This window comes from Carya illinoinensis, chromosome 7 (assembly GCF_018687715.1).
Source record: "Carya illinoinensis cultivar Pawnee chromosome 7, C.illinoinensisPawnee_v1, whole genome shotgun sequence".
Classification (NCBI taxonomy): Eukaryota; Viridiplantae; Streptophyta; class Magnoliopsida; order Fagales; family Juglandaceae; genus Carya; species Carya illinoinensis.
This window is the reverse complement of record NC_056758.1, coordinates 29,863,653-30,005,845: the sequence shown is the minus strand read 5'-3', so window position 1 is coordinate 30,005,845 and position 142,193 is coordinate 29,863,653. Positions and strand designations below refer to the sequence as shown.

Below are 142,193 nucleotides of genomic sequence, written 5' to 3'. Positions count from 1 at the left end.
TTTAACATTATTTTTTTATGCACATCCAGCGATGTAACCTTTTATTAAATGATATCATATTTCCTATGTATTATTTTCTTTCTACCATATAATATAAGTGCATTATTTTCTCTCTCCCTGTAGGTAGAATGCTAAATGATTTTTTTTTTTTTAAGTAAAAGATACCTCATTTCTTGATGTATTAAAGATAATTCAATCATTACAGTATTTTCCTTCTGTATATCACTTACTATCTCTATATGATTCTCCTCAATCCACACACTCTTCTCTAAATACATAAGTGCTAATTTTACTAGTTTATGAGCTATGTTATTAGCTTCTCTATAGACAAATATAACATTCCAATCCAATCTATCAACCATCAACAATCTCACATCTTCAATAATATTCCCATAATTTGCCCATAACTCTTCATCACTGTTAGTTAGGGGTGCTACCCGAACCATACGGTGCGGGGTAGACCCCTCCGCCCCCGCATGGGACAGATGGGGTAAATCTCCCCCGTCTCCCTCCCTCGATGTGCGGGGGCGGGGTACCCCGTCCCGCATGACGGGGTACGGGGTGGGGGGGCAATCCGTCCGGCCCCCGCACCCCCCTTCTGGGCCTTGGGCCCAGGAGCTTTTTCTGGGCCTTGGGCCTATGTGCATTTTCTAGGCCAAAAATGGCACAGAAGCAATTTCTAGGCCATTTTGGGCCCAGAAACCGTTTCTGGGCCTAAAATAACCCACAAGTATGTATTTTTTGCCCAAAAAAAGCTTGTAAGCCATTTTCATTTTTCAGCCCATAAAATTATAAGTAAAAAGGAAAAAAAAAATTAAAAACCAGATTAAAAAAAAAAAGTGTTATGAATGGTAATTGATTTTATGGCTAATAAAAGTTACTAGTCTAAGAGTCTAATACGTAATAAACTAATAATAATAACTAAGCTATTACAAAATTAAAAGGCTAAACAATTACAAAATTACAAACATAAAAGTGTCCAAGAGACATTGTATCAACATTACAAATTATTGAATACAAAATTTGAACAAATAATTAAAAATTAAATATTCTAAAGAGGCTTGTCAGCTGTGGCTTGTCAGTTGTGGCTTGTCTTTGAGTCAAAGGGTGTGACAGTTGGGGCGGCCTGGGTTTGAGCACATTTTTGTGTTGCAAAGGGGTTAGACGTCTCATGTGTTACTACAAAAATTAATATTAAAATTAATAACGATGAAATGGAAATGAATATAAATAAATTAAAATAATAAAATAATAAATATTTACCAGGTGGTCCAAATCCAGACTGATCACCACCCTCATCGGTCTCCTTAAAATCTAAAATATCCGAAACATGAATATCATTTCCTATCGTCCAACTCTGTGTGCACATCAATGTCTCTACAGTTGTAGGAGACAATGAACTACAGAAAGGATCCAATATAAGACCTCTGGTACTAAAGGCTGACTCTGAGGCAACGGTGCTAATAGGGATGGCCAAAATACAGCGGCCAATCTCAGAAATGATGGGATATTTCTTTGAGACATTCTTCTACCATCCTAATATATCGAAATGATCATTAGCATCTTGGACCATATCCGCTGACAAATAGTTGTCTAACTCAGAAACGACCTCCGTAGATTGATGGAATAGTGTGGGATTCTGTGCGAGGGTCTTAGTCCACGGCATTCTGCGCTTCTTTGTAGGAGGCCCGGTGACGGTGTCTGTAAAAGGCATTGAGGTCGGTGTATGTGTCTTCGATGTAGTACCACCCTTAATTGCCATAAACTCGTCATATAATTTTTTCAGGGTATCTCGAGCCAATTCACCAATAATTTCAGTCCATACCTGATCGTGAACAAGTCTCAAACCATATAACAAGCCTGAAACTTTCAGACGGGGATCAAGAATAACAGCCACATATAAGAAAATATTCATTCTAGTCAAATCTCCCCAATACTTGTCATATTTTAGCATCATGCTCACTACCATCCCCCTCATCCTTTCACTGGAACCCTTATGCATATCTTCTAATTCTTCTTTTACCCTACATATTTGTTGACAAAATCCATGGGATGTAGGGTACAAAGAACCAGATATATTCAATGTGACATCATAAAATAATCCAAGAAAATCAATGAAAGTAGAAACTACCACCCAATCATCATCATTAGGCTTTCGTGATCCACCGTACTCATCAAAGTATTTGACATATTGGATGTCTTCATCACCCAATAATTGAAAGGCTGTCTTATATTCTTGGGCCGCCTCCAACATCAAGAAGGTTGAGTTCCATCTGGTAGGCATATCAGTACAAAGACCCTTCTTCGATGTTATGCCCGCAACCTTTGCAGCAATTTTGAATTTCTCCAATCTAGAAGGAAAAGACCTCACCTATTTCACAGCCATTCTAACTCGTGTAACCAAGTCATCAACATCTTTCAACCCCTCAGTCACAATTAAATTCAAAATATGTGCAGCACATCTAACATGCAAGTATTCACCACCCAAGAATGTCTTATTTGCATCTTTAAGATAATTCTTTAGATACCCCAATGCGACATCATTAGACGATGCATTATCAACTGACACAGACAAAACTTTTTCCAACCTCCACTCCTTTATTGCGGCCTCCAAGGCCTTCCCAATTGTCTCACCCTTATGATCAGTTATTTGACAAAATTTAATAATTTTTTTGTGCAGAACCCAATCAGCATCAACAAAATGCACAGTCAACGACATGTAATTTATATTTTGGATTGAAGTCCAAGTATCGGTAGTGAGACAAACTACCAAACCCGCCAATTGGCCCCTCAAAACATCTTTGTCACGGAGGTACATCTTTTTAATATCTTTTGCCACAGTGTGACGAGAAGGAAGTACAAATCTCGGTTCCAACTCTTGGACAAACTCTTGGAACCTTTTACCCTCCACAAACTGAAAAGGCAGCTCGTCCATGACAATCATAGGAGCTAACTTTCTTCTACACTCATCGGGGTTATACTTCGTATACCCCTTCAATGTTGGCACCCCAGCCCCACTACTCCCATCCGCCATTTTAAAATCTAGTCTAGATCGACCCTTCTCTACTAAGGATTTTAAAATTGGACTCTTTTTGCATTGTTCCTCTAGATGGACCTTCAGCTGGGATGTACCATGTTTCCTATAGTAACATCCATACATTTTTCCACAGTGATTACATTTAGCTTGTGAGTTGTTGGGGTCACCACCCTCTAGTTTGGTAAAGTGTTGCTAAACTATGGATACAGGTTTCTTGCCCTGTGTGGGCTTCGGAGCAGGGCAAGGTGTACTCGTTATAGGGGTAGGAGTAGGGTTAGTTTCTGGAGTAGGGGTGTTGGCTGGGGAAGGCGAGCTATCACTGAAATCCAAAGACATTCCTGATTCTCCAACAAAAATAAATAAAAATAAAATTCAAAGTGCAATCCAACACAATCAGGGCAAAATGCATACAAAACCAAATACATCAAAAAAATAATTGGGTTTCGGATTGGAACCCCGGATTGGGGTTCCAATCCGAAACCCTTCAATCAAGTTAGGCCCCTCATTGATTGAAACCCCTAATATTATTTTTCATGATTACACAAATGAATATTCACTCATTTACTTTATTATGATCTTAACAGACACCAAACATCTCAATTCATGCATGTATTATTTTTAATTAATAATCTATACAAATTAGTGATTTTCTCTTGATTATGATCTTTAATTCTTACCACTCTTGTCATAAATAAATAACCCGTCAATTTTTGTTATTTCATTTTAATGTAATGTCTTGATTCAAACTCAAATACTTATTCTAATATTTTGTGAAATCAACATTTCCGACACTCACATACATAAATATAAAGTGCATTATAATATTATTTTCATAATATAATTTTAAACATATTAATGTGTCATGCATCAATAAATGAATATGATTTTCTTACATGATCAACGTTACCAACCCAATAGTTGTCGCCTGAATTCTAAAAAAGGTGCTCACCTTTGATGCAAGCTAAGTTAACACCCCGGGAAGAAGAAAGGAAGATGCTTGAATAGGATGTGTCTCGGACAAGTTGTCCCTAAGAATTAAACACTTATAATTAATGTGTATATATATATACCGCTAGCTGTACGATTTTTTTTTTTATGGTTTCCTTCCAAAAGAAAATTGTACTTGCCTTCTTAACTAAAAGGATAATTTATTATTATCTTGAGGCATACAGATAGCATACCTTAATAAAAAAATATATATCATGAATGATATATTTTATTATTTTTAATTACACTTAATTAATGATGTAGTACGTATATACATTTTAAATGTTTTGATGTGCAAATCACCTAATAGCAATGACTTAGGATAGATTTAAAAGACACATCTCAACTCAAAATTCTCATTTTAATTTAAAATTTTTATCTTATCTAATAATTTTTTTAAATTTTCACATAAAATATAATAAATAATTTAACTTTTTACAAATTTCAAAATAATAATAATACTAAAAAATAATATTTTAAACTTTTATCTCATGAACTCAAAATTCTTATCTTATTTACCAAACCTGCCCTTAAACTATTCCACGTAAAACATATGATGAGTAGTTAATAACCTATTGAATCAATTAGTGCAATGGATTAGTTGATCAAACAGTCCAGATGTACTAATTCTTTCCAACAAAATTGCCAACTTTGGACTGTTTAAAAGAAAGCTAATTGCCAATAGTACTTCAAAAATGCAATGGATCTAGAACCCTATCCAGTTTAAATATATTATATCCCGTTAAATGCAATGGAAATATTGAATTTAATTGTTACATTTCTAATTATTCTCAATTTTTTAATAGTTTACAAACTAGTTTCTAATTCCCATAAAAAAATTAGGGTTTCGGATTGGAACCCCAGGTTCCAATCCGAAACCCTAAATCAAATTTAGGGGTTTCAATAGTTGAAACCCCTAAATCAAATTTAGGAGTTTCAATAGTTGAAACCCCTAAATCAAATTAGGGTTTCGGATTGGAACCCTAATTTAATTTAGGGTCCCAATCCGAAACCCTAACCCCTAAATTGATTTAGGGGTTTCAATTATGAAACCCCTAAATCATGAAACCCTTAAATCAATTTAGGGGTTTCAATCAAGAAACCCCTAAATCAATTTAGGGGTTAGGGTTTCAATGAAATTTACAAAAAAAAAAAAAAACAATCCAATGAATCCAAAAAAATACCAATCCGAAACAATCACACAATCACACGAATCCACAGCACACAATTCACAAATCTCATCCTCCATCTCCGATTCAACCCCATCCTACCTTCAATCTCCGATCAAAACTAAAAAAAAACAAAAAATAAAAAATCAGCGGAGAAAATCAAAAGAGGAGGAGAAATGTTACTGTGCGGCATGCAGCGTGCGTCCGGCGTCGTGCATCGTGCGAGAGAGAGGGAGGATGGAATACGTGCGGCGGACGGATTGGTTGCCGGTGGGAGGAGGAAACACTGAACACGGGGACGTTGCAAACGGGGAAGGCCGAAGGGGGAGGAAGGGACTCGGGAAGGGAGGGGAGGGGAGGGGAATCAGGGGATCCGCGGGGGGGGGGGGGGGGGGGGGGGTATGGGTTAGGGTTAACATTTTAATGAAACGGCGCCGTTTTGTCCACCACAAAACGGCGCCGTTTCTTTTAAGTATCCGGTTATATAATATATTATATATTATATATATATAACCAGTGCGGACCGGAGAGAGTCCGTTTCCGTCCCCCGCCTCCGCTGGGGGTGGCCATACGGGCCGGGGGGGCCCGCCCTGCCCTATGCGGGGGCGGCGTGAACGGGGCGGGTCAGCGGGTTCCGGGGCCCCGCTGCCCACCCCTACTGTTAGTTGCCTTCACAATCATTTGAGAGTCTCCCTCCAAAATCACATTCGAAAGGCCTAGCTTTGCATATAAGAACCATGATGTTCTTATAGCCAAAGCTTCTACAATTATTAATTTCTTTACATGATCCATAATCGAGCTTAGACATGCCAGAACTTCACCATCTAAGTTTCTAATAACAACAACAATTCCCACTATTTTGTGACGCACGTCCACTACTGAATCTCAATTCACGTTTACCCACAAATCAATTGGCTTTTCCCATTGAACCCCCTTTCTACCTGTGCTCCCAACAACTGTATCTTCTGTTGATAGTCTTGTGCTATGTTGAATTCATTTAGTCCCTTATTGGTAGATTTTAGGACACTCATTAGTTCTAAAAACTTGTTGTCAAACAACCATGAGTTCCTTCCTAGCCAGATCTTCCTCAACATACAAGCTACCATCTCCACCTCTTCCGCTTCAAGTTGCATATTAAGTTTCTTCCATAACTCCACGAGGCTAGACTCATAGCAGCTCCACTTATGGACAAGACTTTCATATTCAGCCCAGACATTTGAGGTTGCAGGACACGTCCAAAGGGTATGTGTGACGCCCCCAAATTCCGTTTAGGATCGGACAGACATTTGAAGCGTCGAGACATGCAATACAAGGTTACCTGCCCCCGTTCATGACATATAAGATGCAATGTTCTTAATATGCATCTAACATTATGCAATATTCGCAGCGGATAATTTTTTTTTCTTTAGCAATACTATGCACCAAATTGAAAATATCTCAAATGCTTAAAACATACTTCATACATAAAGACCCATTGAACAACTAAGATCACAACACTAGTCTAAAATGGTTATGATCCAAAAAGTACTAGAAATGCAACTCCATCGTACAAGTAGTAATTTACGTTAACTACTATATTAACATTGACGTCGCACCGTCGCTTAGTCAACTGTGTCTAGTTGGTCAGCTCCTGATTCTCCTTCAGGTACTGTAACAAGATCTACCATTCGGAAGGGATGGTAGTTAGGACTACCAAAGTGAGATTTGATTACAAATCTCAGTAAGTTAACAAAAAAAACTTCCACACAAACTAATGATGCATGGATGACAGTAAAAGCATAAATGCATAATCAAATTCATAAGTAATTAAAGCATAACTTGGCGTACAACATAACATAATTGACATAACTTAAATTGAAACATGAACTGAACTTGACTTGACATGAACTTGATCTGAAACTTGACTTAGCATGAACTTGCTCTGAAACTTGAATTAACATGAACATGATATGAAACTTAACTTATCATGAACTTGTTCTGAAACTTGACTTAACATGAACGTGATATGAAACTTGACTTATCATGAACTTGTTCTGAAACTTGAATTAACATGAAAAATACATACTCCACAATTGTTGTGGCCCCATGTATTCTACGTGTAAATACATACTCCACAGTTGTTGTGGCCCCATGTATTCTACACAAACTTGACTTAACATGAAAAATACATACTCCACAGTTGTTGTGGCCCATGTATTCTACGTGTAAATACATACTCCACAGTTGTTGTGGCCCCATGTATTCTACGGAAACTTATTCTTTAACTGCTTAAATACATACTCCACAGTTGTTGTGACCCCATGTATTCTACGTGTCACAATTGTTGTGTCTCACGTAATGTATGCATCACAATTGCTGTGACCCCATACATAAGTAATCAAGATGAAACGTGACTGGAATACGAAAGGACTGAAGTCCTGACGTAACATAACGTGACTTGAACATAACTTGAAATACATGACCAACTTGAGATAGAAATATTTCGTAACATGGCATAACATATAATAGACAACATATTTAACATGACATACTTGTAATGTACAATCATACATAACAGAATATATTATGTAACAGATAAAAATTGATCACAGAATAAATTCTGTATAATAGACAATTATGTGATAACTTGGCATGGTATGACATATATGATAACATACATACATACACTGTAGTTCCTTTACTTAGCACACATACACAATAGACTGCTAATAAGTTAAAAGCTAACTTACCTCGATCTCCGCATTTCTTATAAAACCTTAAGCGCGATCACGAAGAAAAAAGCTTCGAAATGGGTGTGCAAAAGAACTCCTAAAAGCTGTCCGAGAGAGAGTGTTTGATATTCTTTTAATGGAAAGTGTAAATGAAGATAATTTCGTGGGGAGGGGTGGCTGGAGATACTTATGCATGAGATATGGAAGAGATGAGGCTGGAGTGAGAGTTAAGTGTAGGACTCCCTTACCCGAAGTGAGAGTTAAGTGTAGGACTCTCTTACCCGGAGTGAGAGTGGAGTGTAGGACTCTCTTACCTAATAATATCTATAAAAATCAACTTAAGATATTTTTACCCAATAATATCCACGAAATTAGCTTAAAATATTTTTATCTAATAATATACACAAAATTAGTTTAAGATATTTTTATCCAATAATATCTACAGTTTTGAACAGACGTTTCGTCCTAAATTATGAAAAAGTGTTATTGCGCTATAAGACCTTAAATAACCCTCCGAGTCTAATGGCACAAGTTATAATACATTTTGACACTTCTAACTATTTCCAATAATCAAAAACACACTTCTGATACCATAGTAAATAATAACACTAACTATGTAGTTAGACAAAAACCTATATGATTAATGGATTCGTGAAAGCTTATAGAGTCTTCACGAGGTTCCTAAAGTCAATAGAAATTTCACAATTGAATTTCTAGCGGGCTGTTACAATCTCCCCTCCTAAAAAAAAGATTTCATCCTCGAAATCGAAGTAAGTAAGAAATAACAAGTTAAGGAATAAGTGTTACTTACCAACCTGCTGTCTGTCCCGTATATATCTACCTTTGAGATTATGCCATTTTTTTTAACTCTCTTACTTTAACCAACAATTATATTATACTTCTTTCCACAAGGTTAGCCAAGTTGTATCGATACACTCTCCAAACCTAAAACTTCAAGTAAATAATCTTCCGAAACTCTTCTTTAGAAAAATATAGGTGATATACTTTAAGTGTTCTTGTAAATATCAAAGTTAGTAGAGAATTCATCAAAATTAAGCCATTATCTCTCTCTCTCTCTCTCTCTCTCTCTCTCTCTCTCTCTCTCTCTCTCTCTCTCTTTAAAAAAAACGGTGGCCCTCTGTTTTAGACCAGACAACTCTGATCCGCATGATTTTTATAGGTCTTCTGTAGCTGTCAGGCGCCACATAGCTATGACACTACTTTACTCTCCTGTAGTTGTCAAGCGCCGCAGCTATGATACTACATTGCTCTTCTGTAGTTGTCAGGCGCCGCATAACTATGACACTACTTTATTCTTCTGTAGTTATCAGGCACCACAGCTATCATACTACATTGCTCTTGTCTCTTGTAGAGAAATGCTTCACGAGAGCTGATTCATCATAATTTTCTCTATAAAAGAATTATTCAGTTCATCTTCTTTCACATCTCATCTTCTTCACTTTTCTGAAATTAGTCTAAATTCTTACTCTGCAATTTCTTTCTACTTACTCACTTTGCAATGGCTCAGCAATCTTCTCATTACCAAAACATGAGGTATTCTGCACCTCGTTCACCAGTTGTTTATGCTTCTTCCGTAGGTGCTATAATGCAATCCAATAATAATCTGACTAATAAGTCAGATAATGAACTTATCTACGAGCTTGTGAGTCTCGGTACCCGATACTCATCAGCCATTGTCGCATATTCTCAGCGACTGCAATCCAGGACTGGTGGGGTTGACAAACTCCACGAGAATATTTCTATCCTTCAGAGACTTCTTATGGAATCCAACATGAAGATAGAAGCACTAAAGCGAGAGAACAGAGATTTAAAATCTTTGCTTAGCTCTTCTTTTCGAGTGGCTACTCCTTTAGATAGGAAAGACATGCAGATTTTTGAAGAGCAAAAGCGTTTAAAGATTGAGGCAAAGAACTTCAAATTTTTGTAATTTTGTTTTATGATAATAAAATAATACTTCACAAATATTTATATTTGTGTTTCTATCTTCTGGTAGATGTTTTATGTGCTCCATTTTATTTCTTTTAGGGATTTTCATATATATGACATGATCCAATGACTCATATAAATATGCATTTAATCATGTATATCCAAACTCTCAGTAATCTTCAAGTTAATAAAAACTACAAGGAGTTCTACTAGTCTAGGACTAACTTACTTCTTTATAATCGCAACAATCAATCCTCTTCCTAGGTGGTATTTTGATAACTGACCAGTTAATAACTTAAACTTGAGACTTTCTCTCTTATAATTGTCATAACTCTTCTGTCCATCATGTAAATGATTTGTTCCTAATGTTCACATAAATCCTTAAGACTAAGATTTTACTCCCCATATAATAGTCTCCAAAAAGAAGATCAATCTATGTATCCATAAATATAGTGCTTTGCCAGAGATCATTTACTGGCGACGTGGTTAAACTATTATTATAAATGAATCCTACTATGGCTAAAACTTCTCCTAATGAAATTATTCTTTCAAACACAATTTCCATCGTATTCTCAGAATCAAAATAATTCTCCAAATATGTAGAATACCATTCATCAACCCTAAATATCATTTCTCATATTATTAAAAGGTATTATATATCTACATTGGTATGAACAATAATACTTCTAATGAGAATTGTTACTCTTACCACTAGGGTAACAATTCAGCTTCCAAACTGAATTCTCAAGTACTACTTCAATTAATAGAAATAAGGACTCGTTTGAATCAAACAATGTACAATTTACCAACCCCAATGACTTGACATACTCCAAAATAACCATAATGTAATACTACCATCAATTGTAATCAAACCAACTTTAACTATGTTTAACCACACATAGGTCCTAGTAAAATACCAGTGACGATACCAGCTCCTGCAATTCTTGGGGCGCCAGCATCTACGTCTCTCTGAGTGACAGCATATACTCTAATGAGTATGTGCACTTGCCGTAGTTATGGATGTCTAAACACGTTGGTCAGCAAACTTACCACCTCAGCTAATCCTTCATCTATCGGGGAATTCTGATCCTCTTGATTGTTATCTCCCTTAGGATTTCGAGATATTCTACCCCGAGTCATGTGTCCCTTCTTGAAACACACGAGTATATGTATTAAAACCACATACTACCTTTCATACCTTAAGAAATTCAAGCCTACTGACGACTAAAATTTTAAGCCTAATATTTGGTGCATTTCCTAAGGACATGTGGATTTATTGCTCAGAGACGTATTGCTCTGATACTACCCTGTGACGCTCCCAAATTCCGTTTGGGATCGAACGGACATTTGAAACGTCGAGACATGCAACACAAGGTTACCTGCCCCCGTTCATGACATATAAGATGCAATGTTCCTAACATGCATCTAACATTATGCAATATTCGCAGCGGATAATTTTTTTTTCTTTAGCAATACTATGCACCAAATTGAAAATATCTCAAATGCTTAAAACATGCTTCATACATAAAGACTAATTGAACAACTAAGATCACAACACTAGTCTAAAATGGCTATGATCCAAAAAGTACTAGAAATGCAACTCCATCGTACAAGTAGTAATTTACGTTAACTAGTATATTAACATTGACGTCGCACCGATGCTTAGTCAACTGTGTCTAGTTGATCAGCTCCTGATTCTCTTTCAGGTCCAGTAACAAGATCTACCATTCGGGGGGAATGGTAGTTGGGACTACCAAAGTGAGATTTGATTACAAATCTCAGTAAGTTAACAAAAAAACTTCCACACAAGCTAATGATGCATGGATGACAGTAAAAGCATAAATGCATAATCAAATTCATAAGTAATTAAAGCATAACTTGGCGTACAACATAACATAATTGACATAACTTAAATTGAAACATGAACTGAACTTGACTTGACATGAACTTGATCTGAAACTTGACTTAGCATGAACTTGCTCTGAAACTTGAATTAACATGAACATGATATGAAACTTAACTTATCATGAACTTGTTCTGAAACTTGACTTAACATGAACGTGATATGAAACTTGACTTATCATGAACTTGTTCTGAAACTTGACTTAACATGAAAAATACATACTCCACAGTTGTTGTGGCCCCATGTATTCTACGTGTAAATACATACTCCACAGTTATTGTGGCCCCATGTATTCTACACAAACTTGACTTAACATGAAAAATACATATTCCACAGTTGTTGTAGCCCCATGTATTCTACGTGTAAATACATACTCCACAGTTATTATGGCCCCATGTATTCTACAGAAACTTATTCTTTAACTGCTTAAATACATACTTCATAGTTGTTGTGGCCCCATGTATTTTACGTGTCACAATTGCTGTGTCTCACGTAGTGTATGCATCATAATTGCTGTGACCCCATACATAAGTAATCAAGATGAAACGTGACTGGAATACGAAAGGACTGAAGCCCTGACGTAACATAACGTGACTTGAACATAACTTGAAATACATGACCAACTTGAGATAGAAATATTTCGTAACATGGCATAACATATAATAGACAACATATTTAACATGACATACTTGTAATGTACAATAATACATGACAGAATATATTATGTAATAAATAAAAATTGATGACAGAATAAATTCTGTATAATAGACAATTACGTGATAACTTGGCATGGCATGATATATATGATAACATACATACATACATTGTAGTTCCTTTACTTAGCACACATACACAGTAGACTGCTAGTAAGTTAAAAGCTAACTTATCTCGATCTCCGCGTTTCTTATAAAACCTTAAAGGCGATCACGAGGAAAAAAGCTTCAAAATGGGTGTGCAAAAGAACTCCTAAAAGCTGTCCGAGAGAGAGTGTTTGATATTCTTTTAATGGAAAGTGTAAATGAAGATAATTTCGTGTGGAGGGGTGGCTGGAGATACTTATACATGAGATATGGAAGAGATGAGGCTGGAGTGAGAGTTAAGTGTAGGACTCTCTTACCTGAAATGAGAGTTAAGTGTAAGACTCTCTTACCCGGAGTGACAGTGGAATGTAGGACTCTCTTACCTAATAATATTTACAAAAATCAACTCAAGATATTTTTACCCAATAATATCCACAAAATTAGCTTAAAATATTTTTATCCAATAATATACACAAAATTAGCTTAAGATATTTTTATCCAATAATATCTACAGTTTTGAACAGACGTTTCGCCCGAAATTATGAAAAAGTGTTATTACGCTATAAGACTTTAAATAACCCTCCAAGTCTAATGGCACAAGCCATAATACATTTTGACACTTCTAACTGTCTCCAATAATCAAAAATACACTTCTGATACCATAGTAAATAATAACACTAACTATGTAGTTAGACAAAAACCTATATGATTAATGGATTCATGAAAGCTTATAGAGTCTTCACGAGGTTCCTAAAATCAATAGAAATTCCACAATTGAATTTCTAACGGGCTGTTACAGTATGCATGATTGTTTCAGGTTCCAACTTACAAATTGGGCACAAACTAGAATTTGTGAACTGTCTCTTAGCTAGGTTTTACTTTGTGGGTAGCAGGTCGTGATGGGCCTTCCACACGAAATGTTTGACAACTCCTTGTACATTTAGACCCCATAATAGGTTCCATTCTTTCTCTTCACATATTCCTGTTGAGGATTCCCTTGTCTTTCTTCTCATTCTTTTATGCTCAAGTTGATAAACATTCTTCACAAAAAATTTACCATCTTTTGAGCATCCCCATATTATTTTATCAATTGCTCCTCATCTACTAATAAGGATACTACAAATCAACTCCACTTTCTCTTCAAAAAAGATATCATTAAGCAGGCCTCTCTTCCATGTACCATCTTCATTGTTAATGAGTTGGTTTACCTTAGTATCACTAGGCAGATATTTTATAGGAGATTGCACTCGAGAGCATGATTGATTTGGCAGCCAGTTATCCCTCCATATATGCACCCAACTACCATCCCTCACCCTCCATGCCTTTCCTTCTCTCAATAAATCTCTAAAAGACCACAGACTCCTCCAAATATAAGAAGGACCATGACCTAGTTTAGCTTCTAACAACCACTCATTTCTAAAATAATTTTCTTTCATAATATTAGCCACCAAAGAGGAAGGGTTGTTCAACATTCTCTAGCATTGCTTGGCAAGCATTGCTGTATTTAAACACTCCAAGACCTGGAAGCCCAATCCTCTACTCTTTGCTTCAATCATCCTGTACCAACCTCTCCATTGGATTTTCCTATCATCCTGTTGATGTCCCCAACATAATCGAGCCATAAGGGAAGTAATTTCTTTACAAAGCCTTATTGGTAGCCTAAAGACACTTATAACAAATGTAGAAATTGCTTGTATAACAACTTTAAGTAAAACTTCCTTACCTGCTTGAGATATGAAGGTATTTTTATAGCTACAAATCTTGGACCATGCCCTCTCCTTTAGATTTCTAAATGTTATCTTTGACCTACCCACCATGGCTGGAAACCTAAGGTACCTTTCATAGTTACCACAAACAAAACCCCTGTTACATTTATGATCTGCAATTTGGTTGGCATGCTTGTATTAGAACTTGAAAACATAATGGTCTTCTGCAGATTCAGACATTAACCTGAGGCTTCTTCATATATTTTTAGTAATCCTAGTAATTACTGTCATTCAATCATCTTAGCTCTTCCAAAAATTACACAATCATCAACAAAGAGTAGGTGACTGACCCTTGTACCCTCTCTTAACACAGCAACTCACTTTATAACCCCATTTTCTTTCAGCTAAGTTAATTAAAGAGGAAAGGCCTTATGCACAGAGGGTGAATAAGTAAATAGAGATAGGATCCCCTTGTCTCATACCTCTTATAGGCCTAATAATCCTTCCAGACTCTCCATTAAATAGAGTTGAGTAAGTTACTGTAGACACACACTTCATAACCAAAGATATCCATTTTTTTCGAAACTCCATTCTTCTCATCACAACCTCCAAATAAGCTCACTCTAACTTATCATAGGACTTTAACATGTCCAACTTAAGGGCCATACTCCCTATCTTTCCCTTATGTCTTGTTTTCATTGTATGCAATGCTTCATATACCATCACATTTTAATGTGATGATAAATGAATTTTAATGTGATGGATAATATCATGTTTTGTTATTCACTATAGTATTCTTTTGATGTATAGTTTGTTGTCCTTTTTTATGTATGTAAAAACAAATACTTGGGTTGTAAAGATTTGGGCTGCTAAATCTTAAAGATGTTATTAAAGTTTATAATTATGTAAATATGAGATTAATATGGTCACTTTGTTTGAGACAAATACAACCATTTTATACTTGTATAGGTGTTAAGACTTGTTTTGTAGCCACCAACTTCGAACACCATCAAGCACTTGCAAAAGAGTAAAATAGGGTGATCATGTGTATCCATGACACCTTCAATGAGAAGAGAAAGGGAGCTAGAAGTTTTCTAATAGTACTTAACCTGAGTCCTTTGTTGTTTTCTCTTATTTATACCTCTATCTTTTTAGGGGTTTCTGTCTTTCTTGCCTCTAGAATGATCACCTCCTATTCCAAACGGCATAGCATCGCATTTAATGCGGCCGTTTCAGTCAGAGACTGGACCTCGACCTTTGGTGTGGACCATTCAATGTCATATCTAATGCGTCTGATCTTGTCAGGGACAAGATCTTGACTGGCATGACCCTCATTTATGCGATGCGTCTGAGGGCATGTTGCTTGCTCCTCCCTTCTTTGGCTGGCTCAAATCTCCTTCCTTTCGTTTCCTGACTTGCCAAGTCACAAACCTCTAGTTTCAACAAAATGGGTCTAGCTTAGCCCAACCAGATACAAAAACTCCCTTCCAATAGGTTTTGGTTGAGTTAAATTTGTTTATTGTCCATTGAGTTTGATTTGTACCAATTTATTTTGTTTACAACCCATTTTAAAATGTAAATAAAAAACAAACAAATAAAAATTGATGGCTAATACCACCTCATCATAGTAGGATAAAGGAGTGATATGTCAAACTTTTTTATCATATGGATGGTTGAAAATTATGAAAATTAAAATTTAAAAATATTTAAAAATTAATTAAATATGCATTAAAAAGTTGATAAAAAATTAAATAATAATATTTTATTATTACAAAGAGTGTGATAACTAATCTAATGTATGATTCAAATTTTAAATGGGTTGATACAAATTTTAAATGGGTAGCTAAAAGTAAAAAAGTGGTATATTAACAAAAGATTACCTAAGGTTTTGCCTAAACTAATAGCAATGCTTTTAATGAAATACATGGCACACTAGACGAGCCATTTTTTCATCTATATTATTAAAATATAAATTTTTTTATCATTTGTTCAATCAAAATGCTTGAAGACAGAAACAAAGTGAGAGAGAATGTGGGTGTTAGAGAAGGAGAAAATAAGATTGAAAATAGACAAAATCTCCAAATCAGTCCGTTTAATAAACTCCAACTAATTAACAGCCATCCAATGACTGTTGACAAATAAACTCTCCATTTTAATTCATGCGCATGCAGAATACTTGAAACCCACGGAACCCACCCCTTCCCTCACCTCTCTCTATTACTCGTCTCCCATCGTCTTGCATGAAACCCACACCCCTCTCCACCCACCCCTCTCATAGACTAGACGACACTGACGTAATCGATCTAGAAGGGTGAGGCTGGGCAAGAGGGGTATTACTGGAGGTGATGGAAGTCGGAACCTTCCCTTGTCTTCTCGTAGCTTCAGATAAAAGCTTCATCCCAACAATTTCTCAACAATTTGTGCACTTGACCCACCCCAAAGTATAGCAACTACAACACCATAATTAACGTAGCCAACCAACAGCACCATATGTGAAGCGAGGTTTGCATTCTCTTGTGAAATTTCACAAGCATGTGGGATTTGAACGGTCATTTTATATCATCAATTTGTTAGAAAGGAGAACACAAGTACTTAGTGTAGAAAAGAAATGGGGGAATTAATTCTGGAATATCTGAACTTTTAAGAATTTACTATTTATTTTCTAGAGATTTTGGGGGTGCCTCGAATACCATTACATCCTATGATGAATATTTGAAGTTTGTTTCCATATCTATCGCTAGCAATCGTTCTTGATTTACGTTTCATCATTATAATCCAATACACCAGAAGAAGAGTCTTAACTGAGGTTGATGATGGAAGTAGGTGTGATTAATTAATTACACAGGAAATGATCTTTGAGAATTGGAAAAGGAAGAGAGAGAGAGAGAGAGAGAGAGAGAGAAGGGCAGGTTTAATGAATTAAATCTTGGAAAAATCTAAACACAGGCACATAGCGCACCCCCTTGCGCACAAAACCCAGGTGGCAGCTACGGATTTAAATGAAACGGTGCGTAGAGCATTGAAAAGCTATTGGGGGAAGGGATGAAAAGAAGCAAAGATTTGTGCGGGAAATAGATGAGGTAATGAAATGGTGCTTTCCCTTTAGGTAAGTGAAACGGTGCTCCCCTAGTCCGAGTCTACTCCATCCCCCGTAGCCTTTCATACCTGCTCCTTCTCTCATCTTCTTTTCTCCAATCTCTGAACACATAATTGGAGACAATACATCTAGGTAAGTCCAAACTAGCCAAGAAACAGAGTTTCTGGTGGTCAACTCCAACAGATCCCTATTTCACATGCAATGTATAGTATCCATTAGTCTAAGAGAGACCTCTTTTCTCAACTAAATGAAAAAGAAGAATAAATCCTAGTTTTACCCAAAGCATGGATATAGAACTCTTGAGGGCCTTTGACACAGCAATTCATTGACAAACGGGAAGTGCTTGGAGCAAAGAGACTTTCATGAAGTACTCAGATCATCGTTCAAGAAGCAAAAGAAAGATGAAGTGCCTGGGTTTAGATTTTTCGATGTACAAATAATTTCTAAGACAAGTACAATGCTTCCACCATTAAGATGTAATAGTTGCAGTTAAAGTAAACGAAAACTCTTAAACCAGACACTTTGTAAAGTAAAGAAATGGAGTCCAACTAAATCTAAGAAGCACAATATTGCGTCTGTATATAGCGAAATTGTAAAGTAAAGCAGTGGGGTCAAACCAACTAAATCTAGCAACGACGAGGAATGGCAAGAGAGACGTGCGAAGACATGGGGGAAAAATGGTGGCGAAGACAAGAGGTATCTACAATGGATGATATGCAGATATGGGAAAAATGGAGCCTTGTTCATGCGTATATCGTCAAAGACGTTGCTTTGCGGCAATCGTCTTCTTTGCATTTATTTTTTTAATAAAATTGTTTCCACATGTCAGCGGAGGTGCACAAGTTTGTGCGCGACATGGACTATAAATCTTATAGTGTATTGTCGCTTTATGGCTTTTGTGTGTACTTGCTTACGTGGAATACTTCTATTAGATGATGTTGATGGCTCAACAATAGACAAACCTTTACAAAGCAGACCTCTTGAAAATATGCCTAAAGCTACGGTTGAAGACATATACGTTAACTAATAATAAAAAAAATAAAAATGCTTGATTGATGGCTTATATTATGCAGATAATTTTTATTTATATTTACAGTTATAAAGTATATAAGTATTGTGTATTTTTTTTTAAATAAATAAATATGAGATTTTTAATTTTTTAATATTAAACTTCATTTTTTTTAATTCTGCTATAGGCAACTGAGCGGCAAGATCGTTGGGGAATCAGCTTATGCCATGTCAATTGATATATTAAAAAAAACAGAAAACACAGGCGAAATGAAACGGAAGGAAGAATTCAGATTTCTCATTTTAGAAGCAAAAGAAGAAGATGGAAGGCGAAGGGAAAATCACGACTAAGATTTGGTAGAAAAACCTTGATGACTAAGAAATGAAATACCATAACAGTCTATTTGGATGTTGAGAAAATAAAAGAAAATCATGTAATAATCCGTATTAGTCTGTTTAGTTGCCTAGAAAATAGAGGAAAATCACAATCAACCACAATAGTCCTTAATCGTCAATTTGGTTATCGAGAAAATAGAGGAAAATCGAGAAAATCACAATCGACTGCAAAATTTCTAATAGGCTGTTTGGTTGTCTAGAAAATAGAAGAAAATCACTATTGAATATCCTATAAATATGAAATTAGAGACAACAACTAGTAGATCTCTTGCATCTCTGTTGTCGGCTTCGTGTGGGTGTCTCCGTGTTCATGTGGTTGGAAAAAAAATGGTTGCGGTTTGGCACAAAAGTGATTAGATTTGTTGAGTTTTGTCGATTATCTATTAATTCGATTGCTTCATTTGTTGAAAATCAAAATGGAAACAAATGGATGAAATAAAAGCAGCAAAATAGAAGAATATTCTCATAAAGATGAAGGTGAAAGAATAAGGGAAAATGGAAGATGGAAGGGAGCTCTAAAAATGGAGGAAATGAGGATTTCGAGTGGGAAGGTGGAAGATGAAGGGAATTCTGAAATGGGGGAAAAGGGCAAAAGATGAAGGGGAAAAGAGCAGATGACATCGTTTGGTATTTTGTCAATGAGACGCGGTTTCTATGCAGTTCCCTGGCCGGTTGCATATAAAGTTTTTTATTATCAAATTATTTGAATCATGACCCCCTCGATAATCTGTTTGGATGATTTCAACTATTAAAAATCGTTAATACATTTTGTTTTTTTAAGAATGGTGATGGATTAAGGCATGCTTAGAAGTGAGATAAGATGAGAATTTTGTAAATAGTAATAAGATAATTTGTGAATAATAATATTTTATAGAATTTTGAGAAAGGAGAGGGAGAAAAAATTGAATAACAAATATTATAAAGTTAAAATATTATTATAATATTATTTTTTAATATTATTTTTGTTTGGATATTTGAAAATTTGAATTATTTTTTAATTTTTATTTAAAAATTTAGAAAATTTGTAATAATTAGTTTAAAAAAATTGTAATAATTAATTTAAAAATATTTATATTTGAATAATATTTAAAAAAAATAAATAAAATGAAAATTTTGGAACGGAAACTTTTATCCAAACAATATCAAGTAATGACTCATGAAGTATGTAATTTTGCTATAACAAAAAAAGGCAACTGCTCAACTATCGCATGCACGTGCACAGGTGTTGCCTCCAGAGTCTTCCACATTCCTTTTCACTCTGCTCCCTACATTTTCTAACATTGATCTTTATAAGAGCATTTGCTCAGTTTCTGCACAGTCAAACTTGCATTTAAGACTTTGACGTTTTGAGAGAAAAAATATAGGTTTGTTTTCCCAGCCAAAAGCCATGTCTTCAACTTCAGTGGCCTTTCTCTGTGCAACTCTTTTCATTTCGATCTGCATGTCAGCCCACCCGTTTGCTTTTGGCGCTGCCGACTACACACCCTCTGCTTACGATGTTCTTCAAGAAAACGACTTTCCAGTCGGCCTTCTCCCGAAAGGTGCAACTGGCTATGAATTAAACAGAGAAACAGGGGAGTTCTCGGCCTACTTGAATGGAAGTTGCAGCTTCTCCGTCGAAAATTCATATCAGCTTAATTATAATTCCACCATTGAGGGTTTGATCTCCAAGGATAGGCTCAAGAATTTGAAGGGTGTGAGTGTTAAGGTGCTTTTGCCGTGGCTCAACATTGTCGAGGTGGTCCGTGAAGGCGATGAGCTCCATTTCTCCGTGGGAATTGCTTCCGCCAACTTTCCGGTTGAGAATTTTGAGGAGTGTCCTCAATGTGGGTGTGGATTGGACTGCAACAAGTTCGATGTTTATCATTCTTCTTTTTAGAAGAGAGAATCAATCGCTTGTACGTATACATGCAAGTGATGTATATGCTTCTTCTTAATTCATACCATAAGGGCAACCAGATCAATGTTCAGTACTGTTCTAATATTCTAGATGCTTTATCATTTTTGTTCTTTTTCGTTTCTTCAGAGGAAGATCAATTTGGAGTTTATGATTTTTTTTTTTAAATGATGTTTTCGAGATATTTAAAGTTCTTACCCAAAATGAAACAGAGAAGCCTCGTAGAATACAGAAATGAGATATTAATATGCTCCCGGGTGGAATAATAAAAGTAGGACTTGTGAAATCATCACCAGTTTAAAGGCCATATTTTTCCGCTGGCATCTCAAAAATATGATCGGTGTCCCTTACCAAATTGACGGGGACACCAAATTGACGTAGCTTGATTTTAATATAAAGTAGTTAACGAATTTTATGAAACTATATTTGTTTGTGGGTTTATTTTATATAATCTTATTGAGTCTAGGTTTATTTTGTGTAATATCAGGATATGTAGCAGTTCTCTACTTCTTATTAATGCTATCTTTTTGCATTCAGATTCAGCATATTTGTACACTTGGACCTCGTTTTGATTATAGGGGCTTTCTTCAGTTTCATATCGCCTAAAAGCACTATGTTTTTTTACATCTTTTTCCAACAATTCTTCAATTTGATTGAGATATATTTTTTATCCCAGCTTTTTTTGTATCTGAATTATTTATCTTTTTATTCGAATATTCTCTTTTTGACTTAATATGTTTTTTAGAGAGCCTTTTGTATTTTCCATTTAAAGAAAAGTGATATTTAAAGTTGTTAAACTACATTACCATTGTCACAAGGTCTCATATTCTAACTAAGAGAGAGGTTAAAAGCATAAACTAAACTATACCACATTTATTGTTGGCATGCACTCAATCATAAGTAATGCACAAGGAATATCTTTCGAATCACCCAATTTTCCCCGTCATGTTCACCCCTCCAATCCCCCATATTATAAGTATCCTCCACTTCCTACCAAAACCAGACCCTCAAAACTCCATCCTCTACCAAAAGAGTCTCCTAAAAAGGGAAATTGGCTCCAATCTTTCCACCAAAACCCATGCCTCCAATATCAATGGCAATCCGGTTTCTAATCCTCTTATTTATCATCTGCACAGCAACAGCATCAGCCTCCCTCACGGCCTACTAAGTTATAGAAGAATATGGCTTCCCGGTGGGTCTTCTTCCCAAAGGAGTGTTAGGCTACAAGCTGGACAATTCCACAGGCAAGTTCTCAGTATATCTGAACGGTAGCTGCACCTTTTTCCATTGAATCTTATGAGCTGAAGTACAAGTCCACCATAACGGGTGCCATAGCCAAGAACAAGATCACAAGCTTAAGTGGCATCAAGGTTAAGCTACTCATCCTATGGCTCAACATTGTGAGCGTGACTCATGAAGATGAAGAGCTCGATTTCTCCGTAGGGATCGCTTCGGCTGATTTTACAGTCAGTAGTTTTGTTGAGAGCCCCACCTGTTGTTGTGGCTTTAATTGTGTTAGTGATCAGAAGGGAATTAGGAAGATCAATAAGTCATATAGTCTTTTGTCCTCTTCTTAAGTTAATGAGGATACTTGCTTAGTTTGAGGCTGCTTTGATTATCTTTGAAACAAATTTACAAATGGCTATAACATGTACTTTCTTGGAGAATCGGCTAGCATGTCGTTGGGTTATTGTCCTGATTGGCAATACCTATGTTATCACTCTCGGAATATGCTTCATGTGTCTCACTATACATGTACGATATTAAAAAATCAGTAGTTCGATTCTCAAATACACCAACAAGGAGGTGAATAGGTGCTTTCAAAACTCAGTAGACTATTTAAAATTAATAATCAATCCATTAATCAAATCATACGAAATAATCAAGACAATAATTTTGATAACGAAATGAAAACTCATTTGAGAAACATCTTTAATTTCTAAAACCACTTCCAATATAAATCATTACCTAAAATCTATTATAAAAATTGAGTTTGTTACAACCAATTTAAAAACACTTATAAGAATGTTGAAGTAACTAAATCTAACTTGCAACACTATGAGTATCTCACTTGATCTCTGCACACTGGCAATTCTGAACCACCAGTCTTTCTATAGTTTCATTATGAGCATTAAATTGATCTCTACACCTAGGCAACTCCAGAAATCCTCCTGGCCTAAGAACACATCCACATCAATGGACTTGGTAGTATTAACATAGCTGAAAACATAATGCAGAGAAAAACTTCCTTACATTCTCATTGAAGGTGTTGGTATTTATACAGAGAGTAGCAGTAAAAAAAAGGGTTGTACGAGAGGTAGAAAAGAAATATTATTTGTACAACTTGAGAGAATTGCTAATTGATTTATCTACAATTCTAATATGGACAGAAAAAGAAGGAATATTGGTCTGCTATTGTTTGTGGCATGGTTCATGACTCTGCCATTCTGTTATTGCCGAGCTGCCCTGTATGCATTCCATCTGTTTGTCAAAATGTGCTGTAGATGAGTCACTAAGTCTAATACGCCCAGTCGAGTCCAATGGGGTGTCAACCACATTGAGACTCGAACGAAAAAGATGAAACTTTTCTGCAACAACTGGTTTGGTGAGCACATCAGCTATTTGATCATTTGAACTGCAAAAAGAGACTTGTAATATCTTGTCAGCCACCCTATCTCGAACGAAGTGGAAATCAATATCCATATGCTTGGTCTTGGCATGATATACTGGGTTCACTGAGAGGTAAGTAGCTCCTACGTTGTCACACTACAAGGTAGGAGCTTTGGGCAGAAAAATTCCTAGATCATGAAGGATGGTTTGTAGCCAAATGATTTCAGCTGCAGAAGATGTAAGAGATTTATACTCTGCCTCAGTTGATGAGCGAGCCACAGTGCTTTGCTTTTTAGAGCTCCAAGAAATAAGGTGATGACCCAAATAAATGCAATACCCTCCAGTCGAACGACGATCATCGGGGCAACCCCCCTAATCAGCATCAGAGTATGCATGAAGCTGAAAACTGGACTGAGTCTTGAAAAACAGCCCAAAATTAATTGTGGATTTTAGATACCTTAGGATACGCTTGACTGCACTCCAGTGAGAGGCTTTGGGAGTATGCATAAATTCGCATACTTTGTTTACTGCAAAAGATATGTCAGGCCGAGTTAAAGACAAGTATTGAAGTCCTCCAACAATGCTACGGTAGAGGGTAGCATCTTCAAAATTAGATGGATCAAATTTTGACAACTTGAGAGAGGCTGCCATTGGCGATGAAATGGGTTTGGCAAGGAGCATTTTGCTTCGAATGAGCAAGTTCTTAATGTATTTTCCCTGTGACAACAGCAAACCAGTAGGCATATGATCAACCTCAAGTCCAAGAAAATAAGAGAGGATGCCGAGGTCTTTAATTGGGAAGGCACGGCGAAAATCATAAATAAGCTTGTCAATGGCAGATTGATGTGAAGAAGTAAGCACTATATCATCGACATAGACCAGAAAATAAACTTGAATACCATTGTAATTGAGAACAAAAAGAGAGGGATCTGCCTTGGAGGAGTTGAATCCATAGTCAAGTAACCAAGTGATAAGTTGAGCAAACCAAGCTCTTAGGGCTTACTTGAGGCCGTATATAGCTTTATGTAATTTGCAGATGAAAGTTGGGTGTGCTGAATCCACAAATCCCTGAGGTTGTTGCATATAGACTTCATTAGTTAGAGACCCATGCAGAAATGCATTTTGAATGTCAAGTTGTCTCAAAGGCCATTGTCTTATAACTGCTATAGAGAGAATCAATCGAATTGTGGAAGGCTTGACCACAGGACTAAAGGTCTCGTGGTAGTCCAAACCATGTTGTTGATGAAATCCCTTTGCAACTAAGCGGGCTTTCCTCTTGTCAAAAGAGTCATCAGCTTTAGTTTTTGTGCGGAAGACCCATCTACAACCAAGCACATTAGCAGTGGGAAAATGTGGTACTAAAGACCATGTTTCATTTTCTTGGAGAGCTGTAAATTCTTGTTGCATAGCTGCACACCATTCAGCAAACTTAGAAGCAGTTGAATAACTTGATGGTTCATCAGGAATCGAAACATGGGTAGTGAAACAATAAGGTATGGTACCATCTGTGAAGTTGCGGGGTCTAGAGGAGTTTGTTTGGGCACGTGTGATGATGGGAGAGTGTGATGCCCCCAAATCCCACTTACGGACACGTGAAAATCGAGACGTCGAGATGATGACAACACGGGTCACCACCCTATCACCAAGTGCCAAGTGTGTGTACATGCAACAAGTGTGCAAAAGAAAACACGCAGCGGATAAACACAGTCATATAACTAACTACTAGAATTTTTTCTTTTTTTAATACAAACCCGTTCAAAAAATACATAATAAAATATTACAAGCCACAAATATCGTTTCAAACCAAACTACAAAGCATAAACTCCAAATCAATACTTCGGCGAAGCCGCCTCCTCAGGCTCAACCTCCTCCTCCTCCTCCTCCTCGACCTCTACATCAAAATCTACAGTACCAAAATGGTGCCGCAGGTAAGTAAAGATCCAAACGCCACAAGATAAAAACATATTAAAACTCAACAATATGCATGAAAGAATGCCAAATGCACATATTCTATAAAATCACATTTTTCCCACGCACGCCAAAAATCTCATTTGGCCTAAAAAACGTATTACTTTCCAACTCACGCCAAAAGTCTCATTTGGCCCAAATCCAACTTAATTCAATAATCAATTAATCCGAATGCACCATGACCTTCCCTAGGGGTCATCCGCACACCCTGGCTCCCATCGTCACACCACGAGTAATGACCATGCGTGTGATTTCGTAACGAGCGATGCCCAGTTTCGCACCCCACGAGTACGTAGCCAAACATCCTCTAGCCCTCACCAACGAAGGGCCACGGAGTCGGTACGAGAGCGTTACCATCTCACACGCTCCCGTTGTCGCCGAGCGACAACCCAGAAGACGTCACTCAGTATGTTACGCTCCCGAGTGACCAGAGGAGCTCCACTGAGATAATACCCCATCTCGGCTTGTGGTCGTGATACACACGCCCCCGAAAATCTATTTACACAAATAACACCGGTTTTTCTCAATTTAATAAAATACACATGAATGCATCATGCAATGCACACCTCAAGATACAAAACATCCAACCAATCACAAAATCAACAAAACTAAGCAACTCTGTCCTCAATCCATCCGACCCCCGAACTCCTCGGATGCAGTCCAGAATCAACCAACCAGTCAAATAATTTATTATAAGATAAAAATATATTTAAATCTAAAATAGAGTTTGGAAAATACCTACAGCGCTATAAGGTATTTTTCGAAAGATCACGATGTTGCAAATGGATGAGAAAAAATAACGTAACAGTGTATTTTACACTGTGGCCGTGGGTTGTAAAGCACCCACTTTCAAACGGGGACAAACCAAGACTTGGGATTGATAGGGAATGACCTAAAGATGTTTATGAAGTTAAAGGAAGTGAGTTTTGGCTGTGGGTAACGGTGGAAGCGGAAAAAGAGCAAATCAGAGTTGAGCTCGTGGGAGCTGCTCCGGCAACGGATCGAGGCCGGAAATGGGTGGGTTAGGATGGCAAGATGTAGTGAATGAAGTGGTAAAAAGATTGTGGTCGGAGGTGGAGTGACGGCACCAGAAATGGCCAAAAACGCCGCGGCTTAGATGGACTCTAGCTGGTTAATGGCGGCACGGGAGGGGCTGGTTTTTAGTGGGGAGGTGCACCGGCCGGAGGGGAGTCGGCCGGTGGGGGTGGTGTAGGCCACGTCGGCCGGACGGCGGTGGTCTGGGTGGCCGAAGCAATCGGCGACAGAGAGAGGGAGAGAGGTGCTACGTGCGCAGGAGGAAGGAGGAAGAAGAAAAAAAAAAGAAGAAAAAAAGAAAAGAAGGAAAAGAAAAAGAAAAAGAAAAGAGAAAAAGAGAAAGAGAAAAGAAAAAGAAAAGATGAGGGAAAAGAAATGAAGTCTAATCCTCACCTCCGGAGTCCAAAAACAGATCCAACGAAAACAAATATTAAAAACTATAAAACGACTAAAATAAATTAAACACCACATCAAACTAAAATAAAACTAATTAAAATACAATAATTTAAAATAAAAGAACCAATATATTATTTAAATTAAAATACTCATTCAGTGAAAATACACGTAAAAACGGGGTATCACAAAGAGCGAGGTGGTATGAGATTTGAAGAAGATGGATTTTGAGAAGAAGATATTGAATTAGTATTTTGAGGAGAGGGGGCTGAAGTTGTTTCAGATGCAGGGGATGAGTGAGGCAATGAAGAGGAAGGTAAGTGTGATGATTCTGGAAGATGAGAATTTTCTGGACTTGGGCCAGGTCCAATGATGGAAGGAAGGGAAAGTGGTAGTGAGGCCTTTTCAGAAATAGGGGGAGAATTGATTAGAGTGGGCCGTGTAGTAGAAAAGGGAAATGAGACCTCGTTAAAAACCACATCTCTAGATATGTACATTCTGTTTTTACTTACATCTAGACACTTACAGCCCTTATGTGAATGGCTGTAACCTAAGAAAAGACACGAAGTGGATTTAAAACTGAGTTTATGTGAGAGATAAGGTCTGAGATTGGGCCAACATTCACATCCAAAAACTTTTAAAAATTTGTAATCAGGCTCACAATTGTACACAAGGAAATGAGGGGATTTATTTTTAAGAATTTGTGAAGGAAGAAGGTTTATTAAATAGACAGCAATTTCAAAAGCATCAGCCCAATAGGTGAAGTGTAAAGAAGAATGAGCCAAAAGTGATAATCCAGTTTTAACAATGTGTCGATGTTTCCTTTCGATGAGTCAATTTTGTTGATGCGTGTGAGGGCATGAGAGTCGATGTGTAATACCAAATCTTTGACAAATGGTAGTAAGAGGTTTAAATTCCCTTCCACCATCTATTTGAAGAGTTATGAGTTTGGTATTAAATAATCTTTCAATATAAGTTAGGAATGTAACAAATATGTTTGCAACATCCGACTTTAGTTTGAGAGGAAAGAACCAAGTGTAACGTGTGAATTGATCAACAAAAGAAAGATAGTATTTATAACCAAGTCTAGAAACATAAGGGGATGGACCCCAAACATCAGCACAAACTAACTGTAAAGGTCTAGTAGAAACAGACCGACTATTACAAAAAGGTAGTTGATGACTTTTAGCAAGTGGACATTCTGAACAATAAAAGGAAGAAGTAGTTGACATGAGTGGTAGACATTTTGAGTGAAGAACGCGTGAGACAAGAGCGAGAGAAGGGTGGCCTAGCCTTCGGTGCCACTGAGCTAGACTTGTTTGTTCACCAAGGTCAGCAGATGGACTGGAAGAGGATGACAGCTTAGAAGGAAAAACATAGAGCCCATTATGAGTGGGCCCTATGAGGAGCACTTTCTTGGTCTTGTTGTCCTTCACAGAGAAATGAGACGAGTGAAACTCAAAATAGCATGAATTATCAATACAAAAACATAGAACTGAAACTAGATTTTTTGTAATGTTGGGAACATGCAGTAAGTTGTGAAGAGAAAAAACTGGAAGAGTTAACAGAGAAATGAGAATCACCAATATTATGGATGGGTATACCAGAGCCGTTGTCAACCCTTATTGAGTCACTACCAGTGTATTGTTCAGAAGAAATATTGAAGTTAGAAAAGTCATTAGTAATATGATGTGTGGCAGCCGAGTCAGGATACCATGCAGAATCAGTCAAGGAGTCAGGAGCAGTGTAATGAGCTGAAAATGACTTTGGAGCTTCAAACTGATAAGAGTGATCAAATCGGTAATGACACTATAATGCAACATGTCCAAACTTGTTGCAAACCTGACATGTAGGTCGATCTTTGTTGAATGGTTGCTGAGAAGATGTGTTAGGGGAGAAATTACATCCTCCACGATTGTTGCTGTTGAAGTAGCGACCCCTGCCTCGACCTTGCCTTCCAGCACGATAAGAACCACGGCCTCGTTGATCCCGAGATCCAGAGAAGCTGAAATTCACAGAAGGCTCAAGAGAGGAGATAATACTCCTGTTTTGGTGAGACATACGGTTCTCATGGATAAGCAACAATTGAAATAACTCATGAGATGAAATGGAGTCTGCTCTATTTGTAACGGAGGTAATAAAATATTCAAAAGATGGACCTAATCCATTTAGGAGGTAGGTGACTACCTCTTTATCAGGAAGAGAATGCCTAGTTGCAGCTAAGGAGTCCACTAGGGATCGTACATTACCAAAATAGTCAGAAATATTTTGGTCTCCCTTTGAAAGGTTTGTGAGCTGAAAACGTATCTGAAGCTCCTTGGCTTGGGAGTGGGAGGAGAACATAGAAGGCAAGGACGTCCAGATTTTGTGAGCAGTTGTTGATGATAGAACATGTCCTAAGATGGATTCACTAAGAGAAGAAAAGAGTATGCTTAAAACAAATTGGTCCGTTCGTTTCCATGAATAAAAATCTGGATTGGTTTTTGGGATATGAGATTCAGGATCAGGTATAAATTCAGGAGGAGGAGAAACTGAGCCATCAACGAAGGAATAGAGATCTTGTCCCCATAGATAAGCTGAAATCTGTACCTTCCATAGAAGGTAGTTATCATTTGATAACTTTGTGGTGACTATATGGGAGAAAGAAGAAAGCGTGGGGGAGGAAGAGGAAGCAGCCATGATAGCAGAGTACTGACGATTAGTCTCGACAGCTCTGATACCATATTAACATAGCTGAAAACATAATGCAGAGAAAAACTTCCTTACATTCTCATTGAAGGTGTTGGTATTTATACAGAGAGTAGCAGTAAATAAAAGAGTTGTATGAGAGGGAGAAAAGAAATATTATTTGTACAACTTGAGAGAATTGCTAACTGATTTATCTACGGTTCTAATCTGGATAGAATAAGAAGGAATATTGGTCTGCTGTTGTTTGTGGCGTGGTTCATGACTCTGCCATTCTGTTATTGTCGAGCTGCCTTGTATGCATTTCATCTGTTTGTCAAAATGTGTTGTAGATGAGTCACTAAGTCTAATAGGTAGTACTTAAACAAGAGCACAATATGATGAAAATTTATTTATTAAGAGAAACGATTTTCAATGCGCAATGGATCCACTATAGAGTTTCCTCTTAAAGTTTTTTTTCTCAACACAACTAATATGGTGACTCTGAACTCTCTCTATGATCTAGAAATCATGCATATTATTCTATATATATATATATATATACTTAAAAAGGAATAGACCACTTAGAGAGTCCAAACATAAGTAGGAGGTCGTCTTACTTGCCAAGATAGCACTATATCTTTCTAGGTCCCAAATAAGTCCCAAGCATTGCCTAGTACACCCAAGCTGCGCCCATGCTTGGGTGACAAACCAAGCCGAGTGGCGACCGACCTAAGCAGCACAGCCGGATCATCCCACCCACTCGGGCACGACCTTGGTGTTGCCTAGGCTTACAACCCTGGTAATTGCCTTGGGGTGAAGCAAATGCTTAGGTAGCACACCCAGCTTACTAATTTTGAAATGCTTATTTTCTTTTAAAAATAATTATTTTTTACATGGCATACGACACTCAATTATTAGTAGTTGCATTTCGTTTTAACTTATTATTAGTGTCTTAATGGAAGATCCGACTTAATTAAAGTTGAGAGTTTAGAAAGTAAAAACTTAAACATTAACATATTAGAACAAATTATACTTATCATCCATATATTACACACCTGTTTTATTTATTTATTTATTATTTTTTTTTTTTTGTCTTAACAAGTACGTGGTGTTGGGATGATTAGTTAAAAAAATATAAATATTAAAGACTAATTATTGAGTTAATAACATTTCATCTATTTTACTAAAAATAATGATTAAGAAGCTGTCCTAACAAAAAGTCAAGAATCAGTCAGGATTTGTTTGGATAGAGAGTATTTTATCTTATTTAATTATTATAATTTTTTTAAATTCACATATAAAATATAATAAATAATTTAATTTTTTAAATTTTAAAATAAAATTAATATTTTATTCAATTTTTAAAATTTATTTTATTTCAATTTATCTTGATTCCCTATCCAAACCTACCGTATTCTTTCCCAACCTCTTTGCCCAAATCGTGAGATATGTTTTGTTTGTTTGGTTTTTTGGTACTCGGTCAATTTATGTGCATGACCGTTTTGTTTTGACGAAAATGGGTACCATGCTCCGTCCACAAGGCACCAACTTCCCCAATCCGACATCGTTTTTTTGTCTCACCTGCGGCTCGTTTTTAAACTTCACGCTTTCCTGGCAACCAAACGACCACAGAAAAGTAAACACTTCCCCTAAACAAACACAATTGCTAGCACAACCAAAGAAAACGCAGAAAGATCCGATGTATCCGACCGCAATTCTCACCCTCTTCCTCCTCCTATCACCGCTCTCCACCTCATCCCCCGTAGCCATCACCGACGATGGATCCTCGGCGTACAAGGCCCTCCTGGACTTCAACTTCCCCGTCGGTCTGCTCCCCAAGGGTGCCGTGGGCTACGAACTGGACCAAGCCTCCGGAAGATTCCACGTCTATCTGAACGGCTCGTGCGGTTACTCGCTCGAGGGATCGTATGAATTGAAATACAAGTCCACCATCAGCGGCTACATCTCTGAGAACAGGCTCTCGAGCCTGACTGGTATCAGCGTCAAGGTTTTGTTCTTGTGGCTGAACATCGTGGAGGTGGTTAGGAAAGGGGACGAGCTTGAGTTATCTGTAGGTATTGCTTGGGCGTCTTTTCCTATTGATAATTTCTACAACTGCCCGCAGTGTGGCTGTGGATTTGATTGCGACAAGGGGCAAGTAAGGAAATTGAAATTGAACCGTTTTGTTTCTTCCATTTGATCGGTATTTGGAACTCTAAAACATGTTCTTTGTGGGATCTGGATAGTGTTTCTTATTTATCATCAGACTAAAAGAAATGGATTTATGTTATTTATTGCAAAGGACGTTTTCTGAAATATATTTTTATTGTTTACTGAAGATTGACTATTTTACTTGAAATATTGTTCTTGTTTGTTTGTCTTGTCATGAAGTTTTATTTGCAGAGAACCAACAAAACTGATAGATACTGCGTTTTGTTTCATATTCTGGTTCTTCGAAAAAATGTTGACTGGGGGAGAGAATGGAAACGTGTTGAGGAGGTTGTTATCATGTTACTATGTTATATGTGAACCTTGGTGTAGACTCTAGCTACAGCTTGGGAGACTTGGGCGAATAGAAATTTATCCAAAAATTATTGAGCCGAATAGCTTTGTTGAATTTGATTTTATATTCGTAGTAGTTCCACTTGAAACACTGGTGAGAACTCAAACTGCCTTAAACATTTAGTTCTTTCATTGCTTTCAACTGCTATTAGGTTGGTGAAATATATGATCTTCTTTCACTCCTTAGCAACTAGCATACACGGAACCTTTAGGAGAGATAAAGAGTGAAGAAAAAAAGGTTACAAAAATCCCGTATCGGGGAACAGCTATTAGTTTGAAGTTTCCGTGTTCTTACTTCTTAGGTGTGCATGACCACAGGTTGCTAATTCACAAACTATTTACCTGTTTCTAGCTTTTACAGAGTTACTTTGTTGATATATGATGCAAGAAGTCTTAAAGACCTGAATATTCCCCATGAAATTTTGGGGGGGGTGGGGGTGGGGGTGGTGTTGGTGGGAAGATATAGCAATGAGGAAATGATGATGAATGTTACAGCCGTTTGTAGATCAAGTAGCTCTGCATTATGTTAATGCTAGATGCCTAGATAGTGTTGAACTGAATTTGACTCATATTGTAGAGCTGAAAATGTGTTCGTTCATCCGATCAAACAGCTTAGATTAAAAGCTGCCTTCTTAGCAATCCACATTGTTGAATGGAGTTGTCTTCATTTAACAGCAAAAGCTTTCGTTTGAAATCCAGAGAAGTTTGAAGTTTAAATTGCCAGTTTTCTACTCATAAAGAAAGAATAGATGCAGATGCAGCTAGAATCAACAGTGAGGTATCAGCCTTTGAGTTGCCGATGTTTGTGGCTAGTCAATAACCAATAATCTTGGGGGGGGGGGGGGGGGGGGGGGGCACTCGGACAGGCACAAAACTGAATGGCAGAAATCGTGACTCTTTTATGAGTGATGACAACTGTCTATAGGCATTATTCACCATTGTTACGGCTGAGAAATATGTTATGATATTATCTAACAACTGTATTAAATATGGGAAAAGTTGAATCTTATCTGAGCAAATAATGTTAGAACAACAACAGACTCAGAGTCTACAGAATTCGTTTGGATGAATAGCGTTTTGCCGGTTTTGCAAATAAGAGTGTGAAGTTGGTTTGTTTTCTAAGGAAAACAGTCGGCATGCATGTGGAAGAGACGGAGATTCAAAGTTGGCATTGCTTCTGCTGCAAGATGTGCCGTGGAGTCAGTCCATGGTCGATGGCAAACAATGGTCCTTACTAAAAAGGACATTGTTACAGCAGTAGTAGTTGCATGTTGAGGTCTTGATTTTAGCCACTGCACATTAGTCATTGCACTTCTCTATGAGAAATGTTTTGGGTATAAAACAATTTTATAAAAGTAAACTTACAAATTGAGATGACTTCATAATGTACGTTAGATTATAAAATTTACTTTTATTGTAAAATTTACTTTTATTGTAAAGTAGATATAAAGTATCACATTAAGTTTTATCAGTTTGTGAATTTATTTTTGTAAAATCTATTTATAGTTATAACACTTCTTCTTTGATGTTGATTTTCCTTTGACTAATCAAAGAAAGGATATATACAAATGCTTGGTTCATGAGACTCTATATTTAAATACCTCTGCAAATTATTACTTGCACTAACATTGGTTTCTCTATATGCATCTTCAAAATTACAACTTTTGAAGATTGATTTTGCATATAAAGAAAAAATTTCACATTGAATTATGCATTTTTGAACCAAATAATAATAAAAATGTTTTTTCATTTTTTTCTTAAAATTATTATTTTTTATATATTTTACAATTAACACAATGTGCTTAAAAATACAAATTTCATATATCTAAATATTACCAATTTTATATATCAAAATGACTATTTTTATCAATAAATATTAATATACACTAAAAAAACACTTTGTATCATCAACTTAATATAAATTTAATATATCAAAATCATCTTAATACAAATTTCACAAAATTGATTTAATGGGTAGGAGAGAAAAAAATAGTAAAATAATGTTTGAAGAGTGAATTGTGCTTATTCAAACTTGAATAAACACTATTCATAGTTATGCAAAATTTTGAAGATACATAATCCAATGAAGACCAATTTAGAGGGATATTATGCAAATATGAAAATGAATATGAAGATGCATAGGCTATTGTCAATGCTCAAGTATTAATCTAAGGGCATGTTTGGGTAAGAAGATGAGATAATAATTCTATAAATAGTAGTGAAATGATTTATGAATAGAATGAAATGATTTAAGCTAAGATGTTTAATTGGATTTTAGGAAATGAGATAGAAAAAATTGAATAAAAAATGTTATAAAATTAAAATATTGTTTAAATATTATTTTTGTTTTGAAATTTGAAAAAATTATATATATTTTTTTGTTTTGTTTTATTTGGAAATTTTAAAAATTTGTAAGGATTGGGTAATGATTAGAGCAAATAGTTGAATATTTGAAATTAAAAAATATTTTGTATTTTAATGGTACTAGAAAAATAAATTATAAAAAGTTTTAAAATTAGAAATCTCATATAAGTTCCCAAACAATCCTTTATCTTCCATCGCCCACTTGAAATAATAAACCAACCACTTGGCTCCTACTTGGTCATGGGTTCTTCTGGCGCTCGATTGTTTCCACTAAGGAACTGACCAAATTGCGAGCAACTTGCCGTATTTTTGGATATGTAGAACTAGTGATTTCCCCTGTAGGTTATGGTGCCGTTAACGAATAAGGTTTTTCTAGTCGTGTGGCCCTCACTACCAGTGCCCTAACAAGTAGGTTACACCTTCCATTTTGCCTCGTCATGTGTAACATTCTCAATTTCTTCTAAATTTCACTTGCCCAATTTATTTTTTTTCATTTAATAAAAGATTTACATATGTAGTATTTAATTAGAGACTACAAATAGAATTTCTTTTTGACTATATATTTCAAGTTCTTGTTCAAACTTAGTTTTTATTTTTAAATAGGGAAGTGCAATGTCAATTTATAAAGACCCAAGCTAAGCTATAAAGCAACAGACCTGACGATCAAAACATTGAGGTTTACGCTGCAACATAAATGCGCACCGAACACACAATTTCTGGTCACCTGCATCGATTAAAGTTGGGTTCAATGCATTCGAATGATGTTAACAGGGCGAGGCCTTCTCCTGCCTTTTGGGCTTGAGTTTGGAGTTTGCTAGGCCTACCCATACCAATCCTTACAGAGCTCAAATCATCAAAGCAACCCCGAAAGCTGGTTTTATTTAAGGAAAAATCTATTTGTCATCCTTACACTTCACACATTATATTTATTTTAATTTTTTTTTATAATAAATATGTAGTGTGTGGATGATAAATAAAATAATTTAATTAGTTTAATAAGAATAAAATAAAATAAAAAATAAAAAATAATATTTTAATATATAAAATATGTGGTGTAGGATGATGTGTAATATTTCTCTTTATTTAAAGGAAGTCTAAAGTTAGATATTGGGTTGTCCTCCCTGTTGCTAGTGGATATTGCATGACCCATGATGTGTCACATGGATGAAAAAGTTATTAATTAACTTCTAATCTAATCACTACCACCTAACGTGAGGGAAGTTATTTTTAACTTCTCATATGAAAATTTTTAATTTATATATATTAAGGACAGATTTGGTAAGTAAAATAAGAATTTTGAATTGAGATAAAAATTTAAAATATTATTTTTGAGTATTATTATTGTTATAGGATTTGAAAAAACTGTATTAGAATTTTAAAAAAATAAATTATTTATTATATTTTGTATGAAAATTTAGAAAAGTTATAATGATGAAATAAGAATTTTTGAGTTGAGATGTGTTTTTCAAACCTGTCCTAAGTGAGGATGAAAAAGTTTGCATACAAAAGAAAAACTCCCATATCTCTCTACAATTTCATAGAGAAACTATCTAAATATTTTGATCTTAAAAGTGTGAATTTTTTTATGAAACTCTAGTAACCTCCTAAGTGACGTAGGGGTGCAAATAACAAAGTGACGTTGGCTGTAAGACAAGCAAAGATCTAGATTTGTGAGAATTCCGCTCCTTAAGCTAATTCAAATTAACCTTATTTAACACTTTCCAAACACATTTAACATCCGTTAATATAGAAAAATTGCACATACCATACTCATATTACGTATTTATTCCATTATGATGAGTAAATATTGTCTATTACATTTAATTTTATTTTTTTTAAAAAAAGTTATCTAAGAATGATAAAATTCTACGTATCAACCTCATATACCACATCTATTTCACTATGATGAGTAAACATTGTCCATTAATCTTTACATTTTTTATTTAAGGAAAAAAAACGATCCAAGAATAATAAAAGTGACACATTTTATATAGAGTGATAAAATCAGAATGGAGATGCAGTTTACATCATTACTCTTTTATATAACCTCTTTAATTACAAAATATACAAATTTAGCTTAATTTATACATTTATCAATCTATGTCAATGAAGCTATATAATATATTAGACAATATAATAGTATTAATATTAGATTATTAGTATAGCTATATATTAGTATTAGTTATGATGATTTAGTATAACTATATTAGTATGAGTATAACTATAGTCTATATTACAATAGTAGTATTAGTATATTTGTGATTATTTAGTATAGTGATTTATATACTACTTTATAAATAGACTTAAAGTATATTACCGATAATAATATCGTATTAGACTATTAGTATCATTATAAATATTAGTATTCATTATAGTGATTATAATAACTATTAACTATATATTAATATTTGTTAATTGTTATAGTGAGTTTATTTTATTATAACTATATTATTGATAGACTATATTGAGAGTATTTGTGACGCCCCCAAATTTCGTTTGGGATCGGACGGATACTTAAAGCGTCAAGAGACTCGAGACATGCAACACAAGGTTACCTGCCCCCGTTCATGACATATAAGACGCAATGTTCCTAACATACATCTAACATTATGCAATATTCGCAGCGGATAATTTTTTTCTTTAGCAATACTATGCACCAAATTGAAAATATCCCAAATGCTTAAAACATACTTCATACATAAAGACTCATTGAACAACTAAGATCACAACACTAGTTCAAAATGGTTATGATCCAAAAAGTATTAGAGATGCAACTCCATCGTACAAGTAGTAATTTATGTTAACTACTATATTAACATTGACGTCACACCGTCGCTTAGTCAACTGTGTCTAGTTGATCAGCTCCTGATTCTCCTTCAGGTCCTGTAACAAGATCTACTATTCGGGAGGAATGGTAGTTGAGACTACCAAAGTGAGATTTGATTACAAATCTCAGTAAGTTAATAAAAAACTTCCACACAAGCTAATGATGCATAGATGACAGTAAAAATATAAATGCATAATCAAATTCATAAGTAATTAAAGTATAACTTGGCGTACAACATAACATAATTGACATAACTTAAATTGAAACATGAACTAAACTTGACTTGACATGAACTTGATCTGAAACTTGACTTAGCATGAACTTGCTCTGAAACTTGAATTAACACGAACATGATATGAAACTTAACTTATCATGAACTTGTTCTGAAACTTGACTTAACATGAACGTGATATGAAACTTGACTTATCATGAACTTGTTCTGAAACTTGACTTAACATGAAAAATACATACTCCACAATTGTTGTGGCCGCATGTATTTTACGTGTAAATACATACTCCACAATTATTGTGGCCCATGTATTCTAAAGGGTTTTGCATGCTAACTCCAAAAGTCACCAAAATTTACATGTCTCATGTAAATTTTATCCTCAATTCAAATATCAATTTAGAAAAATTTAAAACTAATCACAACTATTAAAACTCTATAGGGTCGAAATTCTCATATGCTATTTCTGTTGATTTTTGTTTCCAACTTGTTTTGATCAACCTTTTGATCTATGACTTATACATATGTGATCTTCAAACCAAACCATCACATGGTTTAAAAAGATATTCTAAAACATATATAAGCTTCTAATTCAAGATCACGTGGTTAAAAATTAACCAAAACATAAATTTAGCCAAGAACATCCACACTTTGCATTATCTGAATATCTCTTTACATAAAATTTCATATCTTTGAAACTAACATCAAATATCTTCAAAATAATAATATAACATGTATATAAGATACTTAGGATCCTCCAATAAAATTATCAAAGTCAATGGAATAGGTTTAGACCACCAAAAAGTTAAACTTTCTCAAAACAAAAACTGTTTTTCCTCTTCCAGTTTCTAAGTTTCTAAATTTAAGAAAATATTTCATTAAAACCTTTAATCATGCAAAAATCCTCAACCAATAGTCATATATACATGTTAACAATACTCCAGAAAAATTTCGGACCCATATCTATCCATTAGCTTGGTCAAAAACTCCAAATTATAACATATTCTCCAGTTTATCTCCCAGAATGACCTTTCTATAGTTTACATAATATTTGACTGACCAAATGATCTTCAAATGGGACAAATAAGATATCCACATAAATTAGACTAAAAACGGAATAACTTATATGAATGAGACTTTACGATAAAACACTTACAAAAACTTCGAAATGGGCGTGCAAAAAAACTCCTAAAAGCTATCAGAGAGAGAGTGTTTGATATTCTTTTAATGGAAAGTGTAAATGAAGATAATTTCGTGGGGAGGGGTGGCTGGAGATACTTATGGATGAGATATGGAAGAGATGAGGCTGGAGTGAGAGTTAAGTGTAGGACTCTCTTACCCGAAGTGAGAGTTAAGTGTGAGACTCTCTTACCTGAAGTGAGAGTTAAGTGTAGGACTCTCTTACCCAATAATATTCATGAAATTAGCTTAAAATATTTTTATCCAATAATATCCACAAAATTAGTTTAAAATATTTTTATCCAATAATATCTACAAAAATTAGCTCAAGATATTTTTATCCAATAATATCTACAGTTTTGAACAGACGTTTCGTCCGAAAATATGAAAAAGTGTTATTGCGCCATAAGACCTTAAATAACTCTCCGAGTCTAATGGCACAAACCATAATACATTTTGACACTTCTAACTATCTCCAATAATCAAAAACACATTTCAGATACCATAGTAAATAATAACACTAACTATGTAGTTAGACTAAAACCTATACGATTAATGGATTCGTGAAAACTTATGGGGTCTTCACGAAATTCCTAAAGCTAATAGAAATTTCACAATTAAATTTCTAGCTGGCTGTTACAGTATTAATATATTAATTTAGTATTAGTGTTACTATATCATAATTTTATATGTGATTATTTAGTATAATGATTTATATACTAATTTATACATAGACTTAAAGTATAATACTAATAGTAAATTAGTAATATAGTATTAGACTATTAGTATTTAGTATTAGGTCATAAAATGTAAATTGTATAAGTATAAATTATATACTAATATATATAATTTATATTTATCTATTAATGCCTTATGTACTTATCAAAAAAAATATTGAAAGTTTTAAGTTTATTAGGCCATCAAAATTAAGTGATAATATTTGAGTAGTTTTTTTTTTTTTTTTCTTCTTCGTTCTTACTTCTTATGATAAAATGTTATTAATAAGTAATATATATTTATAATATTATATATTCAAAGCATGTGATGAATTAAATTTTCATGTTTAAGATTAAACATTTATTTTATAAATTATAACAATATTATCTTATATATAATTATAATTTATATTATTATATATATTCTATATAAAAACTATATATAATATAAAATATATTATATATAATATTAATATAAATAATACCGGTCCAATTCGGGCCAAAACTAACTGAAATCGGAATTGGATTGGGTTTGGCCGGTTTTCCATTTATGGAAATTGGTTCCGGACCGGTCCGGTCCGGTTTTCTGGATTTTTTTTACATCCTTAATTTCCATGGAGATCCCATAAATGTTGGTTGATGCCTTCAATTACATTTGATTTAAGTATAATATTTAATACAATCGTGAAGTGTGTAAGTATCGTACAGTCATTTAAAAAAAGTAAAATTTATTATTATAAAATTAATTTTATTTTCATGTGAGTCATGTATTTATTTACTTTTTCAAAATGATTAGACAGAATTTGCATACTTACAATTACAAATATTATTTCTCTTGATTTAGTAGGGGTGCCACTGATTTCCTAGATTGCATGTGTTAATAATGGTAACAATCGGTGTCCACAACTTCAGTATATGTCATGTTGAATTATGAGTATGTGATTGAAATGGCTTAAATCTTAATGCATCTCATTTAATTAACGGGTCATATTTCTTAATTCTGACGGTAGATTGTATCCTATCGACTTCCAGATAATTTGTTACACCAATAGACATAATTAAGAATGATAAAATCTATGATAAAGAACAACATTTCTCAAATTATTAATGCAACTAGAAAAACACCAATTTCATATCTCATAGGCATAGATTAATTATTCATATTATATATCTTCACTATAAAAATTCAAGGCAAAATCATTTTGATTATAATCAATATCTAAAGTCATCACTAATATTACATTTATCCTTTCAACGTACACCCACAATGCACAAAGTCATGTTTGGCATAAAATAAATTGAGCTTCTACGTTGACATGTATATATCTCCACAAAAAATATGTATCACCCCATCTAGCTTCCACCGACTTATTTTCTGGTGTTAATTAATTGTATGGCTAGGGATGAAAGATGGAATCTTTAATTATTCACAGAATATGTGTGACGCCCCCAAATTTCATTTGGGATCGGACGGACATTTGAAGCGTCAAGACATGCAACACAAGATTACCTGTCCCCGTTCATGACATATAAGATGCAATATTCCTAACATGCATCTAACAATATGCAATATTCGTAGCGGATAAATTTTTTCTTTAGCAATACTATGCACCAAATTGAAAATATCCCAAATGCTTAAAACATACTTCATACATAAAAATCCATTGAACAACTAGGATCACAACACTAGTCCAAAATGGTTATGATCCAAAAAGTATTGAGATGCAACTCAATCGTACAAGTAGTAATTTACGTTAATTACTATATTAACATTTATGTCGCACCGTCGCTTAGTCAACTGTGTCTAGTTGATCAGCTCCTGATTCTCCTTCAGGTCCTGTAACAAGATCTATCATTCGGGGGGAATGGTAGTTGGGACTACCAAAGTGAGATTTGATTATAAATCTCAGTAAGTTAACAAAAAACTTCCACACAAGCTAATAATGCATGGATGACAGTAAAAGCATAAATGCATAATCAAATTCATAAGTAATTAAAACATAATTTGGCGTACAACATAGCATAATTTACATAACTTAAATTGAAATATGAACTGAACTTGACTTGATATGAACTTGATCTGAAACTTGACTTAGCATAAACTTGCTTTGAAACTTGAATTAACATGAAAAATACATACTCCACAGTTGTTATGGCCCTATGTATTCTACGTGTAAATACATACTCCACAGTTGTTGTGACCCCATGTATTCTACACAAACTTGACTTAACATGAAAAATACATACTCCACAGTTGTTGTGGCCCCATGTATTCTACATGTAAATACATACTCCACAGTTGTTATGGCCCCATGTATTCTATGGAAACTTATTCTTTAACTGCTTAAATACATACTCCACAGTTGTTGTGGCCCCATGTATTCTACGTGTCACAATTGCTGTGTCTCACGTAGTGTATGCGCCACAATTGTTGTGACCCCATACATAAGTAATCAAGATGAAACGTGACTGGAATACGAAATGACTGAAGCCCTGACGTAACATAACGTGACTTGAACATAACTTGAAATACATGACCAACTTGAGATAGAAACATTTCGTAACATGGCATAACATATAATAGACAACATATTTAACATGACATACTTGCAACAGTAAATATTACATGACTTGACATACATGTAATAGATGGCATACTTAGCATGACGTACTTGTAAGGTACAGTAATACATGACAGAATATATTATGTAACAGATAAAATTTGATGACAGAATAAATTCTGTATAACAAACAATTACGTGATGACTTGGCATGGCATGACATATATTATAACACACATACATACATTGTAGTTCCTTTACTTAGCACACATATACAATAGACTGCTAGTAAGTTAAAAGCTAACTTACCTCGATCTCCGCGTTTCTTATAAAACTTTAAGTGCGATCACGAGGAACTGTAATTAGTGATTCTAAAAGTTAGAACTAAATCACTAATAATTTGAAATATGGAAAATACTAACTTAAAGAGGAAAATTTTCATTTTACTCTCTACATGTGGGAAAATGACCGTTTTACCCATAACTTAAGGATTTTGCATACTAACTCCAAAAGTTTCCAAAATTTACATTTCTCATGTAAATTTTGTCCTAAACTTAAATATCAACTCAGAAAAAATTTAAAACAAAACACAACTATGAAGAACACACTATGGCCGAAACATCTATAGGCCATTTCCCTTAATTTTTGTTGCAATTCCTTCCAACTTCAAAACTCATGCTTAAACCAAAATTTTGCAACAAACATCTTCCAATCCTAAGTTCAAAACCATACTTAAAACATCCATTTAGAAAAAGCTAATAATTAACACCAAACTTTTTTTGTAAAAAGATCCAAGCACTTGAATCACAAGTTTTGACCTTAAATCAAAACATCTCCAAGAATTTCAAAAATCAAATCTTACTTCTAACATATTCATAATATCATCCTAATATCAGCCATGCTTTAAATCATCAAACTAAAGTCACCAAAATCACAAAATAACATTTAGAGTTTTTGGTTTTACACTTAGTCCAAAAACAGAAACTTTTTCCTCAACTAGTTTTGATAAATTTCTTGATCTATGACTTATAAATATATGATCTTCAAACCAAACCATCACATGGTTTAAAAAGATGTCCTAAAACATATATAAGCTTCTAATTCAAGATCACATGGTTAGAAATTAACCAAAACATAAATTTAGCCAAGAATATCCACACTTTGGCTTATCTCTCTTTGCATAAAATTTCATATCTTTAAAACTAACATCAAATATCTTCAAAATAATAATATAACATGTATATAAGATGCTTATGATCCTCCAATAAAATTATTAAAGTCATTAGAATAGGTTTAGACCACCAAAGAGTTAAATTTTCTCAAAACAGAAACCGTCTTTCTTCTTCCAGTTTCTAAGTTTCTAAATCTAAGAAAATCTTTCATCAAAACTTTTAATCATGCAAAAATCCTCAACCAATAGTCACATATACATGTTAACAATACTCCATTAAAATTTCGGACCAATATCTATCCATTAGCTTGGTCAAAAACTCCAAACTATAACATATTCTCCAGTTTATCTCCCAGAATGATCTTTCTATAATTTATATAATATTTGACTGACCAAATGATCTTCAAATGGGGCAAATAATATATCCATGTAAACTAGACTAAAAAAGAAACAACTTATATGAAGGAGACTTTATGATAAAACACTTACAAAAATTTCGAAATGGGCATGCAAAAGAACTCCTAAAAACTGTCCGAGAGAAAGTATTTGATATTCTTTTAAAGGAACGTGTAAATGAAGATAAGTTTGTTGGTGATGGCTGGAGTTACTTATGGATGAGATAAGGAAGATGATAAGGCTGGAGTTGAGAGTTGAGTGTAGTTTTCTCCTACCCAAAATATCTATAAAAGATTATCTCATAATATTCTATCCAATAATATTTACAAAAAATCAACTTAAGATATTTTTATCTAATAATATCTATAAAAATCAACTCAAAATATTTTTACCCAATAATATTCACGAAAATTACCTCAAGATATTTCTTTTTATCCAATAATATCTACAGTTTTGAACAGACGTTTTGTCCGAAAATATGAAAAAAAATGTTATTGTGTCATAAGACTTTAAATAACCCTCCAAGTCTAATGGCAAAAACCATAATACATTTTGACACTTCTAACTATCTCCAATAATTAAAAACACATTTCTAATACCATAGTAAATAATAACATTAATTATGTAGTTAGACAAAAACCTATACGATTAATGGATTCGTGAAAACTTATGGGGTTTTTACTAGGTTCCTAAAGTTAATAGAAATTTTACAATTGAATTTCTAGCGGGCTGTTACAATATGTGCATGATTTTCTTCTTAATTATAAATTGCTTGATACGCCAGCTCGATTCATTTAAATCAGAACCAACTATTTTATTAGTAGAAATATTTTAATTATAAAAAAATTATATAAAAATAATTATATAAATTGACGTAACTTGATATAATTGGTCAGATTATAAAATTACTTTTATTATAAAATAGATATAAAGATAAGATGAAACCATGCGAATTTATGATTATTTTTATATAATTTTTTTTTTATAAATGTAGCAGTACTCATTTATTTGTAAAGAATAAGAAAAAGACCTATCAATTAATTAAGAAATAAATTATTTATATATATATATTATATTCGGGGACATCCATTAAAAAAGTATCTTCCTAACCACTCCAATCTTTTAAAACCACGTACTCCAATCCAAATTATTTTATAACATGTCGATTAATATTCATATAGTTATTTTATAACCTATTTTCCTGAATTGTTCTACAACCTTTGATTCCGCTTCATGAAAATATATATTAAATTTTGTTTATTTAGATTCTAAAATTTAAAGACTAGATAGTTTATAAATTTTAAAAAAATAATTACAGATGTCAGATAGCTTGGGTTGAAACAATTTTTTTATGGGGTCGGAGGCAAAAAGTATTCTCGAATGTTCCTTGACAACAATTTGCTATCATTATAGTTTTCGAATGCTCATTCAGAAACTAAATAATAAATAAATTACATAAAATATAAAAAAAAAAAGATAAAAAAGATATATATGATTTGACATAAAATCTTATTTATGTGATTTGTGAGGGCGGAATTTATTAAATTTGATAATTTTATAAGAAAAATTTTATTTATAGTTTATAAGTAAAGATTGCGTATGTAGACTTTTTTATTAAATAAGAAAAATAATCATGTAAAGAAAGATAATTTTATAATTTTAAAAAATTTTAAAAATAAAATTACTTAAAACCTATATTACAATTTTAAAATAAAGATTATATATAAGATTGCTCATTTTATAATCTCTAGTAACCTTTCTTAATTCTTAATACAATAAAAAATAAATAAAATTATTGAGAAGTGTTTTGTCACTTGATAATCATTATCCTTTCCTTTTATTATTGGGTGGGACTATTCTGCCGCCCCACCCTTACCACTGGTCGGTAAGTCTGGTGCAATTTTTTTTTTTTTAAATTTTTTTTATAATTTTTTAATCACTTTTTTAATCATTAAGAAAAAAATATATATATCAATATACTTAAAATTATTTTTTTAATCATTAAATAAAAAAATAAAAAATAAATTTTTTTTTTCCAAACGGTATTCTTAAGCAGTACCGCTCATGCAAAATGGATTTTTCTTATATTATTAATAAGAGTTTTACTATATACAGACATAATTATTTACTAATCTGTATACTAATACTGATTTATTCATACTTAAAATTTAAATTAATACTGTTTTCAATAAAATCTATTTTTTAACTAATTACATCATATTAATACATAAATTAATACATAATTATACTTGTAACTATATTTTTCCTATTAACAATGAGGTTTTCAACGGGCTGGACTTTTTCTTTTATACCCAATGGATACCTCGGGAGGAGTTTTAGCTTATGTCTGGCACAGAGAGTATTTAAATGATTTTTTATTACTTTTTACATATTTTTTATTATTATTTATTATTTATATATATTATTTATTATTATTTAATATTTAATTAATTATTATTCACTTAAATTTTATTATCATTCATTACTTTATTAAACTCAATTTGTCTGTAAAGTAATAAAAGTAGGACTGTAAATTGTCTAGTTGGAGGGTAATAAACCCAAAACATCTCTAAGAATTGATCCAGTTTTAATTGGTTGATTCGGTTTGATCTAATTTTTTTAAAATAAATTAAAAAAAAAATTATTTAAATTATTTAATTAAAATTAAATAAATTATTAATATAAATTATATAACTAATTTATTTAAAAAATATTTTTTTAATCAATAATAATAAATTAAATAAAAATTATATTATTAATTTATATAATTATTATATATAAATAATGAATTAAGAATATTTTTAAAAATATATATTATAATATGATTCGGTCTAAGATCCAGTTCGATTCATAGATTTTAAATGTCAAAAAATCGGATCGAATGTTTAATCAGTTCACACGTTTTAAGATCGAGCGACCGATTGATTCTAACTTCGATCTTAATCCAATCTGAATTGATTGTACTGCTCGATTCGGTTGGTTTCCCCCAATCCAAACCAACCGACTTAAAAACCCTACCTTAAATACAACCTTGATAAAAGAAAGTAAACGAAAACTACAGAAAAATAAATGATATGAACTTATTCTTGATTCTCCGTTATTATATGCTGTGCAACAAAGGTCTTCGAGTGCGGTCAGCTACGTATAAGTATTTGAAAAAATCTTACCATTCACACAACTTCAACCAACACACTTTTTTTTTTTAATTTTCTTATAAATAATTTAATATATAAATAATAATTAAAAAATTGAATTAATTTTACAAAAATGAACTAAAAAAAATTAAAAATTTAAAAATTTTAAAAAATAATATTATACAGAGATTGAAAGATTATATAAAATTACTTTAAATGTTAAGATAAATTATAAATAATAATATTTTAAAATTATATTAAAATAAATTTAATTTTTAAAAATAAGATAAATTTAATATTTTTATAAAAAATATAAATATAATAAATATAATTAAATTTAATTTAACAACCAAATATAAAATGCGTTGTATTATTATTTTTTTATATCAATCAACCAGTTTTAACTTTATCTTTATCTCTTGTCGGTCCTTTATTTTGTTCTTTTATTCCTAGTAAATTGGATTAATTTGGCCCCATCTTGTTGATGAAGCGAAGCAAGCACGGGATAATTGCTCATTAACAAAATATATATAAAATCATAAAAATAGTATCTGTAATTTCATTACGAAAAGAAAGGAACTAACATTTATTAAATATCCAGTCGCCACTAAAGTAGAGTTACAGCAAAAGCCATAAATAATTCGTCCAAGTCCAATGTTTCTCCACTCCACAGTCGAGACCCCTGCGTGGGGCCCCATTTTTAAGTAATTTCTTTTTTCCGTCGCAGGCAAGTAAATTTCAAGGCCGTCGGAGAATGAAATCCCCTCGCCAATCGCCACGTTTATCAGTGCTTGTTGTTTAAGAGCAGTGCACGCAGCTCTGCCATGTCGATCTCTTCCACGCTATTCTCTGGTCTGTAGTAGCCAGTCACGGGGTCTGGGACCCAAGCCACCTTCTCGGTGGACCGAGTCGCATCTTCCCCTGGCGTCTTCCCCATCCTCGCACCGGAAGTCCCTCCTCTTGCTACCGTTGCCATTATTCCTTGTGATGATGCCGAGTATCCACGTCTGTACCCATAATAATTCAATAGCAGAAGTATTAGTATAAATAACATAAATGGAATCCAGCCTTCTCTAACGTGCAGAAAGTTTACTGTGCAATAATGATTACAACGCACCCAGCGAATTTCGAGGTTTTTTACTTTTGTAGTATATAAATTAATGGGACGAACCAAGACGAATAAAACAACGACAGAGATCATTTAGAAGAAAAGAAAATCACTTTCCGGCGTCTTGTTAGCAATTAAACAAGCACTACATAGCACCTAAAGAACAGAGAGACACAGAGAAAGGGAGAGTGACCATGAATTTTGGCAGTACCTGCTTATAGCATTAGAGAATCCGTCGACGACGAGAGCAGAGAGAAGCTTAGCGTTGGAGAAAGAGCGAGCCATTTTATATGATCAGAACTCGGAGATTTGATTGCGCTAAAGCTGCCCGAGAGAGAATTTTCTTTCTTTAATGGGAAATTTTCTGTAAGAAAACCTTCCTCGGCAGCGAATGAAAGACCCTTGTACGTATTTGGAGAGACTTGCAAAGGTGTCGTTCAAATGAAGGAGGTCGGGGCTTTATAGAGGGAGGGGGAGTCGGTTCTAGAATGTTGATTTTTATTTGATATTTGTATTAATCAAAAGACACGGGGAAGAGAGATTAATGGACCGCGTCCTCGTCAGTCAAAAGCTTCTAGGGCCTCTCTGATCACTCGTTTTCTGCCACCCTAGGGCCTATTCCCACGTGGCGTTAACCGAGAGAGTTTTACATTTTCGTCATTTGTCTAACCAAAGCTTCCGTCACGATTTGATTTATGTCTGATCGAACGGTGGAGGAGTAGGACAGGGTCAAATAGGGAAGCACGTGAAGATGGTGGGACGAGGAAAGAACGCAGCTAGTGCGGGCCAGGCGTCTGGAATTGGGCAAGAAGGGAATGCGCAGCTGTTAGTGGGACGTGGCGACGTCAATTCATGTCATCATATGGCTCTCCAAGTGGCGTGGAAAAGGACAACGGGAGATCGGGGTGGGCGGTGAATAATTCTTCACAACTTCCGTCTTAGTTCTTGGAAACAACTTATTATTATTACAATTAATTATTATTAATATCGGTTGAGTATAAATGTGAAATTTTGAATTTAAGACATCCAATTTATACTACTTTTTTTTTTTTTAAGAACATATTACGCTATTTAATCTAACATCATTTCGATAAAAAAACAAAAATAAATTCTCAAATTAGTGTGTAAAATAACATAATTTGATTTAAAAATCTTATTATTTTAAAATTTAAATCTTATAAATTAAATTTTACAATTTATATGACGGTAATGTATTCTAGCTTAAGAATATAACAACTTTTTAGAGTCGAAACACAGCTCACAGTAAAATAATGTTAAAACAGAATAATATAACATGTAAAATTCTATATGTCATTGTACTAATATATGTATAAAAGAATAATTCTCTTTAAAAGATTTTACTTTATATATTATTCATGTGAGATAATTTAATTTTTGTTAATAACATACAATTTGAGAGATCTATCTAAGAAAATCTCATATTATTTATGAATGCATATATATATATATATATATATTTAGCACAATTCAGTCTTCAATAAATATAATGAGATTTATTTTTTATGTTCATATCTTTTACTTTAAATCCTAAATTCCAACTGAAACTTCAAAGAAAAATATTAAAAAGATATAATTACCGATCTTTCATCTTATTATATTATTCAGTTATGTTTATATCTCTTTATACAACCATATTATAAATTAAAGATATTTCTATAAAATAATATTGTATTTATGAATTATTTTATTAAAATGTATCTCTTTTAAAATATGATTATATAAAAAATTATAAAAATAATTATAAGATATATTAAAAAAAAGTTGCCAAATCTGCCGACCTGACCATTGAGTTCTGCTTTCGGTTGATTCGGTTTTCTACAGCATTTGCTGAGCTATAAATTTTTGTATTTTTTAGTACGTAAGTTGGTATTGCACAGGCTGTCGTGTCCCGCTTTCAGGTCATAAGTGGTCCATCTTTCGTTCAATTAAGACCATTGAGTACCACTAGTTCCTCATGTCGGCCCCTTGTTGCGAGTTCTATTATTTGGAAAATTCATAATTAAAAAAATAATGTGTTCTCCCTCCGAAATACAATGCACATAGACTGCACAAGTCCCTCTTCTTTTTATGCTAGTGGTTAGCGGAACGGCCTTTTAGTCATAAAAGGTGGGCGGGCTATTTGGGCAGGACTTTGGCGTGGGCTCAACTAGCTAGATGTTAGAAAGAGACATGAGTCTCGTCACTGCCTAAAAACCAAAGTGGATCTTTATTTCAACGTGTCATTTACTATTAATATGGAATATGACACTCAAGTCTTTAGGTTTAAAATGCCTTCTGATTGTGTATGTCACAAACACATATATAATTGCATAAAAGTCTACGTTCATAATATGATTGTCATTCTGACTAATTAATTTAAGTAAATCTAATTTTCAAAAAAAAAAAAATTTAAGTAAATCTAAACTAATTGATAAGTTTGGATCATTGTCTGCATGACTTCATTTAAAAAGATATAAAGAAACTGTTGTAGAACTAATTAATGGTTAAGAAAGATTTTTAAATTACTAAAGGGAAGAGGGATTAGATTCGGTCTTGAGGTTGAAAAGCAAAATGTTCTGTTAATTGGTCCAATTGCACAGAAGATGCGCATCTCCTTCTCCTTAGAGTCGTAGGGCTTTCCACTTTGTTTCATCCTTATCCCGAAACCGGCCCACCGAATACCATTGCATATTTTGTTTTTTAATGCATATTGGATGTCGATGCTGCTACTGCCCTTGAAATATTCTTTATGTTGGATCAATAATGTTCATTGCTGCCTACTGCCCTTAGGTTGATCCCAAGGGATGGAGTCACGTATCTGAAGAAAGTAAACTTAAAAGATTGGGTTTGTCTAATGTCGCTTTTATAATCGAATTTATCTAAATAGAGAGTAATGTTTATCATAAGGTGGCGGTTGGACACATGGAGGGGACAAACTTCTTATATATTTTTAAATTTTATTCAATTATAAAATACTTTTTAATTTTTAATTTTTAACTTTCTAATTTAATAATTATCTAATCATTATCTAAATATAAAAAGAGTTTTGGTACATACAAGCACAGCCGTGCATTAATCTGTGTACCAATACTAATTTATTTATACTTAAAATTTAAATTAACACAATTTTAAATAAAATCTACTTTTTAACCAATCACATCATATTGGTACACAGATTAATGTACAATTGTGTTTACAACTATACTTTTCCATAAAAAAAAGTAATACAACTTTTATAAACTTTGAAATAAAACACAAAATCAATACAACTTTCTTAAACTTCAAAATAAAAATAATATTAAAAAATTATATTCAAACAATTTCTTAAATTTATAATATTTTTAATAATTTTTTCTCTCATTTCACAAAATACAATAAAATATCTTAATTTAAACTATTTCACTATAACGAGTCCTAAATCTTATTATCTTTAGCCATACTTGTTGATGTATTCCATTTTAAGTTTTATATTTTAAAATATTTAACACGTGACCTATAATGGTTGTAATGAATAATGCTACATTCGTGCGATCATTTTAAAAAAGAATAAAATTTATTATTAAAAAATTAATTTTTTTTATATAAATCTCATATTTATTTATTTTTTTAATATAATTATATAATATTTATATATTATTATAAATATCATCTCTCTTGATTATATTTTCGGACTCTTGTGAAGGGTGATCGGGTTGGAGTTCCCACTACAAGAGTTCAAGAAGTCATTCAGACCGATAAATGGGAAGTGTCATTCAGAAAATGGGCTGGCCTGAAGAAACAGTAGTAGTGTAATTGGAAAATAGCACAATAATAAATAATATGGGCCTGTAGTTTGAAATAAAACATGAACTGTAGGAACTCGGCCTAACAATTCCAGCCCAAGTCAAATCCATCTTCATTGCGGCTGCGGGCATTTCTGATTTCTGATCAATCACGGCGTAGCAAACCAAAACCCTTAAAGCCTTACCTCCGACGCCCTCGTTTAAACCTCACCGTTTTAAAGCTCTCTGCCTCTCTTTGCTTCTGTTTCGGCTCGGGGAGTGAAATCGACGATGGCAGAGGTTCCTACAGGCACTGAGGTCCCTCCGAATGTGACTATATACATCAACAACCTCAACGAGAAAATCAAGCTCGAAGGTACACGCACATACTCTCTCTCGAAATTTCTCTCCCAATCTCGTACTTTAAACGAACCGTTTTCATTTGAATGGCAGAGTTGAAGAAGTCGCTGCACGCTGTGTTCTCGCAGTTCGGGAAGATACTGGAAGTGCTCGCGTTCAAGACGCTGAAGCACAAAGGTCAAGCTTGGGTGGTTTTCGAGGAAGTTTCCTCCGCCTCCAATGCGCTTCGCCAAATGCAGGGCTTCCCTTTCTACGACAAGCCAATGGTACTATTCCTTTCGATTTCTCTCTCTCTCTCTCTCTCTCTCTCTCTCGGTTTCACTATTTTGTTTTAGGTCTAAATTTAGACAACGATTTGAATTAGATTTTTTTTTTTTAAGGGCATTAGTTCTATTGTATACGGAAAATGATGAATTGTATCATTGTATGCAACTTCATCACCTGCTAAAAGCATCCGAAGAATTTGTTTATGGAAAATATCTGTAATCATCAAAGTAAAGGATTAAGGTTTTGTTCTTCTTCATCTTTCTCGGCGCACAGAGAACAGCATGAATTTAGACTCTATTGCTTTATCATATGAGTTATTGCACGCTCTCACATGTTCAATTGCTAGATAACGTCGTTATCAATATCGTTAGACCATTGAGAGGGAATGCCAATTTCAACAGGCCTCACGTTAAGCTGGCTCCTACAATCAATTTTTAGCGGGATTTTAATATTTTATCCCAAGAAGACAGTAAATCATTATAAAAGATAAAGTATATAAATGCACTTGTTCCAGAACTCAATGACTGTGTAAAAACTTATAGTGATACTATTGCTAGCTATGTTTTATTTGATACGTTTTTAAGGTTATTTTCAATGTAGTTTCCAAATGGCCTACTAGTTTAAATAGCTGCAACCCGGATCCCATTCTTATTTTACTTTGTGTGGTCAGATGTTTTAGTCAATGATTACTTTTACCCTCTCAGCAAAACTGCCTGCATTGCTTTTCTCCTACTGTTTTCCAACAGCTGTTGGTCTTGAAACTTCTTTTTGCAAGCAATTGAATTTGATAGATATTTGATAATTAACAGAGAATACAATATGCAAAGACAAAATCAGACATAATAGCCAAGGCTGATGGTACTTTTGTTCCACGGGAAAGACGTAAGAGGCATGAGGATAAGGGTGAGACGCTTCCCTCTTTATTATTCTCTTATCACCTAAAAATTTTTCTCCTTTCTATTTGAACAGTTGGAACTCTTTAGCTATCGAAAAGTTTTCTTGACCCCAGGGGTTGGCTTAAATGAAACTGGTAATGACCTTGGTCTTTGGAGTGTGCTCCCTTACGTCTAAAGTTTGAACCCTTAGGTGCAAATAATTTGTAGAGGCAACATCCCATTGGTGAAAAGCTGTTGAAAACACATGAATTTTGCAGTTGCCAAAATTCCTTGTCATCAAAAAAGCTTTCTTGAGAACGTATGTCATGGGTGCATGTTTGTCAACCAGTATCAGACATGTATCATGGAGTCTCTAAGAAGTATTGGACACTTCCTTGTCTGTTTTTCTGGGCTAGAGTGGCTAATGTATGGTGTACACCTGGTTTTCTTATAACTGGTTTATTTTAGCTGAGATTTAAATGCATCCTAATGTGGCAGGAAGGAAGAAAAAGGAGCAACATGATGCTAATCAACCTGGAATTGGTCTGAATCCTGCTTATGCTGGTGCTTATGGTGCAACACCTCCTGTAAGCATGTTCTCTGACTTTTTGGGTGTTTCTTCTGTATTCTTGATGAACTGTGGCCTCAAAATTTAGAATTTTTTTGGACTCTATAAACACTTCACGCTGGTGCATATACCCATTCTGATGGGTGTGTTATTTCTTATATGTAGAAACTTTTGTTGAATTAGTTCTCTTATACAAACCTTGCCATTTTGCACTCTTTCCCCTCTCCCTCTCTCTCCCCCTGCATAATGGTGTAGCTTTCTCAGATACCTTATCCAGGTGGCACAAAGGCTATGGTACCAGAGGCACCTGCTCCACCAAATAGCATACTGTTCGTGCAGAATCTTCCCCATGAAACAACTCCGATGATGCTGCAAATGCTTTTCTACCAATATGCTGGTTTTAAGGAAGTTAGAATGGTGGAAACAAAACCAGGGATTGCCTTTGTGGAGTATGGAGATGAGATTCAATCTACAGCTGCGATGCAGGCACTCCAAGGTTTCAAGATAACTCAACAGAACCCTATGTTGATCACTTATGCAAAGAAATAGATCAATGGGTTTTTGCTTTTGCTATCCAGGCAGGGCGAATGGCTGCAATCACATCTTTGACTCAATGTTACCAACTGAATGCCGTATCCTCTTATTTGCCTTTTTACTTAATTACATTTGCAATTTTCACAAGTGATAGTGTATCGTCGTAGTTGTAATATTATTGATGCTCCTTTCTCCCATTTACAAAGAATTGAGTTTCTCATCTGACTGTTTCTTGGTCAACCTGTCAAAAAGTTTCATTGTTGTTGTTCGACAAGTCTATCCAATTTCCAGAAACATTTATCTCATGCTGCTTGGATCTCAACGATGGTTTTAATGATATGGTGAATATATTACTGGTGGGAAAAGAAGGCCCGTAAAGAGGATATGGCACATTTATGTATAAATGTGAAAATGTGTATGCTACATAATACACAGAGTACATTCAATTTAAACTAACATTGTGTTCCCGTCTCATCTTATGGGGGAGAACCATTGGGGGAGTTCTGAAATTCGAATTCTGTGTCCCAAATCCTTCTCGATGTTAAGCATTCTTGCTGAAGTACGAACTTTTTTAGGTGCTTTTGACAAGCTCTTTGGTTTGCAAGACATTGCAATTTACAGGCCTCGTCTGCTCGTAACGCCGCGGGATTTTTCCATTCAGATTACAGTTTGTTTCGAGTCCATTTGCGGAAAACCACTTCCGTTCCATCTTGCTTAATGTTTCAATTTGCAATCTCTCACCAAATCATACGTGGCACCATGCAAAACTTGGAATTTGTAGCTAGCTATGGATTCAATAAATATTTTTGGTACAAATCTTACAAGCTACAAAAAGCATTGCATGGTAAAAAAAAAAAAAAAAAAAAACATGCCATTAGCATAAAGTTACAACAAGAGAGAGTAAGCCCCCAACTGTGGAAAATAACAAGCTTATCGCTTATGAAACATACACTAAACTCTCTCCAACTCGGTGTTGTGTTTGTGCAACTGGTCTCTCAATTCTTTTCTCCACCCTTGGATCAGCCTCTCCTGCTTCTTGATAAGCTCACTCTTTATCTTTAATTCTTCCTCCATCATAGCAATCTCCTGTCAAAAGCAGATGTCACGATGAAGACACAATTGACTTGTGAATTCTGGGAGAATGTCAATAGGATTATACTATATGCCAACTGGAGATGTACTTTGGGTTACCTTTCCTAGTGTTTCAGCCTTTGTTGGTTTATCTTCACGTTGGAGGCCAATAAAATATAGCTGAAGCTTCTTGGCAGCCTCCATAAAATCTCTGGCATGCCTTTCCACATCAACTGTCCGTAAAAAAATTAACACCTATCATTATGTGCTAAAAGTGAAGTTCTAATGAGCCTTTAAATATGAGAAAAGCTTTTAAATGCATTTGTTACCCACAGATTTGAGCTACCTACGGAGCCAATGAAGCTTTTCAAGAACAAAATGGGAGAATAAAAAGGGGGGGGGGGGGGGGGGGGGGGGGGGGGGGTGTGTTTTGGGGAAACACCTCATGAACTCAGAAATCTGAAGGATAAAGTTAAGAATAAAGGGAAGTTCTTCATAGAGAAATTAGAAATGCTAAAGGCTTTTATGTAATTTCATTGTACATTATTTCCACGGTCACTTGCATTGTAAGACATGCAAGACAGGTAGTCTTTATGCCGGTTCTTTATTACTCCACTATTACACAACCTCAGAGATGGCTGCCAATGAATTTTTTTTCTTGGGGGAGGTGGGGTTTAAGCAAAGTAAATTAGTAATGGACTGTTAATTTCCAGTGTGGCAGGGGTTTACAACCATCTTCCCCGACAAGGGATATCTGCTTCATGAGAGCAAGCTAAAGCACCATCAATGACACTCCATACTTCCAGGACAATTTTTTTTTTTTGATAAGTAAAATAAATTATATTATCAAAAGAAGGCAAAAGCCTGATACAAAGATTAGTGACCACATCTAGGTATGAACAATGGATATAAGGAACTCATGTAGCCCCAAACCATTGAAATCAACCGCTAAGGTCCATGTACAAAGAGTTCTAAAGAAAAAAACTTTCAATTCCTCCATCAATCTCTCTTTGTCTCGAACGTCCTGTCATTGCGCTCTCTCTATAGACACCACATGATGCATATCCTCCATCAAAGGAATTAAACCTTATCAGAGGCTCTACCCAAACTTTTCACAGGTTCCTCCCAGTGAGATGCCAAAACTTTTCCCAGAAACAAGCTTTTCGGGCACACTGAATATTCTACTCCCTTGCGCCCAATGTCAACTTGCTAAAACACTTCTCAACTAATTTTTAAGAGCCACACAAGTGAACTTGAGAGAGAGAGAGAGAGAGAGAGAGAGAGAGAGAGAGAGAGAGAGAGAGAGAGAGAAAGAGAGAGAGAGAGAGAGAGATCTTGTAATTATACTAAACCGAAACTTCTAGTAGTGCACTTTCCTTCTAAAAAAGTCTCAGTTAACTCCAAAATAATCACGAGCTTTATTATCCTTCCAAGTACGAAATATAATGTATAAGAGACAATAAAACTTACCCAAAAACAGATGAAAATGTTACACCTCCTTGGACATTTTGAGCCACAGATATATGCACCGCAATCATACGCTAAATAGCTTAAAAAATTCTTGAACATTAGCTGCCAGAACTAACCCTAAGAGGCTTTAGCAAAGCAATGGATTTAAAGAAAATTGATTGTAGGAACGAAAATTGATTGCATGTTGGCGTGGTTTTGAGGCAAGGAAATGTTTACCTGCCAGATGGAGAATGATTCCTTTGTGTTTAATGTGGTGTCTATGGCTGGAAATGAATGGGAGAGGTTTTGAAGACAAAGCGTTCTTTTGAAGATCTTCGGAATTTTTTCTTTTCTACTTTGAGTTTGTAAGGAATGATGATAATGATCTGTTTCTGTTTTAGTTTTCCAGCTTTCTAGAGTGTAGTAGGTATTTCCTTTGTATACTTCCTATGTAGTTGGGTTGTGCCTATTCTTGGTAATAAAATTTCTTATTAATTACCAAAAAAAAAAAGGAATGGAAATGTTTTGTTGAGCTTTTATTGATACCTCATAAAGGTGTCTACAATTCAATTTTATTAACAATCATTTCTAGCCAAGAAAACACCCTAAATTGGTATCCATCTACAGACTTATAATTCTTAAATTGTACCCGAACTGGAATAACAAGATCAGACCATTCCAGTTTTGCAGGCTTCGCACTTTTACCTTACCTTCTAGAATAAAGTTGAAACATAATCTTCTTCCTCAAATTCTATTTTTCAACCCCTCAATCAGTTCGGCAGTATCATTCCTTTGACCCTAACTACAGCATTCTGTGCTCCTCCCTCACATAGTTTTACCAGACATACTATTTTGGAAAAACCTAATTCAATAGATCTAGCTCAAAAAAATAAACCAACAATTATGTTTTCCAGAGTGTTTTTCGAATAGATCTCCTACTTCCCTTATATCTCTATGGATATTTAGTTATACCCATAAAAATTTTAAGTTTTCGAGACATCTACCTCTAAGTAGGCTGTAATGATTTGGCTTTACAGAAGATTTCTCATTTTCCGCATAATCTTACATATTGTGGGTTAAGGCAGTAGTGCTGTTTTGAAACAAAACCATTGCTACGTCACCTAGATTCCCAGGAATTAATATGGCACTACAAGAATCATGCGATTCCTTGACGCCCACCAAACTACAATAATTATACAATCTTGCTAATAAAAATTGCGGTTTCGTGGAAATTGTGCCTCAGAGCTCTTCTAAATAAAGCGGAACACGCCCACTGCAGTCTTCTAGGAAGGAACAAAAACCCGTCATATTAAAATTTAGCCACTCCTTCGGCTAATTTATGCGTGACACCAAGAATGAACTAAAGAAGACAAATTTTCCTAGTTTATCAAACCCAAAAAGAAGAATACCTAACAAAAGAAAGACACAAAGGAAGTAATAAAATGGATTCTTTTCAGAGCTTCTATGAACTGGAATAAGACGAGTGAGGAAATTGGTTCACTAACTCTGATGAGAAGGGTGTGGAGAACGGTCAATAGCTTGAAGCTCTCGCGCAGGCAAGCATGGAAGCAAAGCAGCTTCTAGATCTGTGACCCAACCATTCACGTCGTCCCTTTGAGGCGGCGAGGATTGCAGCTGTGGATCAATCTGGTGCTGCTGATCCAGCGCTTGCCGCTCCGCCATTTCTATACAGAATTGAGAGGAAATTTTAAAAAGTAGGTAAATTAACACGATCTGTTCTCAAAGCAAGAGAGCGTAGAATAAAAGAAACATTTATATTTGGAAAATACTTCATATTTTCCTTATAACCGAAACTATCTGTTTCGTGAGTTCATCATTTCAGGACAAATGGGCTGTGGCCCGGATCGTAACATAAGTACTGGACCAGCCTGGTAATTCCAAAACTCGGCCCCAGACCTGGTATGAGTCCAAGAGCTTGAGGCCTCCAATACTTCCCATGTCACTTTTTCTTTTCGTTTTTTTAATTTGCCAATCGGCAGTTACAATCTTATAATAACATATTAATTACATGAATGATATTTGTAATTATAGAATATCAAAACTCCACTTATTATTTTAAAAATAAATAAATAAATATAAAATTTATATAAATAGTAGACGCTACTCATTTTTAATAGTGTGCAGTGCTTTCAAGATCTATGACTGTATCTAGTATTATTTTATTAATTATTTCTAGTATTTTATATCATTCTACAACACTTACATCACTTTTTGGTTTTTTAAATTTCTGCAACATAAATAATATATACCAGTTGAACCACAAGTCAATCGATACTCCATACCTTACTTAACTTATTTTGTAACCCTCTCATGCATTTAAGTGTTCATGTATTCATTATAGTCTAGAGTCTCCACCACAATGCCATATTAATATGGCAAAGTGCCATGGAAATGATGGCATGCTATGAGTTAGTTTGATTATTGATGAGTTAGTTCAATTTTCAATCAGCTTTTGCTTTGTTAAGTGTATTAAAATATGGTACTATACCAATTGTGTACATATAACTTGGACAAGAAACCTACTCATTACCAACTATTTTAGTATCTTTTTTTAACTTTCATATATACAAAAACATGAATCACACATTTGGAATAATTATAGCCAAATTTCAATTGTCAATAGGCTGTAGTTTTAAAAGAGTACTTGTTTGATTTTAAATTCACTTCATCCTTCTCGATCTATTAAATTAAACATTTAATTACCTTATAAGCTTGAGATCGAGCATTGTAATTGGATTAATTTTTCTTATGTATATATAGGAATATCAAATATTTGGGATTAGAATCTCTCTCGGAAGTTTTATCACTATAAGAAAAATAATCATTTGTGACGAATTATATGCAACGAGAATGACTATCAGAGATCAAAACAGACTTATTTTGATAGAATATAGTCATTTTCACATAAAACAACTGATCAGTTTTCTTGTAGTGCATGTAAGTTATAGGGCTTGAATTGGGTAATAAATACAAAGTGTGGGTCTTATACTATTTATTGAGTATTTAGTACTATTTGAAAATTTTACTTATAACAATAAATATTATAGGATATACGATTTAAATCTCTCAAAACTTATGTCATAAAACTCGAACAAAAATTTTAATATAAGAATTTAATTTATCACATTTAATTATGTATGACTTTTGTTAACTTTTGAGCTTTCTTCTTCGAACGTGCACAAAGTAAAATAGGTTGTGATTTTCACGGCTATATTGGAGTCAAATCAAAAGATTATTCCACATGGTTAAATAGATTATATATTTTGTTGGAGTTCTTCTCGAACTCTACCTGCATAGGTAGAGTTTTTTAAATGCTAATTAACTATTATTTCAAATTAAAGGGTCTAGATTGTATCACATGATCATATATATATATATATATATATATTAGTACTTAGATTTTAGCATATATATATATTAGTACATATATATATATATATATATATATTCTTAGTCTGATAAATGCTGAATTTGATTAATTATGAATGATTAATTTGGTTTTAAAACTAGTTAGAAAAACCTTAAGTAATTAGGATTTGAAATTCTTTAAACATGAAGGGCCTGTTTGGATGCTTTGATCAATATCTGTGATGTGAATGGTACTAAAATGATACTTAAATAAAAAATTTAAGAAAAATATTATAAAGTTAAGAATTTGTTTGAATATTAGTTTTCTTTTAAAATTTGAAAATGTAGTATTATTTTTTGTATTTTGTTTGAGAGTTTAAGAAAGTTGTAATTATTAATAGGTAATTATTAGATGAAGAAGTTGAAAATTAAAAATTAGAAATATTTTATATTTGAGTGATGTTTGAAAATGAAATTTCTGTAAATATCTAAAAATATGTGAGAATAATTTTGTTGCCAAACAGATCCTAATAGAACCAATAAAAGAAATAAACGATGGGTAGATGGCCGGGCCGGGATCAACATGAATTTTTGACATATTGGCATGAGATTGGTAGTGATTTGCTCACAGTCTTAAATTCTTCTTTTCATATTGCATACATAATGCCATGTTTAAGAAGGTGAAGAACTTTTAAATTTTCAATGGCATTGCATGCTGTAATAACTCATGAAGGAACCATTAATCCAAATAAAATAACTTTAAAGGGACCCACACGCTTTTGTAACAACAAATTAAATACTTGGAGAAGTTGTTTTATTTATTTATAATTCTAGGCCTTATTTTTTATCATTAATATGTGAACAAATCTTATCATATCGATCCCGAAAAAGAAAATATACATGTATAGCAAGTTAAGAACCTCTACAAAAAGGACATGGGATCGAGATTCCCTTCAATCGTATAATTGCATATGCATGATGCGTACGTACGTGTTGCATGCGACTAGCCGACTAGCTGATTAGGGTACTTCAGCACATGCATGATCCAATTTGGAGAAAACATGCATGACTGCTGAAATAGGAAATTAAGAAACTAATCAACCTCTGATCTATCTTTTAAAACTTTTAACATCCATCGTTTTATGCTAATTTACTAACTCATGAACAAAGAATCACATCCAAATATATATATAAATATCAACCACTGGGTTTTATGCACAAAAGGGAAGTTATTGCCAATCAAACTTGCCAATTTGGTAACGCACAAATGAATAAGCTGGAATATTATGATCTCCAGTGCATGCATGCGTCTGATCATGCTGTCTTTTCAATTCCCAGCTTGGATGCGCTACTGATCACTGGTTTCAAGTTTCAAGTCTTTTAATAAGGACAAAAAGAAAATGGATCAGTTAGAAGAGGGAGAGAATTCCAAGTTTCAAACTTGATCTGCTGCGATGCGAACGTATACATGATGATGATGATGATGATGTATATATACGTGCGCTACTGATCCATTTTCTTTTTTATTATAATAAAACTTGAAACTTTTATTATAATCAATAGCCTTCATCGCTATATATATAGCAGCCACACTCTTACGTTAGAGTACTACTCCCATGCATATTCACTTCTTTAATTGCTAGCTGATCTTTAAACCTCCTCTGTTCTTGATCTGCATAAATGGGTGGTATTTGGCCTTTTATGTTCACTCTGCTGCTCTCAGCATCCGTTGTTCCTTGCAAAACAGATGTTCCAAACGCTAGAACTTTCATTGTCCGTGTCCAAAACGACCTTAAACCCTCACGCTTCTCCAATGTCAAAGCCTGGTACAAATCTACCCTTACAACCCTCGGTTCTACTCATGATTCTGCCCAAACACAAGATACTGGCCATGACATTCTCCACGTGTACAGTGCCGTCTTTCATGGCTTCTCAGCAAGACTCTCTCCTCAACAAGCTGAGAAGCTCACGGACCTCCCGGAAATACTCGCCGTGTTCCCGGACCGGCTTATCCCAATCCAAACTACACGTACACCTCAGTTCTTGGGCCTAAAGGACGAGGATACCGGTGCCAGCACAAATGAAATTATCAGGGAGTCCGATTCGGGTTCCCATGTCATCATCGGGATGATCGACAGTGGTGTCTGGCCCGAACGTCCGAGCTTTAACGACAAAGACCTGGGGGCCATACCTTCTCACTGGAGAGGTAAATGCATTGGTGGTGAGAAATTCCCCAAGACGCTTTGTAACAGAAAGTTGATTGGCGCACGATACTTCGCTGACGGATACTTTGCCCACCACGGCGACGAAATGGGAGAGATCAAAGAGCTCGTCAAGTCTGCCAGAGACAGTGTCGGGCATGGAACACATACTGCATCCACTGCTGCTGGACGACATGTCAATAACGCATCCTTTCTCGGTTTCGCTGATGGGGTGGCAATCGGTGTTGCGCCGAAAGCAAGAATCTCCGTATACAAGGTCTGTGGTATTAAAGGGTGTGTAACTTCAGATGTTCTCGCCGGCATCGACGCTGCCGTAGAAGACGGTGTTGACATTATATCATTCTCCTTAGGCGGGGAACCCATTCCGTACCATGAAGACGTAGTTGCGATTGCATCTTTCGGGGCAATAGAGAAAGGAATTATCTTCTCAGCTTCCGCTGGCAATGCAGGTCCCAACTCTATGAGCGTGACGAACGCGGCACCTTGGATCACCACGGTCGGTGCGAGCACCATTGATAGAAAATTCCCTGCCGAATTAGTGCTCGAAGATGGTCGCATCATTACCGGATTGTCGCTCTTCAAAAGTCGAGTGCCGCCGGAGGCGAAGTATGTGCCGTTGATTTACGCGGGCAATGCGTCCACATTGGAGCAAATCGGAATCGGTAGTGAATATTGCTATCCCAATACGTTAGATCCGAATATGGTACGTGGCAAAATCGTGGTGTGTGATCGTGGGGATGTGGTGTCAGGTGCCGAAGCATCAGTGGTGGTGCAAGAGGCTGGTGGGGTCGGTGTTGTCGTAGCCAACGTGGAGAAATTAGGACAGGGTACAATTGCAGATGCATATGTCTATCCTGGTCTCGCAATCAGTGAACCAGACCGCACTATTGTGTTGAAATACATCGAGTCGTCTCCAAACCCACGCGCCACTCTGCGTTTCAATGGGACCACACTGGTGGGAGTGAAACCAGCACCTACAATTGCATTCTTCTCTTCCCGTGGGCCCAACTCAATATCTCCCCACGTGTTAAAACCCGATGTCGTTGCTCCAGGTGTCAACATACTAGCAGCATGGCCAGATGGCATATCGCCTACTGAATTACCCTCTGATTTGAGGCGTCCCCCATTTAACATAATCTCCGGCACCTCCATGTCTTGCCCACACGTGTCAGGCGTGGTTGCTTTGTTGAAAGGGGCCCATCCCGATTGGTCCCCGGCAATGATCAAATCAGCGTTGATGACCACGGCTTACACGTACGATCACGATGGCAAAGCTTTGCTGGATGAGAAAGATTTCAACGCGTCCCATGCGTTTGAAATGGGTGCTGGACACGTGGATCCAGAGAAAGCTGTTGATCCAGGCTTGGTCTATGATCTTACGGTGGATGATTATTTGGATTTTCTTTGTGCTTCGGATTACAGTAGTGATGACATTAAGGTAATCACGAAGAGATCAGTGAGTTGCAATGGGACCCAGAAACATACCTTGTGGGACCTGAATTATCCGGCAATATTAGTTTTTTTCAATGAATCAGCACCATCCAAATCGGAGATTGTGGTTAAAAGAGTAGTTACACATGTTAGCAATGGTGCATCCACGTACCGCGTTAACATCTCCAATCCAAAAGACGTCATCGTTACGGTTGATCATAAGAAGATGGTGTTCATGCACAAGGATCAAAAGAATAACTATACGGTGCGGATTCGGGCCAAGAATGTGGGATTGCCACGTGGTGGGAAGGCCATGAGCGAGTTTGGTCATCTGACGTGGACAGATGGGAAGCACCAAGTCACTTCACCCATTGTGGTGACATGGCCGCCCAAAAAACATGCATGAAGCTTAGATTAAAATAATAAAAATAATAATCATAGGGATAAGATGTTAATGGGCTTGATTTACAATAGTGATGTAACAAAATAGACACCGATTAGTATATGAATATTTTTCATTATTAATGTTTTTTATTTTTTTTATTGGCTTGTTTTAGAGTGCACGTGGATATTCACATTTGTTTGAATTATCCACTATATCGAAGATGAGGGTGTCGATCTCTCGTACTCGCCTCCTTTGATTTATTAAAAAATATATATATATATATATATTAGGTTAAATTTATATTGCATTCATTAAAAAATCCACAAACATTCATACATTATGATAAAATCAATCATTATTTCTATATATATACATATATATGTATATATATCTATGACAAGGCTAGTGGTAGAGCCAAGTACTCATCAGTGGATGCAATTGCACGTAATAAGATTTTAAAAATTCCTTTAATTCTCAAGCTATATGTAAATTTACATTATAATGGGCCCCCAAAAAATGTAGCACTCCCTCTTCTCGTCTCTGGATGTGAATTAATTCATAAAAAAGATGCAAAATTTTGTCTCATCCGTTAATAAAAGTTAAGACTCCACTTAGATTTTTAGAATATTTTAAAATATCTGTAAATAATATTAAATAATAATGAATTATAGCTGAAAATAATTTTCAAATAGAACCTTATTCATCTAAAAGATATTTCGGATAAGTTCAAATGAATTAAAAGTTTTATTATTAAGATTTAAAATTAAAAATAAGTCAGATTTATTTTAGAAAATATATTCATCATAATTATTAATTTTTTTTTTATAACTAATATCAAATATAGTAAAATTTATCCTGAATTTAACATTTTCGCAAAATGTATAAAAAGGTTGTTTCCCGTGGAAGCTATCGGGCACGTTGGCAAAGTCCAAGTTGGGCCCCGTTGTTGAAATATAAAGTGACAAACACAGGGCCTGGACAAATCTTGACTATCGTGTCGCGCACTCTTTTAGATGAAACGACGACGTATACCGAGGGTTTTGGAAACCTCTTTAATGCCATTCCTCCAATTCCCGCGGCTTTCAAGTCTGAAGACACCCCCTCTCTCTCCCTCACTCTCTCTCTCTCTCTCTGCGAAATGGCAAACCAGCTCAAAGTTGAGGAGCTCCGGACCCAACTCGCCCAGCGTTGTCTCAGCACCACCGGAACCAAGCCCACCCTGGTCCCAACCTCCCCCTCTCTCTCTCTCTCTCTCTCTCTCTCTCTCTCTCGTACATTTTTATACAATTCTTCTCACTCTAGCTGTATTTCTCGCAGGTTCGAAGACTCGAAGCCGCTCTCCGCAAAGAAAAGAAGCAACAAGCGACGGGCACAGACGGTGATGTCTCGGCCAATAAGAAGAGGCAGAGGGACTCTGAAAATGGGGATTCAAGTGTGCCCCGAAAAATCAAAGCCATCGAGAAGCTTCGAGGTATGGGCATTCGGCAATTGCGAGAACTAGCTGCTCTTCGTGGCGTTTCCGAAACTGGATCCAAGAAAGAGATTCTAGAAAGGCTATGTGACGACTCAGACGACCAGGACTTGCTGGAAATTCCTCAAGGTATGGGCAAAAGTTTCGACTTAAAAAAAGAAAAAAAACATCTAAGGGTCTTTTTCCTGTGTTTCGTTGCTGAAAAAATGTAGGGAAACGAGGAACTTGCCAACTGGATTTACGAGTATTACAACGACTACTTCGAAATGTCTGCCGTATATAGTATAGTTTTATATGCGGAATTTAAGCCTCGTTTGGTTTTGTAGTTTAGATGAAATGAAGTGAGATATTTTGAATAATACTGAAATTTTTTATATGAAATGAGATGAGATAGTTTGTAAAAAGAATGTGTGTTTGAATAGCGAGATGAGATGAGTTAGTTTTTAATTTTTTGAATTTGAAAAAAAAAAGTGAGGGTGTTACTATTTTATAGAATACCCGAATCGTGTACTGTTTATGTACTGTTGATGCACTGTTTACGTTAGGTTTGTACTGTTCATACAATGTTCACATCAGTTTGGCACTGTTTATGTCAGTTTTCACTATTTTATACTATTTATTTACTGTCGATTTCCAAACTTAGTTGATAAAATATTGTGTTTGGATAGCCAAAACTACAATACGGTACAACTCCAGATGAGATGTTTTCATCTGAACTGGCCAACCAAACCGGACAATAATGTTGTTTTAATTTAGCTTATTTGAGGTGAAATAAAAATTTAATGGAAGCTGAGATAATTGGGGAGCTTATTAGTACCTTATGGTGGCAGCTAAATCTAGTCAAGAAGAAAATGAAAGCAAGAATGAGAAGATTGTAACCGTGACCAAAAAAGGTGCTGCAGTGCTGGATCAATGGCTTCCGGATCACATAAAGGCTCACTACCATGTTTTGCAACTGGCAAGTCTTATAGTTATCGTGGCAGCTTGTAGTGGATAAGTTGAATTTTTTTCCTGTAAAACATAATCAAGATTGATGGGATTTGTTTGGTTATTCTTTTTTGCTTTGTCGATTATGTTTATTTTAAAGTTGCTCTGTGGATTTTTAAATTCAAATCGACTATGGCTTTTTTATGATGCAGGGTGATGAAATATATGATGCCATGTTGAACCAGACAAATGTCGGGGATAACAATAACAAATTTTATGTGATTCAAGTTCTTGGTTAGATATCAAATCCTTTTGAGAATCTTGGGTTTGCCTAAATGTTCTTTTCAATTTCTTTTTAACTATTAATTGGTGTTGATTAAAAACTTATGCAATCCGCAATAGTGATGCTTTATTCCCGTGTTTGATTGAAAAATCAATTTATTTGTTGATTTAATACCTAGATTATTTCTTAATTTTGCCAAGCTCCTTATGATAACAATGCTGCCTTTTCTTTTTAGTTAAAAATAAGCTTAATTTGCATGTTACTAGGCTTTGGCACTTGATATGCTGACGATACCGTATAATTCTTAGTCACCACTGAATATACCGATATGTAGTGTGTTGAACTAATTATTCTGAACTCTTACTGAATGATTTCGAAATTACTTGCAGAATCTGATAGTGGTGGTGCATTCATGGTTTACTATAGGTGGGGAAGAGTGGGTGTAAAGGGTCAAGACAAGTTACAGGGTCCTTACACCTCACGAGACCTTGCAATTAGGGAGTTTGGACAGAAATTCTTTGCCAAGACCAAGAACCAATGGTCTGATAGAAAAGATTTCATTTTCCACCCAAAGTGCTATACTTGGTTGGAAATGGAATATACCAAGGACAAAGAATCAGATGTGAGTTATCCTATTCCAAGTACCCTTTTTCCTGCTGAAGTTGCTAAAGGTTTGAGGTAGATGGGATTCTTTGACAACTGAATTCCATGGTGCTGTTTAATCCAAAGGGAAGGGGGGGCAGAAAGAAAGAAATGTTATATTGTCCAAGCTATCTGAGTACTTCGTTATCATTATCAGGTCAAAGAAAATCTTGACTCCTCTATAGGAACTCAACCTCGGGAAACACAACTTGAGCCACGTATTGCAAGATTTATATCCCTTGTCTGCAATGTCAGCATGATGAAGCAGCAAATGATGGAAATAGGTTTGTTGACTAATTATTCATTTTATACACGATATAATGCAGATCAAACTAATTAGTTCGTTTATTACATAGAAGTGCTTTTGTTGGATGATTTCTTCAGCGTGATATTTAGTTTATTTGCAAATTAGTTCTCTTTAGTACATGTACCAAGATTTTTTGATAGGTACATTTACCAAGATTTGATTTGCATTTGTGTATCATTATTTAGGATACAATGCTGATAAACTGCCACTAGGCAAGCTAAGCAAATCAACAATTTTGAAGGTAAGTCTTGAATCTCTTGATTCGATATATGCATGCAAATTTGGTTTGGCTTATATATTAATGGACTTTTCTTTGATTAATTGTCATAAAACTAACAACAACATCAGAAGGAGCTGGGAATAGTTTTTTCTCAAAAAAAAAAAGGAGCTGGGAATGGTTCCTTCCGAACTTTTGAGGCTGCAATTTAAGTTTCATTGAGTTTCAAGGACTTTTTATTGCTTCCTCACTCCCTGTTTTCCTAGAAGACCCTGTGAAGTAATTTTCTTTGACTTTCTAGGGCTATGATGTTCTGAAGAGGATTGCTGATGTGATCGGCAAGTCTAATAGGAAAAAACTTGAGGAACTAAGTGGGTAAGAATGTCCTTCTTTTACTAGATATTCTGTTACAGTATACTTTTAAGTGCTTGACTATGGCTTTGCATTTTAGAAAGCATGTCTGACCTTTCTAATACACGCGTGCATGCAGACAGACACATATTTGGGTTATTTTTATTTTTTTGTGCTTTTGTATGAAATCATGAATTCTAGCTTTAAGAAATTGGATACTAATTTTATTTATGGTTTCTTCCAGAGAATTCTACACTGTTATCCCCCACGACTTTGGATTTAGAAAAATGAGTAAGTCCTCTCGCTTTTTCTCCACGATACACTGAAAATACAAGGGATATGGTAGCTGGTGGCTGTGTATAACTTTTCTTGAAAATAAAATTTTATTTAACATGGAAGCATAAATAATGGCAGGGGAATTTGTAATTGACTCTCCTCAGAAATTGAAACACAAGTTGGAAATGGTAATTCTTTTGCTTTTTAGTTCAGTATATCCATATTGTCACTGTTGACTTCATCTTATTTGCTTTTGGGGCATGAAGGGGGTGGGAGCCTGCTTTGGAGTTTATCTAGTTTCTTGATAACTTCACTATCTTATTTTTTAGAATTCATTGGATATTGTATAGCATCCTTCACCCTCTGATGTCTAGCATTAAGATCTGTATATGTCAAAATTTCCTCATTTGTTCTTTATTATGAGACACTGATCTGATCAAATCCTTGCACCTAATTGAAGGTTGAAGCCCTAGCTGAAATTGAGGTTGCGACAAAGTTGTTGAAGGATGATACTGGGATAGAGGTATCACTTGTCTCCTTTTTCATTATCGATTGGATGTGGCTACAAAATTTTCTGAAAGTGAAATTTACATTTGATCAGAAGTCATTGTTATATTATTTTTTCATCAGTACAATTCATTGTGAAATTACAAAAAGAGCACATGGTTGCGCTTATTTTAGCTGTTTGATTTAAGATTTGGAGCTGTTGTGTGCTATAATTTTGAGACATCAATTCAAAATGCACCCTTACTTTGTTGGCTGAGTAACGTTCCTATTGTTTTCTATAGTTGTTTGTTTCTTTCCCACTCACATTTATTCTTCTGGTTGTATCAGTGCTTCCAGGTACATATATTGTTAGATTCCTACTACTATACATATTGAAGATCATAGTATGTTAGCATATATGTTCAGATACTCTAATTTACTAAATCAATGCTCCTGCCCTCATTGTAGGATGACCCGTTGTATTCTCACTACCAACGCCTTCATTGTGAACTTACACCAATTGGCATTGACTCTGAGGAATTCCATATGGTAATCATTGGAAATATTGCCTTTGAAGCTTGAAGAATACTTATTTATCAAAAAAAGGGAGTGAAGAGAAATGTTTTATTTATATCTTAGAAGTGATAGGCTCACAAAGAGATTTCACAAACATATAGTTCACAAACTGGTAGTTAGATGTGATAACTTAGATCTAGTTTACAATCAAAAGAGCTTTACAATCTGCTATACCACAACAAGTTTGAGATTTAATTATATGAGATTTCTTTGTGAAACAAACATTTCTCTTTATGTCTTGATTAATTTATGCTATTTTAAGTCCTTGAGCCTTTTAATACTGATATTGGAAGAAGGGTTCAAAACTACAATACACTGGAAAAATAAAGCCATGATTTGCTTTATTAGCTGGAAACTTTGATAGCCTTGCCCTGATGCCTTTTTTATTTTTGTTTTTATTGTCACTTCGGTCATCAGATTGCAAAATATATGCAGAACACTCATGCAAAATCACATTCAAATTATGATGTGGATATTGTTCAGATATTCAAGGTATCAAGAGAGGGTGAACCTGAACGCTTCAAGGAGGTGACAATTCATTATCTGTGAAAATAAAGGTTTTTTTTATTTTTTTATTTTTTAAACGGAATGTTTATTGTTGTGGAGATCTAATTTGTTGTATAGAACCGGTTCTCCTAATTTGTTAGAATTTAAGGCCTGTTTTCACTGTATTTACTCCTGTAAGCAGTTTTCCAGTACGAAAAATAGAATGCTCTTATGGCATGGCTCTCGGCTGACGAACTGGACTGGCATTTTATCCCAAGGTGATCCTTACTCTCACGTGATTCTTATTGCAATAACAAATGTGTGCGTGTACTGATATAAGGGTGGAAATTAATGGGAGTTTGAAGGGGGGGTGGATTTCGAAAATTTTACAATCTTATAACTGCTTCCCGCAACTCCTCACCCCCCCCCCCCCCCCAACTACCAACCCCCCAACCAAAAAAAAAAAAAAAAAAAAAGATCCACTCCAGTCTCCAGCTGTGCTCCATAGATTACAATCTTCCATCTGTCACTGCACACTTGAGCTTTGATACGGAATTCCATCAATAACTGAAATATCTAGGTCTAACTTCTATAATGACAACCCATCAGGTTTGCGCATAGCTCCTCCTGAAGCGCCTGTAACAGGTTACATGTTTGGGAAGGGGGTTTACTTTGCTGATATGTTCTCCAAAAGTGCGAATTATTGCTACGCTACCCATGCTGCTAAGCCTGGTGTGCTGCTTTTGTGTGAGGTTATTTTTCATCCCGTAGAAAACCTTATATAATATAAAAGCCTATAGTTTGGAATTCTATATATTGGAGTGAACTACATGTGTTCCACTCTTCTGGAATTATACTGTTCCTGAATATCCAAATACCACTGTTTAAATTTACTTAGGTGGCACTTGGTGACATGGCTGAGCTTCTAAATGCAAAATATGATGCTGATAAGTTGCCAGAGGGGAAGTTAAGGTTTGTTTCTCTATATTTTTTTATTGACACTGGAATCATGCCAATCTGCCTTGCTCTGAAAAGGAAGAATTGCTTAAATCAATGGTCGAATCATAAAAATGCCCTCATGTTTTTGCTATTACATAAAAGGAATATAAATGATGGGATTCATATCTGGCCAATCAACCTATTGCGGCTCTTGCACCAGTCCGAAGGGTTTTCAAAGCAGGGAGTTTGTTCCTATGAAGCCATATTATCAACCATGTCATTACGTTATTAATATTTCCAGAACATGGGTTTTGCTTGTATGAAGCTTCATGCTTGTGTCTTGGTTCGACCTTAAAAGTTAAATGAATTTCCATACTCAGAGACTAAAGATTTGCAAGCTTTCAAGTACCATTTAGGTCAGATGTTACACTTGATAGATACTAGTTTTATCATCTTTTGCAAACTGAAACCGCACTTGTTTGGCATCACACGGTCAAGATTATCATATTGAAGGCTTTTAAAGTCAATGAGGTTTAAAACCTGATGTTGCAGCACAAAAGGTGTAGGAGGTACTGCACCAGATCTATCAGAAGCTCATGCACTTGAGGACGGTGTTGTTGTTCCCCTAGGAAAGCCAAAGGAGCAACTGGGTCATCAGGTACAATGTGCAGGCTTTAGAAAACTTTGGCAGTGTTAATTGGTAACCATCATACTTTTTTCTTCTCCCCGTTGGGCCTGTTTTGCCTTCTGGACAATATTTATGCAGGACACTTAATAAGGAGTTTACATTGCTCATATTTATTCTCATTCAAGTGCTTTTTGCAGGGTGCTTTATTGTACAATGAGTACATCGTTTACAATGTGGATCAGATTAGGATGCGTTATGTCATTCAAGTGAATTTCAATTTCAAGTGATGACTAGTGTTCTGAATTTCAAGAATTTCTAGCACTAGAGCACTAATCCATTTTTGTTGCTGATTTACTAGTCGTCAAGCAATAATGCTTTTGATTATGTATTTTGGGAAAGAGGGGAGTTTTCACCTCTTCTTCTTGGGGGTAGGCAATGTGAAGAAGAATCATGCTATCTCGAGCACTTGCATGTAATGTTTGTATATTTGTGAGTTGCAAATGTGTCATTTGAGATGTGATTCTCTAGCTTTAAGATTCTCGAGTGTAATTGAAATTCCGTGGTTCTCGTATCAATCCTGGACTCCCGGGATTTTTTAATGTTTCCTGCTGTAATGAAACCTCCAAAAGGCATATCTTAAATTTTCGGACCTTAAAAAGGAATTCAGATACATGGCAGGTTTTTGGGTGAATTATGAGCAGTCAAAAGGAAATTCGTTATAATTTTCAATTGAAACTGAATTTTAAGTGGGCCGTTTCAGAGTTTTCATGGCAACGGTGGAAGAACAATCCGGTCGTGTCAGTTTGCCCCATCTAAAGCATGGGTACAAGGGCAAAAATTATAATGTTTGTCAAAACATACTCTCTCTTTAATCCTCTCGAGTCTAACTTCGATCTGTCATTTTATCTGGATATTGTCGTCTAACCCACCTTTAAAAACTCGTTAAAACAGAGGTCATAAAATATAGAAAAGAGCAGTCCTTGGCTGCACTAGACATGATGATTATGTAGGGTCGAACCAAAATGAAGTGAAAAAATTTACCACTTGGATTTTTTTAAAGCACTTCCAAGTACGTTTTGTTCCGTTGCTGTTCCTCAGTCCCGAGAGAAGTCAAACATATGCATCAAGTGAGTAGAATTTAATGTCTTGGAAGCATGATTGAGTTTCGCAAGCCTTTGAATACATAGGAGTGTATGACCAAATAAAGCATTTACTGCACCATTTTCAAGTGCTGCTGTTGCACACGCTAGTATTTAAGTCCCTAGATTTGATAATGACCTCATCCTGAATCTATGTTCTTCTTCCACAAGACAATCTATGGTGATTTAAGAGTGATAACAGTTTCCCATCCATTATAAAAGAGGCAGGCACAGTGTGATGGTCCGATGCACCTAACCGACTCTTTAATGCACCCACCACGAAGTAATTGATGCATTTGCTGCATTGATATTATGTCCCTTCAGATAAATAAAAACAGAGATCAGCATGCAGACAAGGTCTCTGTTTTTTTAGATTTTAACCTGTAAATCTTCCATGGCAATGAAGATTGCAGTCTACAAAAATGATGGATGTGGGCAACCTATATTGACCTTCTGCATAAAAGTTCTTTAGGAAACAAGACGCTTTTATGGGGTTGAAAGAGGCGAGGGTGAGAAATTAGAACACTAACTCACACTTATGATTCAGTGGCTTAAACCCATTTCAGTTACTATAACTAATTCTTGTATGCTTTACCTATAAATTAACTGATTCGGTGCAAAGCTGCTATCCTGTGGAATCCAGAAAAACCAGTATCCTAAGGAAAAACCCAAGTACACTGCACGCATCTGAAGCTGATGTTTGAAGCTCAGATGCATACAAAATTCTAAATTTGCAGTAGAACAATGATGCTAGCATGACATCTATGGCGTGCACACAGATAACCCATATCACGAGGATTGAAGTGGCTTCTAAAAACGGCGAGGAATTAACTTCATGCATGCATACTTCAATTCTCAGTTAGCTTGGTGGTGGGAAAGAGGTGTTTTTCATTTTAAAGCTTACTCTGCTACCTAGATTTTTAATACCTTGGTTTCGGGAGGTATGAATTCTTAGTCCTCTCATCCATGAATTTACAAGAAGTTTTGGGGGAAAGAAAGCTGTGATGCCTACTGCACTAGGGAATCATATCTGCCTAGGGAGCCTCACAAGTCACAGCCTTCCCAAAAACTCACACACGCACATACCCTCCCCCACTCAAAAACTAGCGCCCAACACGCAAAGCCTACGTGCACTCCTACATTATTCTTCCCCTCTGCTTGCACCCCACCATCCAGTTCTTTCTAAAAAGTAAAAAGGTAATCATCCTTACACGCTGCTGGCCCCACTTAATGTAGGTGATCTAGAAGGCCCCACATGCTGGTGGGACCCAACATAACTATCACAGACCCGAGATTCTTGATCCAAAGGCTAGCATTTCACTGCTGGGAAAAGAGGTTTTAGAGGCTTGTGCTTGTCTCCCTGTGCATTGAGTCCGTAGAGGAACAAAAAAGGTTGCTCGCTTTTGTGGAAATAAGGCAGACAAGAAGCTGTATGGGTCTTCTTAGACATCCCAACTTTGAATTCCCTCAATTACTTACATCATGGCATGGCATGGCATGGCTTGGCTTGGCTTGGCAGAAAGATTTTCTCCACACCCACACTTCGAATTTACTCATTGCTTCTCCCATTGTCATTAACTCTCTCTCTCTCTCTCTCTCTCTCTCTCTCTCTATGTGTGTGTGTGTTTGAAATGCACCTATAAATACTGAGCTTCTTCCTTTATCCATTCCAACTAAACTACACCTATACCCACCATTCTTCAGCGTGTGCAGTCTTGGATGGTTGGGAAGCTCCTTGCTGGAGAAGCAGGGCACGTGCAATGCTCTTGGCTCTGAAATGCCAGTGAACCCTTTGCACGTGCTCCCCTTCTCCAACATGGGCTCCCCACCCTTGTCTCCTCCATTCAACCTCCCAAGTCCCAAAGTGCGTGCACGCACTTGCAGGTAATGCTGCAATTCTTCTTAATTTTCTATCTGGTTTTAACTCTTTCAATTGCCCGCTTACTTTTGAGGCCAATTCTATATGTATTTGCATATTTACATTGGGAGTGTAGGTTTTGAGGCCAACAAAACAAAGGAGTGTAGGTTTTGACGACGTGTATCAGTCTATATATGCACGTAAACGGGAGAGAAAGGTGGTATTATTTGGCTCGCACTCGGCCAAGGGCCATGTCCCAGTCAGAAAGTCTCCATTTTTAAAAAATATTTCAGAGAAATCTTCCATTCACAAAATAATTATATAAAAGTAATATCATAAACTGATATATATTGATATGGTCTATCAGATTGTAAAATTATTTTTATTGTAATACAGATCTAGCAGCTCATATAGAGTTATATAATTTATAAAATTATTTTTATATAATTTATTTGTACGTGTAACACTCCTTAAATTTTAGCGATCAATTTTTTGTTTAACAAATACACTCAAAAATTGAAGTTTTGCACTCTGCATTCCAAATATCTAAGATGACACATAAGGGACTCAACTTATTGAGAATTAACACTATGTACCTTTAATTGAGGCTTCACCATCAAGATTATCTTCTATCATTTGTTTATTTTTAATTAAATTAACACTCACAAATGGACGATGGTGGAGAAAATATAATGTTTTGATAATTGAAGAATAGAATGTGCCAATTTGAGTAGTTTTGGATACAAAATGCAAAATCCATTGCAGTTTGAGGATTTAGAATATACTTTTCATTTTTTTTTTCCTTAACGACCTTCTTGCGAATTGGTTTCATTTTTATATGTACGTATCAAACTGACTTTAATATTATATAGTAATATATATTGTTTATGTATTTTTTTGACATTATCCGTGTCCAACGATACGGTTGACTGGCCCATAATGATGATTTGCGTACGGCGTTGATACGATGTTTGGATATTTATTCATAACATAAATAAAAATAACGTATATAAAATATATAAAAAATATATAAATTTATGTGATTCGACATAAAAATAATATTCTGACTTGTTTTACAATAGAAAAAATAAAGTTTTAAGCTAAGGCTAATATCCAAACGTTCAACTTTCAAATCACTAAATTATTTCAACTCTAAATCTGTTTACACGTGAGATTCACAATCCTTTTTCGACTCAATACCTCTTTACGTACGTGATCGATAATCATTTTTAATTTTTTATAAATACATATAAATTCATCTTAACATTTAAATATATCTAAATTTATTTTAAATGGACCCTATAAAATTTACTCAATTATCTTAATTTATTATTATTCATAAAAAATTCAATTTATCTCAATTTAACTTAACATCCATATGGGCTCAACTACCTTTGGATGGGCCTAACAGTCCCAATGGACATTGAGGTAAATCGATCCCTATTCCAATTATAAGCAATGAAAAAAATTTAGTTATAAGTGATTTGTACATCAATACTTATATTTATTCAATATAATTGATCAAAAATGTTAAAATTTAATAAAAATTATGCCGATATAAATTTATACACGAAGACAGCAGCATAAGCAATTCATAGCAATATTATCTGGCGCGATTTTACCGCAATATATCTAAAAGCAACTGTTCCACTCCACAAGGGCCGGTATTCGTTTGCTGGTGTGGCTGGTTACCGTGAGGATTTCATTGCACAAGAGTTTCCCCGTAGAGTTCTAAATTCTAATAACATAAATTATATGGTCACGAAAGTCAACCTTTTCAGCTGAGTTTTGTACCTTTCACCGCAAGTGTAGAGTAGTAATTGGCTTAAAATCTATTTATAATTTATAAATAATTTTAAATATAATAATATTTTTTTATTAAACTTAATTCTATTAAATAAAAATAAAAATCAAATTAAAAATAATAATATTTTATTACATAATTATAAACAAGTTGTTATACAATAATAATTATGGCAAGAAATACAATGCCGCTTGTAACGTAAATTCAGCTGACTTTTGCTAAGAGAATACGCGACCAAAAATTTTAAAAAATAATTAAAAAATATTAGAAATTAATAAATTATACTTCTTAGTGGAGATTTATTTTATAAACTAAACTCAATGCATAATTAATCAGATTTTTAGAATGGTGCTATGGTTTTGTATTTTTGATAACAAATCGTTCCATTTTCTACATCCCATATACTTTGTAATAAAAAAAATGAAAAAAAATGAAATATTGAATCTAAGAAAAAAGGTTGGCCTGAAATTAAACTTTTGAGTAATGTTAAATATAGTCGTAGAGTGTGCGCAAACACTATACAAATATTTTGAAAAAAAATAAGGATTATTATTAAAAAAATTAATTTTTTTATCATATAAATCGTATATTAACTCACTTTTTTTTTTTTTTAAATTAGGCGATGCGGACAAATTTTACAGTTATAAATATTAAATTTTTATTGCAATATTAGACAAAAGTGTACACGATTTATATGACAACTATGCACTTGGCTGCGTGCGAGATTTTCTCTTTCCCGATTAGGCATAGGAAGTTGTTTCCAATAAAGACTTTCATATAATTTATCATAAAAAATTCAATAAAACTTTAATAAATAAGAAAATCTTCTATATCTCTCACTACTTACTTTAGTAATGAATAATTTTACGACCAGTCAATATGATTATACAACTTCATAAAAATATATTACTTTTTTTAATTTAAAATTTAAATTTTATATAAATACTCTTGATTTAATATATAGTTATAAAAATATATATATATTTTAAATCAAAACATTCTAATTCATTATAGTCTAATCAACCATTACATTATTTCTCTGAATGAATACAAGGCATAATAAATTCAGGACCATCCTCTAACCAAACAACCTAATAATCCTGTTTACTTAAGCTTTCATTAGTTATAAATATATTTCTTAAAATAAGAAAAATATGTTAATGAACCTATGCTAAATTTTCACTTAATTAAAAATAAATATTGATTTTTTAAAATTAAACTTGATTTAATATAAGGTTATAAGAAAATTGTAGGTAATAAATCATTAATTTTGGGGACTAGGAGGTGGATAAGTTGGTTAATTCAACGGAGCAGCACATCGGGTCGGGCAGTAGGATATATGAATTATCCATCAACCTTTTCGGGTGGAAACACGAGGCTATTGTGGTTTGCCCTCGTGAGTTTCAACAAAGCGCCCACCCCACCTCATCCCGCCGCCCGAAGCCGAACCACTCTCTCTGCGAGCCATGGCGGAGACGAAGAGAAAAGCTAGAGACGAGCCCAAGCACATGGCGAAGAAATCGAAGAAGCAGCAGAAAAAGCATTCGGATTCTAAAACCCCTGCCAAGAAGGACAAGAAAAGCGATGCTAGGAAGAGGACTGGTCCTCGGTTGCCTAATTCGCTTCGGAAAGTGCTCGACCACTTGAACCGTAATGGCCCTTCGAACAGCGAGGACGAGGAAGAGATTGAGTCCGATGAGGGAGAGTTGTACGCCGAGGACTTGTACGAGTACCAGGAGGGGGTCCCCCAAGAGGAGTCTAAGAAGAACCGGCGGTTCGACCCGGTCGAGAACTTCGAGTATGAGCTTCCCCAGAATTTCAAGGTTCTCTCTCTCTCTCTCTCTCTCTCTCTCTCTCTCTCTCTCTCTCTCTCTCTGTGACACTGTTATGTGGTGCTTTGCACGGTGAAGTTTGAACTGTTTGAAGTATTTATTTTGTCGAATTATTAATAATGGTGGAAATTTTGTGTTTTTTGGCTTGTGGAATATAGTAGTTTATTAAAAAGAATTGGGAACAGGCTTGAAAGTTTTTTATCCATCTTTATGAATTTTTAGCAAGGTAAGTTGTGTTCTTTTGTAAATCTTAACTGTTTTGGGATGCTGCATTATAGAAGCATGGCCGGACATATGGCCTTTAAATTTTGTAGTTAAGTCTGCTCATGGAGTTGAATTTTAACAAGAAATCTGAAGAAATAATTAGCAGATTTCGTGTTGGAGAATTAAGAGTTTGGTGAAATATAGGACAAATATTTGAGATTTGATTCAGCTGGCTATTTATTCTATTTTATCTTTATTTTTTGCAACTGATTATTCGAATTGAATTACCAATTGGGAAATTCTAGTTAAATATTTCTGTATATGGACAGCTTACTTGATTGGTGGTCTGTCCAAGTGCGACTGAAATCGAACATCGAGGGGAAAGTTGCATTTGCAGAAGAAAAAAGTTGTTCTTTAACAATTGTATTTCCACACCCGATTTGCATGGCACACTCATCCCCACTTCTTCACGCATGGGTCCTTTACCATCCATGTGGCATTGCGTCTACTTGATTTCCACATTGCCACCTCTTAATCCTCATCTGTTTTGCATGAACTATAGGAAAGGTGTTGTGTTCTTAACACTCTCGTGTTCCCTACTCCCTGATCTGCAAATCTTGGTTTTGATTTTCTCACGTCGAGTATATTTTTTCAGTTTTATTTGTCAAGTAGATTTACTTTGTCAACATATGTATTTATTTTGTGATTTTTATCTTTTTATTTATTTTGCAGGATGAGAATGTGCTATCAGATGATGACGATGAGGACGACGTCGACGAGGACAATGGAGGAAGTAAGACTGCAGATGCCAATGGTGATGAGATTGAAGAGGAGGATGGTGGAAGACACGTGAGGATGTTGCAAGGAATCACTGGAATGCCAAGTGAGGCCTTTGAACGTAAGGTTTTACTTTAAGATATCTTAATTAGTTAAGTTTGAGGTGTGTTTTGTATAGTCTAGTCATGCTGAACTGGCACTTGCCTTTGGGATCAGGCAAGGTAATATATTGATTAAATGAAAAAAATTTATTGAGTGGTGTAACATTGTATGGTGTTCCTGATTTATGTTGTGCATGTGTATATCCTGTGTTTTGCCTGGCTGTTGAAGAAAGTGACATCAAATTTAAATGCACCCCAAATGGGGCATTTAGAAACTTTTTTGTGGCCAAGTCAACCATCTATTATTTCATATTTTGTGACATGATTCATGATTTCCCTTCACCTTATTATACAGGGAAGAAGAAGAAAAATAATGTTGTCATATCTGAAGTATATCCAGAGTCAGAGTATAATCCTAGTCGTGAAATTTTGGATGGTGATGGCCGCATTAGCATGGAAGACCTTCTTGGTCCTCTTCAGGATAAACCTGGTTTTGGAAAACTTAGAAAGAGAATGGATCAAATGAAGAAATCTGAGGTTATTGAAGCTCCACTTCCACAAGCGATTCGGGAGAAGGTGGAGAGGGGGACAGCATATAAATTATCAAAGACTGACATTACCAAGTGGGAGCCCATAGTCAAGAAGAACAGGGAGGCACCTACCATATATTTTGATGAAAATACAGACCTTGGGTTTTCAACTGTGGGAGCAATAGCCTCCGAATTTGAACCTAGAACTGAATTTGAGAAGCAAATGGCATCATTAGTCTATGATGACAATGTTATGGAAGCACATCGAAAAGATGGCTCCAGGCTTCTTGAGTTAAACAAGGTATGAAGTCGTGTATAATCCTTGCTCTGATGCCTATCATCTATGCTATCAATGATCTGTGACCATTTCTCTACTGGTTAAAGGTGTTCCTGCTTTTATGGCACAGTTGTGTGAATTGGCATGTGGAGCTGAGTTTTTAATAAGATGGAAACTTTGAAATCATTTTTTATGCACTCTAGTGAACTGTTGGATTTTATCGTCTTCTGCTGAATGAATTATTGATAGAGCATATCCACAAATTCACTTCTCTTGAATTTGGCGATTGTCCCCTAACAAAATATCATTCAAATAGTGACTCCAATGAACATATGCCTGCTTTGTGGGTGGCTTTATTGAGGGTGTAAACAATATGTCTTTAACGCAGATGCATTTCAAAACAAAATTGACAAAAAAAGCATCTAGAAAGAGAGATTGATTGAAGGTTTGTTTATAACATTTAGGAAGAGATTCTAAAGGTCATCAATTTGGCAGTACCTACTGCTTCCATATTCTAACATCTCTTAAAATTTGTATCTGAGTGGCGGTAATGCCCAAAAATTAAAGAAGAGCTGCTTTGAGTACAAACTGCTATCATATGATTGGAATGAGATTGTGATAGCCCAATATGATCTTCATGTCCGTTTTTTCTTGTACCTCAATTTCAATCATGCTTGGCAGGTGTCTGTAGAAGATGAAAAGGAGCGCCAGAATCGTATTGCTAAAATGCGCAGCCTTCTTTTCTGTCACGAAATGAAGGCAAAACACATAAAAAAGATCAAATCAAAAACATACCATCGTTTGTTGAAGAAGAATAGGCTGAAGACATCTGCCATGGAGATTGAAATGGATCCAGAAGCTGCCAAAGAGCAGGCATTGAAGCAAGAGTTCAAACGGGCTGAGGTGACTATTGTTCTTAATGATTTTGTAGATAGGCAATTTATAACACACAAGTTTTTGTGATTCTGAAAAATTAGATCGAAGTACTAATTCTACCGTTACTAACTTGATACAGGAACGAATGACACTTAAACACAAAAACACCTCTAAATGGGCTACACGTATTCTACGTCGTGGTTTGCAAGTTCAAGATGAAGGCACTCGAGCTGCTATATCTGAACAGCTTCACCAGCATGCTCTTTTGTCCAGAAAAATGAACTCTATGAAAGACAATAGCAGCAGCAGTGGCAGTGATGACAGTAGTGATGATGATGATGATGTACACAAAAATCCAGCTGTTTCAGACCAGGGCAGGGCATCCAAGTTGCTAGAAAAAGCAAAAGAGAAGACCCTCAAAATATTGGAAGTAGAGGATGAAGTGCCTAAATCAGGATTGCTTTCTTTACCTTTCATGGTAATCTTCGGTATTCCCATGTTAGTTTCCTTGGGAAGTTGTGCTGTATTCTGTTGGTGGTGGTAAATTACAGCTTCCATGGAACAAAAACTGTGGGTTTAAATCCTACCCCTTGATACCCTAAAAGATTGAAAAATTGGCATAATATAGTATCGACATTTTGCTATTTTGTTTAAAAAGGCTGGAGCAAATGAAAAGCACAAAATTCATGAATGAATAATTTATATTTATGCTTATTCTACCCGCATCATTTCCCTCACCTTTTTCACATATATATATAAAAAAAAAAAAAAATCATCCACCAAATTCACAACAGATTAAGAGCTTGCTTTGGATCTAGTAGTGTAAGCCATTGATGTGTGCCATATTTCAACATTACACACTTACAATCTTTGATTTGCTTTTGTGGTAGGAACGTGGTCTGAAGAAAAGAAAGGAGGCAGCTGATGAAGAAGCTAAACTTGCTCTTCAGGAGTATGAATCATCTTTGAAGCAGATGGAGGATTCAAGTGGGGCAGAAAATCCAAAAGCAAGCACTTCGAGTGGAAGAAGGGTATTTGGTGCAGCAGTTAAAACACATGCTCCAGAATCAAGAAATATGGTTAAATCAGATACCTTTTATGCTAATAGTGATAGCGAAGATGACATGGAGGCCAAAGAGAATACTGCTGATGTTGGGAACAACAAAAGCAATGATTCCCAGAAGGATGTTCACCCGGATTCTGTTTTGCCACATGAAAATACTGAGATTGTTCAAGATTCTGTTTTTAAGGTAATAGGACTTTGGGCACTTACCAAAAAAAAAAAAAAAGGACTTCTTTGGGCAATCTTCCTTCTTTCTTAGAAAGTCTTATGTCTTTTTATTCATACATGAAAAAATCTTATGTTTTAACTCTTCACAGAGCTTTGATGATATTGTTAGAGACCCAGGCCCCAAGACGACATATGAAGTTGCTATTTTTGCATCAGACAGATGGAGAAAGGTTAGTTTTTCCTTCAATGTGTTTGAAGAATTAAGGGTCTTCTCTCTTATTAATTATATATAAAATAAAGAATTAAGGGTCTTCTATCTTGGAGTTTTTATTGGTCAGTGTGTACGCAGATGGAAAGCAGAGATAAAATGGATGCCAAAAGCAAAAGGTCCGTGAAATCTGTTGGAACAGAACATAATCAAGACTCAGAGGTATCAGCTCTTGGATTTTTATTTATTGATCAAAATTTGCACTGTTCTTTATTTTAGCACGTGCCTCTCTTAATTTTTTATCATTTTTTTTCCTGTTTTTGTTTAGGAACCCATGAAGGAAGTGGGTGACCATAGTGATTCAGAGAGCGAAGGACAGATGGTGGATGGGGTTCTTGCTTTGGGTCCAAAACCATCTTATGAACTCCCTTCTCAAGCAGAGCTTATTCGCCAAGCTTTTGCTGGGGATGACGTGGAGGAAGATTTTGAGAATGCTAAACAGGAGGTTCTGAACGAGGAAAATCCTGAACCTGAAAAGCCCGTTTTGCTTCCTGGCTGGGGCCAATGGACTCATGTACAGAAAAAGAAAGGCTTACCTTCTTGGATGCTAAAAGACCATGAAAATGCCCAGAGGAAGAGAGAAGAAGCTCTTAAGAAGAGGAAGGATGCACGTCTCAAACATGTTATTATCTCCGAGAAGTTAGATGTAAAGGTTTGTGGTCTTAAATGCATCTCAACTAGCTGTCATGGAAAAAGATATGAATTCATGGATTTGTAGTTCATTTTTCTTGTTGTAAAGAAATTATCATATAAATGGACTAAATAACATATCGTCATATAAATGGTTTATACCCATCTGAGCAAGAAACCGAACTGACATCTAAAATTAAGCAGTCACCGGTCATTGAGATTCACTACTATAGAGCGGTTGGTGAGAATGATAGTATCTGTATTACACACTTATGAGAATTTTATATGGCCAAATGTTGAACATCAACAAGTGAGTTCTCATTATCATATTGAGGTAGATACATGGACTAGTTCCCTTCTAGTAAGTCCTAGTATTTTGTCATTCTGCTCTTTACATACGAGAGTCTTCTTTTTCATGTCCTTTCTACTGGCTAAATGATGTTCTTTTTGTTTGAATTTGGCAGGCTCAGAAACTCCTTACAAAAACATTGCCCTATCCTTTCACGTCCAAGGAAGTTTTTGAGCAGAGCATCCGCATGCCCATTGGACCTGAATTCAACCCGGCAACGACCGTTGGAGCTCTTAATCGGCCTGAAGTAAGTGCCTCTGAGAAATTCCACTGCAGATTGGTTTGTCTTTGGTGAAGATATTATTAGATAATTTTTCTTACTTATTAAAAAAAAAAAGATATCATTAGATAATCAATAAAATGAACTGCCTCTTTAGAAAGAGAATTTCCAATGAAGAACATTTGTGCTAGTCCCCTCTTCCATGACATTGGCTGGTGGATGTACTTTATTCGTCTGTATTTCTTGTTTCTCAGCTCGAATGATTATGTGCAGGTGGTGAAGAAACCCGGGGTGATCATAAGACCAATTGAGTTCAAGGAAGTGAATCCTCATGAAAATACAGAGGGGCACAAATCGAGTGGGCAGAAACAGAAGATGAAGAAGAGTAAAGGCAATGGTACCAAAATGACAAAAAAGACGAAGATGGCCGGGGGCAAAACCATGAAAGTCAAATGAGAATGCGGAAATTATCTTTTGTAATTCCTTTCTTCCTAATATCTAAAAGGCATTTCCCAGTTTTTCATGTTTGGGAAGATAAACAGAGTGATACAACAAAGTGAAAGGAAGAAACTTTAGTTATATAGAATTGGATAGATGTATTTTTGAAAGGTTTTGTTGAGTATGAGCTATTTATTTTATTTCAATCCTTGCAGCTAGAGATGTGAACATTGCATATTATGGAAGGCTAGTGTTTCTAATCATCCCATTTTTCAAACGGTCCTACGTGCAAGTCGGTGTGGAGACACATACTCTATAATACTAGTAGTTAATTTTGAAAGATAAATGTAAACAATTACATTTTATGTTCTTTTTAATCTAATATTTCAGCAGCCGTGGTTGCAAATATAAATTTTCCCTTTTTAAAGCAAAATCACTTAGGTTCTGTTTGGCCTTAAGGAATTTTTATCTCAAACATAAAATTTTCATCTCATCATTATAATTTTTTCAAATTTTTATATAAAATATAATAAATAATTTAACTTTTTCTTAATTTTTTCAAATTTCAATACAATAATAATATTAAAATATAATATTTTAATATTTAATCTTAAAATTTAAAATTTTTATATGAAAATTCTTAGTAGTCAAGCAGAACCTTAAAATCCTGCATTAAAAGTTGTAACCTGTTTAACTGAGAGCTGACAGACTGCAGTACATGTCAGTTTGTGATTGAAGAACGGCTGAGACCTTCAAAACTTCTCGGTACCAATTCACCTATTGAAATCTTTATTAACAGGGTCCACTCTCTTTTACACTATTACCCAGTATGAGGCTTGCTGGGAGTCAACGAGCTCCATTTTTGAGACATTTTTTTTTGAGCCTCAACTTCAATTCCTTTTTTGAGGCATTCCCTTACCAATGTTTTGTTTAGATGATCCAACATTAAGCCTATAATTTTCCTTACAATACTTATCTATTAACAGTTATTGGGGAAAAGAATTAAGAAAGGGCAGACCAAAAGCTTGAGAAAATGACATACACAGTATTGCCATGAAAATGCCTCTTGGTGCCACTATTCAGAATAATCCCATCGTAGTATAGAGCACTCTTTTTATAGTCACACACTATAACAGACTCAATATTTACAACCAATCAGATTTCAACACCTAACATAAGTTTGTGATGCCCTATTTGTTCTGGAATATTACAGAGGAATTTTTGTGATTTTTTGGTGCAGAGGTGGTGTCCTTTGCTGCTCCAAGTTCTGTAGCTGCGGTATGGTATAATGCCTTACCCTCACGCAATGCAAGTAGCACAAACTTGATTGTGAGGCTTGATCGTAAGTGATGAAATTTAGTAGTGGAAAAGGGTTTGGACATAATGTCAGCTATTTGATCTTTGCTAGAGATGAAGGAGACTTGAAGAGTTTTTGCTGCCACCTATTCACGAACAAAATGATAATCCAGTTCAACATACTTTGTGTGTGCATGAAGAACTGGATGAAGAATTGGATTCACAGATAAGTAAGTTGCTCCTAAATTGTCACACCACAAAGTAGGAGAGTTCGTGAGAAAAATGCCAAATTCTTGAAGTAAAGATTATAACCAAAGGATCTCACAGGCCGTATTGGCCACTGATTTGTATTTTGAATCTATTGAAGAACGAGCAATGGTTGCTTGTTTCTTGGATCCCTACAAAATTAGGTGATTCTTGAAATAAACACAGAATCCTCCCGTTGACTTGCAATCATTAGGGCATTCGGCCCAATTAGCATAAGAGAAAGCAGACAAGTTAGAAGATGAATTTGGAGAAAAATAAAGTCCTAAGTGTTGAGTATCTTTAAGAACCTAAGAATAAAATTGACTGTTTGCCAATGTGAATTTCTAGGGTTGTGCATATACCGACAGACCTTATTTATAGGAAAAGATATGTCTGGATAGGTAAAAGACAAATATTATAGACTCCCAACTATACTTTGATATGGTTAAGGGTCCTCAAAATTATTTCCATCTAAAGTTGATAACTTCACAGAAGTCGACATGGATGTTGACTTTGATTTGGCATTATGCCTTTTATCACGATAGAGTAGATCACCAATATATTTGGACTAAGGAACAAACCCGTGGCATCCCTAGTTACCTCAACTCCTAAAAAATAATGCAACAATCCCAAATCTTTAACTGGAAAAGACAAACTCAAAGTAGAAATGAGGTCATAGATGATTTTAGAACTTGAGCCAATGACAATAATATCATCTACGTAGACAAGAATATAAATGCAATTAGAAGAATTTTTTAGAATAAACAAAGAAGGGTCGGATCGAGACCCATGAAAACCCATTGAAAGGAGCTTGTTAGTGAGGTTTGCAAACCAAGCCGGAGGGGCCTATTTCAATCCATGGATGGGTTTTTTTTTTTTTTTAATTACAAAGATGAGAATGATAGTCAGCATTAACAAACCCAATTGGTAATCTCATGTAGACAGCTTCCTCGATATCTCCATGCAAGAAGGCATTATGCATATCGAGTTGATGAAGCAGCCAGTTGGACATCACAACAATCAAAATAAGCAACCGTATGGTAGTGGGTTTAACCATAGAACTAAACGTCTCGGTGTAATCTATCCTTCGCTACTGATGAAAACCCTGGGCCACAAGTCGTGCTTGTTCCAAAGTTCCATCATCATGCCTCTTAGTTTTTAGGATCCACTTGGAGCCTAAAACATTCAGATTTGGGGACGGAGGAACTAGAACCCAGGTTTGGTTCTAGAGAAGGGCCTGAAATACCTCCTACATGGCTAGACGCCATTCAAGAAATTTATTAGTTTTTGTAAAGGTTGTAGGTTCCTTTGGTATGGACGAAGTAGAAGAAGTAGAGGAGAGAGCGGTGATGGATAGAGAAGTAGTATGTTTAGGTTCCATCAGTACGTGTGTGAGGACAGTGGATATGGGATCGAGATCTAGTAGTTAGTCATGGGGTGGGTAGAAGTAGTAGCAAGTTGGTGTGAGAACAGGGGAGGTTGCATGATTTCTAAAGACCTAGGGTTTGAGACTTGCATGTCGGCTAAGGAAGGAGAAGTTCTAGGGATAAAAGGAGATGTCTGAGTGGAAATTGATTGGGTAGGATCTAACGTACGTGATAAGATAGAAAGATGTGACAGGTTGGTGGGCTGGGCCAAGTTATGGGTGGATGGGAGAATAGGAGAATACGACAGATTAATGGGAGGTTGAATTTTGGGCCTCGTGTCACTAGAGTAAGGAGATGGGCTTGGTTTGGCAAAAGGAAATTCAAGTTCATTGAAGACAACATCCCTAGAGATATAGGTCTAGCCCAATTCAAGATTCAGACATAAGTAACCTTTGTGATCTAGGCTACAGCCCATGAACACACATAAGGTAGGCTGGAGATCAAGTTTATGCTTATTGAAGGGCCTTAAGTTGGGTCAACATGATGAGCCAAAAACTTTGAGAAATAAAAGGTCTAGTGGATGGCCCATTAATAGCTCAAAGAGTGATTTGTTATGAAGTAGTGGTGTGGGCATTCTATTGATGAGAAAAATAGCAGTTTGGAAGGCCTCGGCCAATACTTTTGAGCCATGGAAGCATGAGAGAGTAAAGAAAGACTGGTTTCTACAATGTGGCGGTGACGACGTTTAGCACTTCCACTTTGTTGATGGGAGTATGGACACGTGATTCTATGAGTGATTCCACATTTTTTTTAAATATCACAAAGAGGTCGGAATTTTCCTCTCCAATCGGATTGGATTGAAATCACATTTTTTGGAAAAGTATTTCGTACATATTGAAGAAAAGCGATAATAATGGTGGCAACATTAAATTTAGATTGTTGAAGAAAAACCAAATGAGCTTTGGAGTAATCATCTATAATTGAAAAGTAAAAACGACATGCATTGGAGGATAAAATGGGGGTCGGACCCATTTATCTAGAAAAAGCAATATAAATGAGCTACGGGACGAAGAAGGGGAAGGGGAGGGGGAGGAAGTGTGTGAGCTTTGGCTATGATACATGTCAGACAAAATGAAGACCCACAAGCAGAGGTAACTGATAGGTAGTATTGGTTGATGGTGAGTGTCGTTATTTTGGAGGAAAGAGGGCCTAAACAATAATGCCACTGTTGCTATGATGTTTGAAAGGTTAGATGAGCTCGAGGAGTGGAGGAAGATGTGACTGAAGTGGATTCTGAACTCGATGGCAAGATGTAAAGACCTTCAACGGGACCTCGAAGCAGCATAGTTTGGGAGTGAATATCCTTCACAAGAAAAAAATCAGATTGAAATTCTAAAAACACCTGATTATCAATACAAAATCGTTGAACAAAAGAAAATTTTTAGATATTAACAGAACATGAAGAAGATTTTGGAGAAGAAAGTTGCCAGAAGAAGAAGCCATCTGGCTGGAACCAGCGTGCTAAATGGGAAGCAGCGAGCCATCTCCGATGCTCATGTGGTCAGATCCTTGATAAGATGCAGAGTAAAGGTTGAGAAAGGCAAAATTATTTGTGAAAGGATGAGTTGCTGCTGAGTCCGAGAACCAATTAGAGGAAGATGGGGCTTGGGAAGGAAGAGCTGTGAGATTCAACATAAGTAGAGGTGGGGGAGATGCTTGATAGGCTTGATCAAACTTATGATAGCAAACTTGTATTGTGTGTCCCACTTTGTGACAGACTTGGCAACGTAGTTGTGAGTTATTGTTGTTGAAGAAATTAGGGACCTGACCACCATTACGACTGCCAAAAAATTGTTGCAATCACCTCCACGACCCCTATGTCCCCCATGAGAAAATGAGTTGCACCAATGTTGAGGTGTGCCCAAATTAGACAGAGCACGAGTTGAGGTGTTTGCTGAAATAGAGGTACCCGAGAGAAGAGACTGGATCTGGTGTGAAAGGCGATATTCATGATTTGGGAGGTAACTGTAAATTTGATGAGGAGAAAGTGATTCGGGTCGAGTGGTGAGAGATGTGACTAGAGATTCATAGTTCGTTCCTAGACCTACAAGAAGAAAAATAGAAAATTCTTGGTCGGTAAGAGGATGTCCTGCAACACCTAAGGAGAAGGAAAGAGGCTTAGCTTTGTTATAGTACTCAAAGATGGTTTCAAGTCCTTTTTTGAGTGTTGGAAGTTGGAATTGAGTGTGCATGATGTGTGTAGAGGATTTAGCTGCAAAGATATTTTGAAGAGTTATCCACACCTCATGAGAAGTGAGACACTCCAGAACTTGAGCTAGCACAGATTCGGAGAGGGAGGAGTTGATATCCATTTTGTGTGAGCTAGGTTTGATTCTCCGTTGATGAAGGATGGGGGAGAAGGTATTGAGCCATCAACATAACCGAAGAGTTGATGACCTTTCAAGAAGGGCACGGTTTGTGCTTTCCAGAGTAAATAGTTGTTTATGGTGAGCTTGATATTGATGAAATGAGAAGCGATATTGATGATGGAATATGAAGAAGGTGAGGAATTTTTTTCAAGGGAAGCCATTAGAAGGTTTGGGGAAGGATGTGAGTCGTTTTGGCTCTAGATACCATATTAAGGAAAAGATTTAAGAAAGGGCAGACCAAAAGCTTGAGAAAATGACAGACCCAGAATTGCCATGAAAATGCCTCTCGGTTCCATCATTCAGAATAATCCCTTCGTAGTACAGAGTACTCTTTTGATAGCCTCACTATAACGGACTCAATATATACAACCAATCAAATTTAACATCTAGCATAAGTTTGTTATGCCCTATTTGTTCTAGAATATCACAGAAGAATCTTTGTGATTTTCTGGTGCAAAGGTGGTGTACTTTGCTGCTCCACGTTTTGTAGCTGTAGTATGGTGTAATGCCCTAATAACCGGCAACTGTAAGAGTTGTGCTGAATATTGTTAGACCACGTCCAGCACTTCCTGCTCTAACTCAATAATGGCATTGATTCATTGACTAATTAAGTTTCTGCTCTAAATTCAAGATTACTGCCATGTGAGCAACAGTGAATCTGTTTGTGGGTTGTATTTTGAAGAAAGAGTGGCAATTATTATTCAAAGCTAGGGTGAAGATAAGATGAAAATTGTGAAGTGGCCAATTCATATATGACATTTAGGTGGTGCTTCTTCTACCCATCAGCCCTTAAATTGAAGTTAAGGTATGGATTCTGACAGCGGCTGGCTTTAAGGCCAATGGTGGGTGTACTGGGCTTGTTGAATTTTTGGTCTCACCTATATTCCTTGGTCCTAAGGTCGCGTTTGTGGTGTTGGCTCTTGTTTACATCAAAGGATTTGACTCCTCCAGTGGGCGGGCATTCAGGTTGAGCTTTGGGCGCCTTTGTGTTTTACGGTAAAAACATCATCTGTTATGGCGCATGGAAGTTCAAGGCTTTTAAAACTATTTTATATTAATTTAATTAATTCTTTAACATTTGAAATCAGAATAACATAAAAGCAAGAGATTGTTTCAAACCTCTCGTTCACCTTTCATTGGAATTGGGTATTTAACTTGTTCATGAGCATCAATTATTTTTTTCTAAACAACCTCGATATATTTTAAATTATAATTAAAAGATGAGAAATATATGAATAAGGGGTAGGGAGATCCCGCCAAACGTAATTTCTTAACTAGTGCAACACTAAGAAAATCTAGTACACTTAATCAGGGATGGGTCAAAATGTAGGGAAAAAAATATTAAATACAGTTATGAATTATACAAATATCATGCACTTCTTTTAAAAAAATAAAACACAACAAAAAAAGAGAAAACTAAACAGAGCTAATGCTAGAATTGTTAACTCGCAGCTGAATGTAAGTGTAACCAAGGAGTGTTTGCTGCCGCCATGCGTGGCATTTTTAGGGCTAGTGACCTCAAATCCTTTAGACTCAACCATCCTCCAGTCTCCTAGTTCGACACGTGGCCTCCACAGTCTCAGGTGGTCTTACGTCGGCAATTTTGTGCATTTTGAATTTGCTATCTTCTTATATTTTTGCTTTCCATAACTAAGGATCGTGGGAAAGAGGTAATGGAAGTCTCCAACATCTAGTCTAGACCAGTGAACTGTAACACATATCACTTCACTGCGACTTCCAATCACTATATTATAGTATAACTAACTGAAGAAGACTTGGAATAGAAAAAGAAATTGGTTCGATTTGGCCACTACAAATTTTGAATTTTAAGATGAAAGATTAAAATATTATATTTTAATATTATTATTGTATTGAGATTTGAAAAAATTAAATTAAAATTTTAAAAAAATGAATTCTTTATTATATTTTGTATGAAAATTTGCGAAAGTTGTAATAATGAGATAAGAATTTTATGTTTGAGATGAGAATTTTGACTTGCCAAACCAAACTTAAGGCAATTGTATTAAGAGAACAAAAGGCAAAACAAACAAAATCATTCTTTTTCTGTCTGCCCGAAATCAAATATATATGTTTCGAATAAATGCAATGCAATAAACTTACCAAAATAAATAAATAAATGCAAGGCAACAAGGTAACTTAAGCCTTCAAGAGGGAGGGAAAAAAAAAAATCTGCTCAGGAGGCAAGAAGGTAAATTCATGAAATGCAATTTGAAACCATTTATTGCATATGTTTACAGTGTGGTGGCATAGCATAAACAGCAAATCCACGATAGAATTGTATTGCAGTATCTACATTTAGAGCTCTTCGAACCCTTCTTCGTCCCCTTGCTCCTCTACCCTTTGAAATTCTCTCCTCCAAGTTTCCATCTGAAAAATAGAAAATTTAGATTCATTAGATAGTCTGATTCCATAATACTATTCACAAATAACCTGGGCCTATAGATATCGGTTTCGAATCGAATTCAGATGGCAAACGTGCTTTTCTTGAGAAGCAGAAACAAACAAATTCAAGAAAATCCTTATCATAGCAACACTTCAATGAGGGCTAATGATTTCAGGCACAAAAGATGTGTTGTCCTAGAAAAGAAAGTTTTCCAGTTTTTTTTTTTTTTCCCAATTAATGTTGGTATGTCCTATTTATCACAAATTAATTTTTGGGATATTCCTAGAAACCAAGTGACTAGACTTATCCCAGGTTAGGCAGTCGAGTTTGCCTAGGCTTCAAGACCTAATTCAGTGTTATACACAGTTAGCTGTGAGAATTCGTAATTCAATGGTAAAAAGCTGAAGTCATTGACTAATTGCGAATACTTTTTCACATAATAAAGAGGGATGATAAAAAGTTCAGACAACTGATGGCAAGAACATATTAGGGCAAAATATATGTGAATAATTCAATGAGCAAAATCGATAGAAATATAAATGAAGAAAGAAAATTGATTAAAAAAAGACTAATTCTATGCACCACATTAGTATCCAACCAGCATTCTATTGTACTGATATGGTGCACGGAGTCAACGCCCCTAACTTGTTTCATTTTAAAATATAATAATGATTGATATTATTCCTATGGGCGTCATGTCACCACAGCAGGATGCAATACTGTTTGAAAAATAATACGTCCCATAAAACAGTTGGGAAGAAAATTGCTTTGTTTCATTCATCTGATTGCCACAAAACCACAATTACAATGAGCCTTAAGTTGGTTTAGTAGGGAACAAGCTGCCTCACCTGATCATCAGAAAATTGCAATTGTTCTGCAACAAACAGTATATTCTTGTAATCTCCTTGAGCTAATTGCTTGCCTAAGTTCCGTGCAATGTCATCATAGCCAATAATATCCACACGGAAGCCATTGCTCATGAATAACTTTTCCATCCATTGCCCTGTACTTGACTGCATAAACACCAGAAAAAGTTAGTCCTTTAGAGAAGGGAAGAAACAGATCCACAATAAATTTTCTTCAAACTAAAAGCAAACTGACCTTGATTCCAATTTCAGTTTCTGCCAACCAGGCAGGCAACTCTCCCAAGAAAAAACTTCCGTTCGTGGCCATATTACTCACACTAAATAAAACCTCTTCAAAACTTGCCAAAGTCATCACAGGCAGCCCCTATAATAACATAGAAAGATGACTGTCTTACCTACTTAAGCATCCCAAATATTTTGTTCCTTTCAGGGTTTTCCAACTTTTGTTGAAGGCGACATTAAAGTCTTAATTACCTGGATGACCCATATACTTGGTCGATTCCCATTGAAACCCTTTGCACGGAGACTCTGCTGTATACCAGAGGGCTCCATTGGAACGTGCAGGAATATGCAGTTTCTGGGAATTTTTGCCCCGACACCTGATGATTTTTAAGAAAAGTCAGAACATGTTGAAATGTTTTCTTTTATTCCCCTCCACAAGAACGACAGGAAGACGTGCGTGAGAAATTGTGATGCTCTTGCTGCACACTACTTTTCCAAGACAAACAACAGCAAGGGGGAAACCAGACGATGTCCGCACAGTTTGATGTGCCGATAACAATTTTCTGAACTGAAAACAAATATCTATTCAAGTGCATGCAATTGAAAAGTTAAAGATCGTAAACCATTACAATTGGTTAAGCAGCACAAACCGGCAAGCTTCTCTGCTGCACTTCTGAATACCCTTTCTGGTGACAAATCAAATATAACGGTTGAAGGCGGCCAACTAAGCCTATATGGCCGAGTGTCCATGCCATCTGTTAACAGAACAACCTGCCCATACGTACGAGAATATAATCTGTCAAACTTCACACACGTAAAATCAGCCCAAGTCCCACAACTTTGATAACCCAAATACCTGGTTGACTCCATCTATATGGTTCACTGTACGAAGCAACTTATCATCGATGAACTTAGTTGCGAGGCAATAGTGGTGCGAGCATTGTCTCATATCCATCTTAACATTTGGAGAAACAAAGCAACCAGCATATGGATCTACAAATAGAGGCTCTGCAAACGCAAGCACTAATCACATTGATATCGAAATACTTCATAAGGCGTCAAATGTCAAAGAAGAACGTTATCCCTGGGAAAAGAAATAAAAGATATGCCTCAGAGAAAAAAGAAATAATTTGGTATTCATTGAAAATTTCTTGGTGGGGAATACAAGCTTTGCTATTTAGGCTGAAAGTACGCATACTATATACTATTATCTCGCGTGCGATAGGGAGGCCGAGAAAAGATGGGCTGTTCTTAACTTCGTATAGCAAATGTGAAAGCTTGCATACAAAGGTAATTGTAGTGAGCACCCACAAATGCGGAACCTAATTCCAAAGCTTAAGCTATTAGAGAAGAGACTGAACTAGTACATAAACCCACCGAACAACGAGGGACTTTCCAACAGCTACTAAAATAACTTGCTCGGCTTAAAACAATGCCAAATGCTGCTCTAGAAAGCAGAGGTACCCATATACACGGTTCAAGTTAGTGGCGAAAATAGACATGACGGCCTATAATCTAACAAAACAATAGACAAGGCCCCCACAATGCAGAAACGACAAACAAAGATTAATGTAGGTAAGTAGAAATGACACTAGGAACGCCTTGGTTGAAATACTCGTTTACTGTTTGATAAAATGATTCAGAGACCGATAGAAGGCTATGAGCTCGCCTGGTCTATTGGTCTCCTGGAAACGAAGAGAAGCTGAATTAATGGCCGTTAAAAGTAACGGATCATTGTCATCTCCGAGTTTTGCCCTCAAACCGTTGACTTTTTTCTTGGAGGCCCATGTTAATGGCGGGTGCAAGATAGCCACTGCCGGCGCACGCGCGAAATTCACTAAACTTTCCATTTATTGGAGGCTGAATTCACCGACGAATCGACGATGGCTGCGAGAAACGGGATATTCATCGTCCGCCCAAGGGTATCCCTCAACAAAACCAAAGCACGGTCTCCTACGCCAAGCCACGAGTCTTGAGCCTGACCAAAAGAGTGAATGGTGCATCTTCAAAGATGATATTGCTTATAGCTAAATAAATTAATCAATTTAATGGTCTAGTTATATAAATATATGTTTATATTTACATATAGATAAACTAATGACAATGCTTTAAGTGGTCTAATGTCAACGTAGTCAATATTTTTAAGACATATATGTCCTAAAAGTTGGCCATTTTTGACTAGTATTAAAAAGATTATTATTTTTTCCATCACAAAGTCTTTGAAACACTTCTACCTATTTCTTATCCAAATAAGTAACGATCTTTTTTGTCTTAAATTTTGTCACTCCCATTTTCACTTGCCGTGCGACATTTTTTAAATAGATATCATTTAAATAACAGACAGAAGAAGTCACTTAAAATGATAGACTTCATAATGAAAAATAACATTATTTTATCCAAATTATATATGTGCAAGTGGGAGAAAAATAAACACGAGTGATTCTTCTAACTTTATTCAAGTTTTTTTATCGCTCAAAAAATTCTATGGCACTGTTTTTGACTCTAGAAGCTCCAAGACAAAAAGTTTGTTCTACGTTTGCTCGAATTTCAGCTTGAGCGAAGATCAGATAGAAAATTTGTTCGAAAGTAAGCTTGAGTGAAGCTTAGATAGAAAGTTCGTTCAACGGTTGCTCAAGCGAAAACTAGACTGAGAGTTCGCTCGATGCACGCTCGATACTCTGCTAAAGTGAATGATACAGAAAAATAAATATTAGAATTTTCATCGTGTAATCCTATAAATATGATTATTTTGTACAATATGACCGTTTTGAACAGTAAAAAAAAACACCCTAAGACCTTGAGATTATTCAATATAATAAATTATTGTGCAGTTTCGTTAATGTGTGCACATTGTCAAACCATACAAATTTATATCATGTGATTATTATTTGATTATTTCTTATTTACTATTACTTTATTGTCATCTTTGTTAACAACAAAAAAGCAACGTTGCTCTGGAGGCCATTGGCCTCAGGCCAAAATTATGCCCCGTTTCTGCGATCAATAGAAAGATAACCGCATCACTGTTGTCTGTCACAACTAATGGTGATGTTGCACCAAATCATCACATCTAAATGTCCATTGATGACCAGGAAAAGAAATGTAGGAAGGAATTTTGTTATGGTGAAGAATTTTAGGTGGCCATATTCCAGCAATTAGATGCTAAAGATGTGGACAAGAAATAGTTACCAAGTTCCATTTGGTTATTTGCAGATCAAACCACTATTTAATCCAAACTAAGCATTGTCTTCCTATTTTCCTTCCATCTCCCCATCTCCAATTCTCAAAATATCATATTGCAGTGTCATTTTCTCAGTTGCAATTTCATTATGAATTTGATTTACTGCAATTTAAAATTAAAAAAATGTTTAGAAATTTTATATCCTCCCTACCTAATAGGAAGAGTTGCTTCGTACCGACCCCAAGCTGGACCCATGACCACAGGGCGGTTGGAAGCTGAAACTTGAAAGTTAGTGGGAAAAGTTAGGTGCAGGTGCAGCCACGACTTGCTTTAAAACCCAACTCGCATGGCTGTCTGAACAACCTCAACAACCTCCCACGCAGCCACATCGACGACAACAAATAAGAGCAAACCGGACCTGAGGAGGAGACTTGCCATTTCTTTGGCTGCAACCTAGCTCCATCTTTTCTTCTTCTCCATAATCAGTATCAAATGGATTCCAACACCCAAATCCTTGATAAACCAGAAGCGAAATCATTAGAAGAACAGAACCCACTTGCCATCGTGCCATCAAAAAAACAAATCACTTCGCCCCCATTTGCCACTGCTTCACTCTCTCTTTCTCTCAATACAGTTCTCCCCACACCGTTCTCTCTCCAACCCAAGATTTACTCCTTATTTTCTCACCAGCCAAGCAGGGTCAAGGTCCCAACCCAAGCATCCTCTCTTGCCCACCTCTCTCTCGCCGCCACTTCCACCTCGTCCTCTCCCTCCAAACTCTCATTCAAGTCCACAGTCTCGGCCAATCCTCTCCAAAACCCACTTTCTCTCGGTCCTCGCCGCCCCTCTGACCCTTCCAATGGGGCTGGAATTCGTCGAGCTGCCATCGTTTGGTTCCGCAACGATCTTCGCGTCCACGACAACGAGTGCCTCAACACCGCGAGCAACGAGGCCATGTCGGTCTTGCCCGTCTACTGCTTCGACCCTAGAGATTACGGAAAATCATCTTCTGGGCTTGATAAGACCGGGTCGTGCCACGCCTCATTCTTGATTGAATCAGTCTCTGATCTCAGGAAGAATCTCCAGGCAAAAGGGTCAGATCTGGTGGTGAGGATTGGGAAGCCTGAGACGGTTTTGGTCGAGTTGGCCAAGGCGGTAGGTGCTGACGCGGTTTATGCGCACAGAGAGGTCTCGCACGACGAGGTTAAGGCTGAGGGGAGGATTGAGGCTGCGATGAAGGAAGAAAGTTTGGAGGTTAAGTACTTCTGGGGGAGTACTCTGTACCATCTTGACGACTTGCCGTTTAAGTTGGAGGAGATGCCAGCGAATTACAGTGGGTTTAGAGAGAAGGTGCAGGGATTGGAGGTCAGGAAAACAATTGAGGCATTGGATCAAGTGAAGGGGTTGCCGGCTCGGGGCGATGTGGAGCCTGGGGATATTCCCTCATTGGTGGATTTGGGGCTTAATCCATCGGCGACAATGGCTCAGGTTTGGACATCGGTTTCGTTTTTCCCTATTATATGTTTTATTTGCAGTGCTATTGATGTTTGCCATGCTATGGGGAGTTTCTTCGGCTCTGTTGTTTTGTTGACAATTTTGTCTGTGTTACATTTATTTTTGGAAAAATATAGTTATAAATATAATTGTGTATTAATCTGTATATTAATATGTAATTGATTAAAAAGTAAATTTTATTAAAAATAGTGTTAATTTAAATTTTAAGTATGAATAAATCAGTATTGATATATAGATTAGTATATGTATGTATTTATATATAACAAAACTTTTTTTTTTCTTTTTTAATTTTTAGTGTTGGTTCAGTGAAAGGGGGCGCGGGGGAGTGGATAAGTCTTTTTTTAGCTGAATTTTATGGTAGGTGAAATGGAGAAAGTGAACAATTACAAAGTCACGAGCAGTTGGAGCTTTGAGCATATTAATTTCATAATTGGAAACTTGAGAGGCTTTCTTTAAAGGAAAATGCTAATATATTTAATGAGTTTGTCTCTTATTTTGATTATTTATATATTTAAATTTTTTTTATTTTTTTCCTTTACTTGATAGTTAAAGAAATAAATTTTAATATATTAGTATATATATATTTTTTTAAAAATATTTAAATATATTAAAAAAATATAAAAAAATTAAAAAATTTATACACGCCGAACAGTCAAAACTGGCTGCAGACTAGCACTGACCTTCTTTAAAATAATGGACCGTGCTACTCTGCCTCACAGTCACTTCGCTCCTGATGCAATTTTTTTAAAAAATATTAAAAACAAACACACACATACACTTAAAGTAGGGACACTTTGGGGTATAAACTAAAGAAAGTAAAACAGAAAGATCAAATTTGAATTGCCACATGAGGATTCTTTCTTTTTTTAATGAATAATTGCCAGGTAACTATTCACCAACGTATAAAGCTTGGGTCTCTCTATACATTATATTGAGAGATGTATATAGTATGGGTGAAACGGTCCAGTTTGATCCGGTTAGGGAGTGATGGATCAAAAGTTTCATCATTTTCTTCGGATCAGACCAGATATCTTTAGGGACAGTCTAATCCCGTTCAGTTTGTTTATTCGGTCCAATCTAATTATTTTTTACTTTTTTTTTTCTTTTTTTGAAAAATTGATTAATAAATTTTTTTTATTGAAAATACTAAATTAAAATTAAGTGACTTATTAATGTGAATTATGTAACTAACTTAATAAAAAAATATTTTATATGGTCAATGATAATAAATTAGATGTAAATTACTTTATTAATTTATATAATTACTATATAATTAGTTAATTGATATTATATATTAGTTAATTGATAGAATATTAATTTGTTAATAACATATTTAAAATTTTATTTTGTTAATGGTGATGGTTAAATGAAAATTACATAATAAATTATACAATTATTATATAAATAATGTATATAATATATTTTTTATTTTTATTTTTCATTTGATCCGGTTTAAGGTGGAAAACTTTGGACCGGTACTGGACCGAAACTTATTGGTCCTCTAAAACATGGACTGAGACGAAATGGTCTCAATCTCGGTCTGGTTTGGACCGAAATGACCGGAAATGACCGGTCCTGAGCGACTGCTTCTCACCCCGTACCAAGGCTTTATATCCTCTCTGTGTATTGGATGTGCTTGGGTTGGGCGTGTTTGTATCAAACTCAAAAACATTGCCTTTTTTCTTCCTTTCACATAATTCTTCACTAGCATGTATCTACGCCGGCTTGTGTTAAAACTTGCTTTTATTTTGATGTATAAATTTCTTTTGCTAGAGTATTTAATGGCAGATGTTGTCGTCATGTATGACACAGTGCCACTAACTTTCAATAATGATTATTTCTACAGAAAAAGCTAATTCATATACATTGTTTCCATCTATTTCCTGCAGGATGGAAAACTGGCAGCCAATGCTTCCATGGTGGGAGGTGAGACTGCAGCACTTCAGAAGATTAAAAGAATTGCTGCGGAGTGTCAAGCACAACCACACAAGGAGACCATGGATGGCAACGACATATATGGTGCAAACTTCTCCTGCAAAATCTCTCCATGGCTGGCCAAGGGATGCCTCTCTCCCCGCTCTATGTTTGATGAGCTAAGGAAAACGGCTACCAGGTGTGCTTCAAGTCTAGCTTTATTTTATATGAATTGTAATTTCTTAAGTCAGTTAGTTATTGTACTCACTGCCATATGATTGCCAGAACTATTTCTGCTTCCTCAAACCGGAATGATGGTGGCTCACCTGATATTGGAAAGAACTGGTTGATGTTGGAGTTGATGTGGAGGGATTTCTTCAGGTAACTTGACTGATCTTAAAGCTTGGTTTGCACCAACATATCTCATGTTTCCTTCTCATCGATGAACCTGCCTTACATTTGGGCTCTCGTGTTTACATCCTATTCCATTATACATCTTTTACTTTTTGAAAAAAGAAAGGTAGGATCATTAGTGGTTTCCTTTCTGTAGCCCTAGAAAGCTTGCGGGCTTCATCGTAGAAACATGTTTGTTTAGTTTCTCTGAAACATAGTGATGTTTTGTATCTTCGGTTGATTGCAGATTCGTTACCAAGAAATACAGTTCAAAACAGCTTGAAGTTGCTCCAGCCACAGCTTGTACGGGTGCCCTTGCTTAAACAACAAATTGTACTGCAAATTAAAAGGAAATTTGGTCTGCGATGTCATTTGCTTTCGCTTATTTATAATTTTCCAACATGTAGCTGTAGATGTTGGGAGTAGGCTTGTGATTGTTGTTCCTTGTTGAATATTTTCTGGCAGTTAAATAAATTATCAAGTATGGGAACTTTGCCTTGTTCAAGAGTCGGATAGTTTTGTCCTTTCTAAAAAATTTCTATCTTCATGTGCTCTCTCATGTGAATAACAGATCCCTTTGGTTCTGCTTCTCATTCTTTGTGAAATCTTTGGATTCGCAAAATAGGTGGTGTGATTATCAATGAATGAGATTATGTGTAACTGGTAGTTTTCACTTCTCATAGTGAACGTAGTTTTGTCTTCAAATTGAATTGGAATTTCTTTCTAGAGTTGCCCCAGTCCGGCACCCCGCCAATCCACTAATGGGTGACTGAAGAGTCGGTATCCCCTAAAACCGACTTTGGCTTTGTCGGAGTTTGACTCTTACTTTCATAAGTTCCGATCCGACTTCGGCTCCGACTCCAATTTATTGGAACGGAGTTAGAGCAGAGTCGGATTTACACATCATAACTCGTTTTTTATTGGGGGTTGGGGGGGGGGGGGATCAGAACCCAATCAGGATCCAAACAAAATTAAGAAAACTTATAGGTAGTGTTGAAGAGTGAAGAAATTGCTGAGATGGAAAGACATCGCTGAGATGGAAAGGCATCCACCAAGGAAAGCCACCCTCCTGCTGTGTTGCAATGCAGGTCAGAAAAACAGATGCAACCTGCAGAGGGAATGTGCAATTTCTACAGAGTGCAAAAGATGAAATGTTTTTGTTTGTATTCATGCAGTATGTTTCTGTCACATGTCATGCCATTTCTTTCATGTAATATAAAAGCTATTGGAGTAGTGCGTATGACAGGTTTCTTGTATCCTAGTGATTTTGTAGTATAGTGACATGCATGAGGCTGCTATAAATAGCAGAGTTTTGTATAGCTTCAGTAAGTAATAAATACACAGAGAGAGTTTTTCCATCGTGTTCTTCCAATTCCTAGCAATATCAACATATTATTTTTACAATTCTTACATGGTATCAGAGCTTAGGCTATGGAAGAACACAGCTCAAAAAGCCACAATCAAAACCAAAACTCAAACCCAACCAAGGATCCTGCTCATCCAAGCAGTCCATACTACATTAGCACAAATGATAACACTAGCTCCATGCTTGTTACTCATAGCTTGGATGCTAGTAACTATTACTCATGGGCTAGATCAATGAAGAGAGCATTAAGAATCAAAAATAACCTTGGCTTCATTGATGGAAGTCTATGTGAGCCAACTGACCCAAATGACCCTCTCATGGAACATTGGTTGCGTTGCAATGATGTTGTGATCACTTGGATGCAAAATACCATGACCCTTGATATCAAATGCAGCACAGTATATGCAGAAACAACACATGAACTTTGGCTTGAGTTGGAGCAACGTTTTGCACAACAAAATGCACCTCGAATCTTTGAGATTAAACAGGCTGTAATCATGCTGATGCAAAACCAATATGTTGTAAGTGTTTATTTCTCCAAACTCAAAACTTTACTTGATGAGCTTTTAAACTATGAAACAATTCCAAGTTGTAGCTGTGGAGGCTTGAAAATTGTTGTGCAAAACCAACAAAGGGATTGGGTTATGAAGTTCCTAATGGGGCTGAATGATTCTTATAAGGGAATCAAGGCTCAAATTCTTTTAATTAAACCCTGTCCTAGTCTTAATGAGGTTTATTCCATAATACAACAAGAAGAGAAAAGAAGGGAAATATCCACTGAGGGATCTGCTCATGACTCTATGGCACTATTTACTCGAGGCAACTATAAGGAAGGTGGTAAACCAAACACTTCTACACAAAAGAGGGATCGATACTATTGTTCTTTTTGCAAAATGACAGGCCATTCTCTAGAAAGATGTTTTAAGGCTAATCCAAACAAACCAGTTTGCTCTCATTGTCAAGTTCCAGGTCATACAGCAGACAAATGTTTCAAGCTTCATGGATACCCATCAACTCACAAGTTTGATGGGAGGAACAAACCTTCAACAAATCAAGCCATAGGTTCTCCAATTTTAGCACAGGACTTGGTAAATGACAAGTCTCAAGTATCTTTAAGTCAAGAACAATATTCTCAACTTATGGCTCTACTTAAACCAGCCTCAAGTCCCTCACATCTGAACCCATCAGCTAACAATGTTCAAAGCATCTTTGCATCTTCATCTATTGATGAAAATGTCCATCAAATGTCTGGTATACCACTTTGCCTATCTGTTTTTAATTCCAAATCTTCAAATAAATTGAATGTGCCTTGGATCATTGATACGGGGCCAACAGATCATATGATCTGCTCCCCCTCATTGTTCTCTTTAGTACAATCACAAACCTCTCACTCTGTTGCTCTACCTAATGGTGAGGCAGCTGCTGTTACTCACATAGGAACAGTAAGAGTTACAGATTCTCTTATCCTACAAGATGTTCTTTGTGTTCCTAGTTTCACCTTCAACCTAATTTCTGCTACAAAACTGACACAGACACTTCATTGTTGTTTGCTTTTCTTTCCTTATTTCTACTACATACAGGACCTTTCAGTTTGGAGGACGATTGGCATGGATGAAGTGAGGTAGGGGCTATACCACATGCTGCAAAGAGAGAGGTCTCTCCCTCAGCCTTGTTAGAAGCAATGGACAAAATGAGTCTCTCATCTTCATCTTCTTTTTCAGTTTCCACTCCAACCACCAACAATGACCAAACCTTTGATATTTGGCCTTATAGACTAGGACACTCTTCTTACTCAGTTTTTGATATAGGTGGTGATGTGCATTTTGCCAAAACTCCTAGTGATAAATCTTGCTCCATATGTCCCTTAACCAAACTTCACAAACTACCATTCCACACCAGTACACACAAAACAGAAAGGTGTTTTGAACTTTTACATTGTGATATTTGGGGCCCTTGCAATGAGATTGACAATGATGGTTCGAAATACTTCTTAACTATTGTTGATGATTTTAGTAGATGTACTTGGACTTATATGTTAAGACTAAAATCTGATGCCACCACCACTCTTCAACACTTTTGTGCTATGGTGGAAACTCAATTTGAAACCAAAATAAAAATCATTCGAAGTGACAATGGAGGGGAGTTTAACATGAAAAACTTTTATCTTGAAAAGGGGATCATACATCAAAGGAGCTATGTTGAAACACCATCGCAAAATGCTGTGGTGGAAAGAAAGCACCAATACATTTTAAACACAGCAAGAGCACTAAGATTTCAAAGTGGGGTACCTTTAAGATATTGGAACCATTTTATTTTAACTGTTGTACATCTCATAAATATAATACCTTCACCTATCTTAAACAACAAAAGTCCTTATCAAATCCTATTCAAAACAAAGTCGAGCTACACACATCTTAAAGTTTTTGGATGCTTGGCCTTTGCCACCACCATTGTAAATGGAAGGCACAAATTTGACCCCAGAGCAAAGAAATGTGTGTTTATGGGATATCCCTTTGGAATTAAAGGATATACCATGCTGGATCTTGAAACCAAAAGGGTATTCACTTCAAGAAATGTGGTGTTCTATGAGAATGTTTTCCCCTACAAAAATGGGACTTCCACCAATACTCATTTGCAAACTAATCAAAACAGCATCAGTTTCACTCAAGTCCCAACCATTCTTACAGAACCTGTCACAAATATCCCAAACATTTCTCAAGAAAATGGGACAGATTCACAAAACAACATCTCAAAACAGGAAGTCATTGAAGTCCATTCTCAAATTGAGACGAAAACCAGTCCACAAGATCCTTTTCCTCATGACAGTGCAACAAACACCACCCCTATCAATCACTTACCAAGAAGGTCAACAAGGGTTCGAAAAACACCACTCCATCTGTAGAATTTCATATGTCACCAGGCCACTTCTCTTCACCCATCTCAAATGTTGAACAAACAGAAAGGCAAGAGACTCACAAGTAATCCTTACCCTCTCAGTAACAGCATTTCATATGAAAAATTGTCCAAATTACATAGAGCTTTTGTTTCCTCCATTACATCCCAAACTGAACCTAGCACTTACCAAGAGGCCAAAAATTCACCTGAGTAGTGCACAACCATGAGAGCTGAAATAGATGCTCTTGAACTCAATGAAACTTGGGACTTAGTTAGTTTACCACCTAATAAGAGAGCAATTGGATGTAAGTGGGTGTATAAAGTTATATTCAAAGCTGATGGGAGTGTGGAAAGGCTTAAGGCAAGGTTGGTGGCAAAGGGATACACCCAACAAGAAGGACTAGACTATCATGAGACCTTCTCACCAGTGGCTAAGCTTGTAACTGTGAGAACCCTCTTGGCTGTAGCAGCAATAAAAGGATGGGGCCTTTTCCAACTTGATGTAAACAATGCATTTTTGCATGGTGAGTTAGATGAGAAGGTTTATATGGAATTACCCCCTGGGTATCCTAGTAATGATAGTAAAAATGTGTGCAAATTGAAGAAAAGTTTATATGGCCTAAAGCAAGCATCACGACAATGGTATTCTAAGCTTTCCAACTTCATTGTTGAGCAAGGATTCACACAGTCCAAAGCTGATTACAACTTGTTTACCAAGAGTACTGAAGGATCATTCACAGTCATTTTGGTCTATGTGGATGACATTATAGTAGCTGGTAATTGCATTAAAAACATTAATTGTCTCAAAGCCAGTCTAAATGAGAAATTCAGAATCAAAGACTTAGGAAAGCTGAAGTTCTTTCTTGGAATTGAGGTGGCCAGATCTAAAGATGGCATCCATATATGTCAGAGGAAATATGCTCTAGACATTTTGAGTGACTCGGGAACCATTTGATCTTTGCTAGAGATGAAGGAGACTTGAAGAGTTTTTGCTGCCACCTATTCACGAACAAAATGATAATCCAGTTCAACTTGTTTTGTGTGTGCATGAAGAACTGGATTCACAGATAAGTAAGTTGATCCTAAATTGTCGCACCACAAAGTAGGAGAGTTAGTGAGAAAAATGCCAAGTTCTTGAAGTAAAGATTGTAACCAAAGGATCTCACAGGCCGTATTGGCAATTGATTTATATTTTGAATCTATTGAAGAACGAGCAATGGTTGCTTGTTTCTTGGATCCCTACAAAATTAGGCGATTCTTGAAATAAACACAGAATCCTCCCGTTGACTTGCAATCATTAGGGCATTCGGCCCAATCAGCATAAGAGAAAGTAGACAAGTTAGAAGATGAATTTGGAGAAAAATAAAGTCCTAAGTGTTGAGTATCTTTAAGAACCTAAGAATAAAATTGACTGTTTGCCAATGTGAATTTCTAGGGTTGTGCATATACCGACAGACCTTATTTATAGAAAAAGATATGTCTGGATAGGTAAAAGACAAATATTATAGACTCCCAACTATACTTTGATATGGTTAAGGGTCCTCAAAATTATTTCCATCTCAAGTTGATAACTTCACAGAAGTCGACATGGATGTTGACTCTGATTTGGCATTATGCCTTTTACTACGATAGAGTAGATCACCAATATATTTGGAGTGACTAAGGAACAAACCCGTGGCATCCCTAGTTACCTCAACTCCTAAAAAATAATGCAACAATCCCAAATCTTTAACTGGAAAAGACAAACTCAAAGTAGAAATGAGGTCATAGATGATTTTAGAACTTGAGCCAATGACAATAATATCATCTACATAGACAAGAATATAAATGCAATTAGAAGAATTTTTTAGAATAAACAAAGAAGGGTTGGATCGAGACCCATGAAAACCCATTGAAAGGAGCTTGTCAGTGAGGTTTGCAAACCAAGCCGGAGGGGCCTATTTCAATTCATGGATGGGTTTTTTTAATTTACAAAGATGAGAATGATAGTCAGCATTAACAAACCCAGTTGGTAATCTCATGTAGACAACTTCCTCGATATCTCCATGCAAGAAGGCATTATGCATATCGAGTTGATGAAGCAGCCAGTTGGACATCACAACAATCAAAATAAGCAACCGTATGGTAGTGGGTTTAACCATAGAACTGAACGTCTTGGTGTAATCTATCCTTCGCTACTGATGAAAACCCTAGGCCACAAGTCGTGCTTTACGACGTTCCAAAGTTTCATCATCATGCCTCTTAGTTTTTAGGATCCACTTGGAGCCTAAAACATTCAGATTTGGGGACGGAGGAACTAGAACCCAGGTTTGGTTCTAGAGAAGGGCCTGAAATACCTCCTACATGGCTAGACGTCATTCAGGAAATTTATTAGTTTTTGTAAAGGTTGTAGGTTCCTTTGGTATGGACGAAGTAGAAGAAGTAGAGGAGAGAGCGGTGATGGATAGAGAAGTAGTATGTTTAGGTTCCATCAGTACGTGTGTGAGGACAGTGGATATGGTATCAAGATCTAGTAGTTAGTCATGGGGTGGGTAGAAGTAGTAGCAAGTTGGTGTGAGAACAGGGGAGGTTGCGTGATTTCTAAAGACCTAGGGTTTGAGACTTGCATGTTGGCTAAGGAAGGAGAAGTTCTAGGGATAAAAGGAGATGTCTAAGTGGAAATTGATTGGGTAGGATCTAACGTACGTGATAAGACATAAAGATGTGACAGGCTGGTGGGCTGGGCCAAGTTATGGGTGGATGGGAGAATAGGAGAATACGGCAGATTAATGGGAGGTTGAATTATGGGCCTCGTGTCACTAGAGTGAGGAGATGGGCTTGGTTTGGCAAAAGGAAATTCAAGTTCATTGAAGACAACATCCCTAGAGATATAGGTCTAGCCCAATTCAAGATTCAGACATAAGTAAACTTTGTGATCTGGGCTACAGCCCATGAACACACATAAGGTAGACTGGAGATCAAGTTTATGCTTATTGAAGGGCCTTAAGTTGGGTCAATATGATGAGCTAAAAACTTTGAGAAATAAATAGTCTAGTGGATGGCCCATTAATAGCTCAAAGGGTGATTTGTTATGAAGTAGTGGTGTGGGCATTCTATTGATGAGGAAAATAGCAGTTTGGAAGGCCTCGGCCAATACTTTTGAGCCATGGAAGCATGAGAGAGTAAAGAAAGACCGGTTTCTACAATGTGGCGGTGACGACGTTTAGTACTTCTACTTTGTTGATGGGAGTATGGACACGTGATTCTATGAGTGATTCCACATTTTTTTTAAATATCACGAGGAGGTCGGAATTCTCCTCTCCAGTCGGATTGGATTGAAATCACATTTTTTGGAAAATTTTTTCGCACATATTGAAGAACAGCAATAATAATGGTGGCAACATTAAATTTAGATTGTTGAAGAAAAACTAAATGTATTTGGAGTAATCATCTATAATTGAAAAGTAAAAACGACATGCATTGGAGGATAAAATGGGGGTCGGACCCATATATCTAGAAAAAGCAATATAAATGGGCTACTGGATGAAGAAGGGGAGGGGAGGAAGTGTGTGAGCTTTGGCTATCATACAGGTGACTCACTCAAAAATGAGTAGCACTAAAGCTATCCCAAGTGCAGGAAGATGTTGTGTAATAATTAGAAATAAATTCCTAGATCGTCTCCTCAGGGAAAGTTACTTAAAAATCAAACTCATTGAAAAAGGTGAAATAAAGAGAAAATAAAATGATGGTTTGTGCAATGGATGAAAAAGGGTACTAGTCATGGACTAGATTCATGTTTTTAGATTTTGATTGTCGGATTGGAATATAAATGACTAATAGATTAAACTCATAAATTAATAAAACTAAATTAAGAATTAAACTAAATTAGGAAGTAATTGATAAAGCATGCACTGAAAATTGAAAAGTCCCAAATTCAATGTTCTAGGGTTCATCATTATATTCAAATCACAAATTCTAAAATTAAACTACCGTAATTGTAATCAATACTAAAATAAAAGCTTAACGAAACGATAAGAATAAATAACACGAATTAAATGAATAACAAATAAATTACTCAAACGTCTAAATCAAAATTCTCAAAAATAATTCAGAAACTCAAAACTGAAATGAAATAGTAAGTAGGGAATTGAAAAGATCAAGCCAGTTGAATGGAGATGAAGATTCGAAGTGGTGGAGGAGGCTGAGTTGCAGTGGCAATTGGATCCCTCAAGGAGTTCTTCAATCTGCTGCAGTGTGAGTGAATGATCCAGTGTAAATTGTGTAGTTATGTGAATGATCGATTGAATGAATCTTCCTCTTCGAATCTGAACGAAAATCAAAGGAAAAATGAATTCTAAGTGTTTCTCTACTCAAAAACCGAGTTTTCCAGCCCCAGCGTCGTCCTAAGATGTAAAAAAGACATATATATACTCTGACGTCGGAATGAACCCTGATCTGTAAAAATGCGATATTCGCTCGAGCGGCTTGTCGAGCGAACATCGAGCGTTCGACTCTGCCTAAATTCGCTCGAGCGGCCAAATGCCTCTGCTCGAGCGATCTCTTTTCCCGCATCTCGCTCGAGCCCAATGTCGAGCGGAAGTCGAGCGTTTGAATCTGCCTGACTTCGCTCGAACGGCCAGAAGCCGCCGCTCGAGCAAAATGTACCATAATCCATATTAATTGGCAGTTGATAAAATTAGAGCAAAAATTCATGCTTTTAATCAATTAAAATCACAACTTTGATTTATTCATTTTTCCATATAAAATCAATGATAAAGTAATGAAAGAATTAATATATATTGGTTCCAAAAGCATTAAAAATGCAATAATTCAACTCAATCACACCCCCCAACTAGCATTTTGCTAATCCTTGAGCAAAATAGTGAAAATTAATTGAGATGAATATTGCATAAAGATCGAAATTCAAACAAAAACAATCAAACACAATTCTGAATTCTCACAAAAGTGACACGTTACTACTAAACCCCCAAGGGTTATACCCACCAAGACTATCTTAACAATCTTTCACATAGAATTAAGACAAATGTCTCAGAACTCAAATGTGTGTGTGGAGCTAGATCGGTTGTGTGTTCCTCATTACTAGCCATGATTTGCCATAGGATTTTTCAACCTTAAGATTAATCATTACTGATTCTAACTACCTCAAAGCCCAAGGGTCTAGCAGTTTTCACGCCAGCTCTGTTTTTAAAGGTTGGACACTCAACCCCCAAAGTCTTGGGTAACTGTTTCTAGCCCTTTTTACTTAAGAAAGTTCACTAAGTTGCCTTTATTCATTTTTTCTTTTTTTTTTTTCTTTTTTTTTTTTCTAATCTTTTCAAATCCTTTTCCCTTTTTTTTTTCTTTATTTTTTTTTCTTTTTGGCATGGCTCGGTAGTCCTGCAGTTAGGCCTGTGCAAAAAAAGCCACGGGCCGATCCGTCCGCATGATCCGAAAATGCTCCACCCGATTTTTGTCGGGTTCATCGGATCAAGTTAAATAACGGGTTGACTACACTTATATTCGGTCGAAATCGAAGAAACCGAACACTTTTTGAATCGAACTGTTCTCCTCAAAACCCTAGCTTCATCGCCGTTCTCCTGCTATCCAGCCTTCTCGTGTCAATCCAAATGTCAGATGTCACTTCCCCTTCTCAAACCTTCAAAGAAGAAAAGCCCCAACATGTGGTTGGCAAATCCAACCTGCTCTCCTGCCATGCCCGACGAGCTCAAGAGTATGTTTTTTACAAAGGGAGGGCTCCTAAAGGAGATTAGAGGAAAATATTCAGTATACAATCGCCCCAAAACAACCGAGGTAAAATTTTCTTGTTCTATTTTCCTCTGTTCTACTAATAAAAAAAAAAAAAATTCATCTATTCTTCCCTATTTATTTGGATTCTCTGTTCTTCCCTATTTATTTGGATTCTCTTTTATCTTCCAGAACGAGTGGGTTATATGAGGTTTGGTTCCTACTGTGATGCTGCCTTGCACCTCGTTCATTTCTTGCTCATTTCCTATTTCTTGTTTTTGTTTCTATTCATTTCCCTCACCTCGTTCTTTCTTCACCATCGTCGTTGATGACGTGGGACCAAGGACCAGATGGTCGAGACGGGAGCATCGATGGTCTAGACCATGGCGAAGCAGCAGTGGTTGGACTAGAGGGTGTGGGTCGAGACTCGGTTGATTTGGGAGTGGGTTGACTCGATGCAGCGCGGGTTGGATCCGATGACGAAGACGAGTTCAACATTTTCAGTTTTTTTTTTTTTTTCAATAATAATATCAGGCGGGTCATACGGGTTCGACCCGATTTTGTTTTGGTGGGTCGGTTTGGATAGGGTTGCTGCCTTGATGTGGACGATTCGGGTCGGGTCGGATGCAAACCCGGCTTAATTAGCTCGGGTTGCAGGCCTACCTGCAGTTTACTTCTCCAGTGTTAAATCAATGAATGGTAAATAAGGAACACTACAAGCGTAAGCATGTGCAAAATGTCCTTTAAAATTTACCTTTCGTTCTACAAAAATTTTATCAAGTTTCATCTCAATAAGCATAACATCCCAGTGTTTCAAGCCACATATCAACAAAATATAATGCATCAAAAATCATGCTCTATGTTTAAGTTTGAAAATAAATCTTCACAAATGATCCCGCTAAACTACTCCACCAAGATGCTCAAATTTCACAAATCTTATTTATTTATTTATTATTATTATTTTTTGAAACTGTGCACACATGCTACCCCCAACTAGTGAGAGACATAGTCCTCAATGAGTTGAACGAAAGAAAAGAAAGTGCACAGACTAAGCAAGCAAAACAAACAATCAATCATGAAATATAAAATCAAAGCAAAAGAACAAATAAAAACAAAGCAAGTAAAGAAAACTGTAAAGAAAGAGAAACAAATCAAAACACTTCCCTGGGGTCTTGCACAAGCAAGATCTCTTCATGTGGATCAAAGACCTTCAGAAATGATTTTAGACGTTGTCCGTTGACAGTGAAACTATTACCATTCTTCGGATTGACAATGTCTACCGCACCATGAGGATGAACGGTCTTTACAATGTATGGCCCACTCCGTCGGGATTTCAACTTTCCAGGAAAAATGTGCAAGCGAGAGTTGTAAAGAAGAACTTCCTGGCCAAGTGTGAAATGCTTTGGATGAATTTTCTAATCATGCAGAATTTTCATGTGTTCCTTTGCAATCTGAGCGTTGTCATAAGCATTCAGACGAGTTTCATCCAATTCATTGATCTGCAATTTTCTCAACCCTGAAGCTTCATCAAGTGACATATTAACATACTTTATGGCCCAAAGAGCTCGATGCTGAATATCAACAGGTAAATGACAAGCTTTACCATAAACTAATCGATAATGAGACATCCCTAGATTTGTTTTAAAAGATGTCCTATAAGCCCACAAAGCATCAAGAAGTTTAACCGACCAATCTTTCCTATTAGGCTTGATGGTTTTCTCTAAAATAATTTTTATCTCTCTGTTTGCCAATTCAGCTTGCCCATTTGTTTGAGGGTGATAAGGGGTAGAAACTCTGTGTGTAATACCATATTTCTTCACAAGTGTAGAAAATGGTTTGTTACAAAAATGAGAACCTCCATCACTTATAATAACTTTTGGCATGCCAAAACGAGCAAACAAAGATTGCAAAAATTTCAGGACAACATGATGGTCATTTGTTTTGCAAGCAATGGCCTCCACCCATTTTGAAACATAATCCACAGCTAAAAGAATATATGTATTTCCAAAAGAAACCGGAAAAGGTCCCATGAAGTCTATTCCCCAACAATCAAAAATTTCTAAAGTCAGAATAGGGGAAAGAGGCATCATGTCTCTTTTGCTAATGGATCCCAATTTTTGATAAGGCTCACAAGCCTTGCAAAAATTATAAGCATCTTTAAACATAGAAGGCCAGTAAAAACCGCTTTGCAAAATTTTTGAAACTGTTTTCTTTGCTGAAAAATAACCACCACATGCACCCATATGACAAAATCTCAAAACAAAAGAAAACCCATCATCAGGAATGCATCTTCGAATCAATTGGTCCGAACAATATTTAAAAAGATATGGATCATCAAAATAAAAGTGTCGTACCTCAGAGAGAAACCGACGCTTATCTTGGGTGGACCATTCAGAAGGCATTCTCTCAGTCACCAGATAATTGACTATGTCAGCATACCAGGGAGCTCTATCAACCACAAACAGCTGCTCATCCGAGAAACTATCATCAAGAGGAAGGCTGACATTTGAAGAAGGAGATGATGACAATCTAGAGAGGTGGTCAGCTACCACGTTTTCAACTCCTTTCTTGTCCTTAATGTTGATGTTGAACTCTTGAAGTAATAGAATCCAGCGAATCAAGCGTGACTTTGCATCTTTCTTAACCAACAAATACTTAAGAGCAGAGTGGTCAGTGAAAATAGTAACAGGAGAACCAAGAATATAAGTCCGAAATTTATCAAGTGCAAAAACCACTGCAAGCAATTCTTTTTCAGTAGTGGTATAATTTTTCTGGGCATCATTCAAGGTCCTACTAGCATAATAAATCACAAATGGCCTATTATCCACCCGCTGCCCCAAAACAGCTCCTAAGGCATAGTCACTAGCATCTGTCATAATCTCAAAGGGAAGATCCCACTGAGGAGGTTGCACAATAGGTGCAGTGGTAAGTGATTTCTTAAGGGTATCAAAAGATTTTTGGCACTCATCAGTCCAAACAAATTCAATATCATTTTGTAAAAGAGTGCACAAAGGTTTTGCAATAGAACTAAACCCTTGAATAAACCGCCTATAAAAGCCAGCATGACCAAAAAAAGAACGAATATCCCTAACTGTCCTAGGAATAGGAAGTTTAGATATCAATTCAATCTTTGCCTTGTCAACTTTTATACCCTCAGAAGAAACAATATGCCCCAATACAATGCCCTGAGTGACCATAAATTGGCATTTCTCCCAATTAAGTAAAAGATTTTTTTCCTCACATCTCTGGAGAATACGTGCCAAATTATGCAAATAACTCTCAAAGAATTTTCCAAAAACAGAGAAATCATCCATGAATATTTCACAAATGTCATCAATCATATCAGAAAAAATACTCATCATGCATCTCTGAAAAGTAGCTGGAGCATTACACAAACCAAAATGCATTATAGTAAAAGCAAAAGTGCCAAAAGGACAGGTGAAAGTGGTTTTCTCCTGATCCTTATGTGCTACAGCAATTTGATAATAACCAGAATAGCCATCCAAGAAACAATAATATGCATTACCAGCTACTCTTTCCAAAATTTGATCCAAGAATGGTAAAGGAAAATGATCCTTCCTACTGGCTGAGTTAAGTTTTCTATAGTCAATGCACATTCTCCAGCCAGTAACCATTCTAGTTGGAATCAACTCATTTTTATCATTTTTTATGACAGTCAAACCAGATTTCTTTGGTACCACTTGAGTTGGACTTACCCACTTACTGTCTAAGATGGGATAAATGATACCCACTGCGAGTAGCTTAAGCACCTCCTCTTTCACAACTTCCTTCATGGTAGGATTGAGCCTACGTTGAGCATCACGAACTGGTCTAGCATCATCTTCAAGATGGATTCTGTGGGTACATACAGCAGCATCAATGCCTTTGATGTCAGCTATTGTCCAACCAATTGCGCCTCGATGCTTCCTTAATACTTCAATCAACTGGGCTTCATCCTTCTGATTTAGGTTTGAGGAAATCACCACCGGAAAAGTGCCTTCTTCAGGACCAAGGAACACATACTTTAAATCTTGAGGAAGTGGTTTCAGTTCCAACTGGGGAACTTCTTCCTCTGAAGATTTAAGCATGTCTGGTGGTGGTAGAGCTTCAAACTGGGGTTTCCATCTTACTCCCGCAAATTGTACTTCAAGTGGTAAAGATGAATCTGCAAAACAATCAAAAAAATCAAAGTCATCTTCATTGATATGATCAATTTTCTCATCAAGTAAAAATTCAGGTGTCTGAAAAATATAATCATCATCAGAGAATGGAGAAGTTGAGCAAATAAAATCTGTTGGTGTCAAACTCTCCACAGCATTCAGATCGCTTGTGTCATCAAAATGTGCTGGCATCTTGCAAGCGTTGAAAACGTTCAACTCAAGTGCCATGTTCCCAAAGGTAAGCTTCAAAACTCCACTTCTGCGATTGATGAATGTATTTGATGTAGCTAGAAATGGTCTTCCTAGAATGACAAGAGCTTGATAAATAGTGGAGACCGGCTGCTGCATGTCAAGAACCACAAAATCCACTGGGTAGTAGAATTTGTTCACCTGGACCAACACGTCCTCTACAATACCCCTCGGTACCTTAACGGATCTGTCAGCCAGCTGTAGCATGATGGAGGTCTTTTTCAGCTCACCCAATCCCAACTGCTCATATACTGAGAACGCTAGCAAGTTCACACTACTCCCCAAATCAAGTAAAGCTCTCCCAATGCGTGATTCACCAATCATAATGGAAATGTTGGGAGAGCCAGGATCTCCAAACTTCTGAGGAGTCTCGCTCAATATCAATGCACTAACTTGCTCCGTTAGGAAAGCTTTCTTCTTCACATTCAGCTTCCTCTTCACTGTGCACAAGTCCTTCAAAAATTTTGCATATGAAGGTACTTGTTGTATGGCATCCAAGAGTGGAATATTGATCTTCACTTGCTTGAAAATCTCTTGAATCTCCGTGTGATACTTGTTCTTTTGGCCAGCTGCCAATCTCTGAGGATAGGGAACCACAGGTTGGTATCCCTTACTAGTCTCAACATTTGCACTCACAGGCTTCTTCAGCTCTGGTCTCACTACCTCCGGTTCTTTCTCAACTTCATCAGTCTCTGTTACATCTTCAGGTGTAGGGCCAACTACCTGTGTGTCTATAGGCATCTCTGGTTGGGGAACTTCCTTCCCACTTCTCAAAGTAAGAAATGCATTTGCTGTCTCAATAACATCCCCTGAGACATTATGCACTTGCTGTTATTGCTGCCTGTACACTTGAGGATTAGGCTGAGGTTGTGCTGGAAATTTTCCTTTCTCTAGGGTGCTCAAGGTTGTGCTCATCTTATTAATAGTGCCTCGCAACTCATTTATGGCCTGAGTGTTCTGATTATTTGTGGTGGCCTGAATCTGCATGAATTGCTGAAGTGTATTGGTCATCTGAGTCATACTGTCATCTAGAGTCTTCTTTGCAGATGATAAAGGCTGAGAACTCTGTGCAGCTACATGAGGCTGAAATCCATGAGGAGCTACATAAGGATAGCTCTGAGGATTCTGATATGGTGGATACTGGTGCTGAGGAGCACCCTGATTAAATGACTACTGCTGAGGTGGTGGGGACCGACCAGGCTGATCATTTCTCCATGAGAAATTTGGGTGATTCCTCCACCCCGGATTATATGTGTTGGAGAAAGGCTGATTCTGTGCTCTATTAACCCAGTTAGCTGATTGCATCTGCTCAGACCCACCTTCTTGAAATACTGGCATAATCGGGCAGTCTTGGGTCTTATGGGTTGAATCAACACATATAGAATATGCTTCTACTACTTTCACAGCCTTCACTTTTTCCATTTCCATGACCTCTAGTCTTCTAGTCAATGCAGCTATTCGGGCCTGAACATCGGTGTCTTCTTTAAACTCATATCTACCCCCTCCAGAAATAACCCTCAGTGGCTGTGCTACTAATGGAACTCGATCAGTACAAGTGTTTCACTGTTGTGCGCTCTCAGCAAGGTAGTCAAAAAATGATAGTGCTTCATCAGGTTCCTTGCTGAAGAACTCCCCATTGCACATTGTCTGAACAAATTGATTGCATTCTGGAGTAAGACCAGTGTAAAAATAGTTCACCAACCTCCAATATTCAAAACCATGATGTGGACAGATGTTCATCAAATCCTTAAATTTTTCCCAACTGGCCTGAAAGGTCTCATCAGGTCTCTGACTAAACTGACTAATTTGCTCTTGCAAAAACTGAGTTCTCTGAAAAGGAAAATTTTTTTGTAAGAATTCACGCTGCATATCAGACCAACTAGAAATAGAATTAGGCCTCAAAGAATTAAACCAAATCTTCGCTTTATCCTTTAAAGAGAAAGGAAATAAACGAAGTCTAATGAATTCATCAGTAACAGCCCTAGTGATAAAAGTAGTACAAGCCAACTCAAAATCTGTCAAGTGCTGGTAAGGACTCTCAGAATCCATCCCGAGGAACTGGGATATCACTGACATCATGCCATGCTTAATAGAGAAATTAGATGCATTTTCAGGTAAAACAATGCATGAAGGTGTAGTGGTACGAGTGGGTTGCAAATAATCCTTAAGAGTGCGTGGTGCAGGTGCAGCCATGTTTTCTGGTTCAATTTCAATTTCCTCACCTGACTCACTAATAGAAAAGACAGAAGAGTTATCTATCTCCAAACTGTGTATACTACTCTCAACACTCGATGTGACTCTATGCAACCTATTTGAACTGTCCCTCACCCATGACATGAAACATCAGTTTAAAGAGCATAATAAAAATAATGAGTTTAAATTTAAGTTAAAATACTTTCCCCGGCAACGGCGCCAAAAACTTGACTCACTCAAAAATGAGTAGCACTAAAGCTATCCCAAGTGCAGGAAGATGTCGTGTAATAATTAGGAATAAATTCTTAAATCGTCTCCTCAGGGAAAGTTACTTAAAAATCAAACTCATTGAAAAAGGTGAAACAAAGAGAAAATAAAATGATGATATATGCAATGGATGGAAAAAGGTACTAGTCATGGACTAGATTCATGTTTTTAGATTTTGATTGTCGAATTGGAATATAAAGGACTAATAGATTAAACTCATAATTTAATAAAACTAAATTAAGAATTAAACTAAATTAGGAAGTAATTGATAAAGCATGCACTGAAAATTGAAAAGCCCCAAATTCAATGTTCTAGGGTTCATCATTATATTCAAATCACAAATTCTCAAATTAAACCACCGTAATTGTAATCAATACTAAAATGAAAGCTTAACGAAACGATAAGAATAAATAACACGAATTAAATGAATAACAAATAAATTACTCAAAAGTCTAAATCAAAATTCTCTAAAATAATTCAGAAACTCAAAACTGAAATGAAATAGCAAGTAGGGAATTGAAAAGATCAAGCCAGTTGAATGGAGATGAAGATTCGAAGTGGTGGAGGAGGCTGAGCTGCAGTGGCAATTGGACCCCTCAAGGAGTTCTTCAATCTGCTGCAGTGTGAGTGAATGATCCAGTGGAAATTGTGTAGTTGCGTGAATGATCGATTGAATGAATCCTCCTCTTCGAATCTGAACGAAAATCAAAGGAAAAATGAATTCTAAGTGTTTCTCTACTCAAAAACCGAGTTTTCCAGCCCCAGCGTCGTCCTAAGATGTAAAAAAAACATATATATACTCTGACGGCGGAATGAACCCTGATCTGTAAAAATGCGATATTCGCTCGAGCGGAGTGTCGAGCGAACATCGAGCGTTCGACTCTGCCTAAGTTCGCTCGAGCGGCCTGTCGAGCGAACATCGAGCGTTCGACTCTGCCTGAATTCGCTCGAGCGGCCAAATGCCTCCGCTCGAACGATCTCTTTTCCCGCATCTCGCTCGAGCCCACTGTCGAGCGAAAGTCGAGCGTTTGAATCTGCCTAACTTCGCTCGAGCGGCCAGAAGCCGCCGCTCAAGCGAAATGTACCATAATCCATATTAATTGGCAGTTGATAAAATTAGAACAGAAATTCATGCTTTTAATCAATTAAAATCACAACTTTGATTTATTCATTTTTCCATATAAAACCAATGATAAAGTAATGAAAGAATTAATATATATTGGTTCCAAAAGCATTAAAAATGCAATAATTCAACTCAATCAACAGGCCAGACAAAATGAAGACCCACGAGCAGAGGTAACTGATAGGTAGTATTGGTTGATGGTGAGTGCCGTTATTTTGGAGGAAAGGTGGCCTAAACAATAATGCCACTGTTGCTGTGATGTTTGAAAGGTTAGATGAGCTCGAGGAGTGGAGGAAGATGTGACTGAAGTGGATTCTGAACTCGATGGCAAGATGTAAAGACCTTCAATGGGACCCCGAAGCAGCATAGTTTGGGAGTGAATATCCATCACAAGAAAAGAATCATATTGAAATTCTAAAAACACCTAATTATCAATACAAAATCGTTGAACAGAAAGAAAATTTTTAGATATTAATGGAACATGAAGAAGATTTGGAGAAGAGAGTTGCTAGAAGAAGAAGCCATCTGGCTGGAAGCAGCGAGCTGAATGGGAAGCAGCGAGCCATCTTCGATGCAGAGTCAAGGTTGAGAAAGGCAAAATCATTTGTAAAAGGATGAGTTGCTACTGAGTCCGGGAACCAATTAGAGGAAGATGGGGCTTGGGAAGGAAGAGCTGTGAGATTCAACATAAGTAGAGGTGGTGGAGATGCTTGATAGGCTTGATCAAACTTATGATAGCAAACTTGTACTGTGTGTCCCACTTTGTGACAGACTTGGCAACGTAATTGTGAGTTATTGTTGTTGAAGAAATTAGGGACCTGACCACCATTGCGACTGCCAAAAAATTGTTGCAATCACCTCCATGAGTTGCACCGATGTTGAGGTGTGCCCAAATTAGATAGAGCACGAGTTGAGGTGTTTGCTGAAATAGAGGTACCCGAGAGAAGAGACTGGATCTGGTGTGAAAAGGCGATATTCATGATTTAGGAGGTAGCTGTAAATTTGATGAGGAGAAGGTGATTCGGGTCGAGTGGTGAGAGATGTGACTAGAGATTCATAGTTCATTCCTAGACCTACAAGAAGAAAAATAGAAAATTCTTGGTCGGTAAGAGGATGTCCTGCAACACCTAAGGAGAAGGAAAGAGGCTTAGCTTTGTTATAGTACTCAAAGATGGTTTCAAGTCCTTTTTTGAGTGTTGGAAGTTGGAATTGAGTGTGCATGATGTGTGTAGAGGATTTAGCTACAAAGATATTTTGAAGAGTTATCCACACCTCATGAGAAGTGAGACACTCCAGAACTTGAGCTAGCACAGATTCGGAGAGGGAGGAGTTGATATCCATTTTGTGTGAGTTAGGTTTGATTCTCCGTTGATGAAGGATGGGGGAGAAGGTATTGAGCCATCAACATAACCGAAGAGTTGATGACCTTTCAAGAAGGGCACGATTTGTGCTTTCCAGAGTAAATAGTTGTCTATGGTGAGCTTGATATTGATGAAATGAGAAGCGATATTGATGATGGAAGATGAAGAAGGTGAGGAATTTTTTTTCAAGGGAAGCCATTAGAAGGTTCGGGGAAGGATGTGAGTCGTTTTGGCTCTAGATACCATATTAAGGAAAAGATTTAAGAAAGGGCAGATCAAAAGCTTGAGAAAATGACAGACCCAGAATTGCCATGAAAATGCCTCTCGGTTCCATCATTCAGAATAATCCCCTCGTAGTACAGAGTACTCTTTTGATAGTCTCACTATAACAGACTCAATATTTACAACCAATCAAATTTAACATCTAGCATAAGTTTGTTATGCCCTATTTGTTCTAGAATATTACAGAAGAATCTTTGTGATTTTCTAGTGCAAAGGTGGTGTACTTTGCTGCTCCACGTTTTGTAGCTGTAGTATGGTGGAATGCCCTAATAACCGACAACTGTAAGAGTTGTGCTGAATATTGTTAGACCACGTCCAGCACTTCCTGCTCTAACTCAACAATGGCATTGATTCATTGACTAATTAAGTTTCTGCTCTAAATTCAAGATTACTGCCATGTGAACAACAGTGAATCTGTTTGTGGGTTGTATTTTGAAGAAAGAGTGGCAGTTATTATTCAAAGCTAGGGTGAAGATAAGATGAAGATTGTGAAGTGGCCAATTCATATATGACATTTAGGTGGTGCTTCTTCTACCCATCAGCCCTCAAATTGAAGTTAAGGTATGGATTCTGGTAGCGGCTGGCTTTAAGGCCAATGGTGGGTGCAGTGGGCTTGTTGAATTTTTGGTCTCACCTATATTCCTTGGTCCTAAGGTCCCGTTTGTGGTAGTTGGCTCTTGTTTACATCAAAGGATTTGACTCCTCCAGTGGGCATTCAGGTTGAGCTTTGGGCGCCTTTATGTTTTACGATAAAAACATCATCTGTTATGGCGCATGGAAGTTCAAGGCTTTTAAAACTATTTTATATTAATTTAATTAATTCTTTAACATTTGAAATCATAGAGTAACATAAAAGCGAGAGATTGTTTCAAACCTCTCGTTCACCTTTCATTGGAATTGGGTATCTAACTTGTTCATGAGCATCGATTATTTTTTTCTAAACAACCTCGATATATTTTAAATTATAATTAAAAGATGAGAAATATATGAATAAGGGGTAGGGAGATCCCGCCAAACATAATTTCTTAACTAGTGCAACACTAAGAAAATCTAGTACACTTAATCAGGGATAGGTCAAAATGTAGGAAAAAAAATGTTAAATATAGTTATGAATTATACAAATATCGTGCACTTCTTTTAAAAAAATAAAACACAACAAAAAAAGAGAGAACTAAACAGAGCTAATGCTAGAATATTTAACTCGTAGCTGAATGTAAGTGTAACCAAGGAGTGTTTGTTGCCGCCATGTGCAGCATTTTTAGGGCTAGTGACCTCAAATCCTTCAGACCCAACCATCCTCTAGTCTCCTAGTGCGACACGTGGCCTCCACAGTCTCAGGTGGTCTTACGTCGGCAATTCTGTGCATCTTCAATTTGCTATCTTCTTATATTTTTACTTTCCATAATTAAGAATCGTGGGACAGAGGTAATGGAAGTCTCTGATAGCTAGTCTAGACCAGTGAAATGTAACACATATCACTTCACTTCGACTTCCAATCACTATATTATAGTATAACTAACTGAAGAAGACTTGGAATAGAAAAAGAAATTAGTTCGGTTTGGCCACTAAGAATTTTGAATTTTAAGATGAAAGATTAAAATATTATATTTTAATATTATTATTGTATTGAGATTTGAAAAAATTAAATTAAAATTTTAAAAAAATGAATTCTTTATTATATTTTGTATGAAAATTTGTGAAAGTTGTAATAATGAGATAAGAATTTTATGTTTGAGATAAGAATTTTGACTTGCCAAACCAAACTGGCAATTGTATTAAGAGAACAAAAGGCAAAACAAACAAAATCATTCTTTTTCTGTCTGCCCGAAATCAAATATATATGTTTCGAATAAATGCAATGAAATAAACTTACCAAAATAAATAAATAAATGCCAGGCAACAAGGTAACTTAAGCCTTCAAGAGGGAGGGAAAAAAAAAAAATCTGCTCAGAAGGCAAGAAGGTAAATTCATGAAATGCAATTTGAAACCATTTATTGCATATGTTTACAGTGTGGTGGCATAGCATAAACAGCAAATCCACGATAGAATTGTATTGCAGTATCTACATTTAGAGCTCTTCGAACCCTTCTTCGTCCCCTTGCTCCTCTACCCTTTGAAATTCTCTCCTCCAAGTTTCCATCTGAAAAACAGAAAATTTAGATTCATAAGATAGTCTGATTCCATAATACTATTCACAAATAACCTGGGCGTATAGATATCGGTTTCGAATCGAATTCAGATGGCAAACGTGCTTTTCTTGAGAAGCAGAAACAAACAAATTCAAGAAAACCCTTCTCATAGCAACACTTCAATGAGGGCTACTGATTTCAGGCACAAAAGATGTGTTGTCCTAGAAAAGAAAGTTTTCTAGTTTTTTTTTTTTTCCCAATTGATGTTGGTATGTCCTATTTATCACAAATTAATTTTTGGGATATTCCTAGAAACCAAGTGACTAGACTTATCCCAGGTTAGACAGTCGAGTTTGCCTAGGCTTCAAGACCTAATTCAGTGTTATACACAGTTATCTGTGAGAATTCGTAATTCAATGGTAAAAAGCTGAAGTCATTGACTAATTGCGAATACTTTTTCACATAATAAAGAGGGATGATAAAAAGTTCAGACAACTGATGGCAAGAACATATTAGGGCAAAAAATATGTGAATAATTCAATGAGCAAAATCGATAGAAATATAAATGAAGAAAGAAAATTGATTAAAAAAAGACTAATTCTATGCACCACATTAGTATCCAACCAGCATTCTATTGTACTGATATGGTGCACGGAGTCAACGCCCCTACCTTGTTTCATTTTAAAATATAATAATGATTGATATTATTCCTATGGGCGTCATGTCCCCACAGTAGGATGCAATACTGTTTGAAAAATAATACGTCCCATAAAACAGTTGGGAAGAAAATTGCTTTGTTTCATTCATCTGATTGCCACAAAACCACAATTACAATGAGCCTTAAGTTGGTTTAGTAGGGAACAAGCTGCCTCACCTGATCATCAGAAAACTGCAATTGTTCTGCAACAAACAGTATATTCTTGTAATCTCCTTGAGCTAATTGCTTGCCTAAGTTCCGTGCAATGTCGTCATAGCCAATCATATCCACACGGAAGCCATTGCTCATGAATAACTTTTCCATCCATTGCCCTGTACTTGACTGCATAAACACCAGAAAAAGTTAGTCCTTTAGAGAAGGGAAGAAACAGATCCACAATAAATTTTCTTCAAACTAAAAGCAAACTGACCTTGATTCCAATTTCAGTTTCTGCCAACCAGGCAGGCAACTCTCCCAAGAAAAAACTTCCGTTCGTGGCCATATTACTCACACTAAATAAAACCTCTTCAAAACTTGCCAAAGTCATCACAGGCAGCCCCTATAATAACATAGAAAGATGACTGTCTTACCTACTTAAGCATCCCAAATATTTTGTTCCTTTCAGGGTTTTCCAACTTTTGTTGAAGGCGACATTAAAGTCTTAATTACCTGGATGACCCATATACTTGGTCGATTCCCATTGAAACCCTTTGCACGGAGACTCTGCAGTATACCAGAGGACTCCATTGGAACGTGCAGGAATATGCAGTTTCTGGGAATTTTTGCCCCGACACCTGATGATTTTTAAGAAAAGTCAGAACATGTTGAAATGTTTTCTTTTATTCCCCTCCACAAGAACGACAGGAAGACGTGCGTGAGAAATTGTGATGCTCTTGCTGCACACTACTTTTCCAAGACAAACAACAGCAAGGGGAAACCAGACGATGTCCGCACAGTTTGATGTGCCGATAACAATTTTCTGAACTGAAAACAAATATCTATTCAAGTGCATGCAATTGAAAAGTTAAAGATCATAAACCATGACAATTGGTTAAGCAGCACAAACCGGCAAGCTTCTCTGCTGCACTTCTGAATACCCTTTCTGGTGACAAATCAAATATAACGGTTGAAGGCGGCCAACTAAGCCTATATGGCCGAGTGTCCATGCCATCTGTTAACAGAACAACCTGCCCATACGTACGAAAATATAATCTGTCAAACTTCACACACGTAAAATCAGCCCAAGTCCCACAACTTTGATAACCCAAATACCTGGTTGACTCCATCTATATGGTTCACTGTACGAAGCAACTTATCGTCGATGAACTTAGTTGCGAGGCAATAGTGGTGCGAGCATTGTCTCATATCCATCTTAACATTTGGAGAAACAAAGCAACCAGCATATGGATCTACAAATAGAGGCTCTGCAAACGCAAGCACTAATCACATTGATATCGAAATACTTCATAAGGCGTCAAATGTCAAAGAAGAACGTTATCCCTGGGAAAAGAAATAAAAGATATGCCTCAGAGAAAAAAGAAATAATTTGGTATTCATTGAAAATTTCTTGGTGGGGAATACAAGCTTTGCTCTTTAGGCTGAAAGTACGCGTACTATATACTATCATCTCGCGTGCGATAGGGAGGCCGAGAAAAGATGGGCTGTTCTTAACTTCGTATAGCAAATGTGAAAGCTTGCATACAAAGGTAATTGTAGTGAGCACCCACAAATGCGGAACCTAATTCCAAACCTTAAGCTATTAGAGAAGAGACTAAACTAGTACATAAACCCACCGAACAACGAGGGACTTTCCAACAGCTACTAAAATGACTTGCTCGGCTTAAAACAATGCCAAATGCTGCTCTAGAAAGCAGCGGTACCCATATACACGGTTCAAGTTAGTGGCGAAAATAGACATGACGGCCTATAATCTAACAAAACAATAGACAAGGCCCCCACAAAATGCAGAAACGACAAACAAAGATTAATGTAGGTAAGGAGAAATGACACTAGGAACGCCTTGGTTGAAATACTCGTTTACTGTTTGATAAAATGATTCAGAGACAGATAGAAGGCTATGAGCTCGCCTGGTCTATTGGTCTCCTGGAAACGAAGAGAAGCTGAATTAATGGCGGTTAAAAGTAACGGATCATTGTCATCTCCGAGTTTTGCCCTCAAACGGTTGACTTTTTTCTTGGAGGCCCATGTTAATGCCGGGTGCAAGATAGCCACTGCCGGCGCACGCGCGAAATTCACTAAACTTTCCATTTATTGGAGGCTGAATTCACCGACGATGGCTGCGAGAAACGGAATATTCATCGTCCGCCCAAGGGTATCCCTCAACAAAACCAAAGCACGGTCTCCTACGCCAAGCCACGAGTCTTGAGCCTGACCAAAAGAGTGAATGGTGCATCTTCAAAGATGATATTGCTTATAGCCAAATAAATTAATCAATTTAATGGTCTAGTTATATAAATATATGTTTATATTTACATATAGATAAACTAATGACAATGCTTTAAGTGGTCTAATGTCAACGTAGTCAATATTTTTAAGACATATATGTCCTAAAAGTTGGCCATTTTTGACTAGTATTAAAAAGAGGGCTTTGCTAGACGCAGTCGGTAAATACAGTCGGCATGCAGTCGGCTGTACGGAATAAATAAAAAAAAATTATAAAAATATATTTTTTTCATGGTTGTATAGAATGAATAAAAAAAAGTTATAAAAATATTTTTTTTTCATGGTTATCTCATATTAATTCATTTTTTTCAAAATGACTGTACGCCGACTGTATTTGCCGATTGCACAAATCATTTCTATTAAAAAGATTATTATTTTTTTCCATCACAAAAGACTTTGAAACACTTCTACCTATTTCTTATCCAAATAAGTAAAGATATTTTTTGTCTTAAATTTTGTCACTCCCATTTTCACTTGCCGTGCGACATTTTTTAAATAGATATCATTTAAGTAACAGATAGAAGAAGTCACTTAAAATGATAGACTTCATAATAAAAAATAACATTATTTTATCCAAATTATATATGTGCAAGTGGGAGAAAAATAAACACGAGTGATTATTCTAACTTTATTCAAGTTTTTTTATCGCTCAAAAAATTCTATGACACTGTTTTTGACTCTAGAAGCTCCAAGACAAAAAGTTTGTTCTACGTTTTCTCGAATTTCAGCTTGAGCGAAGATCAGATAGAAAATTTGTTCGAAAGTAGGCTTGAGTGAAGCCTAGATAGAAAGTTCGTTCAACGGTCGCTTAAGCGAAAACTAGACCGAGAGTTCACTCGATACACGCTTGATACTCTGCTTAAGCGAATGATGTAGAGAAATAAATATTAGAGTTTCAGTCGTGTAACCCTATAAATATGATTATTTTGTACAATATGACCGTTTTAAACAGTAAAAAATCACCCTAAGATCTTGTGATTATTCAATATAATAAAATATTATGCAGTTTCGTTAACGCACATTGTCAAACTATACAAATTTATATCACGTGATTAATTATTTGATTATTTCTTATTTACTATTACTTTATTGTCATTTTTGTTAACAACAAAAAAGCAACCTCGTTCTGGAGGCCAATATTATGCCCCGTTTCTGCGATCAATAGAAAGATAACCACATCACTGTTGTCTGTCACAACTAATGGTGATGTTCCACCAAATCATCACATCTGAATGTCCATCGATGACCAGGAAATGAAATGTAGGAAGGAATTTTGTTATGTTGAAGAATTTTAGGTGGCCATATTCCAGCAATTAGATGCTAAAGATGTGAACAAGAAATAGTTACCCAGTTCCATTCGGTTATTTGCCGATCAAACCACTGTTTGATCCAAACTAAGCATTGTCTTCCTATTTTCCTTCCATCTCCCCATCTCCAATTCTCAAAATATCATACTGCAGTGTCATTTTCTCAGTTGAAATTCCATTTATGAATTTGATTTACTACAATTTAAAATCAAAAAAAATGTGTAGAAATTTTATATCCACCCTACCTAATAGGAATAGTTGCATCGTACCGACCCCAAGCTGTATCTTCAAGCTGGACCCATGACCACAGGCGGTTGAAAGTTGAAACTTGAAAGTTAGTGGGGAAAGGTTAGGTGCAGGTGCAGCCACGAGTTGCTTTAAAACCCTGCTCGCATGGCTGACTGAACAACCTCAACAACCTCCCACGCAGCCACATCGACGACAACAAATAAGAGCAAACCGGACCTGAGGAGGAGACTTGCCATTTCTTTCGCTGCAACCTAGCTCCAGCTCTTCTTCTCGTCCATAATCGGTATCAAATGGATTCCAACACCCAAATCCTTGAAAAACCAGAAGCGAAATCATTAGAAGAACAGAACCCACTTGCCATCGTGCCATCAAAAAAACAAATAACCTCGCCCCCATTTGCCACTGCTTCACTCTCTCTTTCTCTCAATACAATTCTCCCCACACCGTTCTCTCTCCAACCCAAGATTTACTCCTTATTTTCTCACCAGCCAAGCAGGGTCAAGATCCCCACCCAAGCATCCTCTCTTGCCCACCTCTCTCTCGCCGCCACTTCCACCTCTCCCTCTCCCTCCAAACTCTCATTCAAGTCCACAGTCTCGGCCAATCCTCTCCAAAACCCACTTTCACTCGGTCCTCGCCGCCCCTCTGACCCTTCCAATGGGGCTGGAATTCGTCGAGCTGCCATCGTTTGGTTCCGCAACGATCTTCGCGTCCACGACAACGAGTGCCTCAACACCGCGAGCAACGAGGCCATGTCGGTCTTGCCCGTCTACTGCTTCGACCCTAGAGATTACGGAAAATCATCTTCTGGGCTTGATAAGACCGGGTCGTGCCACGCCTCATTCTTGATTGAATCAGTCTCTGATCTCAGGAAGAATCTCCAGGCAAAAGGATCAGATCTGGTGGTGAGGATTGGGAAGCCTGAGACGGTTTTGGTCGAGTTGGCCAAGGCGGTAGGTGCTGACGCGGTTTATGCGAACAGAGAGGTCGCGCACGACGAGGTTAAGGCTGAGGGGAGGATTGAGGCCGCAATGAAGGAAGAAAGTTTGGAGGTTAAGTACTTCTGGGGGAGTACTCTGTACCATCTTGACGACTTGCCGTTTAAGTTGGAGGAGATGCCGGCGAATTACAGTGGGTTTAGAGAGAAGGTGCAGGGATTGGAGGTCAGGAAAACAATTGAGGCATTGGATCAAGTGAAGGGGTTGCCGGCTCGGGGCGATGTGGAGCCTGGGGATATTCCCTCATTGGTGGATTTGGGCCTTAATCCATCGGCGACAATGGCTCAGGTTTGGACTTTGGTTTCGTTTTTCCCTATTATACGTTTTATTTGCAGTGCTATTGATGTTTGCCATGCTATGGGGAGTTTCTTCGGCTCTGTTGTTTTGATGACAATTTTGTCTGTGTTGCTTTTTTTTTTTTTTTTTTTTTTTGGGTGTTGGTTCTGTGAAAGGGGGCGCGGGGGAGTGGATAAGTCTTTTGAATTTTATGGTAGGTGAAATGGAGAAGGTGAACAATTACAAAGTGAGTAGTTGGAGTCGCCTGTTTGGTTTTTTTTAACTTTTTTATCTCATTTTATTTAATTATTATAATTTTTTAATATAATAAATAATTTAAATTTTTTAAATTATAAAATAATATTATTATTAAAAAATAATATTCTAATAATATTTTAATTAACTTTTAACTTTTATCTTAATTCAATTCAATACAATTCAATTCAACTCAATATTTAGAGTGGGGCTACTCTACCGCCCCACCTTTACTGCTGTGCTTACCGCCCAGTGTAAATTTTTTTTTTAATTTTTTTTTATAATTTTTTAATCATTTTCGTAATCATTAAGTAAAAAAAATATACCAATATACTTAAAATTACTTTCTTAATTATTAAATAAAAAAATATTTTTTTTCCGAACGGTACACTTGAACGGTACCATCCGGACGGCAAAATAGCATTTTTCCAACATTTAAACGCAACCTGACTTTACCTGTTTGCAGGACTGTTGGTCAAAACATTAACTTTGATGTTTGAATCAAAATTAATGGTGAAACATAATAAACAGATTTTACTTGGGATGCACCAAGAACCAATGTATACTCGGAAAATAAGGGAGGTATAGCTTTAGCATATTAATTTCATAATTGGAAACTTGAGAGGCTTTCTTTAAAGGGAAATGTTAGTATATCTAAAGAGTTTTTCTCTCATTTTGATTATTTATATATTTAATTTTTTTTTTTCTTTACTTGATAGTTAAAGAAGTAACTTTTAATATATTAGTATATTTTTTTGTTTTTTAAAAATATTTAAATATATTAAAAAATATATAAAAAATAAAAATAAATAAAAAATAAAATTTATACTAACAAGTATGCCGAACGGTCAAAGCAGGCGACACACTAGCACTGACTGACTGACCTTCTTTAAAATAATGGAACGTGCTACTCTGCCCCACAGTCACTTTGCTCCTAATGCAATTTTTATTTTTTGAATATTAAAAAAACACACACTTTTCCAAAGTAGGGACACTTTGGGGGATAAACTAAAGAAAGTAACACAGAAAGTTCAATTTTGAATTGCCACATAAGGATTCTTTCTTTTTTAATGAATAATTGCCAGGTAACCCTTCACCAACGTATAAAGCTTGCGTCTCTCTGTATATAGTATTGAGAGATGCATAAAGTATGGAAGCAACGGTCCGGTTCAGTTCGGTCAGGAAGTGATGGACCAAAAGTTCTATCATTTTCTTTGAATCAGATCGGATCGAACGTCTTTAGGGACAGTCCGATTCGGTTTAGTTTGTCTATTCGGTTTAATCTAATTATTCTTTACTTTTTTTTCTTTTTTTTTTTTGAAAAATCAATTAATAAAATTTTTTTTATTGAAAATACTAAATTAAAATTAAGTGACTTATTAATGTGGATTATGTAACTAATTTAATAAAAAATATTTTATATGGTCAATAATAATAAATTAGATGAAAATTACATTATTAATTTATATAATTACTATATAATTAGTTAATTGATATTAGTTAATTGATAAAATATTAATTTTTTAATAACATATTTAAAATTTTATATTGTTAATGGTGATGGTTAGATAAAAATTACATAATAAATTGTACAGTTATTATATAAATAATATATATAATATATTTTTTATTTTTATTTTTCATTCGGTCCAGTTTAGGATGGAAAACTTTGGACTGGCACTAGACCGAAACTTATTGGTCCTCTAAAACATGGACTGAGACTGACTGGTCTCAATCTCAGTCTGGTTCGGACCGAAACGACCTGTCCGGTCGGTTTCTCCAATCCTGATCGACTGTTTCTCACCCCTTACCAAGCTTTATATCCTCTCTGTGTATTGAATGTGCTTGGGTTGGGCGAGTTTGTATCAAACACAAAAACATTGCCTTTTTTCTTCCCTTCACATAATTCTTCACTAGCATGTATCTACGCCCGCCTGTGTTAAAACTAGCTTTTATTTTGATGTATCAATTATTTTGCTAGAGTATTTAATGGCAGATGTTGTCGTCATGTATGACACAGTGCCACTAACTTTCAATAATGATTATTTCTACAGAAAAAGCTAATTCATATACATTGTTTCCATCTATTTCCTGTAGGATGGAAAACTGGCAGCCAATGCTTCCATGGTGGGAGGTGAGACTGCAGCACTTCAGAAGATTAAAAGAATTGCTGCGGAGTGTCAAGCACAGCCACACAAGGAGACCATGGATGGCAACGGCATATATGGTGCAAACTTCTCCTGCAAAATCTCTCCATGGCTGGCCAAGGGATGCCTCTCTCCCCGCTCTATGTTTGATGAGCTAAGGAAAACGGCTACCAGGTGTGCTTCAAGTCTAGCTTTATTTTATATGAATTGTAATTTCTTAAGTCAGTTAGTTATTGTACTCACTGCCGAGGATATTATATGATTGCCAGAACTATTTCTACTTCCTCAAACCGGAATGATGGTGGCTCACCTGATATTGGAAAGAACTGGTTGATGTTGGAGTTGATGTGGAGGGATTTCTTCAGGTAACTTGACTGATCTTAAAGCTTGGTTTGCACCAACATATCTCATGTTTCCTTCTCATCAATGAACCTGCCTTACATTTGGGCTCTCGTGTTTACATCCTATTCCATCATACATTTTTACTTCTTGAAAAAGGAAAGGTAGGATCATTAGTGGTTTCCTTTCTGTAGACCTAGAAAGCTTGCGGGCTTCATCGGAAGTAGAAACATGTTTGTTTAGTTTCTCTGAAACATAGTGATGTTTTGTATCTTCGGTTGATTGCAGATTCGTTACCAAGAAATACAGTTCAAAACAGCTTGAAGCTGCTGCTCCAGCCACAGCTTGTACGGGTGCCCTTGCTTAAACAACAAATTGTACTGCAAATTAAAAGGAAATTTGGTCTGCGATGTCATTTGCTTGCGCTTATTTATAATTTTCCAAGATGCAGCTATAGATGTTGGGAGTAAGCTTGTGATTGTTGTTCCTTGTTGAACATTTTCTGGCTGTTAAATAAATGATCAAGTATGGCGAACTTTGCCTTGTTCAAGAGTCGGATAGTTTTGTCCTTTCTAAAAAATTTCTATCTTCATGTGCTCTCTCATGTGAATAACAGATCCCTTTGGTTCTGCTTCTCATTCTTTGTTTTCATCTTTGGATTCGCAGAATAGGTGGTGTGATTATCAATGAATGAGATTATGTGTAACTGGTAGTTTTCACTTCTCATGATAATCGTAGTTTTGTCTTCAAGTTGAATTGGAATTTCTTTCTAGAGTTGCCCCCATCCCGCATCCTGCCAATCCACCACTAGGGGTGAGCACTGACTGAATCGGAGTCGGTATCCTCCAAAACTGACTTTGACTTTGTCGGAGTTTGACTCTTACTTTCATAAGTTTCGATCCGACTCCGGCTCCGACTCCAATAACAGAGTTAGAGCAGAGTCGGATTTACACGTCATAACTCGGTTTTTATGGAAAAAAAAAAAAAAAAAAAAAAAATCAGAACCCAATCAGGATCCAAACAAAATTAAGAAAAATTACAGGTAGCAATAAATCGGGAAAAACTTGCATTTCGTCGCATATAGAGAACAAATCTATGATATAAACAAAATAGAAGATATAGCTTAAAGCTCCTTCGAAATCGATCGTTGCTCTTCAGACCTACCTTTGAGAATGAAGTGCCAAGAAAAACTGAAGGAAGTGCCGAGAATGATATAAAGAAACTGAGATACAGTGGGCTTAAGTAGCGAGGAGGATTACTTACTTCACGATTATAACCTAACGGGAGAAATCAATGCGATAGTCAAAACATTTTTTAATGTTTTTTGTTGATATAACATTATGCTTTACTATTTTGATCTTTATCAAACTATTGGAGGTTTCTTTCTTTCTTTTTTCAGTAGCTTGCATTTTATATAAGTATGATCACAAAATAACAATGAAATGAAAGGGTTTAAAAAGGGGAAAAAGAATTCTACTACATTTTTTTTTCTCACACTTCAAAATGACCTAGACAATCTCACTCTTATTTTATTGTCCTGATAAGGTCTGAAGGTAGTCTCTTTAAAACAATGTAATTTTTGTGAGGTTGGAAAATTAAAAAGGACTTCTTTGCGAAGGTTGAGAGGGGCTTTAGTAAAAGGAAAATGATACTTGGTCTGATTTTGCCCCTTCAAAGTTACCGTTCGGGTATTTTAATTTTCGTTTGGGTATTTTAATTTTGTTCTTAAAGGTTAAGAAAGTAACTATTAGTTAAGTATATTTGTTTTAAAAAATGTGTAAAGATGTTTGAAAGAATGTTTGAAAGAAAAAAGAAAAAAAAAAGTGCAATTGCACCACTAGTAAGTTTGAGGGGGGCAAAATTGTGGGGCTGAGCAGCAGCAACCTTTGTAAAAACTGGTACATATATGTCAAGTTAGTGGCCTCTGCAGAGTGGAGTCTAGAGACTATCGTCTTCAACAAATGAGGAAATGATAACAAGGGGATTATTTAGATAATTTAGGGGCTTTCGGTAGCAAGTAGGGTAGCAGCAAGAGAGGAGAGAGGAACGGACGGCTGCTTGAGATTGATAAATTGAGAGTGCGATTTTTAGGATTTAGTTAGAACAAAGATCCAAAACGGCACCGTATATTATATAAGGGCAATAGGAACCACATAGTCTTTAACTGTATAAGGGCTGGGCTTATAGGACAAACTATATAGGGGTTGAGCTTGTAGGACAAACTAAGTGCACTTTTGATATTGTAGTGAAAAATATTATTTTTAATCTAAGGCTTATAACGTAGAAGTTAACGTAATAAGTTTTATTATTAAAAAGTTATTTATTATTTAGAATTTGTATGTTTACATCACTTTCAAACACATTAAATTTGTTTAAAAACAAATTAAAAAAGTAAATTTTTGAGTTAGAAATGACATAAAAAGACATATCCGTAGTAGAAATCAAATATTATAATAAAATAATAACGAAAAAAGTCTAATAGGTTTTTTTGATAATTATAATGAAAAATAAAATATCTTCAGCGATGCATAAGTGAAGAGAAGATGACTTTTGGTAGTACTGAAGAGAAGATGATACGAGAAGAATGAAAAATATTGATAAACAAAATTGTCATTATGTTAAATTGATGAAGGTCGTTTTGTCCATTACATAGCATGGTAAAATATGGATTACTTTTTTTGAAGTGCTTTTGACAAAAAGTATCACTTTATTACTTTTATTGAAATGTGGATTTCTATTTTTTCTTAGTTTAGAAATACTTTGATGTAAAACTGCGAAACGGATAAATTTTGTCACTTTAAGCACTTTAGACCATTCTTTCACACTTTATAAATCTTCCACCGTAATCTCAAATATGCCCTAAATAAAGGTTTAAAGTATAAACAATACATGAAATTAGTTGTAAGTATGTTATAATTAATTTGTATAAAACATGTTCTGGACTTTTAGGACCATATGCTTATGAGTTATAACTCAAAAATTTAATTACTTCATACAGAACATGTATGGTTCGTAGCTAATATGTTAAGATTAGTAACCATATTTATAGGATAATTTATTATATTTATCAATTATCAAATTAATAACTATACTTAAAGCATATTAACGAACAAATATTTTTTGTAAAAATCATAATTATAATTATAAATATATCATGATATAACTCTTACTATTACTCTAGAATGTATACTAAAATTAATTTTTAGTATTGATTATTAATAAATACTAATTTACTAGTGTCTAATTAAATGTTATTATTCTATAGTATTAAAATTTACGTGTTATTAACTGATTATTCTAATTACATGTTATACTAGTGTCTAATTACATGTTACACGTTATTATACTATAGTATTACATGTTACTAACTAATTATAATATTTTATTCTAATGTCTAACTTATTCTTATTATGGACTTGTACTACAGTGTTTAATTACATGTTACTATATTAGTTTCTAACTTATTTATAACCTAATGATATACTAGACTTTGTATTATATGTTATTTTATATTGGTTATTATACATTACTATTACGTGTTATTATACTTTAGTTATTATACATTAGTATTACAGGTTATTATAAATTTATACATTAATGTTTATACATTAGTATTACATGTTATTATACATTAATGTTACATGGTAGTAATAATATCATTTACATAATCTAAACTATTGTTAGTCAATTTAGTCAATTTATATTATAGTATAAGTATATTATTTTATAATAATTAGTTCATACTATTATTAAATTTAATTAACATTAAAAGTTATAGTTATATAAAATATATATGATGAATGAATAGAAAAATACATATATTTTTTTAACTTTTTTATAACATATGTATAATATTGGACTTGGATTTGAAGTCAAAGTTGGAGGGCAAACTCGAAGTCAGTATGTCGATTTTCGAAGTCTAGGGGTGTAAGGAGTTCAGTCCAGATCGGAAAAACCAACTGGACCATAGTTGAGACTGGTCGGTCTCAATCCCATAAATTGTGAACCAAAGAAATTTGGTTCGGTCTCAAAATCTATAAATTTTGGATCGGACTGGCCCAAACCCCTATTGGAGTCGGAGTCAAAGTCGTGACTCCGACTTACTTTGATTCTGACTTTTTGGGGGGGAAAACTCCAACAAGTTGGAATCAAAGCGGATCTTGAATGGAGTCGAATTTTTAGATTTTTTTCTTAGTCCTATCCATTGCCCACAACTCCACAACCAAAATGGGGGAAAACAAAAAACAAAAAATCAATAACACAAAAATAAAAAAAATACACAAACAATCCACAACAATAATTTCTATCCACAACACAAGTTCTATCTAATGACTTGAATAAGAAAACAAAAATAGAACCTAAACTAGGAAAAAAATATGGACTCAGAAAGGAGGAGCTGAGAAGGATGATGAGGAGCAGAAGGTAGAAGACAACAACTGCAAGAGGGAGAGAGGGCAGTGGTGGCCATAAAGGAAAGAGAGACCGTGGGAAAACTAGGAAAAGAATGAGTCTAGCAGGGGAGGGGAGGGGGGATTTATGGTTAAATTAACCCCCAAAACAATGTCGTTTTTCTGTTCATCTTTTTTTTTTTTTTGTAAATTGCAATGTCGTTTTGGTAACAAAATTTTATTACACACACATATATATATATATATATATATATATATAGTTTTAGGATAGGCTTAAGCCCAGCCCAAGAGTGGGTGCAAAGGTGGGCGGGGTGTGGCCCCAACCTGCCACATGCCCCCACCCCTATTTCCTCTATGAGTGAGGGGCGAAGCCTTGCCGGCTAGCGTAGTTCTTTCAATCTAATAAATTTGATAAACGTACATTGAACATGTTCAACACATGCTTTTTAATAGTCTAATTTAAAAAATTGTTGCATCCCACCAATATGTGACTTGATGATTTTCTAAAATTGTGCATTTTTCACATATTTGACCGATGTGGAAAACCTTTAGAAAATTACGTTGATTCAGTTTATTTTGATTGGTAGGAGACAATTTGTATTTGTAGGTTATGTTCATGTCATATTAAATTATGAATTTTAGACTATATAAATCAACCCAAACATGATCGATTTAATTAAATGGCTTAGAACCTAAAACACTAACACAGCCCATATAATTATTGAGTGATATGATACGGCTTGCATAACCTGTTTAATAATTAGTTTTTATTAAGTTAACCTATATAATTTGTTTCAACTCATTTGATATAAATGACTTGAGTTAGCTTGTATATTTATTTTTTAATTCAATTAATATAATTTTATATATAATATAATGATAACACTATATAAATCATTCACAATTACAATTAGATTTATGATAAAATATTTTAAGATGACTTTTCAATAATATGTAAGAAAATTAATATTTTCATAAAATAAGTATCATATTAGCAAAAAAGTTTAATAGTTTGAGATATTAAGTAGCCAAATACTAATATTAATATTATATTCCAACAAAAATAAAGGGATATAAAACTAAATATTCATAGAAATTAAAAATAAAATTTATTCATATTATTCACAACTAACATGTTTATTAATTATGTCTTATTATTTCTACCTCTTTTGATCCATGCCTGTTTATAACAAACTCAAAACTCATTTTTTTTTTTTTTTGTTAGATTCAGAACATGTCAGGCCATGCCTGCTAGAGGCTAGTTTTACCAAATTGGAATCCATACGATGGGTTAATGGGGGTATTTAGACCTATATTCTTGGCGCTATTGCGTTTGTCGCACTTTGGTATGTATCTTTTTTCTCTCTCCATTTCTTTTTGGGTCCGGTGCTTAGAAGACACAACGCCTTGGATGGGTTTTGCTGGATATCTTATTTACTTCTAATTGAATTCGGTTCGCCACAAAAATACTTTTTTGAGGGAGAAGAGAGTCAAATACCTGTTTTTCTTGCTGAAAATATCGGGGAAGAAAAATTGCAAACTGTTATAAATTATCTTGAATTGTATGACCACATTTAGCTAGCCGTCAAATGCATAGTGCATAGTGAGTTAGCCGACAATGCATAATGCTAGCATAGTCTTTTTTGTAACCCTATATATATGGGTATATTGATGTTATACAGAATTACAGATCGAAAAGAAGAATTCTCTCATTCTCTCTTTCTTTCCCCTGAAATTCTCTATTTCTAACTATTTATAACACGTTATCAGCACGATGCGATTATTCCCGCCGCCTATCAGTCCAACTCTACCTACTCCGCACAGCCTCTTCCTCTACGATACCCATCTCTGGAACTTCAATTTGGTTGAGTTCGATTTGTAGTCTATTTCCAATTAAATCGAACCTTTTCCATCAGAAACCAAACCCTCATCCATAATCGAGCAAAATTGCGCCACTCCTCTCATTCTTGCTCGACAAAACTATTATGGCAGAAAATCCGGTACGTTTCGGTATCATCGGATGTGCTGATATAGCTAAGAAAGTGGATAGATCTACAGATTTAGCACCCAACGCTGTCTTCCATGCCATCTCTAGCCGTTCGATCGAAAAGGCAAGGAATTTCGCTGTTACAAATGGGCTACCTGAGGCCGTGAATATCTATGAAAGCTACGATCAGGTTCTCGACGACCCGTGCGTAGACGCCGTCTATGTTCCTCTGCCCACTAGCCTTCACGTACACTGGGTCGTCCTGGCTGAGCGTAAGAAGAATCATTTGCTTTTGAAAAAAAAAAAAAAAAAAAAAAAATCGACAGCTTTTGATGTGGCAAAGCTTGATCGGATATTGCAAGCATGCCAATCTAACGTTGTACAGTTCATGGATGGGAGCATGTGGCTGCATGAGCTCTCTGAACCCGAAGATGAAGAGGAGGAAGTTAGAGACGACGATGGTGGGATCCGTGAGGTTGATAATCAAGATCGGACATCGGCGAGGAGCTTGCCTTCGACTCTACCTGCTGCGCTTGAGCCTCGCTCGCATGTGCCCGTACTCGTATTCGTTGGCTGAGAAGACCGATTTTGAGTTCTGGAAAGCTTTAGATCGTAAAGCTTCTTTTGGAAAAAGTCTCCATGGAGGCCCACCAAGGCTACCTACTACTCTTATACTATTATATTTCTCTCTCTTATATTATTACATTTTAAAAAGTGCAGGGGCATATCTTTACCTTGCCATGCAAATCTCGACTTCGGCAAAAGTCTCTATGGAGGCCCACCAAGGCTACCTACTACTCTTATACTATTATATTTCTCTCTCTTATATTATTACATTTTAAAAGTGCAGGGTATAAAAGAAAAGATTGTATTGGAAGGCCACGCATGCAACTTGGTGTTGCGATTGAGATAATGGATTGGGATCCACAACTTTAAAAATAAAAAGAGAAGCTTAGTTTTATTTGGTGATGGTGGAGACCCACACATGCAAATTGGTGTTGCGATTGGGAAAGTGGGTGGATGTTGCCGTAGAGTTTTTCTACTCATTTTTACAAGTTGCTAGCAAAAGATAGAAAATTATCATTATAACTACTGAAACGCTGGACATCAAGTAAGTTTTTAATATAGTATTTACAATTGCTGAGATGAATATTAATGATTATATTCATTATTATTACTTGATAAATTCTATGTTTATTCACATAGTTTATATACAAGTTTTATTTATTTATACTTGTTATGAATTATTAATGATAAGATTCATCTTAGAATGAGAATGGAGCATCCCTGAAGGATCGCCCTAAATCAATAATAGCTTTTGAGTATCTCATAGTTTAAATGATTGATACTTGTACTAAAAGCTCATTATAATTTATGCACCTGAAGTTGCATAATTGAAATTGTGGAAAGAATATATATTTGAATGAACGTCTCAAATGTGCTCCTGAAGTAGCAATATTGAGTATGCTCCAGAAGTAGCAATATGAAATGCAAACGTTCACAATATATTCTAAATTTATATCTGATCTTTTAGTGACTGAGCAAAATAATGAACTTTTGATAAGAATCACTATTCACGTCTTACTTGATCTACATCATTCCCTGAAGTGAATGATAATAAATTTATATCATTCTATTCCCTGAAGTGAAAAGAATGATGCGTTTCATTCAAAAAAACTAAGAGATTGGACGTGATAATGAATATGTTTTCGGGCCAGAAACTCGTATTGGAAAAGCTATAAGCTTTCTCTTTGAGATGAAATTATACAATTATTGAATCAAATATTATGATGCATCAAAAAGTGATATGATTCAAAATATTTGTATCATTCATGGTTATCTTGATCATCCAAAATCAATAAGTCGAATGATTTTTATATGGACGTCCATAAAAGAACCAGAAGATTCTTTTACTATAAAGTCTTACCACCAGAAGTGGAAAGAAAAATTTGCCAGAAGCAAATAAGATGAAATAATTCGACGTTATGTTGATTATCATATGTGAACCAGAAGTTCAGATGATAATTAAATTTTGGATGATAAAAATGTCTCATATTCTAGCTGCTAAAATCCCAGCGAGGATTAAAGTCCCTGAAGGACAATTAAGAAATTCAGCAATCTAAAGACATATCTAAAGGCATGTGAGACGTATTGATACAAAAGATAGAGCATCTCAAAAGAGAAAAGCACAAATAATTTGGTGCTCCTGAAGAGACCATACCCACAGAACAAGCAATAAAGTCCATCTAAATTTTCTGTATAAAATTCTCCTATATAAACTCTTAAAGAGTATAAATCTCCTGAAGAGTGCCTCCTGAAGAGGTTTTTCATGAAAATGTCTTCCCTTGAAGAGGGACAGGTACTTGAAAATAACGAGATCTCGTTACATTTCATGAATAATGGAGAAATTATGGATAGAAATAAAATCGTTGTCGACAACGTATTTCCATATGAGATGGCAATTGACATTACCAGAAGTAATGATGAAAGTGAATCAAGAATCGTCGAAGAATACCGACGTAAAATATTGGCCAATATTTGAAAGAAACAATTCCTGCAGAATTAATTCACTAGTAAAATATGATGCATCGGGACTTATAGTCCAAACACCTAAAGAGGTGATGCTTGTTGAATGTCAGTGGGTATTTATATAAAAGAAATAAAAATGTGATATATAAATCACGAGTCAGTTTCTCAATTCCTGCAGAATTGATATCACTAAGTGAAATGTGATAAATATGAACTTGAAGTCCAAACACCTAAAGATGTGATTTTTGGATATTTATATACATGATATAAAAAGCCTGAAGCTTTTAATATGAAAATGTGATATAGAAATCACAAGTTAGTTTCTCGAAGAAACAATATTGATATTAGTCATGAAATACCATCTTTTAATACAATTAGTATTTCAGATTCATATTATGGGTTTGATATGAAGTGTGTATTATTAAAGAAGAAATAAAAATGAGCACACAGAAATCTACCAGAAGATAGAAACACAAATATGAATATTTGTGAAATATTATTTTATTATCTTGAAGCAAGAATTACAGAAATTTAAGGCACTTTGCCTCATTCTTCAAATGCTCTTGTTCTTCAAGAATCTGCATGGCATCCCTATCTAAAGGGGTGGGCAATCGAAAAGAAGATTTAAGCAAGGATTTTAAATTCCTATTCTCTTGCTTTATTGATTCTATCTTCATATTGGACTCCAGAAGAAGTCGCTGAAGTATAGCAATATTCTCGTGGAGATCGTCAACTCCACAAGTTCTGGATTGCAGTCGCTGAGAAAATGCGACAATGGATGATGAGTATCGGGTACCAAGACTCACAAGCTCATAGATAGCTTCATTATCTGCCCTACGAGTCAGATCATTACATTGCATGATAGCACCTGTAGCAGGTACAGCTGATGAACTAGGTGCAAAGTACCTCATATATTGGCCACGAGAAGATCGCTGAGCCATTGCAGAGTAAAAATGCAGTATGATTACAGAAAAGTGAAGAAGATGAGATGCGAATGAAGATGAGCTGAATATCTCTTTTATAGAGAAAATTATGATACAACATCTCTCGTAAAGCAAGAGAAAAGAGACGAAATATAGCTTCATAGCTCTGCGGCGCCTGACAGCACGCCTGACAGCTGAGGCACCTGACAGCACGCCTGATAGCACGCCTGACAGCTGAGGCACCTGACAGCACGCCTGACACCTACAGAAGAGTTGAAAAAGCCTGCGATGCTTGTCTGATCTAAAAAGGCTGGCCACCGTTTTTATGAGGTTAGCGGTTAATGTTGATGAATTCTCCACTAACTGTGTTATTTACAAGAACTCCAGAAGAGCACAACTCCAGAAGAGTAGTGATGAGCAGAAAGATCCAGTTGTGATTATTTCATCAACATGGTTTAAGTCCACAATTAGTTGGATATGCAGATGCATGATATCTTTCAGATCCACACAGAGGTCGAGAATGCATTTGGCTAAGATCAATGATCCAACATATATCAAGAAAAGTGTGGTCTTCCAGTGATTAATGATAGTCCAACAACTACAACTGCAACATTTAAGAAAATTGTGCAGAACATTGGAATGCGGAGGTTTGGAGACCTGTTAACATGCACTTTTCAGGGGAAGTAATGTATTGAAGACTTGTGCTGATTGTACTCTTTTTCCTTCGCTAAGATTTTATCCCACTGGGTTTTCCTTTGCAAGGTTTTAATGAGGCAATCCTAAAGCACTCGGCGATACACATGAATACTGTACTCTTTTTCCTTCGCCATTGGTTTTTTTCCCACAGGGTTTTTCCTTGGCAAGGTTTTAACGAGGCATATTCTTTAAATATGGTCATCCAAAGGGGAAGTGTTATAAACTATCTTGAATTGTATGACCACATTTAGCTAGCCGTCAAATGCATAGTGCATAGTGAGTTAGCCGACAATGCATAATGCTAGCATAGTCTTTTTTGTAACCCTATATATATGGGTATATTGATGTTATACAGAATTACAGATCGAAAAGAAGAATTCTCTCATTCTCTCTTTCTTTCCCCTGAAATTCTCTATTTCTAACTATTTATAACACAAACCAATTTTTTACATGAAAAAACCACTAACTTCTGGCAAAAAGAAAACATCCCATCAGTTGTCATACACGGTACACAGAGCCCACTAACAAAGACGTCAGGAATTTAGGTAAGAGCTTGTAACACCCTAATTTCACATTGAGAATATAAATAATCCACATAAATAAGTTGCAAAGATAGTCAGTTAACCTGCAGGCTACTAACTCTATTGCATGCTGTGTGGCGCTTACAGTAGCAACGGGATGGCCATGGTAGAGTGAGAGGGGCTGAGGCGTAGAAAGAAGTGGATACTTTCACCCGGAAGTACCTTTAGGGTATAATTTATGAGAAGTGCTAAAGCCAAAAATAGATTCTACAAAACTAAATCTACAAATTAGCATAATTTTATATAATATGTTAGACTTACTTTACAATAAAAAGTAGATTTACAATTCTTATTAGATTTACAATCTATCATACCATATTAAATCATGTTAGTTTGTTAGTTTATTTTTGTAAGATCAGTTTGTGCCTATAGTAGTTCTCATAATTCTAAGATCAGTTTGTGCCTATAGTAGTTCTCATAATTCTAATGCATATGACATTTTAGAAAAAACTAATGGGATGCTGACCCCATCCGAACTTAAAAGATTATCTAATCAGAAATATACCAAAACATTTGAAAACCAAACACATCTATCTCCTTTATTTATTTATTTTTTTTCCATCAGCCACTCTGTCAAAATCTACAATCAATTTGAACACTCCGCAAATGTATGTCATCATCGCAAATAGGCAGCAGAGAGACACAGATGCCATTTCAATAAACAAGCAATGCTTGTTTATACAAGACATCCAGAAGAAGAACCAGGCAAAATTCAACAAAGGAGCTAAATTACATGGCTGCAATAATCACGTAACACAGTAACA

At 35.8% G+C, this 142,193-nt stretch overlaps 13 protein-coding genes across 17 annotated transcripts; 9 read left to right on the top strand and 4 right to left on the bottom strand.

Annotated features, from left to right (window-relative positions):
- The first annotated feature begins 20,084 nt into the window (after positions 1–20,084).
- LOC122315440 lies at positions 20,085–20,823 on the top strand. Its single transcript, XM_043131328.1, has one exon. It carries the CDS (start codon positions 20,149–20,151, stop codon positions 20,638–20,640), a length of 492 nt encoding a protein of 163 aa, XP_042987262.1. The 5' UTR covers positions 20,085–20,148; the 3' UTR covers positions 20,641–20,823.
- Positions 20,824–30,832: 10,009 nt separating this feature from the next.
- On the top strand, positions 30,833–31,690 carry LOC122314820. Its single transcript, XM_043130432.1, has one exon. It carries the CDS (start codon positions 30,848–30,850, stop codon positions 31,529–31,531), a length of 684 nt encoding a protein of 227 aa, XP_042986366.1. The 5' UTR covers positions 30,833–30,847; the 3' UTR covers positions 31,532–31,690.
- A 15,308-nt stretch (positions 31,691–46,998) lies between these two features.
- On the bottom strand, positions 46,999–48,026 carry LOC122314685 (indole-3-acetic acid-induced protein ARG2). The gene is made up of 2 exons (XM_043130193.1): positions 47,787–48,026; positions 46,999–47,474 (listed from the first exon to the last, which is right to left on the bottom strand). Exons 1-2 carry the CDS (start codon positions 47,858–47,860, stop codon positions 47,252–47,254), a joined length of 297 nt encoding a protein of 98 aa, XP_042986127.1. The 5' UTR covers positions 47,861–48,026; the 3' UTR covers positions 46,999–47,251.
- Positions 48,027–51,477: 3,451 nt separating this feature from the next.
- LOC122316693 (U1 small nuclear ribonucleoprotein A-like) lies at positions 51,478–54,162 on the top strand. 2 transcript variants are annotated; one of them, XM_043133416.1, is made up of 5 exons: positions 51,478–51,712; positions 51,790–51,962; positions 52,773–52,866; positions 53,337–53,425; positions 53,662–54,162. In XM_043133416.1, exons 1-5 carry the CDS (start codon positions 51,628–51,630, stop codon positions 53,953–53,955), a joined length of 735 nt encoding a protein of 244 aa, XP_042989350.1. In that variant the 5' UTR covers positions 51,478–51,627; the 3' UTR covers positions 53,956–54,162. The 2 variants fall into 2 exon arrangements, with proteins under 2 accessions (XP_042989350.1, XP_042989351.1); XM_043133417.1 differs by having other exon boundaries at positions 51,483–51,712; positions 53,671–54,162.
- A 461-nt stretch (positions 54,163–54,623) lies between these two features.
- Positions 54,624–58,235, bottom strand: LOC122316694 (mediator of RNA polymerase II transcription subunit 28-like). Its single transcript, XM_043133418.1, has 3 exons — positions 57,966–58,235; positions 55,132–55,244; positions 54,624–55,026 (listed from the first exon to the last, which is right to left on the bottom strand). Exons 1-3 carry the CDS (start codon positions 58,141–58,143, stop codon positions 54,892–54,894), a joined length of 426 nt encoding a protein of 141 aa, XP_042989352.1. The 5' UTR covers positions 58,144–58,235; the 3' UTR covers positions 54,624–54,891.
- Positions 58,236–61,427: 3,192 nt separating this feature from the next.
- On the top strand, positions 61,428–64,003 carry LOC122315328 (subtilisin-like protease SBT1.5). Its single transcript, XM_043131183.1, has one exon. The coding sequence runs from the start codon at positions 61,510–61,512 to the stop codon at positions 63,886–63,888; it is 2,379 nt and encodes a 792-aa protein (XP_042987117.1). The 5' UTR covers positions 61,428–61,509; the 3' UTR covers positions 63,889–64,003.
- A 928-nt stretch (positions 64,004–64,931) lies between these two features.
- LOC122315168 (poly [ADP-ribose] polymerase 2) lies at positions 64,932–71,990 on the top strand. Of its 2 annotated transcripts, none has more exons than XM_043130959.1 (18): positions 64,932–65,089; positions 65,185–65,467; positions 66,169–66,296; positions 66,478–66,559; positions 66,938–67,170; positions 67,348–67,474; positions 67,683–67,738; positions 68,016–68,089; positions 68,310–68,356; positions 68,480–68,529; positions 68,802–68,864; positions 69,296–69,376; positions 69,887–69,931; positions 70,092–70,167; positions 70,499–70,641; positions 70,788–70,861; positions 71,381–71,486; positions 71,654–71,990. In XM_043130959.1, exons 1-18 carry the CDS (start codon positions 65,006–65,008, stop codon positions 71,741–71,743), a joined length of 1,842 nt encoding a protein of 613 aa, XP_042986893.1. In that variant the 5' UTR covers positions 64,932–65,005; the 3' UTR covers positions 71,744–71,990. The 2 variants fall into 2 exon arrangements, with proteins under 2 accessions (XP_042986893.1, XP_042986892.1); XM_043130958.1 differs by having other exon boundaries at positions 69,821–69,931.
- Positions 71,991–77,622: 5,632 nt separating this feature from the next.
- Positions 77,623–84,253, top strand: LOC122316528 (U3 small nucleolar RNA-associated protein 14 homolog A). Its single transcript, XM_043133127.1, has 11 exons — positions 77,623–78,080; positions 79,026–79,191; positions 79,527–80,002; positions 80,660–80,881; positions 80,994–81,332; positions 81,745–82,104; positions 82,235–82,315; positions 82,435–82,515; positions 82,622–83,005; positions 83,448–83,579; positions 83,826–84,253. Exons 1-11 carry the CDS (start codon positions 77,724–77,726, stop codon positions 84,006–84,008), a joined length of 2,781 nt encoding a protein of 926 aa, XP_042989061.1. The 5' UTR covers positions 77,623–77,723; the 3' UTR covers positions 84,009–84,253.
- Positions 84,254–91,542: 7,289 nt separating this feature from the next.
- Positions 91,543–96,351, bottom strand: LOC122315354 (O-methyltransferase 1, chloroplastic). Of its 2 annotated transcripts, none has more exons than XM_043131222.1 (8): positions 96,213–96,351; positions 94,490–94,798; positions 93,677–93,828; positions 93,450–93,591; positions 93,073–93,197; positions 92,834–92,962; positions 92,581–92,745; positions 91,543–91,716 (listed from the first exon to the last, which is right to left on the bottom strand). In XM_043131222.1, the coding sequence occupies exons 2-8, from the start codon at positions 94,668–94,670 to the stop codon at positions 91,645–91,647; spliced, it is 966 nt and encodes a 321-aa protein (XP_042987156.1). In that variant the 5' UTR covers positions 94,671–94,798; positions 96,213–96,351; the 3' UTR covers positions 91,543–91,644. The 2 variants fall into 2 exon arrangements, with proteins under 2 accessions (XP_042987156.1, XP_042987157.1); XM_043131223.1 differs by having other exon boundaries at positions 93,471–93,591.
- LOC122315352 (blue-light photoreceptor PHR2-like) lies at positions 96,349–100,416 on the top strand. Its single transcript, XM_043131219.1, has 4 exons — positions 96,349–97,489; positions 99,406–99,629; positions 99,716–99,811; positions 100,071–100,416. The coding sequence occupies exons 1-4, from the start codon at positions 96,494–96,496 to the stop codon at positions 100,144–100,146; spliced, it is 1,392 nt and encodes a 463-aa protein (XP_042987153.1). The 5' UTR covers positions 96,349–96,493; the 3' UTR covers positions 100,147–100,416.
- Positions 100,417–121,410: 20,994 nt separating this feature from the next.
- Positions 121,411–124,696, bottom strand: LOC122315353 (O-methyltransferase 1, chloroplastic-like). 2 transcript variants are annotated; one of them, XM_043131220.1, is made up of 7 exons: positions 124,358–124,696; positions 123,543–123,694; positions 123,316–123,457; positions 122,940–123,064; positions 122,701–122,829; positions 122,448–122,612; positions 121,411–121,584 (listed from the first exon to the last, which is right to left on the bottom strand). In XM_043131220.1, the coding sequence occupies exons 1-7, from the start codon at positions 124,536–124,538 to the stop codon at positions 121,513–121,515; spliced, it is 966 nt and encodes a 321-aa protein (XP_042987154.1). In that variant the 5' UTR covers positions 124,539–124,696; the 3' UTR covers positions 121,411–121,512. The 2 variants fall into 2 exon arrangements, with proteins under 2 accessions (XP_042987154.1, XP_042987155.1); XM_043131221.1 differs by having other exon boundaries at positions 123,337–123,457; positions 124,358–124,694.
- A 1,675-nt stretch (positions 124,697–126,371) lies between these two features.
- Positions 126,372–130,942, top strand: LOC122316737 (blue-light photoreceptor PHR2-like). Its single transcript, XM_043133484.1, has 4 exons — positions 126,372–127,575; positions 129,916–130,139; positions 130,235–130,330; positions 130,593–130,942. Exons 1-4 carry the CDS (start codon positions 126,580–126,582, stop codon positions 130,669–130,671), a joined length of 1,395 nt encoding a protein of 464 aa, XP_042989418.1. The 5' UTR covers positions 126,372–126,579; the 3' UTR covers positions 130,672–130,942.
- Positions 130,943–136,698: 5,756 nt separating this feature from the next.
- LOC122316309 (uncharacterized oxidoreductase At4g09670-like) lies at positions 136,699–137,277 on the top strand. Its single transcript, XM_043132839.1, has one exon. It carries the CDS (start codon positions 136,699–136,701, stop codon positions 137,275–137,277), a length of 579 nt encoding a protein of 192 aa, XP_042988773.1.
- The last annotated feature ends 4,916 nt before the right edge of the window (positions 137,278–142,193 follow it).

Coding starts and splice junctions, on each gene's coding strand:
- LOC122315440 (XM_043131328.1), top strand. CDS start 20,149: ATGTCTTCAACTTCAGTGGCCTTTCTCTGTGCAACTCTTTTCATTTCG.
- LOC122314820 (XM_043130432.1), top strand. CDS start 30,848: ATGGGTACCATGCTCCGTCCACAAGGCACCAACTTCCCCAATCCGACA.
- LOC122314685 (XM_043130193.1), bottom strand. CDS start 47,860: ATGGCTCGCTCTTTCTCCAACGCTAAGCTTCTCTCTGCTCTCGTCGTC. Junction 47,475..47,786: donor TTCTCTAATGCTATAAGCAG/GTACTGCCAAAA, acceptor TTATGGGTACAG/ACGTGGATACTCGGCATCAT.
- LOC122316693 (XM_043133416.1), top strand. CDS start 51,628: ATGGCAGAGGTTCCTACAGGCACTGAGGTCCCTCCGAATGTGACTATA. Junction 52,867..53,336: donor TAAGAGGCATGAGGATAAGG/GTGAGACGCTTC, acceptor CTAATGTGGCAG/GAAGGAAGAAAAAGGAGCAA. Junction 53,426..53,661: donor CTTATGGTGCAACACCTCCT/GTAAGCATGTTC, acceptor ATAATGGTGTAG/CTTTCTCAGATACCTTATCC.
- LOC122316694 (XM_043133418.1), bottom strand. CDS start 58,143: ATGGCGGAGCGGCAAGCGCTGGATCAGCAGCACCAGATTGATCCACAG. Junction 55,245..57,965: donor TCCACACCCTTCTCATCAGA/GTTAGTGAACCA, acceptor TTTTACGGACAG/TTGATGTGGAAAGGCATGCC. Junction 55,027..55,131: donor AGGCTGAAACACTAGGAAAG/GTAACCCAAAGT, acceptor TGCTTTTGACAG/GAGATTGCTATGATGGAGGA.
- LOC122315328 (XM_043131183.1), top strand. CDS start 61,510: ATGGGTGGTATTTGGCCTTTTATGTTCACTCTGCTGCTCTCAGCATCC.
- LOC122315168 (XM_043130958.1), top strand. CDS start 65,006: ATGGCAAACCAGCTCAAAGTTGAGGAGCTCCGGACCCAACTCGCCCAG. Junction 68,357..68,479: donor CTTTGGATTTAGAAAAATGA/GTAAGTCCTCTC, acceptor AAATAATGGCAG/GGGAATTTGTAATTGACTCT. Junction 71,487..71,653: donor AGGAGCAACTGGGTCATCAG/GTACAATGTGCA, acceptor TGCTTTTTGCAG/GGTGCTTTATTGTACAATGA.
- LOC122316528 (XM_043133127.1), top strand. CDS start 77,724: ATGGCGGAGACGAAGAGAAAAGCTAGAGACGAGCCCAAGCACATGGCG. Junction 80,003..80,659: donor GGCTTCTTGAGTTAAACAAG/GTATGAAGTCGT, acceptor CATGCTTGGCAG/GTGTCTGTAGAAGATGAAAA. Junction 82,516..82,621: donor AACATAATCAAGACTCAGAG/GTATCAGCTCTT, acceptor GTTTTTGTTTAG/GAACCCATGAAGGAAGTGGG.
- LOC122315354 (XM_043131222.1), bottom strand. CDS start 94,670: ATGGAAAGTTTAGTGAATTTCGCGCGTGCGCCGGCAGTGGCTATCTTG. Junction 93,198..93,449: donor TTTGTGCTGCTTAACCAATT/GTAATGGTTTAC, acceptor AAAAATCATCAG/GTGTCGGGGCAAAAATTCCC. Junction 92,963..93,072: donor CAAGTATATGGGTCATCCAG/GTAATTAAGACT, acceptor ATGTTATTATAG/GGGCTGCCTGTGATGACTTT.
- LOC122315352 (XM_043131219.1), top strand. CDS start 96,494: ATGGATTCCAACACCCAAATCCTTGATAAACCAGAAGCGAAATCATTA. Junction 97,490..99,405: donor CATCGGCGACAATGGCTCAG/GTTTGGACATCG, acceptor TATTTCCTGCAG/GATGGAAAACTGGCAGCCAA. Junction 99,812..100,070: donor ATGTGGAGGGATTTCTTCAG/GTAACTTGACTG, acceptor GGTTGATTGCAG/ATTCGTTACCAAGAAATACA.
- LOC122315353 (XM_043131220.1), bottom strand. CDS start 124,538: ATGGAAAGTTTAGTGAATTTCGCGCGTGCGCCGGCAGTGGCTATCTTG. Junction 123,458..123,542: donor ATATAGATGGAGTCAACCAG/GTATTTGGGTTA, acceptor ACGTATGGGCAG/GTTGTTCTGTTAACAGATGG. Junction 121,585..122,447: donor TGCAGTTTTCTGATGATCAG/GTGAGGCAGCTT, acceptor TCTGTTTTTCAG/ATGGAAACTTGGAGGAGAGA.
- LOC122316737 (XM_043133484.1), top strand. CDS start 126,580: ATGGATTCCAACACCCAAATCCTTGAAAAACCAGAAGCGAAATCATTA. Junction 130,140..130,234: donor CTAAGGAAAACGGCTACCAG/GTGTGCTTCAAG, acceptor TATGATTGCCAG/AACTATTTCTACTTCCTCAA. Junction 130,331..130,592: donor ATGTGGAGGGATTTCTTCAG/GTAACTTGACTG, acceptor GGTTGATTGCAG/ATTCGTTACCAAGAAATACA.
- LOC122316309 (XM_043132839.1), top strand. CDS start 136,699: ATGGCAGAAAATCCGGTACGTTTCGGTATCATCGGATGTGCTGATATA.